Source organism: Lemur catta, chromosome 8 (assembly GCF_020740605.2).
Source record: "Lemur catta isolate mLemCat1 chromosome 8, mLemCat1.pri, whole genome shotgun sequence".
Lineage (NCBI taxonomy): Eukaryota > Metazoa > Chordata > Mammalia > Primates > Lemuridae > Lemur > Lemur catta.
In genome coordinates this window covers 19,104,089-19,228,092 of record NC_059135.1, presented here as the reverse complement: position 1 = coordinate 19,228,092, position 124,004 = coordinate 19,104,089, and the positions used below count along the sequence as shown (strand labels likewise).

Below are 124,004 nucleotides of genomic sequence, written 5' to 3'. Positions count from 1 at the left end.
GGTTAATTAAGATTAAATCTCCGGTGCATCTGGAAAAAGGCTGCAGCTCGGCGCCCTCGCTGCACCCGCCCGCGTCGCATGTCCGGTGATGCTGGGGCTCCAGCTGCTACCTGCCGCTGGCTGGGAAGGGGAGAAGGGGCAGCTTAGCCAGGGGAAGAAATCCGGCTTACGGATCCTTTCATACTCCGAGAGGGAGCCTGGGGAAGGGAGTGAGGGGGAAGAGGAGGCATAGTTGCAGTTATCCACAGAACCCAGAGAAAAGATGATTTAAAAAATAAATTTGGGCCCACCTCCACCTCATCTCTTGCTCCTCACTCAAGAATAAAGGGGAAAAACAAGCTTTACCAGATTTGAGATCTGATTCATTTCATCGGGCTGCAAAACAAGTCCAGAAGAGATCTCTCATTGAAACGTGCTGCTTCCTGCAAGACACAGCCATCGGTGTCTGTGCTTGAGATCCCAGTCCATTCCTTACGCGACAGGGCAAGCCTGCTGAGGATGGGGGAAATTTCTCTTCCATGTTTTGGTGCCCAGTAACGGTGATTTATTATTCAGACCTGCTCTAATCTTTCATCTTGCTTCCTCTGTCAACTCACCAGAATGACATTACAGCTGGACTGGCCGAGTGAGACTTCACCTTAAGAACTTAGGGGAATGTGTCAGGTGCAGTGGTCTTATCAATGCAGGCAGGATGCTATTTTTAAGGCTGTTGTCAGAGTGCTGTATTTTCCATTGCCGGGTATTAAAATAATGTAAAAGCAAACAAATGCCATTATTCCTTTGTTGGGTCTACCACCTTGAATTCACAAAGCGAATTGGAAATGGGTCTGGTTGAGAGTGGAATCAGATATCACCTCCTCCACCGGGTCCCACCCACCAGCAAGGCTGCAGTTCTTGTTGGACAGCTACCCTTCCTCCCTGTTCTTCTGTTCCCCTTCTCTGACCTCCTTTTAGAAGCACTTCTTCCTCTGTGTTGCTTATAGATTCCAATCTATACTCATTAAAGAAGGGAAGAAATCGCTTCTGGTTCATATTTGCTAGATAGTTTATTGAGGAATCACCTACCTCTATTATTTATGTTGGTTATGTATTTATGACCAAATTTTTAAAAATTACAATACTGTCACCTCCTTTAAAACAAAGTAAATTCAAATAGGAATTTCAAAGTATTGTTGCAGAAAAATATAATTTCTGGTGGTTTGATCCCAATGACAAAGTATTTTCTTTTAAACAGGAGAAGAAATATTGACTTAGTTCTGAGGGATATCTTATTCTAGAAAATTCCAGGCTTCCACTCTTGAGAGTGGAGACACTTTAAATTCCTTTGAAAGATAATTTTATCAAAAATGTCATCTAACGTGGTTCGTGACCTGGTCTGGAGCTATAGACTCTCAGAGATGTGCCAGGGTGGGTCAGTGTGCGCCTGGCTGTACCAAAGCCTCTATGTGGCTGCTGAGTGGACTGAGAGGGGCATTCTGATGTCATGCAGTGAAAAGGTGGCTAGGAACTGCGTAACTTATGCCTACTGAGTATGATGACAAGGGCTATTCCTCAGTTGCAAGGAAGTTGCAGGATGAGTTGTCAGAAAGCTCTTTTTCACAATCCAGGTAGAAACTAAGAGAGATTGATAACTCTTCAAGTGATCTTTTGTTAAAAATAAGGAGGTGTGATCCCTTTGCCTCTGCCTCTGACCTCAATCAGGGTTTGAAAGACCTAATCCCAAAAGGCATGACCAGTAGTTCTGCGCAGAAGCTCTTTGTTTTCAGATTTTAATTCTGGCCCCTAGTGGAGGCATCTCCTCCCTGGGCAACCACGCCATGCTGTGTTGACCACTCTTTTGGCAGAGTCAAATGCTGCCCTTCCCTGCTCTCTGTATCACTGCCCCTTTTGTCCTGGGGAAAAAGGCATTGCTGTGGCTGTGATCCTTTGCACCCCTCCCTCCTGTCACACCCCATTAGCAATGCCTCCCTTCCTCTTCTGAGATGCTCTTGCTGCTCACCCGTCTTCCCACCCTTCCCCCACCCCATCTGCCTGGTAACTTTATTTTGTTCCTTCTGCAAAGCAGCTGCTGGCTCAGGCTGACAGGGGCTTGTGGGATTCTTAACAGTTAGACTCCCAAAATCTCAGTGATGAGGGAATGTCAGTAAGGTATCTGGTCCCACCCTACCTTGAAGCAAGACCACTCTTGAGCCAGCTCACGTGAGTGAGGCTCTTAACCGGCTCACAGCATTCAGCCAGCACTTACTGAGCACCTGCCACATGCCAGGTACTGCTCAAGGGATGGGAGATACCATGCAGTCAACAAGACAGGTCTCCCCGCCCTTGTGTAGTTTATATTCCAGTATAGGTATGTTTGGAGAGGGAGTGGAGGTGGAAGCAGTTTGTGTGCCACCAGAGGCAGGACAATAAGCAAACAGAAGATCAGGTACCAAAGATGAGATCTTACAGATTTCTCAATAAGGAGATGCTCAAGCTCCTTGTAACCAATTACCCTGGCTGCCAGGAACTATTTCCTCTGGAAATAGTCAGATGCTCCCTGGATGATGAACCTGCCTCAGTGTGAGAGCCTTTCAGGAGCAGACAGGTTAGGCAAGGACAAGAGAAATGCTGCTCACAGGATCACAAAGAAACAGGCCACAGCCTGACTGTGCTCACGGCCAATTCACAGCAACTGGCTGGAGGCTAGGAGTTTCCAGATGCTGTTCCATCGGAGTCTGACCAACCCAGACAGGTAGCCCTTTGGGTGACAGATAAAATAAATCAGAGAAGGGTTGAAAAAACAGCAGGACTGTGGCAAAGCACTGTAGTAGTAGTAAATTAGCTTAAAAATGATAATACACCCCCCTCGCAGCCCCAGTGGTTCAGATTCAGTGTGGGTAAACGTGCAAAGCACCAGATCCTAATGTTCTTAACCCAATGGAGTCGGCACACCCTGATTTGGGAGCTTTGTCAGCCAAAGGTGGCAAAATGACAGCCCATTTGTGTTTTGTTTTGGTTGTTTGTCCACATGGTAATATATTTAAATTTGGACTAATCTTAACAATTAAAATCAGAAACTTTCACATGAAATTTCAGACATACCATACTAAGTGTGCCTGCCTTCCTCTATGAAGGGACCTGGCCTGGTGGGTGGAAGAGAGGGGAATGGTAGGTTCCTATTTTAGATGAAAGCTGAGCTCTTGTGTTTGCCATAGTCCCCACCGCTCCTTATTGGACTAATTGCTAAGACTTGATGTCATTGCCATTTATTAGCTTATTCCAGCCACACTTTATCCATGTATGTTACTTGCTTCCCTGCAACAAACATAAGGGCAGAGGCTTCAAAGCTTCCTGGCTTCTCTACCTACCGAGTCCACAAGTTCTGCTGAGTATCTGGATGGGTTTGGAGAAGGCAGTGGATCAGGTCTGCTCCTGTGGTCACCTGAGAGGTCAGTGACTGAGTGACTGATTGGATGGGGACTGGCCATCAGGGAATAACAACCAGACTTACTGTTGATGACTCAGCCATACCGAGATGCTACTCCTCTCGGTATACTCATTTTGTGGTGTTGTGAGTCCTGGATTTTTATTGAATGCCTAAAAACTACTGGTTTCTTTCAACAAGACTTGCTTTTGGTAAATTGTTGGCCATCTCCTTACCAATAGGGAATAGGATCAGATATTTTATTGAGCTCTCCAGTGGGTTTCTGGTGGAGTTTGAGCCTGTAACAGTGTGATGTCCTTTGTACTGGACAGCTGAGTTTCAGAATTTCTGGCCCATCCAGCAGACTCATAACTGCTTGAACCACTGATTATCGGGGGTGATGCCATTTTATGCTCTAACTCTGAAATGCATACCAAGGTCTGCCTATGCCCCAGGGCTGACAAATTGGAACATAGCAGAGGGATTGAGGTAGAAAATAACCTTGGATAATCCCAGTGTAGTAGTTGGGATTTCTGTGCAGCTACCTTAAGAGACCAAAATAATCATGAATTTTAAAAAATAGATATTTATATTTTCTCTCATATTATAGTCCACAGGAAGAGGGTTTATGACTGTTAGGGTGGCTCTTATTCCTTTCATCTCATTCCTCTGCTATCCCCAGGGGGTTGCCCTTGTCTGCATGTGCTGCAGATGGCTCATCCAGCCCTCAGGAAGGTGAGAAGAGGAAGGGGGGGCCAGACAGAGAAGTTGCACACATCACATCTGCTCACGTTCCATTGGCCAGAGACTAATCACATGATCACCTCTGGCTGCAAGGGGTGTTGGGAAGTGTTATCTTTACCATAGAAACCATGTGACCAGCTGAAATTTCCATTATTAACAAGGAGAAAATAGACATAGGAGGAACACCTAGCAATTGTGCCATAACTAGGCATATAAAGGAGCTTATTAATGTCTCTTTATTAAACTTCTCTTCAGTCTTAGTCTTTGACAAAATCAGGCTAGTCCTTAATTGCTACCACTTCACGTAGTCACTTAAAAAACTATCATCAGGAGGCTGAGGCAGTAGGTTTGCTTGAGCCCAGGAGCTTGAGGTTGCTGTGAACTACAATGACTCTACTACACTGTAGCCAGTGGGACAGAGCAAGACCCTGTTTAAAAAAAAAAACAAATGCTAATTGCAAATGTCAACAAGTCTTATACAGGAAATAGACTGTTGGGATGACGAATAATGAGAAGTAGGGCAGGGAATCTTTTTTAGCGTGGGTGTCAAGAAAGCCTCAGAGGAGAAGACATTTGAACAGGGAAACAAAGTAGGCGACAGTGTGAAGGGGAAGGGTGGAGCAGTGGATCAGCAAGGTAGGCAGTACTTAAGAAGGCCTCAAGTGAGAAAGCATTTGGTGCTCTCGGGGAATGTGTAGGAAGCCAGTGTGTGGTTGGAGCGCAGCAGGTGTGAGGGAGGTGGGATAGCATGGGAGGGCGGGAGGGGGAGGGGCCAGACCCTGCAGGTCCTCGGGCCACATGGAAAGTTTGGATTTCACTTTTTGTAAGAGTGGGAAATCACGGGAGAGTTTTAAGCAGAAAATCCATGATTTTCTTTATGTTTTCAAAAGACCTTTCTTACTGCTGAGTGGATAATTGATTGGAAGGCAGCAAGAGTGGAAACCAGAAGATAAGCAGCATTTTTTAGAACCATAGGTAAGAGATGATGGGCTTTTAGACTGTAGTGGTAGCAATGAGGGCAAAGTTGATGGATTAACTTAAGAATTATCTGGAGAATTTTCTTCAAGAGTGGCTTTAAAACAGTTGTTATAAGCATGAGTTCCCAAGTATAAACATATTTTTTAAAACCTGTTTTCCAGAGCCAGTAATGGTTGACTGAGGTTAATGTGCTGCAATATCACATTTGTTAATAGTCTTTAGACTGGGGCAGAGGTGGAGGATGGGCAAAGTCCAACTTCCAGAGAAAAGAAAAAGTCCTGTCTCTTCTCATTTTATTGATTAAAGCCTTGGAAACTGAGTAAAAAACAAATTGTTCACCCTCTCTCTCATGGAATCTAAAAATTGTTTACCCTCTCTCTCATAGAACCAGCTTCTCACATTAAATACAAGTAGCATAATAAAGTATACAAAAATGGGGAAGAGAATTAAGCCCACTTCTTTTAACAGTCATTTATATCATATTTCTGAATAGGCATTTTCATTTCTTCTCTGTCCTATCAAGTTAACAAGTACCTACTGACTTTCTGCCACATGTCCAGCCCTGGAGTCTTTCCATTGGTGATGAAGAAGTGTAAGACTGTCCCTGATCCCTAAAAGTTTATAATCTACCTGGGGAGATGAATGAAAACTCACAACACCATCCATAATCAATACAGTGATATGAAATGCTGCACACTTGAGTACTAAGAGTATGGTACAGATGAGGGAATGGAAACTAACTTTTATGACATATCAGTCACATACTAGGCATTTTACACTTGAGCACTCACTGAATTCTTACCATGCTCCTACAACAACAGGGGTGGGGTGGGAGGGGAGAGACCTGTGGGCTGGAGTAGTCACAGAGGAGACATGAGTGAGTCTATCTTGAGCCAGGCTCGAAAGTGGTGAAGAAGAGTGAAGAAGGTGAAGAAACCAACATAAGCAGATGTGTTGATTCGTCTGTTGTGGGGAAGGGAAGGGGGAAAATTGCTACTGAATCCTCAGGTGGGGCATGAATACGGAAAGCCTCAAACACCAGGCAGACCCTTTAAGATATATTTTAGTCAGAAATGGCAAGATGGTGATGGTTACTGGACAAAATAATACATAATGTTTTGCTTTGTTTTGTTTTATTAATCACCATTTAAAATGATGCAGGAAGAATTCTGAAATGGAGGGCAGGAAACCAGCTTGGAGGGAGTAGGGTGAAGGATGTATTCTAGCGTATGGTGGCAGTAGAAATTCAAATGAACAGATTAACAAAGAGATTTCGCAGGAATGATTAACAGGATTTAGAAACTGATTAGTATTAGGGATATAGGAATATATTCCTAATCTAGTAAATGGGTTCATGAAAGAAATTTCTGGAAGTTTAAGTCATAGAACCTCAGGTAAATGTTGGCGGGCAATAGGTACAGTGAAAAGAACATAGGCTTTGAAATGAACCTGAGTGTGAGTTCCAGCCCCACCACTTACTAGCTATATAATCTTGAGCAAATTTCTCCTCTGAATGCAGATCATAATAGTTCTACTTCACTGGTTTGTTGTGAAGATTGAACAGTATGATTACTATAAAGTACTTAGAACAGCACCTGGCACACAGGAAACATCCAGTGAGTTTTAGTTGTTACTATTATGAAGTCCAAGTGCCTTCTTCTGCAAAATAGTACTTGCTTCATAAGATTGCTGTGCCTAGAACAACTGTGCAATATCTGGCACATAGTATTGTTCAATAAATATTTATTGAAGCTGGGCACGATGGTGCATGCCTGTAATCCCAACTACTCTAGGGGCTGAGGCAGGAAGATCACGTGAACCCAGGAGTTCAAGTCCAGCCTGGGCAATATAGTGAGACCCCCATCTCTAAATAAATAAATAAAGACGTATTTATTTATTGAATGTGTAATTAAATCAAGTAATACATTTATATAACCAATTAACACAGAACCTAACAAATTAGACAATCAGTAAATGTTCTACTTTATGAAAATAGACACCCCATAAAACCTGTGGAGTTTCCTTCTCCATTCCTTTCTCCTTCCCTTTCCCTATTCTTTCCTCTTGGTAACACTGTGAGGTTTTCTGCTGAAAATAAAGATGAGTCTGGTTTGAACGTGCTTGGCCAAAAATGATGAGAGATTCAATTAGCAAATATTTACTTGGCAACTGGAAATACATTCTTGAGATCTAGATTAGGGCGTTCTTGGCAGTGGTCATATAGCTGTGGGCAGGAAGGCTGCGCATTTCAACAGGAGGAAGAGAGTGTTCAGTTGAGAATAGAGGACAATGAATTGAGAATTGAGTCTCAAAAACATTGGCAATTATGGATTGGAGAAGGCAGATAAGGGAGCAAAAGAGACAGAAGGAGGGTTTTAAAAGTAACAAGAGAATGAGTATGGAAAGTCAAAAGAGGTAAGGGAAGATTCAAGAAAGACTTGGAAATTAGCAGAATCAAAGGCACGGATGTGGAAAAGGAGAATAATGATGAAGTGGTCACGGTGGTCACATCAGAGAGGAATAGGGTTCTTGACAGCAACAACAAACACACAACCAAAAACAAAACCACCAGCTGTCCACTGTAGCCACTAACACTTCTAAATTGTGGTGGGAAAATCCTGGGCTTTAGAGTTGTGCAAATATAGGCTTAAATTCAAGTTCTCTCACTGGTTTGTTTAACATGAATAAGCCTAATATGTTAAGTGAGGACCTATCTGTGATACAAATAAGGTAACGTGTATAAAGAGTTTACCTTACTGCCTGGCACATAAGGCTTGACAAAGGCTAATTTCCTGGCCTATTTCTCACCTTTCCAAGTGACCTCTGTGTGTGTGTGTGTGTGTGTGTGTGTGTGTGTGTGTGTGTGTGTATTTGGGGACGGGGCTTGGGAGTAAAGAGAAAAAGATGGTAAAAGAGGGGACAGAATATTGAGGGGATGAACTGGTAATGGGTGGCTATAAGCTACTTGATAGAGAAGCTTGGTTGTGAAAGGAGAGAAATGGGACAATCAGATAGAGGAAGTGGCAATGTAACGTTACTTTTTCCAGATAGGAAACTCTGAGCTTGTTTGAAGGCAAAGAGGAAGGAGTCGGCGGAAAGAAGTTATAGCTATTGGAAAGGGAAGAAATCAAGGATGAGGAAGAGATGGGATCAAGAGTAGAGTTGGGGGGGGGGGGGTCAAGGTGAGCACCTACTTTCAGATCACTCACTCTGGGGGAAGCCAGCCACGTGCTGAGGACGCTCAGACAGCCCGCGGAGAGGCCCACGTCCGGAGGACCTGAGTCAGCACCATGTGAATGCACCTTCTTGGAAGCAGAACCTCCAGCCCCATTGAAGCCTTCAGATGACAGCCCTATCTGACATTTTTAGAGATCTTGAAACAGAGCCAGCTAAGGCACTCTCACATTTCTGCCTCACAGAAACTATCTACCGGAAAGCCACAGTATTTTTTTTTTTTTAATTATATTGACTGAACACTAAACCATATGGCACAAAAAGAGGTCTTTGGCCCTCCAAATTCTATAGGCAGGAAGCAGGCAGAGAAGACTACTCACCACCCAGATAACGCACTCCCAGTTTCCTGACACATATAACTGTGTGAGATAATAAACATTTATGGTTTTAAACCTCTAAGTTTGGGGTAATTTGTTATACAGCAACAGAGAACTCATATATTTGTATGGAGACACATCTGATTTCATTCTAGCCTCACAGCAAACTGAGAATAAAAGGTATCCAAAATTTAGGAAAACACTGTTTGTTCTGTAGCCATGATAATAAGTAGCCAGCAGAACTAGTTTTAAACGTGTTCAATCAACAACTGCCGAAGTGAACACGTTTTTTTTTCTTTTTTTTTAAGTTTAGAAAACTGTCTTTATTCTATTAGTAGTTGGAAAAATTAACTGGTACAGAAAAAGTTTAGTCTGAAAGCCACCCCATCAGTGCTAGCCCCTGATTGACTGAAAGTCAGTTCATACTAGTTTGAAAGTTAGCCAATCAGGGACAGACTTACTTACCTGACTTTCAGAAACAAGGCTCTGACTGATGGGTTGGGTTCCAAAAGAATCTTTGCTGAGGGCTATGGTCTGAATGTCTGTGTTCCCCCAAAATCCACATGTTGAAATCCTAACCCCTAAGTGATGGTACTAAGTGAGACCTTAGGTCATGTTGGAGTCCTCATGAATGGGATTAGTCCCTTATAAAAGAAACTCTAGAGAGCTAGCTAGCCCCTTCCCCATGTGAGGACAGAGTGAAAAGTCACCATCCGTGAACCAGAAAGGGGACCCTCACCAGACACCCAACCTGCTAGCACCTTGATCTTGGACTTTCCAGACTGTGGAACTATATAAGAAATAAATTTCTGTCATTTATAAGCTACCTAGTCTATAGCATTTTGTTATGGCAACCCAAACAGACTAAGACACTGAGGGAAGGTGTTGATCAATTGGACATGTTTAAAACTGGTTCTGATGACTACTTTTTACTATGACTACGAAACAATCCATCTTTTCCTAAGTTTTGGGGAACACTTTTGTATTCTCAGAGTGTAACATTCTAATTGTAGGGAGATGAGGGAATCATGTTTCAAGGTGAATTGGGGACGGCATCTGTTTTGCGAGTAGATGATGGCTGGGCACCTGTCTAAAAAGAGCTGTGCTTGAAGCAAAGGATGGCCACCTAAGGTGAGCTGCCAGGAGCTTGCCAACCCTTTATATTTCATATTTCCTATCAAAGATTTTAATGGGGTCTTCAAAGGTCATCTCTCTTTATTGCCTCCAGATAGGATTATCCCTCCCCCGACCCCAGTCATCTCATAAGATGGTCACATCTGTCTTCACATCCCCAAGAGACTCCAAAGCATCTCTTAGCTCCTGTTTTCTGTATTATTCTGTCGTTGGGCTCAGGAAGCTCTTCCTTAAGCTCAGGAAGCTCTAATCTTGGCCTCTCCCATTCTGGCCACTCAAGAGTGCTGAACACCACACATTTTTATGTTCATAAAGCCCATTAATAATGATTATCACTTCCATGCATGTGTTTACTTTGCTACATGTCCCTAGGGGCACTGTCCCCACAATAAAGAAAGAGGACAAGTGAACAAGAAATATGAGGTTTGCAACTTACCTTCTCACCTATATTCTTTGGCATTTCTATCTCCCTCTGAACATCTTGGCACATCTTCAAAAAAGAGGAATGGGAAATAGGAGGTAAACTTTCTCCCAGCTCTGAAGCTCTGATTCTTTAATCTGCTTGGTGTCTCAACTCCTAGTTTGAAAACCCACACTGTGTAGAAGGGCCAAGGAAGGCCCTTCACAAGCTGCCCCAGGAAACTGAAGCGTAAAACAGAAGCTGTAACTAGGAATATATCATGGCTTAGGGCAACCTCCGAAGCTGTGGTAGTTATACCCTTAAAGCAGGTATGATCTGTTTACCTGTCCCCCCATCATGCAATTACCATGATATGGATTTCTGAGTGGCAGTTTTTCTAGAGGACTTGGACCAGGAAAAACATTTTTATATTAAATACAGACACATAAAGAGTCGAATTCAAACTTCATCTACATTTTTAACAACAAAACTTGAAAATCTTAACCTTGAGGGGGGACTATGTTCAGCCTCTATACCTAGTCCCATCTGGATAGAGGCCCACTCTCTTCTGCATTGGAGCTACTTTGGAAGAAGAGCCCTGGTTGAGGTCATTAATACCCAAAGCCTACTCATTCCAATGGTTGAGTTCCTTGTCCCCTGGATTATTTACCTTGGAAAGTCTCTCTTTCCTGACTCTTCAAGCATACACCTTTGTGCTCTTAGACACCTCAGCCAAATGAGTTCCACAGTCCAGCAAGCTCTATGCGTAAGAATTTAAAGATAATGGTGCCCATTCTATTCTAACAGACAAAGTTGGGCAGTGAGGAAGCAGTGACACCAGCCAATTTCATCCTGCAGATCCTACCTGTAAGAATTCCCAATTCTATTACTAAGCATCTGATTTAAGAGTGTTAAGTGCACCCTCTCCACTGCCATTACAGCAGGTGATAAGACAGATCCCAGCAACTTTCTGAGGTCTTGGTCTAAAAAAGAGGAGAGAGGTTTCCTTTAGAGAATAGCAAGGTAGATGTGGTTGGAAAAGTTGCACCATCTTTGGATGGCTTATTTAAAGTTGCACTCATCTGTTTAGGTGTAGTTATAATGTATGACTCAGTAGCCAGAAGTTGGGATTTCTGGTCCCAGCCATTTGAATCTCCATCTATGGTGGGAGGAAGAATTATTCTTAAGTCTCATCTATCAGTAGTTTTATTATATTCTGCCTCCCCCAACTAGATTGATGGGTTTTGCATAATATCATATGTTTATGTAAATGACAAAAATATTGTAACACAAATAAAATGTTATTGTCAATCCATTCTTGTAAGAGGATCTCTGCTGCACTCGCAAAATAAAGTGTTATGAGAAATAAAGGGAAGAAATGGCTTCTGTCAAGTTGAGGATCATTTCCCAAATTTCTCCGTCTCACCCTATTTGCTCCCTCCTGATGGCTTTGCTTTCCTATCTTTCAGGTGGAACGCATCCTTGGGATATCTTTGCACGTGCCCCATCCAGGAAGAAGCTCTGTGATGTATGGATTGTGCATTTGCACATTCAAGTCAGACTCTTTATAAGGCATAGATAGAGATCAGGACTGGGATGGAAGAGCCAGCACCAGTGGAAGGCCAGACCCAGCTCTCAAGCCCCCACCAGGGCTCACTGAGGAAGGCTGTGGCTGCTGCCTTGGCCCTGGATGGGGAATCCACAATGGGTCGCAGGAAAAAGAAGAAGAAAGAATCCCGCCCAGAATCCATCATCGTCTACCGCTCAGACAACGAGAAAACGGATGAGGAGCCTGAGGAGTTGGAAGGTGGAGAGCAGCCTAAAGAGGAGGAGGGAGACGATTTCCTAGACTATCCTGTGGATGATGGTGAGTCTGTCTAGGGCCACTTGTTTAAGGCCATGGGAAGGAAACCAAAAGGGCATCCCACAGAACAGACAGGTATTGGCTCACTGATCTGTTTTTTCTTAGTGATACATTTCTTCTCACAATGTTGCAGTCTTCATTCAACAAATCCACAGTATTTACTGAGCATCTATTATGTTCTATTCTAGATGATAGGGAGTGTTCTAGATGATAGGGAGGAAATCTCCACCACCGTTTCAGAACTTTTAATGTAATGGAAGAGGCTGACTTATACACAAAAATTGTTAACACAAGCAGATTATGCTAACCACGTAAGTTCTGGAGTGTAGGAACATCATCATAGCTCACTGTAACTTCGAATTCCCAGGCTTAAGCGATCCTACTACCTCAGCCTCCCCAGTAGCTGGGCCTACAGGCTTGTACCACCACGCCTGGCTAATTTTTCCTTATTCTTTGTAGAGACAGGGTCTCACTCTTGCTCAGGCTGGTCTGGAACTCCTGGCCTCAAGCAATCCTTCTGCCTCAGCGTCCCACATAGTGCTAGGATTACAAGCGTGAGCTGCTGCTCCCAGCCTCATTTATATTTTTAAAAGATCACTCTGCCTTCTCTGTAAAGAATGGATTACAAGGAGTGAGACTGGAAGCTGATGGGAGACTGTTGTGTCCCTGCAGCCACAGAAGCACGGATTTAGAGGCTTGGGCTGACAGCAGGAGAGAGAGCTAGAGAAGAGAGGCTGGATTCAGAATGCAATCTGGGACTTGCTGATGGATCAAAGGCAGCAAGTGAGGAAAAGAGAGGAATCCATAATGACTCCTGGGTGTTTGGCAGGAATGAAGGAGAGGATAGTTGGTGGTGTCCTTTACTGAGATGAAGGAGACTGAAAACACGAGGTTGGGGGACAGCAGGACCCTTCTATCAGTACAGTCAGAGCCCCTGGCACTATCCAGGGCCTTGCTCTGTAGGTGACTCCATTTTCCCTCTCTTGCAGCTGTGGGGCAAGGAGTCCACACGCAACACAGGCAACGTGCTCACCTAGAGCCGGTACTCACCCCACCTTCCCCCACACTTCTAGACTACATTTTACACACCAAAGGCCACAGACTTCCCTGTATCCACATCTCCAACCTCACTTCCAGAGTGGCCAAAGGATGGCTGTCTGGGGGAGTGCATGAGGGGGGTGTAGCTGGGGGGGGCACATGCAGGGTGTGTGTGGTATGTGTGTATATGGTGTGTGGTACATGTGGGGGTGGGAGTGTTTGTGTGTTGTGTGGTATGTATGTGTGTGTAATGTCTAGTGTGTTGTGTGTGGGGTGTATGTATATGGTGTGTGGTGCATGTGGGGGGTGGGGGTGTTTGTGTGTTGTGTGGTATGTGTATGTGTGTAACGTCTAATGTGTTGTGTGTGGGGTATGTGGGGGGGGTGGGGTGGTTTATACAGGTGTGTGATGTGGAGGGGCATGGGTGGTGTATGTATGTGGTGTGTATTGTGTGTGGTATATGTGCATGGGGTATGTGTGTTGTGTGTGTATATGTGTGTGTTGTGTGTGTGTAGTGCTGGGGGCTGTGCATGGTGTATGTATGTGATGTGTGTGGGAGGATGTGGTGTGTTATGTGTCTATATATGTGTGTAGTATAGGTATATGTTGTGTGGGAGGGTGTGGTGTGTGTATGTGTGTGGTGTGTGTGTGTGGTGTATGTGTGTGGTGTGTATCATATGTGTGCTGTTTGTGTACAGTGTGTGTGGTGTGTTGTGTGTGTATGTATGTGGTGTGTGTTGGTGTGTGTGGGAGAGTGGTGTGTGGGAGAGTGTGGTTTGTGTGTGTGGTATGTGTGGGTGGGTGCATGTATGTAGCATGTGTGCAGAGCCTGCATGTGAGGCTGGGATGCCCACGGGTGTGTGAGGAGGCCCCACTCAGAGAAGCGTAGAGCTAGGCAGGAGAATCGAGGCAGGGTGGGCTGCCCCTCGGTCTAACGCACACACATACAGTCTTTGCGCACAGTAACTGATACTCATGAATGACATTTTCACAGCACTTGTTAACTAGACACAGGATCATTATAAAGTGATATCTGTAGTAAAGTTCCTCACACCACTTCATGTCACAGAGATTGTGCCAAGATTGAGGCCCAAATGTGGAGAAAGAACATGAAAAACAAGCTTACCCTGCGCCCCAATTTGACATGTGAAGTGAGAGCTCACTGTGGGAGCAACAGTACCAGTGGTCACTCTCCTGAGGGAGACCCCTTCAGTCCGTCATTGAAGTACTGACTCCAGTGCTGTGTCCGATGCTATAAAAAAGGACACTCTCGTCCTCATCCCCAGCCTCAGATGATGACGCTGTGGTGCACTTCTGATCCGCAATTCTGATTTTGACTCTCGCCTCTTTTGTGCCCTACAGGTGTGTGGAACATGCCTTTCGACAGCCGCTATGTGACATTAACTGGGACCATCACACGTGGGAAGAAAAAGGGTCAGATGGTGGACATCCATGTCACATTGACAGAGAAGGAGCTGCAGGAACTGACCAGGCCTAAAGAGTTGTCAAGGGAAGCAACATCAGAAGGAAGAGAGGCCTGCCAAGTGGGAGCTGATCGTGGGCCTCATGTGGTCCTCTGGACGCTGGTCTGCCTGCCCGTGGTCTTTGTCCTCTCTTTTGTTGTCTCTTTCTACTATGGCACTATCACCTGGTACAACATCTTTCTTGTGTACAACGAGGAGAGGACCTTCTGGCACAAGATCTCATGTTGCCCCTGCCTCATTCTCTTCTATCCAGTGCTCATCATGGCTGTGGCCTCTGCCCTGGGCCTCTATGCCGCTGTGGTCCAGCTCTCGTGGTCCTGGGGAGCATGGTGGCAAGCTGCCCGGGACATGGAGAAGGGCTTCTGTGGCTGGCTCTGCAGCAAGCTGGGGCTGGAGGACTGTTCCCCCTACAGCATTGTGGAGCTGCTTGAATCCGACAATATCTCAGCCACTCTCTCCAACAAGGACCCCACCCAGGAAGTAGAAACCTCCACTGTCTAATCTCCCCAAAACTTACTTCCTTCTCTGCCCCAGTAGCCTATATATGATCTTATAATTCCACCAGATTCTTTCCTTAAATTATCCCCTCCCCACCACAGTTCTTCTGGAAAATCTTAAGCCCATACTGATCTGTCCTGCCATCTTGATGGTTCCCCGAGGAGAGCAGGGAACAGAATAGCAATTTGTGCTAAACCAGTCCATCCAATGGACAAACTATTCTTGATTCTCTGCCCTAAAATGACCATTTATCAGGGACAAGGAGCTCCACTGTGTATCAGTTTAAGAGCCTGAAGATGTTACTGGTGCCTGGACTCCAGGGGAATGTGTGACTTAATGTGACAGGGAGAATAAGAGGCTCAGGAGTGATCAAGTCCACCAAGGGTATGGAGTGAAACATTTGGGAAGCTGGGCTGCCACAGTGTAGCAGAAAGTAAAGATTGGTGTGTATCATTTAGAGTTAGATTTAGCTGTATATAATTAAAACCCTAAAATATCAGTGGTTTAAACAAGATAGAAGTGTATTTCTTTCTTATATAGAAGAACCCTGGAGATAGACCATCCTGGGACCCTATGAAGTCATCAGGCCCTTGGCTTTTTCTATTCCTCTGCCATTAATAGTATGTGACCCTCATTGCCTTTAGCTTCAATCCCAGTGCTGAACTACATCTCTAGCCATCACACCCATGTTTCTGGCAAGACAGAGGAAGGGACAAAGAAGAGGACACCCTTCCTGTTTAAGGAGACTTCCCGGAAGTCAACCCTTCTGATATTTCATTGGCCAGACCTCAGTCACATGACCTCACGAGCAAAAAAAGGCTAGGAAATGTAGTCATTTGGCTAGATAGCTATATTCTCACCTAAATATTGGGGTTATGCTAATTGGAGAGAAAAGGGAAGAATGGCTATTTTGGTAGGTAAGTAAGAATCTCTGCCTCACAATAATTATTTAAGTACATTCAGAATTCCAAACTGCTAATATGGTTTTATTTATTTATTTATTCATTCATTTATTTGTTTATTGAGGCCTGAATTTTACATGGAAGATTTATATAGTGAGATTAGCTACATATACTACATATGTGATATATATAGGCATTAACACCTCACATACTTTGCAATTAAACTTATGTAATATCACGTGGTTTTAGATTTTTTTGGAAAGGAGTAGTGGACAGGAGAGAACAATTAGATAATAGTAGCATAACTCTTTTTCCTGGTGGTGGACTTGGGGACGGGGTGGTGCTATTCAATCCAATCTACAGATTAAAGACTGGGAAGAGAGTGATTGCATTTGCCAAATGTTCCCCCAATAGGGATCAGTAGCCCTAAGCCCAGAGAAGCCAGATTGAGCCTTCTATTATTTGGCAAAACCTCACTCAAAGCTTTACTCACTCAGACCTTTCTAGAGTTTAACAAACACGATCTTTATTGTGCTGAGATACTTGTGTCTTCCTGGCCACTAGGGGGCGTAAACCAGATTCATCCAGATGAATAGATTCTGAATTTAAAATAACAAAAATCATTTCGAAGGGTATCCTTCTCATTTCAAAATATCAAATGCTAAGAGATCAGCAGATTTTGCAAGTATTTTGAAGAATATATGGTGCTTTTTTCTTGTTCACGTCTCAGAAAGAAGCTGTTGAAAGAACTGCTGTGAACCAAACCAGAGGGGTTGGCCATGCTCACCCACAGAAAGCCAGGGACATTTGCCTAATGTATGGTGCTGAACTCCACCTTCAGAAGAACCCTTTTTTGGGGGAAAAAACTATTAATATATTGGTAAGAAAAAAATATGCCCAGCATTTTAAAAGATAACTTTGGTGCTCTCTGGCGCATTTGCAGAGATATGAATAATTGAAATGAAGACAAAGAAAATAAAAATAAAGTCTGATTAAAATTTGCTCACTTTGTCTTTGAGGCTCTCTAAAATTTCTTTGAATTTTACAGCTTGCAGAGAAAGGGTGAGCATGGTGGCTGTCCTATATATATGTAATGATCTTAATATGAATCCTTATGTCTTGACTCTTTCCATATGCCACTGATTTATGGGGATTCTATTTAGATGGAATGTTTCCACAAACCACATTAGAAACTTGTGACCACATTTGCCACATTTTTCTGGGGTTGGGAAACCAATGGCAAAGGCTAAAAAGAATCATGATTAGGACAAGGGTAAGGTGGCCACGGTGGAATGGAGTGGGAGATGAGAGTGAGACCATGCCCAAGGGATCCTAGATGAAGTTAACATGGCTTTCACCCTAGTTGGGCTCATCACCTAGTGAAGAAATAGGCTTGTAAACCAGAATCATTTCAAAAGGGCTCTACAGAGGTGGGTAAAAGCCTGGACTAGAGAAAGGAAAACCGAACCAAATAGAACTAAAGCAATCTCATCTTTGCTCTTAAAAAGCAACTAGAGAACATTAGAGAAACTAGAGAGTTAAATACCATATTTGAACAATTCTTTTAGCTCATAGTCATCTAATCTTTATGGTAAATATCAAAAAGGAGTACTCTATGTTCCAGTTGCTTGGCAGCCATAATGTGCTCAGCTGTATAAACCATATCAGCTCAGTGTGGTGACACTGATGTTTCTAAGTCACGTTGTCTATTGGTATAGGTAGCATTCTTCATTTTAGTTCATGTCTAAGAGGGATAAAACCCATGATTTCCTATAAAACAAGATTTCAAATCTTAAAAAGGACTAATTTCAAATGATTTAAAAGTTTCATTCTGCCATTTTGGAATGGCCACCCAGGGCTTAAGTTTTGCAGTGTTGAGAAAAACTAGTGGCCAACATCAAAGATTTCTCTTTCTCACCTCAATTAATTTAATTACTAAGATAAAACTTTTCTTTGTGGATTTTTAAAAATGGTATTTGATGGAAGTGGTGGAATATGGTACCATCACTCCTCACATCTGTTTGAGATATAAACTTTTATTTCATATCTATACTCTATTAAAATTTTAACTAATTTTCCTAAATACCCATATAACCATTGTTATGGCTCTGTCAGAGCACAAAGCCTGCACATTTTTGTTTTGTATAACGCTCATGAAGTCATCACTCATATAGGTCACTCTCAGAGTGATATAAAACTCAAACATATTCTAGCAACTTGAATTGTAATTTCAAAATAAACTAAATATTTTGTTCACCTTTATTAACTACCCCAAAGGGAATACATGGTCTACATTATAGCAATAGTTCAAAAAACCTCTGTTATTTTAGTTGTCTATTGTTGCTGTAACACCTGAAACATACTGGCTTAAAACAACCACCTTTAGATTCTTTTTCTCATAATTCTGTAATTTGGGCACAGCTTCACTACTAGTGTCTGCTCAATGTTTCTAATGCTGGGACGGCTCTTTAGGGGTTGCAGGATCTACTCCTAGACAACCTTACTTGTGTGGCTGCCAACTAGGTGCTGGGTGCCTTCTGGGTACATTCCTGGGGCTATTGGTGCTCAGTGCTTGCATTAGGCTGTTTGGGCTGCCAAAGCAAACTTGGGCTGTCATAACAGATAATACCATAGATGGGGTAGCCTGAACAACAGAGATTTATTTTCTCACAGTTTTAGAGGCTGAAAGTCCAAGATCATGGTTCTAGCATATTCACTTTCTGGTGAGGGTTTTCTTCTTGCATCGCAGATGGCTGCCTTCTTGCTGTATGCTCACATGACCTCTTCTTTGTGTGAGGGGGAGGAGAGGGAGAGAGAGAGAGGGAGAAACTCTTTAGTGTTTCTTGTTATAGGGACACTAATTTCATCATGAGGGCCCTACCCTCATGAATTTTTTTAAGCCTAATTACCTCCCAAAAGCCCTGTCTCCAAATATCATCACATTGGGGGTTAGGATTTTAACATACGAATTTTGGGGAGACACAAACATTCAGCCCATAATAGTGCTCCTCCATGTGGCTCTGTTGGGCTTGCACATCATTGCAGTCTCATGGTAGTTGGCCTTCATTCATGGCATCTGGGTTTACCAGGGTACCAAAGCCAAATCTGCCAGGCATTCTGAAGGCTTTGGCCTAGAGCTGGCCCAGTGTCACTTCTGGTTAATGCAGTCATAAGGCCAGTCCAGATTCAAGGGGAAGGGACTATATAAGAGTGTGAATCCTGGCAGGCATGGCTCACGGGGTTCACCAAAGTAACAGTCTATTACTTTCCCAACCCACCCATTTCCTTCATGTGCCACTGTGGCTCCCATACCGTCCTCTCTGTCTAACTCCCTCCTCACCTCCCCAACACACACCCCAGCACCACCACTAGCCATTGCCCATCAACCTCTTGTCCTCCCCCTCTACACTCAATTCTGTGTCAAACAAATCCAAAAAGATCTTGCACTGACAGGTAGAAATGGAACCAACAAAGCCAGCATCAGTTTGTTGTGGAGGAGGAAAAGAGTAGCCATATATAGTCACAGAGTCTAGCTTCTGATGAAGCAGGAGAGAAAGAAGCCAAATCTGATTAATATCATATACTATGTCTTATCATGGTATATGACTCCCTCGTTTTTAGTTTCTCCATTTTCTTTAGGTAAATCGTCTTTAGTTTCTTGGTTAGCCACTTGGGCCTGTTTGCCCTTTGCTCCCCTTTTCCCTTTTGTTTGCACTTTTGTGGTCCTATGATTTATCCTTTCTTGATGGCTTTTTTGGCTTTGTTTCCACTTTTTCAGGAGCAAGTGTAGCTAATAACCTTGCTAATTTCCTTATGGGCTCTTCCTTCACCACCCTTTTCTTTGAACTGACCTTCTTGGGCATTTTGGCAGCAAGAAAAGGGCAGCTTCCAGGTGCTTGCTGGCTGTGGCAAGGCCAAGAGCCTTCACAAAGCTGGGCTGCCTTGCCCACTACTTCTCCATAAAAATATTATTACAAATATTTCAGCTTTCAAAGAACTCCCTGAGTTTGAATCAAAGGGTGGAAAAGCCTCCTGGGGTCTGTAAAAAGAAAATCAAAGTCCCAGGTCCACCCTTCCACCAACTCCTTAGGCAAAAGAGATGTGAGGGCCACAGGCACCTGTGAAGAACTGGCCCCATGGATCATTCATTAATAAAATGAAATTCCTTGCTAACCTCCCATAAGCAAGGACATATGTGTTGTACGTATGTCTAGCACCTAAAACTAAAGCTTATTTAATTTCACATTAACAGTGAATTACAAGTTTATCTTTACAGAACTGGAGAAAAGACAGAATCAGACATTCTTCCATCTACTCAGGGACATCTACATAACTGATTCTTCCTTCACTTTCCTTTTCCCTTCTAACATTCCCTCTTATTTTATGCAAAATGTATATTTCCTGGGCCTCACAAGAATGTTGTAACCACTGTGCTTCATCAGCTCCCCCTTTACCTTTTTCCTTCTCTCTGTATGCCTTTCAAATGCTGAAGGTTCCAAATTCCTCTTAGGAAAAACAGCCAGAGCTTGTCTGCAGTTCCTGTTCTTCCTGAGTGAATCCTCAAAATCTTGGCTTATGATAATGAACCTCAATTGTGTGTGACTCTCATTTCCTGCCACTTAGCAATTAAGTTAACAGGTTTATGAATGTAACAGGTAAAGGTCTGAAAAGGGGCAATGAAATGTTTTATGAGTTGTCTCTTTAAAACCTCCCACCCTTTTTGGGAATTAAAATCTGCATTCCTTCTCAAGGCCAGTATTCTAAGGGGCAGAAAATGTTCTTTGCTGTTTGTTTTCTAGTATCTGAAACCAAAGAGATGGCCAAACAGAACTGTTTAAGGGTCAGAAGATCATTTTCACCGAAGATAAGGTCAACTGGAAACCACCAATTAAACAACAGCCAAAGCCACAACATCTGACACTGGTCATGGTCATGTAGACCGGAGTCCAACCACCAAATACCACTATTTTTAAAAGCCCTGTTTTCTACTTAAAGGCACTAGTCTACCTCCCTCCTCATTTGCCAGCAAATTAATAAACTTCTCTTTCTTTTTTTTAAATCACTTGTTCTCTTCTTCACGCTCAATTTGGCCTCAGGGACAAGTATCGAACCTTCTGTAACACCGGCAAGTCTGACAATGTCTGATTTTGCCGGCTTCAACATATTTATAACTTTTGCTTATGGATTCTCTACACCTTTTCAGCTTCAGTTCTAGTTTTTCCCAGGTCCAGTTTCCAAGGAGAGAATACGGATTGGACTTGATTTTCCCAGTTTGGGCAGAAGTTTGTAGACACATTGCAGGTTGCCAGAGGCTTTGTTGAAACAGCTGTCAGCTTGTGGGTCACCTGGTATAAAAAACAGCTGTTTCTGTGCCAAGCTCGGCTTGGGCCAGTCTCCCTCGAACGGGCAGGGGCTGCGTGCTGGCCAGTTTCCTTGAAAGAGAGCCAACCAAGCGCTGTGATTTACAGCTGCCGTTTCTACAACTCCCTGGACTCGTCTACTAAATAACCCTCGCCTCCTCCCTTCCAACCTAGTGACGCTCCGGACTATTGGGAGAGCCTCAGCAGATGCTGTTTTGTGCCTACAGGCGTCTGTAACTCCCCTTTCTACTTTTTTTTTTTTTTTTTTTTGGCCTGGAAAACTCCTACTCATTCTTCAGGAGTTGGTTTCAGATCGTTGCATTTGTTAAGTCTTTATTACACTTTTTACTATAAGAAACGGAGACTCTTAGAGAACTTAAGTGACTTCCTGGACTTACTCTCAAGGAAATGTAACTCCAGAGCTTTGACACAAAACTTCGTAGGTGTGATTTTCGATGAGAAAAAAGGAAAACGAGTCTTTCGGAGCAGTGATGAATATTAGTCGCCAACACTAGCGCCTCAGCTCAGACTCCACACGTTCACCAAAGCAGAGGCGAGGGCATATGCGCATGCTCAGAGCCCGAATACGGTTTCCCCTCCCCTTCCAGGCTTAACCGGAAGCTGCTCTTTTGTCTACGGCGGGCAGCTAGACCGCCGGAACCGAGTTGCGGCGCTGCAGGTTCCCGCCCGGAAGAGGCAACTAAGGCGCCTGCGGACCGGCAACATGGCGTGGTCGGGGAATAAGGTAGAGAGCGAGCCACGGGCTTGGGCCTTACCTCTGCCGGGTATCCGGTGAGGGTGGCTGGGAAGCAGGAATCGTGGGATCACGGCAATGCAAAAGACTGGAGCAGGAGGGAAGATCATAGTGGCAGGCTGGAACCGGAGGGCTAGGACCGAGGGATGCGATATGAGAAAAGCTGGGGATTTGTCTGAAGACCTGAATTTGATCCTCATTCATTCTCTCCCCTTCCATTTCCCATCCATCCCATTCCCCTTCTCCCTTTCCCACCTGCTCCTCATTATACCTCCCTCTTCACCCGCCTCCCCTCACTACCCTTCATTCCCACTCCACCCTCTAATCCCACCTCCTCTGTTACTTTTGAGCCTGAGTTTTTAAAAATCTATATGGGAATGGATGATAAGCACCTACCCCACAGGCGTGTGAAATTCGGAGAGGGACGATCTGTGAATAAAATAACTTGAAATGTAAAATGTCACATTATTATCTCTGTAACAATTTAATTTCTCCCATTTATTGAAAGATATTCAATAAACGTGTGAGACACAGAGGATAATAAAATAATCTAAACCCTTTATTTCCATCTTATTTAATCTTAACAACAATTCCATGAAGTGAAAACCACTTATCCTCAGTTTGCAAGTGGGAGAACCCAGGCATAGGGAACTGATTATAATAATTAGCCCACGATCTATAAGTGATGGAACCTGGGTTTGAACCCAGGCCGTTAGGGTTTCAGAGCCCTGGAGAATCTTTGTGTTGCTAGGAATCTGTGATCCTTGATGTCCCAGATTAATAAGAGAAACTGCGATCAATTTTAACGTGATTTATTTTAAATATCGCAGGAGAGTGGTAATTGTCTCAAAAGGGTCACTAGAGGAAGGTGTGGTTCCAGGGATTCATTCATTCAATATAGATAAACAAGATAGGAGTTTGAGTAACTGATCCCTAGTCCCCTGAACTCTATGTTGGTAAATGTTGATTAAAAAAATTATGAACTCAAAATGCCACTCACTTCCTTTGTTCCTCCTCATTCAGGGGCTGAAAACCCTAGCTCTAGTAGAGGAGCTGTTACTTTTGTGGCAGATGGACTTGAAGTAAAATCCTAATAGCCTGTATTGCTTCAGTATAGAAATGAAGAGTTGCTATGCTGCCCAATATCTCTTTCCTGGTTTCTTACCACTGCCAGAAAGGAGCTCAAAGTATTACATAGACCATTCTTCTGCCTCCAGACAAGAAGTTCCATGTTGTGAAACTCTTTGATGTAATTTTCCCGATACCTGATTCCTGGCAAAAGACCTTTAATCTTCTAGAATTTTCTGGTTTAAAAGCAGTTTTTGGCCAGGAGCAGTGGCTCACACCTGTAATCCTAGAACTTTGGGAGGCTGAGGCAGAAGGATTGCTTGAGGTTGGAAGTTTAAGACCAGCCTGAGCAAGAGCCAGACCCCTTCTCTACAAAAAACAGAAAAATTAGCCAGGGGCAGTGGCACTCACCTCTACTCCCAGCTACTTGGAAGGCTGAGACAGAAGGATCACTTGAATGTGAGATTGCAGCAAGCTATCATGATGCCACCGCACTCTGTTCCGAGCAACAGAGTGAGACCCTGTCCGCCCCCCCAAAAAAAGTTTTTTTAATCTGTCATGCAATTAGAGGGGGAAAAAAGTAGTTTATATGAACTTGTAGTAAGTAAATGCAGCAGCATATTTTGTGACTTAAGTTTTTTTTATATTATTATGTCCAGGGCATTGAAACTGTGAGATATAAATTTTATTACTCTTAAAGGAATTTTGGGCCAGGCGCGGTGGCTCACGCCTGTAATCCTAGCACTCTGGGAGGCCGAGGCGGGTGGCTCGCTCGAGGTCAGGAGTTCGAGACCAGCCTGAGCAAGAGCGAGACCCTGTCTCTACTAAAAATAGAAAGAAATTATCTGGCCAACTAAAAAATATATATACAAAAAATTAGCCAGGCATGGTGGTGCATGCCTGTAGTCCCAGCTACTTGGGAGGCTGAGGCAGGAGGATCGCTTGAGCCCAGGAGTTTGAGGTTGCTGTGAGCAAGGCTGACGCCACGGCACTCACTCTAGCCCGGGCAACAAAGCGAGACTCTGTCTCAAAAAAAAAAAAAAAAAAAAAGGAATTTTATAGTTTGTTACCACCTTCTTTTTTTCAAATAAGCTATTTTTACTCCAGAAATCTGTTCGTATTAGTGCCTTATATTCAATTTTTTTGTAAACTAGAGAAAAATAGTCTTTTCATGTGTTGCCTGAGATTAACCACATTTAGAAATCATCTATAACTTCCCTAATAGGAGCTCATACAGGTTTTTCAAATACTTTTAGGGTCACAAGATCACTGCTTCAGAAAACAGTAGTTCCTCTATTGACAACTTCTAAATGTTACTTTTTCCCCGTTATATGGAGTGAAACCAATCCCCCTGTAACTTCCATCTGTTGATTCTGTTATCTTTCTTATAGATCAGTCTTTTCATAACACAGCTGTTAAATATTTGGGAACTATCATGTTCCTCTTAATCTCATCTGGCTCAAATATCTAGTTTTTTCCAACTGTTCTTTACAGCTCATATTGTTCAGATCCTTCCCTAACATGCTCATTTCATGGTCAGTTGTAATTAATGTTTCTTATAGGACATGATGCCCAGAGCTGCTCACTACTGTTGATTGCTGTCTATCTAATGACTGTGCCTTTGCTTTATGTGGTTCCCTCCGTCTGTAACTTTCTTGTTCACATGATTGATTCCCACTCATTCTTGAAGACTCACTCAAAGATGTCCATATTCAGGAAGCCTTTTCTACCTCCGTACCCTTCATTTTTCCCCTCCACCAGCCTTGGGTGGATGCTTCTGTGTCTCTCACTGCCCACTACATAGCTGTCCTGGAACATTATGCTGGCATTATTTGTTATGTATCTGTGTCCTCTACTGGAAGAGATTTGGTGTCATAGTCTTTATTTTAGATTCCCAATTTATAAACTGACTCATTGTCGGAGTGTACCATGTTAGCATATATACATTGTAGTACTTACCAGTTGTCACAAAAAATGCTTCCTAACAAACCACACCTCAAATAAGTGACACAGCAAAAGCATCTATTCTCATGCTAGTTGGTCTGCAGATCAACTGCAGTTTGTCTGAAGAATGCTGGGCTCAGTTGGGCTGGACTTAACTCTGACCTATAGGTTGATTTCATATCTGCTCAACATGGGTTTATTCTGGGGCCCAGACCCAAATGAGAGGCAGCTACATGGAGCATGCTCCTCTCCTGGCAGATACTTTCTAGATTAAATAGTATCTCCCTTCCCTTTATCCTGCCTCCTCTAAATACCAATACAGGTTTTGACATATCTCAGAATCTTTTTTTTTTAATTTATATTTTATTTAATTTATATAATTATTAGACATTTTATTTTTATTTTTTTTAAACTAAATTTCAGCATCATGCTCTCACTGGACGAATATTTTTCTTATGATTGTATTTTCTCAAACACTCTTTGGGACTTTACTTCTAGGCAGCTGTTGTGCTATGTATGGATGTGGGCTTTGCCATGAGGAACTCCTTTCCTGGTGAAGAATCCCCATTTGAACAAGCAAAGAAGGTAATGACCATGTTCATCCAGCGACAGGTAAGTTTCAGATTGATTTTGAGCTTGTAACCCATGTTTTAACTGCTTTTTTCCTCCACCTGCATTAAGATACCAACCTCCTTATAAACGTCCAGCCTCACTGTTTTGGGGAATCTGAGAAGTTTTCTTGCATATACTCATATTTAAGTCCACCCACCACTAGAGCCTGATAATTTGTCTTCCCTCATTCTGCCCCTTCCACTGGATATTATGGTTTTTATCAGAAACAAGAGGCAGTGTAAAGTAATGTTTAAAAGCACGATCTCTAGAGCCAGTGGCCTGGGTTTGAGTCCTTGCTCTGCTAACCTCATGATCTTGAATAAGTCCTTCAACTTCTTTGTGCCTAGTTCATTTATCTTTGGCTGTATAACAAACTACCCCAAAACTTAATGTCTTAAATGACATATTAAACAATATCACCATTCATAGTTCTGTGGGATGAGTGAGTGGGCTCAGTTGAGTGACTCTCTTGAGGCCTCTTATGCAGTGGCAATCAGATGGTGGCTGGAGCTGGAGTCATCTGGCTTGAATGTTTAGATGGTTCATTCACATGGCTGGAAGATGATGCCTTCTGGTGCCTTTGAGCTCAGTTGAGTTTGTCCATCAGAACTCCTACATGTGGCCTGTGTATCTTGGGATTCTCACAGTGTAGCAGCTGGTTCTAAGAAGGAGTGTCCCAAGAGTGAGTATTCTAAGAGACCCTGCCTTTGTGGCTTCTTATGACCTAGCTTTAGAAATCCCAGAGAGTTGTTTTCTATTAGTGAAGCAAGTCACTAAGGGCAGCTCACATTCAACAGAGGGGAATTAGACTCCCTCTCTTTTTATAAGGAGTAGCCTACAAATACAGGGAGAGAAGGAATGGATGGTGGCTATCTTTGGGCCTATCTACCACAGTGCTTCAGTGTCCCGTGTATAAGATGAAAATAATACCTCTTACATAGGGTTGTTTTGAGGAATAAAAGATTTAGTGTAGATAAAGTGCATAGGACAGTGCTTAGCATATTGTAAACACTGTATAAGTATTAGCTATGATTATTATTATTATTTCCGTCCCTTCTACTTGGTGTGACTGACAGTTTTGTTAATTCCATGAGGTCCTGCTTTATTCACTGGGTACTACTGCTTCTCCTGAACACCTCTGCCATTTCTTCTGGGTGTTGCCACTTGTCATCCTGGATTTCCACAAATCCTAATGACCTGGAGTCCTTGAGGTGTCAAAGAATAGGGTGCTGTAACCCCATTCTTGGTTATAGTTGTGTTGGTGGTATTCAATTATTATGGTTGTGCTCCAATATAGGATGGTTTTGTGGTGGTGGTTGTTGTTTTTAAGAAAGAGTCTGAATCTGGAAGGTAGGGGCACAAAAACCTAGTGCCAGTCCCATACTACAATCAAAAGTTTCCTCCCCTCCCATGTCTGAAGTTTTGTTGTTGGAGCAAAATTACCTTGCCTTGAGATGAATTCTTGTCTAGGAGGCAGATACCTGCCTAGCCATTATGCTAGACATGTCTGAACCCTAGCAACAGAGACCTTTGCTCCACGTATTAATACAACTGGAAATCGTAGGTGGAATTATTTACAGACTAGAGCATTTAATAGACCAACAAAAATGAAGAACGACAGAGTTCCATTATCTCCCCTTACAGTACTCTTCCCCAGCAATGTGAAAGGCTTATGTTAATAATTAGATGAGGACGGGACTGCCTTTTGTGTCAGACAGTGGGTTTTTAAAAAATATTTTATTATGAAATGTTTCATAGAAGAGGAAATGCAGAGAATAATATAATGGAAACTTATTTTCCCATTGTCTTGTGCTATATAATCCTAACGTTTTACTATATTTATTTGATTTCTTTTTTTCCTTTAAAAAATAAAGTATTTTATTATAGATAAACTTGAAGCCCTTTCCCAATCCTTTTTTTCTCTCTTCTTCTCCTCCTTTTGTCAGGATTTTGGTAGTTAGTACCTTGCATATTTTATGCTGTTGGACATAAGTATGTATTTATAGAAAATGTTTAGTATTGTATGAAGCTGTCAAAAGTGTATGTAAATGGTTTTATATGGTACATGTAATTCTGCAACTTATTTTTTTCTCAGCCTAATGTATTCACATTGAGAAATGTTGCACAAATTTACTTTTACTGGGTTCTAATACTCCATTGTATAAATACTCTGCAGTGCATTTTTGCATTCTCCTGTTGATAATTTGCTTCCAGTTTTTGGCCTGTTATTAACAGTGCTGAATTGTAAACTATCTTGTCAATTGTCTCCTTGCATACATGCATAAGAATTTTTCTAGGGTATACTGTATATACCTGTCAGTGAAATTGCTGGGATATAGGCGATGAAGCTGGAACTTGTTTTTGTTACTCTCCAGAAAATTTAAACCTTGGATAGACATTCCGGAAAGACAGATTAAAATCTTTTCAAATTATCCGTAGTTAGTTATCATTGAGAACTAGAGTCCGATTTGGCTGGAAGTCATCAGGAACAGTTATTAATTGTACCCTCTTGTTCCCTCACCCCAACTTGTGCTGAAATGAAGGGTGGGAATTATAGCCAATAGTTCTGCTTAGAACTTAGGAATTTTCATTGTCCATAAGTCCTGTGTTTCATCCAGCCCAATATTCTATGGCCCCAGGGACCGGCCATAGGGTAGTATGATTGTCCTGTTTCCTAAAGGTTAGGTATTTTATCCCTTGTAGGTTGTTCTAATATAGTTTTCAGCCTTCTGATGTTCTTCTCTAGGTGTTTGCTGAGAGCAAGGATGAGATTGCGTTAGTCCTGTTTGGTACAGATGGCACTGAGAATGCCCTTGCTGCTGGGGATCAGTATCAGAACATCACAGTGCACAGACACCTGATGCTGCCGGATTTTGATTTGCTGGAGGACATTGAAAGCAAAATCCAACCAGGTTCTCAACAAGCTGATTGTATCCTTTTTCAGCCAGAGAAGACGTTTAAGAAATTTTCTTTAATCTGGGAATCACAGATTCCTTTAATCTCTCCAGTCTGGTGAGACATCCCCAGAGTCCCAGCTCTGAGTATGTGGGTATATTTTGCTCTGAGGATGAGGAGGTGATATGTATTAGGATTTAATGAGAAATTAATCAGGTTAGGTGCCTGGGCTCCAGGCACTTTCATCACATGTCTCTTCTCTGCATTAGTGGCATTGAGAGGTTGGGAGGCACAAGAAGAGGAAGATACTAGGGAGTATATGTGTGTATTGACTATATGCAGAGGTGGTGCTGGTTAGAAATGTTTGGAGGTAGAGAAAAGATATTTTTAGGAGAGTATGGGTATTAGCATTCTCTACCCTTTTCTGGATAGAGGATGTTTTTATGTCAGAAATCAGATTGCTATTCAAACTGTGAGATTTTCAATTTAAGGGGTTACTCTTGTTATTTTTCTAAACAATTTATAGTGCCGTCCTTGATCACTGGGAGGTGCTGCTGTGCTGGGAGTGACTTGCAAATGCTATATTATGGCTCACTTCATATTTAAGAATGGACTGTAATCACCAGAAATGAGTTCTAGATACTGTTAAATATCATTGTAATTTTTGGTTGAATGAATGAAATGTATTAGACTGCCTCTTGTTTCTTTTCTTTTTTTTAGTTGTATGTGTCAGGATGTATATTTTGATATACAGCAAATGTGAGAATATATGTTAATGAATAAACTGCAAGAAGGGCACTTGGGCAAGTACTTAAGTCATCACATAGTCCATTGTCAACAATTCCCATCACTAGACTTTGCTGGAAAAAAATTGCATGTTCATGGGAAGAAGGAACTGTTTGGTTATATCTCTGCCCTTAACTAGCTGAGTTCTGGATGCGCTGATCGTGTGCATGGATGTGATTCAACGTGAAACTGTGTAAGTGTCTCAACTGAAGAGTTGGAAATGAGCCTTTCTACAAAAATTTTGTGGGTTGATGTATTCACTGTACTATGTGATTCATTATTAAATCAAGTAGCATGTTTGTGTGGCTAAGGAAACATTTGACAGAATTCAATGGTTCAGTTCAACCTTTTTTTTTTTTTAAAGTTTTAAAAGAACAAAGGCTATACTTGGTAGGAATTTTTCTGGGAGAAATAAATGTTTGGCTTATTTCAGTTCCCTTCCTATTTGACTTAAGCCAATCACCAGGAGTTTTTTTTAAATGCTAAGTGGTATGTCACATACGTAGTTGATATTAAGTGCATAGTGACTCTGGCCAACTTCCTAATTCATTATTAAATCACTGTGCCTTAAAAATGTGTATCTTTGAATACACACACCTGCTCCCCGTCCCCCTCTGCCCCCCCCTTCTGTTAGGAAAAATATATGGGCTAAAATCCCAGGCCTAAATCTATAATATCATTTCTCAATCTTTGTACATCCTCTGCAAAATTCTACCACTAGTCCTATTTGTGGAATCAGATCAAGGTGTTTGAAAAGTGAGTATCAATTAAGTGCAGTTCTGAAGTTGGAGTACACTGGGAGAATTCCTTGTTTAAATTTTGCCTATGTGGAGGCTGGAAGGGATCTTTTTTAATCACAGCGACCACATCTTTGAGCTGAGTTAGAGTTAGGAATTCAGGGACATAATATTTCTATAATGCTGAGAAATTTAGCCCAAGATATTCAAAGTATAAGGTATACCAGGGTTGATAATGTGTTTAATAAGAATTTAACTATCAATAATACGTATACTTCTAGGATGTAATCACATTTATTAACTGTATCTAGATTCATTCCTTAGCCTCTCTCCACTTAGTGACAAAATATGTTTGAATTTGTAATTCAGGAGAATGATTTCTTAACGTGATAACTCTTTCTTTTAGAGGAAAAAAATTTGAGAAGAGGCATATTGAAGTATTCACTGACCTCAGCAGCCCATTCAGCAAAGATCAGCTGGATATTATAATTCATAACTTGAGGAAATCTGGCATCTCCCTGCAATTCTTGTAAGATACTAAGAATAACGTATGTAGACAAATCCTGTGATCTCCTAATGCAGTAAGTGGGACCCCTTTACAGAGTGTTTGGTTCACGAAGTCTTCTCTTTCTGCTCTGAGTTGGAATCTGTCAGATGACTGACAACTCCACACTCACTGATTACTCTGTATTCTAGAAACTGTTCTAAGTTTTGGGGACAAAGAGATGAAAGTCACAGTGATCCAGAGGAACTGAGCTCAATAGCAGATCATTGTTCACTGTTCTTGGACTCAAAGAATTGAGGAGTTAGAAGAATTTTTTATCACTTCTCAGCCTTTTGGCTAAGATCAAGTGCAGTGAATCTTTTGAGGATATTCAGTTTATCTCCTTCCTACGTAGAAGACTTTATCCTAACAATTACCAGATTGATGGTTTCTTTTCTTTTCTTTTCTTTTCTTTTTTTTTTTTTTTTTTTGAGACAGAGTCTCAGTCTGTTGCCCAGGCTAGAGTACCATGGCATCAGCCTAGCTCACAGCAACCTCAAACTCCTGGGCTCAAGCAATCCTCCTGCCTCAGCCTCCCGAGTAGCTGGGACTACAGGCATGTGCCACCATGCCTGGCTAATTTTTTCTATATATATATATTTTTAGCTGTCCATATAGTTTCTTTCTATTTTTAGTAGAGATGGGGTCTTGCTGTTGCTCAGGCTGGTCTCAAACTCCTGAGCTCAAACAATGCGCCCACCTCGGCCTCCCAGAATGCTAGGATTACAGGCGTGAGCCACCGCGCCCGGCCTGGTTTCTTTTCTTAAACAGCGCTAGAGGTCGGGTTCAGTGGCCCACGCTTGTAATCTCAGCACTTTGGGAGGCCAAAGCAGGGTGATCACTTGAGGTCAGGAGTTCAAGACCAGCCTGAGCAACATAGTGAGACCTGTCTGTACAAAAAATAAGAAAAATTAGCTGGGGATGGTGGTGCACACCCTTTAGTCCCAGATACTCAGGAGGCTGAGGCAGGAGGATCACTTGACCCAGGAGTTTGAGGTTGTAGCAAGCTATGATCGCACTACTGCCCTCATGCCTGGGCAACAGAGCGAGACCCTGTCCCAAAAACAACAAAAACAAAAGCAAAACAAAACTGTGCTAGAGAACTGTGTCCTACAGACAGTAGATGTTTTAGGGTAGATGGGAATCATTTTAAACACATAAAATGTTTACATTTTGCTTTTTTTCAGAACCAAAGATGCAGACACATATATAAAATGTAATTTGCTTATGTGTATTTAGAGATGGGGTAACAGATTTAGAGGGAAAAAAATGTGTATTTCCAAATTTGTTAGGGAGAGAGTTTCTCCTCTCACAAAACACTTGAATTTTCCCTCCAGCATTTACTTTCTCTATCTTATATCCTTAACAAAAATTTATTTTCACTACACTGATCCGTCCTGCTGCATTTGAAACCTGTTTTTTCTTGTTCTATTTTTGGTGAAAGCAGAGTGATGGTATAGGATATTGAATTATTAATCTCCTGGGGACGTTCATTTTTCAAATTGAGAGCTATACCAAGAAGCCTCTAGCTCAGAGTGGTGTGCCTTTGGCTTTTTAAAATGCCTGCTATGGGGAATTAAGAACCTCTCTTGCATGCATGTATCTCTTAAGACCGCCAAGGGACTTCTCCTTTCTGTAGGACTATAGAAAAATAGTTCAGAATAACCCATCAAACTGGTACTTGTTGAGATGGTACTTCAGAGAAATTAAGTGCTTTTTAAGTGACACTTCTTACAGAGTTGAGGTTTTCTAAGTACTTCAGAAGCCCAGCTCAGCTTCTGTTCCCTGTTCATAATCTCAGGATGCCTCTACATGGTAGAAGCATAGTGCATCTCTCTGAGTGTCATTTGAAAGGGCTACTCTCTTTTTGTGTGAGCAGTACAGAAAAGCGTGAAGAAGAGGAAAGATAGCCCTTCTACTTGCTTATTTGACTTGTATTTTTTTCTTGAGTAATATGCTTTCTTCCTGTGCTGCAAACCTCTAGCATACACAGTAGAGTTTATGGTTTTATTGTTTAGTATATTCTGTGTATGATTGATTGTTCTAGTTGGACTAAAGAAATACCAGCAGCTCAAAGAAGCACTGTGTTCTGAGCAGACTTATTTCTTGGACATAGTTTTTAGTTTCTTCTACTGGCTACTGAGAAAGCTTATTTCTGGTCTGATGTATGGTAGAAAGAACTGTTATTATAACTTCTTTTTCCAGGGTAACTTCCTGACCTTCATTTCTATGTCATTTGTCCCTTCCTGGTTGATACTATGGAAACAGCAATAACCTGATGCAAACACTATGTGCCATACTTTGCTCTCTGGAAGATTTTTATCTGATAGATAATGCAGGGCATGCAAATCTGTCATGCTAAGCATGCATAGAAAGATTTAAACAGAAAGCCCTGTTTAAGTATAGCAAAGAAAATGATAGAGAAAGTGCCTTAAAAATAGCCATCCACTTAGCGAAATTTATAAACAAAAGAAATGGATTTCTCACAGTTTTAGAGTCTGAGAAGTCCAAGATCACAGTGCCAGCAGATTCGGGATCTGGTGAGGGAATCTCTGCTTCCAAGATGGTGCCTTGTTGCTATGTCCTCATCCTCACATGACAAAAGGGTGAACATCATGTCCAGACATGCCGGAAGGGCAAATATGCCAAAAGGGCACTCCCTTCAACCTCTTTTATAAGATCACTAATTCCATTCATGAACTCTCCACCCTCATGGCTATCACATCCTAAAGGCTCCACCTCTTAATGCTGTCACATTGGTGATTAAGTTTCAGCATATGAATTCTGGGGGACACATTCAGACAATAGCAGAGCTAGAACATGTTCAGAGGCAATGTGGAAGAGGCCAGTCTGAGAGAGTGAAGGCAGCATAAAGGCAAATGAAGGTAAAACACGTAGAGAGAGTCAGATAATCCTAGTGGCAGTTGAGACCCTGGATCTAATCTTGTTAAGGCCTTGTGCAACCCTCCCCTTTCAATTATTTGGTTATGTCAGCCAATAAATCTTCCCCTTTTCAAATCAGAGAGCTGTCAGTCCCTTGAAACTGAAAGAATATTGGCTAAGGTAGGTAAGTCATTTGACAGATGAGAAATTTAAAGCTTGGTGAAATAGACCAATATGCCCACTTTCTCATAGTTAGTGAATGACAGTCATAGGATTGGAACCAATTTTATTATTTGGTTTCAGAGCTTGTCTTTTTAATTACTGCTGATCTTCTCCTGATAGCTTGCCTTTCCCAATTGTCAAGGAAGATGGAACTGGGGACAGAGGAGAAGGTAACTTGCCCTTGGACCACCATGGACCCTCCTTTCCTCAAAAAGGAATTACTGAGCAGCAAAAAGAAGGTATTCACATGGTGAAAACGGTGATGATGTCTTTAGAAGGTGAAGATGGCCTGGATGAAATTTATTCCTTCAGGTAAGAAGTGAAAACATTGATGACAACTTTCAATCATACCCATGTAAACTTCTCCTTTGATCAGAGGTCTCCCTAATATGCTTTTCTTTTTCTGGGCCACTCTTGAATTAGCAGTCATTGTTTAATACATATTCTGAGTTTTATTAAAGAAATGGTACACTCACCCTTAATCCTCTTTTTTAAATTTTGTATGGTTGGCACATGGTTTCTGATTAATTTCCAGGGCTTGTGTCAGTAAAGTTTGGGAATAGATGGATACCATGAGAGATTTAACAAGTCAAATTGTAAAGGGTGAAGTAGTGGATTTCTTCTTTATGCCAAGCTTGGGGCACATTTCTTGGGCCCCTTCTTTTCATACATCTACAAAAAACTTTCTTTTTTTGAAGCAAGGTCTTGCTCTGTTGCCAGGCTGGAATACAATGGCATGATCATTGCTCACTGCAGCCCCGAACTCCTGGCCTCAACCTCCTGCAAAAAATATTCTTAATTGTAAAAAGCAGTGTCAGGTCTGAATTAGTCAGTATCCTCTTATCCTCTCATTTAGGTTTTAGAAAGCAGCATACTATAGTAAAGTGATTTTTTTTTAAACTTTTGGTCACAAAATGGTTAATCTGGCAAAAAAAATACCCACAAAACCCAAAGTGTGAAGAATTCATAGCCTACTTATTTCATGTGGGTTATGTAAAGGCAAAATGACTTAAGAAAAATGAAATCCCTGAAGTACTATATAATAATAAAGCAGATTGCTGTTTTCAACCACCTAGTTAGAGATTATGGGAGAGACCAGCTTCTTTATCTGTCTTATTCTTGGCTGGAATGGACATACATTTATTTTGAGCAGAGAACCTGAGAGGGATCAATAGCATCTAGAATACTTTGTGTTTGAGGGACCTGATTTGGCAAAAGTGACAATAGAATACTTTTATCAAGCATTATTGCTTGTGGGGGTTGAAATTCTTGGGGATAATACTGCTTGATGTTGATGAATTAATTCCAGTTTATCAGTCAGGAAACAAAATACAGGCTGTTTAGGCACAGTTCTCAATTAAAGATTCAACAACTAGCTAGACTTTTTTTAAGGAGCTGCAGTACATATCTGAATTTTTTTCACAGCCACAATTTTTAAATATTTCTGGTGAGCTATAATTGACAAACAGTACATTCTGATTTGCTAACATCCTTGAAAATGAAAGGAAAATGGAAATTTTAGAAATGGAATTGTAATTTCCCAAGAGGTTGGAAAAGAAATCAATGAAGAATCCCTGTAAAGTGAAGTTTCTTGACATAATATGTATTCTTGTCATAATATGTGCAAATATGTGATTCTAAATTTTTTCTCTTTTAAATTTGGGAATACATGTCTTAAATTAACATATTAACCATATATCATAAAGAAAAATTATAGGTCCATACAAATTACAAGTTTTTTTTTTCTATTAGCATAGCAAGCAGATAAATTACTGCCTATGCATTGTCCTAGCAACTTAAAGCTACTTTGATCATAGGTCTGCCATAAGGGTGTGGACCAGAACTTTGCCATCTAACACAGTGGCCATTAGCCACATATGGATATTTAAATTTAAGTTAATTAAAATTAAATAAATTTTAAAATTCAGTCCCTTAGTCACATTAGCCACCTTTCAAGTGCCTATTGGGTTGGTACTGCTAGAAATACAACATTTCCATCATCACAGAAAGTTGTAGTGGACAGCACTGGACTAGGCTTATTTTCATATAGAAAATCTTAGGAAGACAGCTTGACTTCTGCTTGGGTGATTCACCTCTTTTGTGGAACTGATCCATTTGTTCTCAGATCTTATATATCATATTAAACACTGGTCTGGAAGAGAATCCAAACCTCATGGTGGTTTTAGACCTGACTCGTACTTGAACTAGTAATGTCCTATGAATCGGGGTAGACCTGATTCAGACCCATTCATTCTCCAATAAGTCCAAAGCCGAGTATTACCATAGCTTTGGAAGCGGAGAGTCTGGTAAAATATCTGTTATTCATTGTAAATTATTTCTGAAAATTGGAGTTTCTTGAGGCCTCTCTGTCAATAACTTTGTGGATAATGTTAAGAGAATTCTCTTTACCTCTATTTAGATCTGTTTTTCATCTGTACCCAAGAGTTCATCCCTGAAGTCAGGACCATATGCTTTAAGTGCATTTAGTCACTTATTCATTTATTCCTTATTTTGGTGAATACCACAGCTTCTACATGTCTCCTAAATCTTCTCTGTTGTGTTTGATTAGGTGCCACATAAAAATAGAATTGATCTTCCCTTTTGTTTAACTGAACGAGCATTCTATGTTGTGTTTGTCCTCCTGTACCCACCTCCAGCTTTTCCCACCACTAGGATACCTAGAGTTATCTGCTTTACCTTAAGACTAAATATGGACTACTAAATTCCTTTATCCCCTGATAGTCTTTATTTAACTCTATTGTGTATATGTAAAAACATATCATGTCTTTAAGAGAATTGGAATTAACTAATGAATTGAAGAGTTGTGAGCAGCGATATTATAGGATGGTGCCCACCCTTTGATATCTTAGAGCAGGGGTTCCTATCCTTAGGTTCATGGTTTTCAAGGAGTTGGTGAACCTTTATATTGTGTGCAGACTTCATTTGTGAATGTGCTTTTATCATATCTTCAAAGGTGCCCTTGGTCCTGAAAAAATGTTAAGAATACTGGCAGAGCTGAAAGAAAAGATTGAATAGGGGAAGACAGAGATGTTTGTTTCCACCTGTCAGTAAAGTGATTCAACTCCTACTTCCTCCTAAGCCAACTTAGTTGTATTCTGGCTCTGTCCCAACTTGTGGTTGTCATTTTCCTGCCGTCCCTTGCTGTTCCTCTCTTTATAATCAACAACAGCTCACTTCTCATTCTAGAAAACTAAATGCATCATCCAGCACAAGTTAACATTTTAAAATTGTTATTTTCATTTTATATTTTTCTTTATTAAGTGAAAGTCTGAGGCAACTGTGTGTCTTCAAGAAAATTACGAGGTGTTCCATGCCCTGGCCCTGCCAGCTGACCATAGGTTCCAATTTGTCTATAAGGATAGTGGCCTATAAATCGGTAAGTGGTAGGTACACATTTTTAAAAGTAATGTTAGCAGGCAGATAAACAGGCTTATATAAGGAACTGACAATTCATGTGTGGGTTATTCAAAACCATAATTACTGCTTTTCTATCTGCTCTCCTTGTTCATTTAATCTCTCTTTAGCTTTTTATGTAAAAGGCATGCCAGGAAAAGAAGTTTAAAGAATTATCTATAATAGAGTTTGACTGCCTCCTCTTTCTCTTCTCTCCATTGATAACTGATTGTTTTTCATGAGTTCTGGGCCTCTCTTTTTTTTTAAAGAAAGCAAATGAAGTGCATTAAGTTGCATCATTGTAGTATCATAGCAGAAATATAGATAGTACACCAGATTTAAGTTTACAGTTTTGGAGATTCAGTCACATTTAATTCAATTATTAATGATCCAATAGTAATGACATCTATGAAATATCAAAAAATGGTGAGTCGTTACTGTGAAATTGCATTTTGTAATATATGTGCATTTGTACATAATAGCACACTTTCAGAAATGAGTTGCTTTTGGTGATTATTTGATGAAATCCGATTTTGAGTAGGTATCCCTGACCCATGCCTCCACATGAGCCTCCTTGCCTTTTTTCTTTAAATGTACAAAATAAATATATAAAAACATTTTAAATATACAAAATAACTATACAAAATGTTTTTGTATATTTAATTGTTTCTCGTATATTCAAGGACTTGATTCCAAAACACATGATACATCCATGAGAACCGTGGGGGCGGTCCTTTCCACTCCTTTCTTTATTTCAGGTTCCATCAATGTCTAGAATAGTATTCCTAGGGATGAGAATACAGTCACTTCCATTTCTTCTTTATTCTGTCTCCTTTTCAAATTTCTTTGTTTATTTCTGACTATTGTTATATTGCTTGTCCTTTCTTTTATATTGGAAAACTGTGCTAAAATAGGTCTCCTTTTATTCGTCTGAGGTTTTGTACAGAACATTTGTTTATATAAATGTTAATATAATTTATTTATAGATTACTTTGGAGGGTAGAATGAAATGTAGAGAGAGTTATCCAGTATGTCGTATTGTGAAATAAACTATTAATAAGATTTTCACAATAGGTAAGCACAAACAAAACAATGTAGCTAGAGTAGTTGTTCTGGATTTCTGTCTGTGAACTAGAGAGTGTATTAGGTTTTCATCTTCTATGAGTTGGAATCCCAGCTTTTTATGTTTTCCCTTTATTTATCTTTTGTAATATAAGATGGTACAGGAGAAAGTTAAAAAGACTTGGACAGTTGTGGATGCGAGAACCTTAAAAAAAGAAGATATACAAAAAGAAACAGTTTATTGCTTAAATGATGATGATGAAACTGAAGTTCTTAAAGAGGATACTATTGAAGGTACGCCAGTAAGAGTTTTTACTTTTGCCTGAAAGAGATTTTCTTCAAGGTGATATGAGGCAAGCGAGGATTTATATTATTATTTGTTTAGAGATATTTCTCTGAGTTATAGAGTTGTAATTATTTGAGAGAATAATAAGACATTGGGTGCCTCATCTGTTGAGTCTTAGGCGGGATGGTTCCCAGGAGTGCACTCGGGTATTCCATCTCTGAGTTTTAAATGTCTGAAGTGACAGGACTTACTACTTGTCTTTATTTTAAAGTTTAAAACTCGCTATCTAGGGTAATACTTATATTAATATGGCTGAAGCAAGTTTTTTTGTTTACTGTATTTTATTTTTGACTTATATGGTGATTATTCTAAGTACCAATTTCAGGTTTTATATCCTACCAAACGTGCTCCCTTAAGTTAATTTAGGGGTCAATAAAAAGTATTTGTTTGTTATAGTGCATTATATTCAATAAGATCTTTAGAGTTGTACTCATGTATTATGCCCATTTGGTGTGAATAGCTAGAGTGCCTGGGCTAGAGTGCCATGGCGTCAGCCTAGCTCACAGCAACCTCAAACTCCTGGGCTCAAGCAATCCTCCTGCCTCAGCCCCCTGAGTAGCTGGGACTACAGGCATGTGCCACCATGCCCGGCTAATTTTTTCTATATATATTTTTAGTTGTCCAGCTAATTTCTTTCTATTTTTTAGTAGAGACGGGGTCTCGCTCTTGCTCAGGCTGGTCTTGAACTCCTGAGCTCAAACAATCCACCTGCCTCAGTCTCCCAGAGTGCTAGGATTATAGGCGTGAGCCACCACGCCTGGCCTAGATGGCATCTTTATCCAGAGAACGTAGAAACTAGGTGAGGATATCTGAATGTTTAAGAGCTAAAATTACAAGATATCAAATGAGATAGAAACTAGAGTCCTAGATAAGTTTATCGCCCAGTATAATTTTGATTTGCAAGCCTTGAAAAAAATTCCTTTCATCTGTAGCACTATATCTTATTGTGTATATTTGTGTGGGTTGAGGGGGATGGCAGCTTAAAGATGGTGGTGGTTATGATTTCTTTCTCCTGATGGATTATGTGTAGAGTATAATTAGTACCCTACAATTTCTGCTAATTTTTAAATTCAATTCAGTAGCACAGAACATGAATTTAATCAAGGCTCCATCATTGGTTAATTATTAATTCTAGTATAATGACTGGCCCATAGTAGGAAGAATAGTGTGATTAAAGGCACAAGACCTAGAAAGTAGAGGGCCTTCCCAGAGACATTAAGTAGTCCAGTTGGGTTGGTGTATTGGGCATGTGCAGGTTAGTACTCGAAGATAGTATTAATATCTAATAGCCTATACTTTCTCTTTTAATCATCAACGGCAACCTAGTAAAGCAGGCATTCTTGTTATTTCCATTTGACATAAGGGAACTGAGGCTGAAAGACATTTGTTAACATATTCAGAGTCACACAGCTCAAACTAGCAGGACTTGAATCAGAGTCTGAGTGTCTGTGTCCTCTTCTGAATTCAGACTGACACATGAAGGGCTTTGTATGATAGGCTAAGAGTTTAATACATAATTTTGAAAGGGGCTGTATTTTAGAAAGATTAATATGACAGCTGGTCATAGGATGGATTGAAAGGAGAAGGGTCTAGAGGTGAGGGTGCCAATTCTTTTGGTTGTTAGCAAAGAAAACAGCTCTGATTATCTTAGGCAAAAAGAAAATTTATTGGTGGGGCAATGGAGAGGCCAGAGTTAAATATTGCTTGTGTTAGAAGAGTGTAGAAGTGCATCTTTTTTCCCTTACCTTTTTGCAGTTACCAACGTACTTTTCTTTGCCTGTCCTCCACTCTCCATCCCCTAATATGTAGAGTTCTCTTTCTTACACAGAGGAACTGGTATACGCATGTGGGTGAAGGAATATGGTTATATGGTGTAGTCTATTCTGTACCTTTTGTCATGTACAAAAGTTAGCGTTATTTGCCCTTTAAGTGCATCAACCAGAAAACAGGGTTTTTTTTTAAATTTTTAAAATTTCTTTTTTATTTCAGCATATTACGAGGGTACAGATATTTAGGTTACATATATTGCCTTTGCCCCACCCGAGTCAGAGCTTCAAGTGTGTCTACCCCCCAGACGATGCGCGCACCGCACCCATTAAGTTTGAACATACCCATTCCCTCCTCCCCACTCCCACCTGTCCGACACCTGATGAATGTTACTACTATATGTACACATAAGTGTTGACCAATTAATACCAATTTGATGGTGAGTACATGTGGTGGTTTTTTTCCCATTCTTGTGATACTTGACTTAGTAGAATGGGCTCCACCTCTCTCCAGGATAATACAAGAAGTGCTAGATCACCATTGTTTTTTGTGGCTGAGTACAACTCCATGGTGTACATATATACCATATTTTATTAATCCACTCATGTATTGATGGGCACTTGGGTTGTTTCCACATCTTTGCAATTGTGAATTGTGCTGCTATAAACATTCGAGTGCAGATGTCTTTGTTATAGAATGTCTTTTTTTCCTTTGGGTAGATGCCCAGTAATGGGATTGCTGGATCAAATGGTAGTTCTACTTGTATCTCTCTGAGGTATCTCCATATTGCTTTTCACAGAGTACTAGTTTGTAGTCCCACCAGTAGTGTATGAGTGTTCCTAGCTCTCTGCATCCACACCAATATTTGTTGTTTTAGAACTTTTTGGTAAAAGCCATTCTCACTGGAGTTAAGTGATACCTCATTGTGGTTTTGATTTGCGTTTCCCTGATGATTAGAGATGTTGAGCATTTTTTGATATGTTTCTTGGCCATTTGTCTTCTTTTGAAAAGTTTCTGTTCCTGTCCTTTGCCCACTTTTTAATGGGGTCGTTTGATTTTTTCTTGCTGATTTTCCTGAGTTCCATATAGATTCTAGTTATCAGCCCTTTATCAGATGCGTAGCATGTGAATATTTTCTCCCATTCTGTAGGTTGTCTGTTTGCTCTTGTGATAGTTTCCTTGGCTGTGCAGAAGCTTTTTAATTTGATGAGGTCCCATTTATTTTTTCTTTTGTTGCTGTGGTTGCCTTCGGGGTCTTCTTCGCAAATTCTTTCCCTAGGCCAATGTCTATAAGAGTTTTCTCAACATTTTCTTCTAAAATTCTTATAGTTTCATCCCTTAGGTTTAAGTCTGTTACCCACTGAGAGTTGATTTTTGTGAGAGGTGAGAGGTGCAGATCCTATTTCAGTCTTCTACATGTGGCTATCCAACTTTCCCACACCATTTATTGAATAAGGATTCTTTTCCCCAGTGTCTGTTTTTGTCTGGTTTGTCAAAGATTAGATGGCTATATGAGGATGGTTTTGTATTTGGGTTCTGAGTTCTGTTCCATTGGTCTATATCTCTGTTCCTGTGCCAGTACCATGCTGTTTTAATTACTATAGCCTTGTAGTATAGATTGAAGACTGATAAATTGATGCCCCTCAATTTGTTCTTTTTGCTTTTTATACGGGGTCTTCTCTGGTTCCATACAAAGTGTAGAATTATTTTTTCTAGATCTGCGAAAAATAATGTTGATATTTTCAGAAAAGTCTTAATTAGAACTTCCAAGTTACTATTAAAAATTCAAGTAAGAAAATGACTGCTGACAGAAAAAAATTAAGAAAAGCATTTGATTTAGATACTACTCTTAATCATGTGCCATACATTTCCTGTTAATTTTTTTGTTGGAATTTTTGTTTTCATCACCAGCTTTTTTAAAAAGACATATGTAGAACACAAATATGGTTTTTTAAAAAATTAAATACATAGTATCAAAAGACTAACAGGAACAAATAAACACTGAATTACAAAATCTGCCCCTGTACATACAAGTTTTTTGTTTCTTGGAGTAAAGATGCATGTGTTTTTCTTTGCTTTTACCAAAGGCTGGAATCCTTGGATTTTGATACTCCTTTTTACCACTAAATGTATAAGATATTCTGTATTGGAAGGACATTATCTGCCATAGAGTAGAGAACATGGAACAGGGTTGGAATTTTATGGATTTTTTCTTTTTAAAAAGCCAAAAGCCCATATTTATATAAATATCCTAAGTAATTAAAAAGAAAAAATAAACAATCAAATCCCAGAAATAAAATAAATTTAAATGCAGGAAAATATGCAACTTATCAAGTAAATATTTCTAAACAGGAGAGTTTTAGCTTCTTCTGTTAGGCATTTGTATATCTCCAGCATGAATTTTGAAGAACATTTTGTTCTGAAAATTTCCTGTTGGCATTTTTCTCTATGGGTCTCCAGGTTTCCGAATAAATGTGTTCTTGTTATTATGTTTACAAATCATGCTGTACTTTAGTCAACCATGGTTTCTCTTTGGAGGATAACTAGCACATTGCATTTGCTACATTTTTTCTTCTAGGCTGGATAATCATTAAGGTAACTAGATTACAGAAGATGCTACTTTAAAAATGTAATTAGATTTTAATCGTCTCTATATTGTATATATGGTTTGTGTATCTGCTGCTGCTTTTTCCTCATTGATCACAAGGGCCAATAATTCGATTCCAGGGAGTAGAAGACGGAGGCTTGCTCTGGAGTGTGCATGTATTGTTAATGTATGCATAGAGCTAATTTCAGCTTGTAGAAAATGAGGCCCCATATGCTTAACAGATGCTCTTCTCTTGTTCTCTAGGGTTCCGCTATGGAAGTGATATAGTTCCTTTCTCTAAAGTGGATGAGGAACAAATGAAATATAGATCGGAGGGGAAGTGCTTCTCTGTTTTGGGATTTTGTAGATCTTCTCAGGTACAATTGTGAACAAAATAAATGAGCTTTTTCCTAGCTGTTACTTGAAATGGTGTGCTTTTGATTAGTCATTTTATTTACAATATATATTTACTTCATCTTTAGTTTTTCTAAAAGTAGTCTGGAGGTTAGTGTTTCTAGCCTTGATTTTTGAGGAGAAAAACCAAGATACAGAGAAGTCTTAGCATAAATCTGAGGAACAGGTTCAACTAAGTGACTTCTTAGCTTTGCTGGCCATTCTAGCTCGTAGTAGTCTTAAAGAAACAGCGTCCAGTTCTTTGCTATTGTATTGCATTCTCTGAGCTGTGATGTAAAATGGAGCCTTTTAGGATTAAAGGTCTGGCTGGGTTTTGAATGACCATTAAATCTTAGAATATCATTGATTTATGTCAGTCATGACCTTTTTTCTCAATGTCCAATGTAGAGTTCTAAAATGTGAAACTTGTCCATAGGTTATATGTTTTTTAACAACCAATGCAAAGGTACACAAAATAGACACAAAGAGACATGTAGTCATTCACCATCAGATACCATATACTATCCTAGAAAGGGTTGTTAAAAGATTCTCGGAGATCTTAGATTAAATGTTCTTGAAATAGACAGCCAAAGAGATGAAACATAATTAATAATTGTAAAGTATATTTTTATGTGTATTTTATCCAAGCTCTGTAGGGATGAAGACATTTTTATTGGTTCTAGGAAAACTCAAGTGAGAATTTCATTATAATGAAAATAAATATTACCCAGTATTCTGGATTTGAACTTCTTTATATTGCTCAGGCATATATTCCCCGCATACTTCAGTGTTAGAGTAATTCAATGAGGCTGGGGAGAATGTTTTTCATGATATGCCCAAACTGTTATATACATCTTCAAGACTCATAAGCAGAAAATTGGAAGTATTTACTTAAAGTCTGTAAGATTTTTAATGGTGAGAATAACTACTTTTTAGAAGTTGAGAGTCCCTAACAATTCTCTAACAAGTTACACTAGATATGTTTTTCTTAAAAATAAAATTATTCACTTTGGGAGGATTATAAACTGAAAACTTATGATTATTAATGGCAGTGCTTATGAGTCTTCTCAGTAAAGCAGAACCCTCATTCAGACCAGTTTGTAGAAACCGACCTATTGAAAAGTGGGTCTGCCTAATTACAGACAGGCAGAAAAGACCTATCCCCTGACCCCTCATGACTGAGCTCGATGCCCATCTTATGTGTTGTAGCACTATGTAACCCTGGACTGTGACACAGCACTGCAGTTGACTTCATATTTATCTGAGCACCTCAAGGACAATATTATATCCTGTTCTCTGTTGTGTTTATAGTACCTAGACAATGTTGGACACATATTATGTGCTCAGATATTTGTTATAGTGAATTGAATTGAACCTCAAGTAATAGTTTGTTTCAAGTATCTGTGGGTGTTTTTCAGTAAGAACATGTTGAATAAAATTTCCTAGTAATGTGTGGCATTATGGTTATATATGTTACTTATTTTGGCTCAAAACCAATTTTTTTTTCCTCTCTTGCTTTTGTAGGTCCAGAGAAAATTCTTTATGGGAAATCAAGTTCTAAAGGTCTTTGCAGCAAAAAATGATGAGGTGAGTTGGCAACGTGTCTTTGAGGTAGTGCTACAGAATTGAGTTGTCATTTTATGAAAGTGAGTTAGTTGTTTGGGGCTTCTGTAGTTTAAAATGACATGAATTCTTACAATAGCAGTGGAAAAATTCACTGAAAATTTACAGTTAAACTGTGAAAATGGAGAAATGATAAATGAATTTGTGTTAGCATGAGCACGTGATCTGAGGCTATAGAGACCAAACAAATAAGTATTAAAAACATTTTGAACAACTGCATTTAGGTGTGAGAATTTCATGGTCCAATTTGTTAAGGAGGGTTGGAGTCAGGTTGATGTTTTGATTTTCGTAAACATTGAACATTTAGTGCTGACATAAGCATCCTGGAGTTGTGCCTCGATGACTGAACTACGTCTACTTCCATCACTGAGAAAATTTATCGTCTTCTCCATCTCTCTCTTTGTACTCTTTTCCCACCTCCCCAAGATATTCTGTTCCCAGGCTGGTTTCTGCCTGGCTATCAACCCATGACAATTGCATTGTACACCTATCCTCTTTGTAAATATTTTCTATTTGACCTCTAAGTCAGAACTTACTTCCTTGAAGATGTTGATCTTCACTGGGAGATTGCAATCTAGTATCTGTTTAAGGCAGCTTAAGCAGGTTTCCAAGTTCCTGAAGTTTTTGTACTTGGAACTAGTAAACTGGTTGTAGAGGGCTTGTTTAGGGTGGGGGTCAGGTGATGTTGTAAGTGGGTTAGTCCTCTTTTTCTCCTCATTTCTGAAAGGTAACTGGCTACAGAGCTAGTAGATGGACATGCCAATATTCTATCAGAACAGTTAAAATTAGGAGAAGAAAATGCTCACCTTCTACTGTGTACTGAATGGATTCATTAGAGCACAGTGAGCTCTGGATTTGAGAATCCTAGTTCATGGCTTTCTCCTGAAACAAAGCCTGTTGGGAATCCTGCAGATCTGGTAGATACTGTCAAACAACTTAGCTGCATTTTTAACTTCTGCTAAAGTTTTAACTCCCACTTATTGTCCCTTTACACAAAGAAAATTCTGATTACTTTATAAGAATGCTGGGTAAGCAGTGAGGAATATCATATCACAAAGCTGTGTTGGGTGATTACCTGGACTTACTAGCTAAGGGCAGCCTTGTGAATTATGTAATTCAAATCCAGACTCATACAGACACTAATTTCTATATATTATAGGGTCACTTTGAGGTCGCTCAAGAAAAAAATTTTTATCTACTAATGGCAAAGGACTACCTACCCTTTGTGTCAGTTTTTGCTGTCATGGTCAAAAAATGATATTATCTAATTGGAGCTTTTGAGATCAGCAGGGAATAAGGAAACTATGTCATATGAGGACTTCCAGTAAAAAAATACATGAAGAAGACTTGTGGGAAGGTAAGGGAGCCGGAGGGATGACAGACGTAACTCCTCATACATCTAGAGTTTATTGTGTGGCATGGAAGTTAAACTATGCTTCATATCAGGGCATGAACTGGAACTAACAGGTAGTGGTTCTTGTTCAAGTGGAGGAATTATTTTGTCAATAAGAATTACTGTCTTCAATTGGATTATTTTCTTGTAAGATGGTCAGATCCCCATAAGTTTCTAAGCAGAGTCTTTATTACCAATAGTCAGATGCACATGTGGGTTGTTAAACTAGATGAATGCTATTCTTTTTAACTCAAATATTCTGTAATTCTATGGATAATTCCTTTTGAGAATGTTTTCTCTGGTCATTAGCATATAATTTTTATATAGAGAATCTATACTTTTATATGCTGATTTGCACTGCATGTGGAAGAGAAGGGGAGAAGAGAAAGGCAAGGAAATGAAGCTTTAGTTGAGTTATACACAAGTGCAGTAATGTGTTATAATGTAGCAGTCATGACCCCTTCCTTCCTTCCTTTAAATATCCTCATTGGTCCTGTCAAAGACACACAAATAAAGACTTCCAAACAAATGGGGACGTAATCTCTTCCTCAGACTCCCATTTTGCTTATTTAGTCCTTTCTGATGGGACTTATTATTAGAACATACACTTTCTATATTTCGTACATATCTCATTTCCACTAATAAAGAATGAATTAGTTCAGTGAGGTCAAGGACTCATTTTTGCTTTCTCACAGGGCCTAAGACAGTGGCTAGCAAAGAATGAGTAAATAATCCTTGAACTGAACTGAAAAGGTAATGATTCTATTGTGAGATCTGCAGAGGATTTTGGTGGCAAGGAATTGAGGTCATAGGTTTTTACTGGAAGAAATGAGAATATACATAGCTAACTTTGATATAGGTTAGCTATGATACTGAGAAAGGTACACAATGTCAGGGGAGTTCTGCAGAGGGAAAGAGCTGACTGAGGTTAATCTGAAATGGAGAAGGTGTCGATTTACTGATCCTTGAAAAAGGATTGGAAACTAGAAAGGTAGGGATTTGGAAGGGACATTATAGCTAGGAGAAAATGGTATCAGCAAAAGCTAGAGGAGAGGGAAAATACAAGACCTGCCCCCAGTCAATGATCAGCTCAGTGAGGCTAGAGTAGGGGAATCCCTGGGATTTTATGGAAGGGAGTGGCATGATCAGCTCAGTGAACAGGGGAGGCAGTGATGGAAGAGATCAGTTCGAGAGACAGCATAGAGATAGAATTGGTAGAGTGCGGTGAACACTTGAAGGTGAGGTATGAGAAAGGTGGCATTATCAAAGATCTTGGGCCTCTAGTTTGGTTGACTGTGTGGTGGTGTTAATAGAAATAAATCCAGGAGGACAATGAGGGGGAAAGATAGTTTAGTTTTGGTCATGGACAGTGTGAGATACCTGAAGATGCCATATGAGATACCAAATGAGATATCTGCCAGCCAGTAGTCAACCTAATTCTGGATCTTAGGAGAGTTTTGAAGCTGAATATACAGATTTTTGATTCTTCAACTCATGGAACTGGATGAAATAATCCACAAGTAGAATTTTAGAGTGAGAGGAGGAGAGAAAGGCCAAAAGTAGAATTTAAAAATTCAGTTGGGAGATGAGAAGAGCTTGGGGAGGAGTGGCCCACAAGTAGAATAATCAGGGGAGAATGTTGTTTCTGAAGCCAAAGAAGGAGAAGGTGTGGAGTGAGAAAGGGGGATGGTCAGATGCTACTGGCAAACAAATATGGTAGGAACTAAGGAGTTGGCAATTAGGAGGTTGTGGGTGACTTTAGAGGATAATTTCAGTAAGGAAGTGGGGGCAGTAGCTAGATGAGATTGAAGAATAATTATGCTCTAAGCAGTGGAAACAGCAAGACTATTATTTCATGATATTTAGGGGTGAAGAAAGGAAAGATACAGATAGCAATTTATGGAGAGAGAGCGACAAAGATTTTGTTTAGGAGGCTAAGATAGGAGTTTATTTATAGGGGAAGGGTGTGAAATTAGAGGAGAAGGAAGGTTGAAGCAATAAGGCAGAGGATTTAGTTAAAGAAGTTAAGTCCCAGAAGAGGTACAGTAAATATCATCAAAAGCAAATGTAAACCCCTGTTTCCAGTTGGCTCTGGTTGGAGGGTTGAGTGTCCTGAGAGGTCAGATTGCCAGCAGACATGGCGCCTGGATATGGACATAGTAAAATGGAACTTCCAGATTATAAACAATGGAAGATAGAAGGGACAACCATTAGAAACTGTCCACGAGAAGCTGGCTGCACAAAGACTAAGGGATCCATGGGCCACAGTGAAGCTTTGGGATACATGGGTGGCTTTGCAAACAGTGTTTCCTTTGTTGGTGCGTTATTTTTAATCCTTTTAGGGATTCAGGTGGGGATTTGCTACATTTGTGGTAGCCGTAGGGGCTGAATATTACCTGGAGTCCCAGAATAAGGATAAGAAGCATCACTGAAGATAAAACCTGGAAATGTCTTAGTGGTTTCTTAACTCTCTCATAAAAATAAGATTTTTTCACTGTAGCCTACTTGACTGTGTGTTTTTCCCTTAAATAAGTAAAATTTAATAAAGTAAGAAAAGCATTAAAGAAAGCAATTGTGTATAGTTTGGTCTTGAAGTAGGTAAAGGGGCACTTTAGAAAAAAATCAGAAATGGGAAGAAAGTGAGTAACACTCTATGTATTTAGTTTTGTTGTGAAAATCCTCCCGTGTTGGGTATGTGTTTGTACATCGCATCCCTCTTTCTTACTAGGCAGCAGCAGTTGCACTTTCCTCCCTGATTCACGCTTTGGATGAATTAGACACGGTGGCCATCGTTCGATATGTTTATGACAAAAGAGCGAATCCTCAAGTTGGTGTGGCTTTTCCTTACATCAAGGAGGCCTATGAGGTAAAACCCATGGGTCTTTTTTATTGATGTTGTTTTTTTCCTTCAGTCCCTTTATCGTAAGCAGTGCTTCTCGACTGGTAACGTGTGTGAGAATTAACCTGGGGATCTTGTTAAAATGCAGGTTCTGACACTGTAGATCTGGAGTGGGCCCAGATTCTGCATTTCCCCCAACCAGTGCCAATGCTGCTTGTCCATGAACCACACTTCTAGTTGAGAGGAAAGAACATAAATTATAAGGAGCTTTTTATTAAATTGAATCAGGCGAGGTTAACCATGACCTTTTCTTGCTTCTCATCCTTCTTGACTTCTCAGAACCAAATGGGAAAAGAAATTACCTTCATTTTTACTAATGGGGACTATGAATAAAGGTTGAAGATATGATTTTGTTGTGATCCTTGTGAAATTCAGTTTATTTAAGGGTATCCTATTTAAAGTACAAATTCCTTACCATTTCCTCTTTCTCAGAACTTACTATGGCAGAACTGGAAAGAGAAGGCAAAATGTCTTGACTTCCAGATCAGCCTTCAGTCACCCCGGTCTTCTCATTTGTTGTGTTGCACATGCATTTTATAATTATCCTTTGGTAGTCTTTCTTCGAAGCATTTCTTTTGTGTTTAATATTCTTCATACTATTTGCAGTTTTAAACAGCTAATGGCAAAAGTCAAAACACTTTACTTTTCACGTACCAGATTTGAGCTGTCTGATTTTTGAAATATATCTGTTGTGCCAGTTTCGCAGGATTTGGGACCAGTTGTATATTTTTTCATTAATTTGGTTGTTTCTGCTTTTGCCCCTTCTTTCTCATTAGTGTTTAGTGTATGTGCAGCTGCCTTTCATGGAAGACTTGCGGCAATACATGTTTTCATCCTTGAAAAATAATAAGAAATACACTCCTACTGGTGAGTTTATTTCCATTTAGCTTACTAATTGGCTCTACATACAGTCTGTTCTTGAGCAATCACCTGTCTGCAACCATTCGTCAGGGCCAGAATTTCACAGGGTGGAATTAGTTGGATTCCAGTCGTATACTTATACACAGTAATGATGAAGAGGGTTTGGCAGGTGTTTTTCCATTAGTAGGGATAGGTTTGCCCTAAACTCTCCAAACGCTGTCTAGTTCCCTCTTTTGACATAGAGCATGTGTCTAGGGAGCAGCTTGTTGGTAATGAATGGCCGTCTCTAATTGTGAGCAGAAGGTTTGCCCCTGCTGCAGTGAATCAGTGTGCGATATCAAACCTGTGACTTCAGTGTCCTGCATAAAATCTGATGTAACTTTGAACTGAAAACTGAAAATGTTGGAGATTAACTTTTCTTTTTATTCTTTGTAGTTTACAGTAACTACAGTAACAGTTCAGGTCTCATTGTTACTTATTTCTGGCTTCTAGGAATTACTTCAAGCTTGATGAGAGAGGCCTTTATTAAGCACCTGGCTGCAAATGTCAGGATGTTATACTGAGTGATTCTGACAGCCACAGGGCCTGTCTTCCAGAGAGCTCACCGTTGAGAGCTCACAGACCAAAAAGAACAACAAATGATGTGTGGATATTTTAGTTTACAAAATGTATTATCTGTGTCAGTGTAGGATGAGAGAACTGTGAGGTAAATCTCAGAACTGGGTTCTCCCTGTGTGTTATTTTGGTTAGATCCTTTGGGAGCAGTGTGCTGTGAAAAGGCCAAGAATCAAATGTGTCCCTAGGGACCTGTATCTTTACCTTTTCTAGAGACAAGTCCCTCTGCATCACAGTGGAGGCAGGCGTGGAACTGAATGTATAGAAGTTGCCACTGTGTTACAGTATTATTCTGTCTCTAAGGCTTTTAGATAAATAGAATGCTTTAAAAAGAGAACTTTGTTGACAAATTATCTTATGAACATAAATCATTCAGGAGCTAAAACATTAAATATCGTTTGATCTGTTGATCTATTTTCTGTGAGTTAACATTTGTTTACATTTTTGCCATTGGAAAAATGGATCCTTAAAGCTATTTGGCCTATTTCCCAAGCAGACCTTTATGAAGGGACATGCAATGCCACAATGATCTGGCCTGTTACTAACTTATAGTAGTAGGTAAAAATCACTGAACGTTCACGTATCCAAGTCCTATCTTTTGCCTTTTGCCGGGTGGACACTGAATTAGCCAGCTTAAGACGGTGATGGCTGTACAATGGCCTGAAACCTCCCCCAGAAAGTCCAAAAACAGATAGAAAAGAAATGTCTCATGATAAATATCCATATGCTCTTTTATTTTGTTGTGACTATACAAAAGGAATATTTGAAAAGGTGAAGAAGAGAAGCATAATGTACTTTTCAGGAACTGCATACTCTTTTCCACCTTTGCCTAGTGACTGTGAGTGATCCAAAAACAGTGCTCAGTTCAGCACTGTTTCATTCTGAATCAGCAGAATGAAAGTTACACATGGTAGTTTAGGTAGAAGCATTTTGGGGAGAGTTGTCTTTCATCCACAATGCTTTGGGCTGTGCCATTTTTGTTGACTTGGTAGATTTTTATTGAGGAGCACTTGCTTTCTGTTAGGTATTAAGAGACACATAAAAAAGAGGATGTCATATTTCTGCTCTCAAGAAACTTTTAAAGTTTGAATGGAGTAGAGTAAGACGTACACAGCTGTGCAGATGTGCAGTGTGATTAATGTCATGAGACTTTGAGAGAGGAAAGAGCTGATTCTGCCTGTGGAGATGGGGAAGGAGTCAGCTCATTCTGGTTCAATGGTGTCTTCCTGTTAAGGTGCTAGACTGTGCTAAAAGTTACAGTAAACCCTTATAAATCTTATGCTTCATTACTAGAGGGGTTTTATTTTTCCTTTTGATGTTTTTATCCTTTAGCTAATTACAAAGTGTTTAACATTACCTCATTGAATACTGAATATTATGTTTGAATCTCCACATGGAAGTTGGATTTTGGATGTGCGTATTTCTTGGAACAAACTTTTGCTTTGGATATGATACTCCATTATCAAAGGTTCAGTGAATGGTAGGGCTGGGACGTAACCAGTTAATTACTCTAAATAGCTCTTTTCATGGATAAGAAAACCAAGACTCAGGTTAAGTACTTAAGTAATTAGAGAATATTTTTGACAGAGCCAGGACTCTATAACCTGCCAGTATTGCTGCAAATATCTATAAACGAAAAGCATTTGTTTTAGTGGAGAATAATAGAGGTAATAATTTTTCTTTATGCTTCTCTGTTTATCATTGTTTTAAGAGGCACAGTTGAGTGCTGTTGATGCTTTGATTGACTCCATGAGCTTGGTAAAGAAAGATGAGGAGGAAGATACCATTGAAGACTTGTTTCCAACCACCAAAATCCCAAATCCTCAATTTCAAAGATTATTTCAGGTGAGAGAGGAAAGATGAATCAGTCGTATTTCATTTAAATGAAAGAGAATTACATGAAAAGTTATGGTAATTGGCCAGTCCCAAATAAACATCTTTATCTTCTGAGGGCCCCATTTGCTCTATCTATTTTATGGGAGAATAACATCATCTTCTTCCTACTTCAAAAGATAAAAATATCCTGAGCTCTTAGAAAGAAAATTAAAGTTAGAATGCTTTTTTTTTTTTTTTTTTAAATCTGGAAGAAGGCTAGTTTAAAAAAAATACAGAAGGGCTTAATAAAAGGCATGTTATTTTGTGCTTTTTCAGGTCTTTCTTCTGTATTGTATGTGAATGAGGTTCTTGTTTGTTTTTTTTAATATCAAAATAGTAAGAGAAATTCTATGAACTGTATAATAATATAACCACTATTAGGGAAGAAGTGTTCCAGTGCTACATTTGTCAAAAATTTCATAATTAAAGGTAGAATAGAGGTCAGATAAAGAGGTTATACTATGAAACTATTAAAGAGTAATTAAAATAGAGAAAAATATAAAATATGTATTTCTTAGGCCAAAGGAGTTGGAAGGTGGATATTGGATTTAGGTAGATTGGGAAAGTTGACAAGAGAGCTGATTTATGCTGAGGAAGAGGAAGCACAGAACAAGGTTGAAGGGGAAGGAATATTCCAGTCCTGGATTAAGTTAATGACAGCAGGACATAGGCTTCCCCAACCCCCACAACACTGAAAGAAAAATCACAAACAGCTTTTTCGGGCAAACCCTTCCCCACAGAGGAGTGCAAGGCCCACTTCTGGGGGCAGGAAGGGGCACAGGGCATGTGATGGAGAGACCATAGGTTGTCTCTTTTGAATCACTTCACAAAACATCCTTAACTAGCTCAAGTCCATATTGGGATCTGTTGTGATTCAAGGGATTCTCTACTCGAAAGAAACTGCCTATTGTTTTGATGCTTATAATTGTTTTAAGTAATGAAAAAAAATCTTTTATTCTAAAGTTAGAAACATGAAGCTTAACATGTAAAGGGCTGACTCAGTAAATACTGATGCTCCTCAATTTGTGATGGAGTTATGTCCCTGTGACTCCATCTAAGTTGAAAATATCATAAGTCAAAAATACCTTTAAGACACTCAACCTCCCAAATATCATAGCTTAGCCTAGTCTACCTTAAACGAGCCCAGAACACTTACATTTACCTACAATTGGTCAAAATCAGGCCGGGCGTGGTGGCTCACGCCTGTAATCCTAGCTCTCTGGGAGGCCGAGGTGGGTGGATTGCTCGAGGTCAGGAGTCGAGACCAGCCTGAGCGAGACCCCATCTCTACTAAAAATAGAAATAAATTATCTGGACAACTAAAAATATATAGAGAAAAAATTAGCCGGGCATGGTGGCGCATGCCTGTAGTCCCAGCAACTCGGGAGGCTGAGGCAGTAGGATCGCTTAAGCCCAGGAGTTTGAGGTTGCTGTGAGCTAGGCTGACGCCACGGCACTCACTCTAGCCCGGGCAACAAAGTGAGACTCTGTCTCAAAAAAAAAAAAAAAAAAAAACAAAATCATCTGGCAACATGGTATGCTGTAGAGCGTTGGTTGTTTACCCTCGAGATCCCATGACTACCTGGAGCTGTGGCTCGATAGCACTGCCCAGTGTTACAAGAGAGTATCCTTCCAATTTCTGTTGTATGTGTATCGCTGTCACACCATTGTAAGGTTGAAAAATTGTAAATTGAACCATGATGAACTGGGGACTATCTGTACTCTAGTATTCTAAGTGTAATTATGTATAAATTACTGGTTTAAAAAAAAAAAAAACTTTGGTGTTTTTGACAGGTGGCTTTGAAGACCTGAAGGCCTGTGCCATTTGTAGGGAAGCATGTAGTAGACCCGTTGGAAGCTTGTCCAAACAGGTCACTATGGAGAAAAAGAGAAACTTCTGCTACTTGGCAGATTTGTCTAGGGTGGGCTCTATTTATATTCAATAAATGTTTGTTGGAATAATGAACAGATAAAAGCTATAAATTCAGGCATTTTTATTTTTCAAAGCTGCAAGCACTGGCAACTTTGATTTTTACAACTTACCAACTTTGGTTTCTTTTGTAGGGGTGAGTTTTTAATATGGCTTATCCATGTAAAGAGGTATTTTCACTAGGGCATGTATAAATTGGATTCACCTTTAAAAAAAAATGAGTGTGTATTGAGTACTAACAGTGTACCATGTGCTAAAGATGCTATAAGCTCTCTATTTTCAAGGATTCCTTTAGAGAAGTTAGAGAAGTAGAGAGAGATAAAACCAATAGTTACAACAGTGGTGGGAAAACACAATGGGAATAAGAGGAGAAAGAGATGCTTGCAACTAGGTAGCTTAAGGAAGTCTTCACTAAGGAATTAAGATTTGGAGTTCTAAAAGAAAAAAGGGGATGCATGATGGCAGGAGATCATGCCATGCAAAAGAAATGGCATGTACAAAGGCATGAAAATATGAAGAAGTGGGGTGTGTCTAGGGATCCACAGATAGTTCCATTTTGCTGGGGAATAGGTTCTCTAAGGGAAAAAGATGGAAAAGGGAAGCTAAGTAACAGGTAGATTGTGAAGAACCTTGTAGGCCACACTCAACTAGATTGGATTTAATGGAAGTGGGTAATCATGAAAGAATTTTGTCAGCAAGTGAGTGACATGATTTTTAAAAAAACAGTTCTGGTGGGGCGGCATAGGAGATGGACTGGAGACCAGCTGGGAAACCTGCAGTGGCCCACATGAAGGCGTGAATTAAAGCAGTGGTGGAGAGTGTGGAGAGGAGAGCAGATTCTGAAGGCCTGTAGAGTAGGTACAACTTGAGATATGGACGGTGGTTGATGAGAAATAAAGAGGAATTGAAGATAACAGGATCCTAGCTGGGGTGACTGAAAGGATGGTGTCACCATTATTTGTGATAAGGAATGTAGAATAACAGATGGAAAAGGTAATTTATTTATTTTCCCAAGTGTTAAATCTGAGGTGTCTGTTGGATCTCCCAGTACAGACACTCAGTGGGAAGTTGGAAATAGTGATTCAGAGCCCACAAGAGAAGTTAGGTCTAAGTGTATAGATTTGAGAGTCTTCCTTATTTAGGTAGAAAAAGAAGTGAATGAGATCACCTGGGAGAGCTCAGTGAGTGAGAAGCACAGTGAGTGAGAAGGAAGGAGAACAAAGTACTGAACCCCAACATATGCATGGATAATTAGGCATAGACACACAAAGAAGGGCTGTTAAAAAACAAAACCCAATGCTTCTACCTCTACCCCACAGCAAAGCTCAGAGAGGTAGAAAGAACTAGGGGAAACTGGCATCTTGGAAGGTACAGGAAGAGAAGTGTCTGTGAGCAAAGAATCCCAAGTCAGATGTTGCACAATGGTGAGTAAAGGTGAGCTTGGCAGAGGGCCTTTAGGGATTGTAGTTCAGTCTTTGATGACTTTGGGGACCCAGTATCAGTTGAGTGATGGGGTGGAAGCCAGGTTACAGTGCTTAGAGGAGAAAGGTTTCCTGATGGAGGGAGAGGACATAGTAATCTGCAGGAGGATGTGGGACCCAGGAAGATGTCTTTTTTCTCTTTTAATGAAATATCTATAGCTGAGGGTGAATGAGCTGGGAGAAGGATGGAGAGATTAATAATCAATTCTTTGGGTAGAGGTTAACTTAATTTTAATTTTGGAAGGAAATTCTGAAAATATGTCTTTTGTCAAGTGTACAGTTAAAACTACCTTTTAAATAATTGATACAATGTTGCTAAAATCAATATATTAGTAACTTCTGAGCTAGCCATAGGGCCTGTAGGTTTTTTCTCTAATCTTTTTCAAATTGTAAAAAACACATCAAGTAGTAACAGTTGCTTAGAAGAGAAATGAATAGATCAAGGATTGTGATCTCAGCTTCCTAGTCACTAAAAAATGTCACTTTCTCATAACCTCATTTTTGTTTAATGAATTGGGATTTTTTGCTAGAACAGATTTTATAAGTATCCCGCTTACCTTTGTTTATCCAAAATGTGACATTTGAGAAAATATGAGAGAGAGGTTGATGCTTCAGAACATCACTTATAGATCCTTTACCATTGACGTATGGATGACAACACTGTTTGAAAAGATTGCCTGGATTGTTTATACTGAGTGTCCAGAATGTTTTTCAGTAGGGAGGGTGGGCAGGATATTTATCCCTTGGTTGTTCTAGCTCTTTTCCAAAACATATCATTGTATATCACAGATAGGATCTTTAAGAGCATATGAGAGGTAGTCTGTTGTATTGGGTGTTTGATTACCGCTTACATCTTTAGGACTTTCTAAGCTGTTGAGATATTTTAATGAATTGAGGGAGAGCACTGTGAGTAAGATTATGCACAAAAAGGTTGGGGTCGATTCACAGAGTTTGGGACCATTTTGGTTTCCCCTTTTGCTTTACATTAAACAGGCTTGATGTTATTGATGCTCAAGAGAAAGTCAAGTGATTAGGAAAGAGGAAAGCAGGAGTCAAACTCTGAAATAAATCAATATACTACGGAGAAGGAAGTGTTGTGGTTGGTGGCTGAAAGCCAGAGGGGTAGCACGTGGAATTTCTAGAGGAAATTGGTACTTAAAACTTCAGGGTTTTCTGAATTTATGGGACATTGACTCTTGGATAATATTCACTATTAAACTTAAGTATCTTTTATGTATTTTTTATTATATTTTATTTTATTTTATTGAGATAGTCTTACTCCATCATCTGGGTAGAGAGCAGTGGCATCATGGTAGTTCACTGTATCCGCAAACTCCTGGGCTCAAGCAATCCTCCTGCCTCAGCCTCCCAAGTAGCTGGGACTACAAGTGCGTGCCACCATGCCCTGATAATATTTCTATTTTTAGTAGAGACGGGGTCTCACTGTTGCTCAGGCTGGTCTTGAACTCCTGAGCTCAAGCACTCCTCCCACCTTGGTCTCTCAGAGTGCTAGGATTATAGGCATGAGCCACTGGACCTGGCCTATTTTTTTTTAAAAATGGAAACTTCTAGCTCACATTTTCTTCGGTATAGGAAAAGAATCCGTGGGATAGTTTAAATCATATACGTTGTGATATGAAACAGTATTTTGAAATTACAGGAGCTATTCATTCAGCTCCCTGTTTTTTTTGTTTTTTTTTTTTTTGAGACAGGGTCTCACTATATTGTCCAGGCTGGCCCAAAATCTTGGGTTCAAGTGATTCTCCCACCTCAGCCTCCCAAGTAATTGGGACTATAGGCACACACCACCATGCCAAGCTAGTTTTTTCTTCAGAATTACTAATGTATAAGTTGTTTAAGAGTGGGAGTAATTGAATCCTTATTCTCCTACCTAATTTTGGAATTTATCAATGGAAAGAAAATATCAATGAACTGATAGTTTCATTTCATTTCTTCCTTTCATTTTTTTTTGTTTTTTAAATGCTTACCTTTCTATACTCCTTTTAGGGCATTACTTTTCTGGGCAGATATAAATACTGCCAAGGCCTGGGTCAGTAGAGTCAAGGTAGTGTAGGTGATTGAATGAAAGTGGCTTGTTGTGCAGACCTCCACTCACATGGGCAAACCTGCCCTGGCCTTGATCTTGGCCCTGCTCTTGGTGCTGCTTCCTGACACCTCTTGTCAACAACTAGAACTCTGGGAAAGAGCACTTTATTCCTTCAACCGGTATCTGTCAGGTGCTTATCATGTGCCAGGCCCTATTTTTAGTGTTTGGAATTCAACAGTAAAGAAGACAAGATCCCTGCTTTCCAGGAGGAGGCCTAGATTTAATAACAAGTAAATTAAAAAATGGATAAGGTAATTTTAGGTAATGATAAAGTAATAATAAAGGCTGTAAAAACATACAAAATAAGAGAAATGATTAAGAATGATCGGGTGGCAGGATGGGGTGGAGGCGCTACTTTATATACACTGTCAAGGAAGCCTCTCTGAGGATAGAATATGTGAGCAAAGACCAGATGAGATAAAAATGAGCCAACGCTGTCAAGGTCTAGGGAAAGGCAGAAGAGGCAGAGGGAGCATTAAGCCCAGGAGCTGAAAGCGGGATGAGCTTGGCATATGAGTGAGCAGGGTTGTCAGGGAGGGGGCAGTGGCCAGGTTGCTGTCAGTGAGGCAGAAAGGGCCACGTCATGTGGGACTTCCCAGGGTATGGTGAGGGTCTCATTCTCAGACCCCTTAACTATAGTGGGACAGTGGAAGGAGAAGCTGGGAGGCTGGGTGGGTGGTGACTGTGATAGGCCAGAGGAGAGGTGACGGGGCCCAGGCAAGAGTGGTAGCAGTGGGGAGCGGGAGAGGTGATAGAATCCTGGAGAAAAGTGCACACTCAGCACTCTTGGGAAGTCTGAAACAACTCAGTGCTCTCAGCTCTTTCTCCTTCCTGGGACTCACTGAGCACGAGCAGCCCCCCTTAGCCACCTGTTTCATCCACCTCACAGCATTTTCTAGGATGAAGTGAGAGAGAAAGCACAGTATGATTAAAGGAAGTAAAAAGATTGTAATGAAAAAGTTATAATCTCAGATTGTCAGAAGCTCTTAGAATTAGGTTTCTTAGGGGACCTTGCATATTCCCCAAGTAGTTAAAGCAACAGCTTCTTTTTATAAGGTGAAGCTCCTTTCCAAGAAGTCTACAGAAGATATTGCTGCTAGGCTTGGATGTGTTTTCACAATTGGTATTAGGCATTGCCAATGTCTTGCTTATAAAGGTGGTTCTAGGCCAACCCTCTTTGTTGTCTTGTACATACAATATGAATCACTTAGGCCTCCCAAACTGAAGATGGGGGATCCCTGATCAGAAAATATAAAGAAGCCATTTACAATGTCTCCATCTGTGTTTTAAAATCCTTGTACCTTTTCCAACAGTGCCTGCTGCACAGAGCTTTACATCCGCAGGAGCCTCTGCCCCCAATTCAGCAGCACATTTTAAATATGCTGGATCCCCCCACTGAGGTGACAGCAAAATGTCAGATTCCTCTCTCTAAAATAAAGACCCTTTTCCCTCTGACTGAAGCCATCAGGAAAAAGGATCAAGTAACTGCTCAGGATATTTTCCAAGACAAGTAAGTACTCGGTGGAGTTGTATTGAATGTTGGAGTACGTAAGATTGGTAATAGTTTTGGCCTGGCTCTGAAATCAGGTGTTGCATAGGGGTCTGTGGAATTAAAAGGGTGGAAGGAAGAAACTTGTGCCATTTGGCCCTAGCACTGAAATACTGATTTCTTATATCTGTCCATTGTAGTCATATTTTATCCTTGCTGTTCACCTGGAATTTGGAGCTACTTACTGGGTTGTTGACTTTTTGATCAGCTTCAGATTCTTGATGAATGATGTATAGGGAACCTAAGCAAAGTTTTTGAATATCTAAGGCTAAATTTTACCCTTTTTAAAGTGAGATGCTGAGGATGAGAGGAGAGTGTTGAAGATCATAGGTTTTTTTTGGTTGGGAGGTTAGATGTCAAGACTATCAATGAGATTTTTGGAGGAAAAGTAGAAAGGAGAGTGAAAAATCTAGCCCTTTTTAGCTGTTTTATTAGGTATCAGTGATGTAGTTGGTTATGCCATTTGCAAGATAATTGTAGTTTAAGGATTACAGAATGCTTTTCATGTAATCCTTAAATCAAGCTTTAAGTGGCTATTATGTATTTTCCTTCATCAGATTCTGTTCACAATCTGTAGCCATTTCCATTCAAAACAAAATAAAAACAACCCAGAAGATACTGTTCTTGATTATCCAGAATTATTTGGATATATAACATTGATTTTACCAGGTTTAGGTCAACTAGTTATTGATGACTTTTTTTCTCACACCAGAATAATCTATGTATTTCTTTAGGCTGCATTTTCAGACCTGGTTTTAGACCATGATTTTTTTTTTTTTATTCCCTCCTCACAGCTGTATCTTTATTGGCAAAGTTTATTATTTATAAATACCTCACTGGAAGAGTACTGAGTAATTTCCAGAAACCTTCACAAGTTTCTATAAATCATTGATTTAGAGAATTGTTGTCTAACTTGAATAGAAATATTTGTGTTTTCTGCAGCTTTCTAGAGGTTAACACTCTGAGCTTTGTCAGAATTTTAAAAAATGTACTGACAGATTGTATCATGTGTATTCCTGACACATTCTGGAGAGGTTTATATTCCTTTTTAGTCTATCATGCCTTCTTCTTTAAGGACATAGGAAGAGTGTCCCTAAAAATCCACTTTCTCTTCTCTGCTGTCCTCATCTGCCTGCATGCCTCTGGATTAGTGTTTCAGAACAATTCAATAAAAGTCTTTGGCCTTTTCTTCCCATGGTACCTTGCTCCAGGCTCACTGCAGTCACCGTGCTATTCTCTCTGTATGTATTAAAACTCTAGTTCATGATCTTGATTATCTTCTGGTGATGTGGGAAAGAAATGGGCCATTTCCCCCTCCTCCCTTTGATTAAAATGTAAATTAGCTGGTTAAAAAAACACACCACACAGATTCAGAAGGCTGTTGTTCTGTGATTTGATCCCTGCTGTGGATTACACCTTGGGCTCTAGTCCTGCCGCTTACTCTTCTGGAAGCTTGGGTGTGCTGAGCTCTTGTTCTTTCCTCCCGTAATGGTTTGCAACACAGCCAAATTATCTGCCTGGGGCCTGAGAATTATCTCACTCACACACACCTACACACACTCCTGTTCTATCCCCTTTCTTCTCAGAAATCTCAGTTTTTAAGAACGGTAGAAATGACGCACGTAGCAAATATTTGAGTGCCTCCTGTATACAAGAAGAATGCCTCAGTCATTCTTCCGCATGGTTCTTAAAACCCTCAATTTCTACAATAAGGGCTCCAATCGGTTTTAGAGGTAGTTCCCCTAAGGAAAAAAAAAAACCTGCTAACAATTAGTAGTATTTTTGTATGTATTCATCATCCCTGTATTCAGGGTACTTATTTTCAGTGGAGCGATGAGGGGAAGATTGAGGAGTTGACAAATGTCTGCTGAGGAAGTTTCATAGTCTTAAGACAAGAATCCTGAGCTGGGAATCACTAGTGTTCATTCCTACTTTGCCATTCTTGATCTGATTTTGGTTAAACAATTTTACCTTTATGAGATTTTCTCCATTTAAAAATAGCCTCCTCTCAAGAGATATTATAGCAATGAAATCACAGATATTAAAGCACTTCGAGCTATAGACGGATATGCTTCACTTATCAACAGGGATGCATTCTCAGAATCGCATCATTAGGCAATTTCATCATCATGTGAACATCATAGAGTGAATGTACTTATACAAACCTAGATGTTATAGCCCACTACACACCTAGGTTACAAACCTGTACAGCATGTTACTGTACTGATTACCATACATGCTTAATTGTAACAGAGTGATATTTTTGTATCTAAACATATCTAAAGATAGAAAAGGTAAGGTAATGCATTGCACTGTGATGTCATGATGGTCGCAGTGTCATTAGGCTATAGGAGTGTTTCAGCTCCATTATAATCTTATGGCACCACTGTTGTATATGCAATTTATCGTTGACTTATGTGGCACATGAATATATTAGAGGGAAGGTGATAGTCAAAACCTAAGGTAGTATCATTATCAGTAAAAACACTGAACATTTGAGAAGGTCTGATGTTCATCTTGGACCTGTTGAATATCTAGTGTTAGAAGTGATTTCTTCATTTCAAGCAGGTAAGAGCACTATTTGATATTGTAGTCCCAAAATATACTAAATATTACCCTTATCATATAAAAGTACTGCTTCCTTTAACGTAGATGTACATCCTTGAAATGAAAATATCATCTCTTGGACAAGGAACTTGCATGAGAACTAGGACACCTAGGGTCTAATCCTGCTTGCACAACTGATGCAGACATGGTCTTGAATTCTATTTGTCTCTATGCAGATAAGCTAAAGTTTTCTGCTCTTTCAAGTCTCCTGAGACTCCTCCCTGCATACTCTCAGCAGACAGCCTCACTTGGTAATGGTTAACACTTAAGACTCCAGAGTCAGCCAATGTGAGTTGGTCCTCTTGTTCTGCAGTGTGACTTGGGCATGGATTGCTCATGTTCTCTAAGCCTCAGCTTGTGCATGGGTAAAATAGGGATAGCAGGAATGTCTGTCTCGCAGGGTTTTCATGGGGGTAAATTGAGCCACATAATACGCTGTTCACTGTTGTATCCCTAGCACCCAACACAATGATTTTAAAAGGTCTAGTCATGTCCCTGGCACGTTAGTGATAATATTGATGATGATGGTGGTGGTGATGATTTCACAGAGAAAATAGAAGCCCATAAGGGGGAACTCCTCAATTTTCAGGCCCATGTTATCCAAAAACATATGTTTTTGCATGTGCCTTTACTTCCTTCTTTCCTCTCTCAGTGAAATAGGGCACCTCATCCTGTCTACAGCGAATCCCTTACCTGTGTCCTGGGATTCCTTTTTCTGTTTTATTCGATACCTTAGTCCACTAAGAATTTCTTCTCTTTCTATATTTTCAGCTTTTCCCTCTCTACCAGCTCCTTTCTTTCCTCATGTTAACATTCCGTTCATCTAAAACAAAATAAAATAGTGCCCCCCAGCTTTCTCCCTCTAATTACTACCTGTTACTAATTACTAATATAATTATTATCTTTCCTTCCAGAAGCCAGGTTATTGGAAGAACAGTCTACACTGCTTCTTTTCTTAGCTGCCATTCTCTTGGGCTTCTACCCCCACCACTTCCTTGAAACTCGCCTTCCAAAGGACACCAACCGCTCAGTTCACTTCAGCTGTGCAGTCCTTTTCTTTCCTGACTGCTCTGTAGCACTTGACATTGTCAACTATCTTTCTCTCTTGAAACTCGTGTACCTTCGTTAACTTTTGCTTCTCTAGACTTTGTTTTCTAAGTCTTTGGCGACTTCCTCTCAGATGCCTCTGGGGGCTGCTTTTGTTACCCCAACATTGAGTGTTGGTATTCTTTAGGACTTGTCCTCAGAAATAGCTGACATTTACTGAACACAAGTATGATGCTGAGAGCTTTACATGTGTTACCCTCTTGGCTTCACTTGGCCAGGTGGTTCTTTTATTGACCCCCACCCATCTTAAAGCTGAGGAGACTGAGAATTAGAGGAGATAAGGAACTTGCCCAGCATCACAGTTGGTAAGTGTTGGGGTAAGGATTTGAATGCCAGCAATCTGACTCCAGACTTTGCACTCATCCGTAATGCCATTTTGCCTTAGCAATCCAAAGGCAAGATCTTTTATTACTTCATATATGGGGCCTCAAAAACTACTAAATATCTATCTGTGGCCCAGATTTCCGTCCTATCCACTGGATAGCTTAAGTGTCTGTAGGTTCTTCAAGTTCAGAAATGACTTTGTCATCTTCTTTCTCCTTCCATGGTCCTTTCAAACCCTTCTTTATGCAATTGTTCCCTATTTCAGTGAATGATGCCTGATTTCCTAGGAGTCATCCATATCCATTTTACATTCCATATCTAGTTGGCTTACCAACTTGTATTAAAATTATCTCAAATCCATCCTTTTTGCTTCAGGCAATAGCATTGATTTTGGAGTCAGATTTGAATCTAAACCCAAGCATTTCCCCTTAATAGCAGCTGAAATTGGCAAGTCACTCAGTATCAAGTAGCAATACCAAATATCTGCCTTTCAGGAGGCTGGATAGGAAATGGTTACGAGTACAAAGTGAGTGCTGACCCCTTACTAACTGCGTGCTTTAGACAAGGGATTGAATTCTTTGGAGCCTTGGTTTGCTTATCTGTAAAAGGATACTGGTAATAGCTAACTCACAGGGCTGTTACAAAGTTTAACTGAGATGACTTAAATGTGCTTAGCATAGTGACTAGCACATGGTAAGCATTAAAAAGAAATGTCAGCTGTTACTGGCATCGTCCACTGCCAGTGATTCACCAAGCTAACCTCTTCACTGACTCCCCTCATTCCAGTCTTATCCCTTTCCAATCCATTCTACTACCTGAGTGACTTTTTAAGAAAACAAATCTGATCACATCACTCCTTTGCTTAAAATTCTTTTAAAGCAGTGATTCTTAATCTTGTGTGTGCACGCGCGCATGTGTGTGTGTGTATTTTTTTGTGTGTGTGTGTGTGTGTGTGTGTGTGTGTGTGTGTGTATTTGTGATGGACCTGTTTGATACAAAAGCTACGGACCCTCTCCCCAGAAAAATGCCCTAACATACCAAGTTTCGAAGTTTAGAATATAATTTGAGGTGGTTCACAGATTCTTTGATGTCATCTTTGGATTCCTGGTTAAAATCCCCTGCTTTGGTGGATTCCTATTATCCTCAGCATAAGATCAAACTTTGTTGAACAAATGAGAAAACCCAGATAAGCAGAAAGAAAAGAAGCATCTATCCATAATCCAGCTACCTAGAAAAAACCATTTTCTTTCCTCACATTTTTCATGCCTCATAATTTAATATTTTCTAGCTCCATCTCTCACCATTTCCTAGCTCGTACCTCATGCTCAAGCCTAATACAGCTGCTTGCTATCTTCCGAAAGGGATGTGCTGCCTATCACAGTATTTTGTTAATTGCCTGTTTATGTATTCATTTTTTTATTTGGCTGAACTTCTTAGAGGTGTTGATTATGTATTAATATTAATTTTGGTATATCTAGAGTTTAGAGTCTAGCTTTGTAGCTGACATATAATAAGTATTCAGTAAATGTTAGACTGAACAAATGAATTACAAAATTTATACATATTTGTGAAAGAAAATGAGAAAAGCAGAAAAAACAAATTACCTGTGGTCCTACCATCCAAATGCAGCACCTATTAAGATTTGTCAACTATGATCTTGTATGGAGAAATTTCTAGAGCTTAGATAGAAATCTAAGAATAGAAATTATGTATTCATAGATAATTTAGGGATGAGAGTCTTTACCCTTTCCCACTTCATGTATACATTATGAATTTAACATGTGCACAATTACTAATAATGCTGTTAAATGATTTGACCTGGAGAATATTAACCCTATTAAATTTTCACTATTTTTGCTTATTTCTGGGGCTGTTTTTATCCACCTGGTCTAGACAATTGGTGTATATGTCTCTTTATCCTTCCTTCCCTAGAATCTTATTTTGAAGGGCTTAAGAAATTCATAATACGCTGAAATTAAAAAAAAAATTCTCCATGTGATTCAAACGTGTATTCCAGCAGAACTTAGCATGGTACTTTGTGTAATGCTTCTTAATACTATTATCTAAGTTCATTTGTATTTTTGGAAAAGAACAATATGGTATTTCATCATAGTGTTCTCCTAAGGAGCAAACTGAAGTTGAGAGAGGATAGTAACTTACTAGACTCTAAACTCTAGATATGCAAAAGTTAATACACAGAGAACATCTTCAAGGTGTAAGATTCCAGGGCTAGTCTGTGCCAAAATTAAGACTAGCATCCAGGTCTTTAATCTCCAAATCTTCAGCAGTACCATGTTGTTGCCTGTTGCTTGGGAAGAACTGACAAAAGCTAACCAAAATGGATGACTGGGACCTTTTTTCTTTTTAACAGACTCAACTTCTAATGTTATTTTATTCTTCCTTGGGTTTGTGCATTTTTCTTCCATTTTTGCCGTGAAGGCTTTGTGTGTTTGTTTTTTAGTCTACTTGCAAGGAAAGAGCTCTGGATGACTTACCCCTTTTGATGTTTCCTGGTTCCCATCCTTCTGTCTTCCACTTACCTCTTCTGTACTTCCCAAAGGGAAAAAGGTTAGTGGTGAATGGGAAAGATGTCAAGCAATAAAACTTTTAATTTGTATATGTATGGCTGTGATGATTACTTTAGTTTTTTTGCCTACCTGTAAGAGAAGATTCATTATTGAAATACCGTTGAGGAAGCCAGCTTATGTCTTTTTTTCCTTTGCTTCATTTTTAAGATAACCTCTTCAAGTCTTGTCGTCTGGAGGTTGAGGTTTTGAGCAAAAAACCAACACATTTAGAAATACTAGTCTTGCAAGTCACTGAGAGAGATTTTAACCATTCTCACTACAAAAAAATGAAAGTATGTGAGGTAATGTTTATGCCACTCCACAAGTACACATATTTTAAAACCTGTTGTACATGATAAACACACAATTTTTATTAGTCATAAAATAATTAAAAAAATAAATAGTAGATATTGGTTACTAATTTCTGTTATCATTCAGCCATTTCATGATCGTTGCTTTTGTTCCAGATTGCTTATTTCTCTGGGATAAAAATCTTTATGTTCTGCATTTTAAGGGAGATTATGGGCGTAGTCTTTGGATTTGATTTTCTTCTCCTTTGCAATTAACTTGACCTCCTCTTGACTTTAAGGCAGGCTGTTAAAGCCAGCGTGTTCCTTGAGGCAAGATGTTTGATACACTTTCTCAGAGTCATCTTTCCCTTAGCACACTGATGCTTTGGGACTCCGTTAGCATATTGCCCAAAACAAAATTAAGTTTATAAAAGAACAAATTAAAAGGTTTTTTTGAAAGAGTTTTTTTTTTTAAATAGTTTAAGACTTCTCTAAGAGGAAGCTCTTGCATATTTAATTAAGGGTTGTCTAGTAAGTTTTGACAGTTGTAAGTAGAAGCTTATGAAGTTCTCATATACATGATGGAGAAGATGGGCTGTTAGACACAAAGATCTTCTTTGTACGTGGAAGGCTAATATCTATCAATTCTGAGACAGAAACTAGCAAATAATATCTGAAGTGTAAATGGATTTCTTACTTAAATGTTAAGTTTCCATTACCTGTGCTTGCAGTTTCATCCTTTGCAAGGATGTTGAGACGTGACTGCTAATTCTGATTTCTATACTGCCATGAAACAAAGGCAGGGCTGCTTCAGGTCGTGCTGTCAGGAGCCGTATGGCTGGGAAAGGGAGCCAGCCTGTTTGTAAAGAAGGACTAAGTGCAGCTGTTTATTTTTGATGCTTGAAAAATAAGTTAAAACTTTTTCCAACAGCCATTCTGTTTTTTTTTTTTGTGTTGTCTATTTTAAGAGGAAAAACACCATTTCTTTCTTTTCTAGTCATGAAGATGAACCCACTGCTAAAAAATGCAAGACTGAGGAAGGGGACGCCCGTTTTAATGTCTCCAGCCTGGCGGAAGGCGGCATCACCAGTGTAAGCAGAGCTTTTGCAGTGTGCTTCCCCCTTCTCAGGAAGGTTGGGGATTGGGGGAGATTGCATTATTTTTTGTTGGTCCATTCTTCTCTCTTTGAAATAAGATCATAACCGCTTTCTCTGGTCCTCTCTCTATATAAACCATAAAGGAGGCCTATCCTGTACTTCTTCCTTTCTTCCTTTAAGTAATTATTGTCATGAATTACCTATAGAATAACCTATATGATATATAGGATGTAGAGCTCTGTATAATCTAAAGAACATGAAACATCTCAATGTTGAGATTTTTTTGTAGAGATTTTGTTGTTGGCTTTATTTTGCAGCTTTCCATTTGGTCAAAATGATAGGATAATGAGGGTTAATATATAAGTCTTAATCTCCAAGCATTAATACATAAAATTTAAGTTAGTATAGGTCCATTTCTTTTCTAATATACAACCTTAGAACAGGATTCACAAGTTTAGGTTTTCTCCAAACTTAGTATCCTTTGACACCTAAGATCTTTATTTAATGAGAAGGTTTTTGGAGCTTGAAAATATTGCCTTATTTTAAGTGGCATCAGTTTGAATCAAGGAATCTTAAAAATTGTCCCTATTGGCCAGGCGTGGTGGGTCACTCCTGTAATCCTGACACTTTGGGAGGCCAAAGAGGGAGGATTGCTTGAGGCCAGAAGTTTGAGACCAGCATGGGCAATAGTGAGACCTCGTCTCTACAAAAAACAAAAAAAATTAGCTGGTTGTTGTGATGTGCGCCTGTAGCTCCGCTGCTCAGCAGGCTGAGGCAGGAGGGTTGCTTGAGCCCGGGAGTTTGAGGCTGCAGTGAGCTGTGATGTTGGCACTGCACTTCAGCCTGGGCAACAAAGTGAGACTCTGTCTCAAAAAGAAAAAATGTCCCTTATTACAAAATGTACTAGGAAGGATAGTCATAAGACATGCCTTTATTCACACCTCAAACAGAAATTCTCTCAGAAAAATTGAATGTCTGAAAAATGATTTGGATTTCATTTAGATTTTTTATATAGTAAAGGAAAAACAATCATGATTTCATTTGTTCTGAGAGCTTTTCTGTTTGCTACACAAGAGCAAACTGGAAACTTTGGTACATTTTGGGACCCCATTGTTCTCTTTCCTATGAGCTGGGTGGTACTTAGGCCCTGTCAGGGTTGGAACCAGCAGATTAAAGGCATAGGTATAATCAGAAAGGGCAGAGAGTTTCATCTTTAAAACTTTCCCACCCAGCCTACAGTAAATCTCTTTACATAATCTGCTTTTATTTTTTGATTATGTGTTCAACTTTGGGCATGTTTATATTATATGTTCTACCGAAAAATTTCAATGCCAAAAGGTCAGCAACAGTCCCTCAGAAAGGGTACGTCAGTGAATCAAGCATCAGGCTATTATTTCTCATGTCATCTTAGCGGGGCAAATGTATTCCGAACTGACCCCATACTGCAGAATCCTCCCCTTCCTAATTGGCTGAGTGTCAGGATGTACAGGCAGTCTGTAATTCCTAAAGCCTTTACGCTAGGCTGGCTGGTGGCTTAGGTTGTAATACTTTTCTGACCCTTCTAGAAAGAAATCAGCTTGCTTAAAGAAAAGTGAGTGAAAATACAGAGGGCAAGCTGTTTGACCACTGGAATCTGCTAGCTTTTAACAGAGCCCTGGAAATGAAAATGAACAGAAACAGCCTTCTCTTTGTCTTTGGTTTCATAAGAGTACATTTACTACATTAAGCCATCTTGTATTGCCTGGGGTGCTGCCAAAAAAAGACGTGACCTGCAGGTTTATTGTCTGTGGGTATATTCTAGGTTGGAAGCGTAAATCCTGCTGAAAACTTCCGTGTTTTAGTGAGACAGAAGAATGCCAGCTTTGAGGAAGGTAAGTGATATGCCGTTGGCTTTGCATGTAAGAGAAGGTATTTAGTTAAACTAACTGATTTAAAATCTGGATTAGTAAGTGTAGCCTTTTGTTGTAATGCATTCGACAGCATTTTCTTTTACTGATAGTCTTTGTGATTGTCCCTTGTTAGGGGGCCCCTGAGGTGACATTATGAGCACCTGAAGGTAAACTCAGCACAGATCTGCCAAACAGAGAACTAATTTGTATGTCTCCTTGTTAAGGAAACTGGGTCAGAACCTTGGAGCTTTTAGTTCTACTTAATTAAAGTTTTTTTGGATCTTGTGAGTAAACTTGTAGTAAAATATTTTCGTGTCATATCTTCCTATTTTCAGAGACAGAATTCTTGTTCCAGTTCTAAGAATTTGGGCCCGTTTATAGTAGTACCAGAAAGACCTTGCTGCTGCCCCTAAATTTGATCCTTCTCAAATTGACTACATCCTCGCTTTTTCTTTTTTTTTTTTTTTTTTATTTCAGCTCATCATGGGGGTACATAAGTTTAGGTCATATACATTGTCCATGTCCCGCCCATCCCCCCGAGTCAGAGTCCCAAGCGCGTCTGTTCTCATTCTCCAGACAGTGCGCCTGGCACTCATCATGTAGTCATACCTCCATCCCCTCCCCCCCCCCCACCTCCCCGGGTCTGCACCTTCAAGCATGATCATTCCCCAGAGGGTGTGCAACGCACTCGTCATGTAGGCATACACCCATCCCCTCCCCCCACCCCCCATCCCAGTCTGATATCCAATTGGTATCCTTCCCCAATGTACATTTAGGTGATGATCAGGGAAACCAGTTTTCTGGTGAGTACATGTGATGCTTGTTTTTCCATTCTTTGGATACTTCACTTAGTATAATGGGTTCCAGCTCTCTCCAGGAGAACCAAAGAGATGTCGTATCATCGTTATTTCTTATAGCTGAGTAGTACTCCATGGTATACATATACCACAGTTTACTAATCCATTCGTGGATTGATGGGCACTTGGGTTGTTTCCACATCTTTGTGATTGTGAATTGTGCTGCTATAAACATTCGGGTACAGGTGTCTTTGTTAATGAATGACTTTTGTTCTTCTGGGTATATGCCCAATAATGGGATTGCTGGATCAAATGGTTGGTCTACTTGAATCTGTTTAAGGTATCTCCATATTGCTTTCCATAGGGGTTGCACTAGTTTGCATTCCCACCAGCAGTGTATGAGTGTTCCTGTCTCTCCGCATCCACGCCAACATGTGTTGTTTTGGGATTTTTTGATAAAGGTCATTCTCACCGGAGTTAAGTGGTATCTCATTGTGGTTTTGATTTGCATTTCCCTGATGATTAGGGATGTTGAGCATTTTTTGATACGTTTTTTTGGCCATTCTTATGTCTTCTTTTGAAAAATTTCTATTCATGTCCTTTGCCCATTTTTTGATAGGATTGTTTGATTTTTTCTTGCTGATTTTCCTGAGTTCTAAATAGATTCTTGTTATCAGTCTTTTATCTGATGTGTAGTATGTGAAAATTTTTTCCCATTCTGTAGGCTGTCTGTTTATTTTCATGACTGTTTCTTTGGCTGTGCAGAAGCTTTTTAATTTAATCAGGTCCCATTCGTTTATTTTTGTTGTTGCTGCGATTGCCTTAGGGTTTTCTTCATAAATTCTTTGCCTAGGCCAATGTCTGTAAGAGTCTTTCCTACATTTTCTTCTAGAATTCTAATCGTTTCCCATTTAAGGTTTAAATCTGTTATCCACCGTGATTTGATTTTTGTGAGAGGTGAAATCTGTGGGTCCTGTTTTAGTCTTCTAATCAGAGGCACTCATATATGCCAATACCATTCAATCGGAGAACCAAATTAAGGACTCAATACCTTTCAAAATAGCAACAAAGAAAATAAAATATCTAGGAATATATTTAACTAAAGAGGTAAAGGACCTCTATAAAGAGAACTATGAAACGCTAAGGAAGGAAATTGCAGAACACGTAAATAAGTGGAAATCCATACCATGCTCATGGATTGGAAGAATTAACATCGTTAAAATGTCTGTACTACCCAAAGTAATCTATAGATTCAATGCAATTCCTATTAAATTACCAACATCATTTTTCACAGATTTAGAGAAAATAATTATACACTTTGTATGGAATCAGAGAAGACCCCATATAGCAAAAGCAATCTTAAGCAATAAAAACAAAATGGGAGGTATTGATTTGCCAGACTTCAAACTATACTACAAAGCTGTGGTGCTTAAAACTGCTTGGTATTGGCACAAGGGCAGGGACACAGACCAGTGGAACAGAACAGAAAACCCAAATATAAAACCATCCTCATATAACCATCTAATCTTTGACAAAATAGACAAAAACATACTCTGGGGACAAGAGTCCCTATTCAATAAATGGTGCTGGGAAAACTGGATAGCCTCGCTTTTTCTTATCACATATTACCTAGAATTCCATTTAGACTGTGCTTAATATCATAGCAGCTTCCCAGGGTAGACAGAAGGGTCTACGACTAACATTCCTTCACTTGATTCCATTCAGGGTCCTGTTCATTTATCCTTTGAACAGTGGCAACTGGCAGTTGTTAATCCTGCAAGTTTGTGTATACAGTATTGCATTCATTATTGCTGGCCCATGTCAGGCCTTTCTGTGTGCTGCCTTCTATGTGTGTGAGTGTTTATGCGTGCACAGAACTTTCTCTTCCAACATCTTGGCATGTTAGGGGAAAAAGTAATTCTTAAGTGTCGAGAAACCCTGCTGCCTAACATAGGTCTAAGGTACTTTACTACTTAGAGTTTGGGAGTCCTGGCGAGACACCCAGACTGACTGTGCTATTGCCCAAGAGGCAAATGTGACCAGCTGAGCCTGCAGAGCATACAGTCAACCAGGCCAAATCCCATCGGCAGGAATGCCGAAGGCCAAGCACATGAGAATTTCCTGAGGAAGACCAGCTTCATCATCATGGTAATGTGCAGTCTTTTAAGTGGGGTGTGTATGTTTTGTGTTTTGAGACGGAAAAAGAGCTTTTTGCCCTGCTAAGGGTTTGCATATAAGAGAAAAGCTTTTGAGTTTTCCCAAAACAAAACTTCATCTAAATAGAAGAGGGAAATCTAAAATTCTAAGTGATAGTTTTCCAGAAGGATTGGTAGAAACAGTACTTTAGAATTACCCTCTTTCATGCATTGGGGTGATCAAAAGAGACTTCCCACCGCGTTGTGCCTTTGCTGTTATCTATTTAGCTGTATATTATGACTATGTGTTTGGAAGGGGACAGAGATAACTGCTGTGACAAGTCAACAAACTCTGTCTCATGATTACTGTGTTTTTTGAAGGAAGATTGAGACCTCCTTAGCTTGTGGTTGTATGTTGCCATTACCTCGGCCAGTCCAAGTCCAAGTTCCTCCCTTTGGAAGTGGTTAGTCTCCCAGGTTGCTGTAGGCATGGTCTTTTCAGGGACTAAACCTAGGTGTCATAAACATTATATAGTAGCCACTAGTTATCTTGTATCTCCTATGTGCAAGACATTGTGCTAGCACTTTGTTATATTCGTTATTTATCCCACATAGCAGTCCTGCAAAGTCATGTGAAGAAGTAGAGAAAAGTTAGAGCTTTAACAGCTGGTGGTAGAATTTTCTGAAAGAGAGAGTTATTTTTATTGGGAAGATACTTTGATAAGTGTTTAGGGTAGAGAATGAGTCTCTGTCTCCAGGCTTGGAAATTGGCCAGTGCTGAGGCTTCAGGGGTTTGGGGGAATTCTGTAGCACCATAGAAGTAGAAAAAGGGGAGCTACTTCAGGAGAGGAAGGGATGAGGAGAAGAGCTAAGAGGAAGGGAGTGAATTTACACACGGCACAGCCTTATGCCAACTCATGACTACAAGTACTCAGTGTCAGTGACACTATGGAAATGCTAGGTTTAAGTGCTCTATTTGGGGAAGCTGGAAGAGGCAGAATTTGGCATCTGGCATTACTTCACACAGAGCAGAGAAAGCACCTGGAAACACAGGAAGCCAGAGTCAGAAGAGACCGTGAGAGTAAATTCCTGAGAATTTGCTCACATCCTAGGAAAACATGGTTTTCCCCAGGCCATGGGATTGGGGGTTTGAAGCAGTTTGATAAAATAATGAGGACAAGTGGACCCTAGATGGCAAATAAGTTACAAGAAGTATTTTGTGGATGGAAAAACTAAAATTAGATGAGCTTCCCCCAAATCACGCAGGGATTCAAACCCATGTCTCTTTCAAATACTGGATTTTTCTCCTTAGCCACACTGTGTCTCCTGATTCCTAATGCCATCCTTTCCTATACTTGTAAAAAACATTATAAGGTCATGTATCTAAAACCTTGTGCCTATAGATAGGACTTTTGATGTGTAGACTGTCCTTTTACATTGAATGTGACTTTGAGTCCCAGCACGTTGCTAGCATTTTGATGGTGGCTGTCCCTCTGTATCTACATCTAGGACTTGGTGAATCAAAGCTCTTCAGTGACGGCACAAAAACCAGACTTTCCACAGAGCTGTCAAAAAACGGGACTGCCTGCTTGTTAGCAACTGGTTCTGCCTTGTGGTTCTAACTTGGCTTCCCTTGTCTCCCTCCTCCCTTCTTGCTTCCAGCTCCAGAATTTTTGTCTCTCTGTTCCTTGTCCTGCCTTTGTTCCTCTGCTTGGGAATCTTTTTATTAAGGCTCTTTGTAAGCCAAGACTCAATACCCTTACAAGCCCAAAGAGTATTCCCTTGAGTACTCCCTCCAAATTTTAAGCTGTTTCCCTAGTAGTGATCTTCTCTTTGGGAGATCCCTGTCCAGGGTGGGGAGAGGGGAAGCCCTTCCCTTTTCTCCAGTTTATCTATATTTTCAATTCAGTTGCCAAAAGTGTGATCAACAATAGATAGTTGGTAAGATGGTTTTATCCTTAGGTAAAACTTGGCTATTTCACCTATTGTTATAAACTAAAATATGAATGTAGTTACTTTCTGTGGGGCCTGATAGTAGCGTAGTCAAACCGAGACAGTACCGTGATCTTCTCCCCTGACATCGGCAGTCTGCAGTAGGCAGCTACCCATTTTCTTACCTTCTAGTTTTCAGTACTCAGGATGTTTCTCATTCTAAGCTTATTGGCAGAGAGGAGATAACTAACGCTCTGAAGCCAGGAAAGTGTTCTTCCTGGCTGCCATGCTTCTGCGAGCTGTCCTTGATTCTCTCTCGGGTGCCCTTCTTTTTCCAGTCCCTTTCCTCCTCCCTCCCTACCCACCCGCCATTCTGTCACCACAGTGTTACAGTAGAAAAATTCTCACCCGTCTATCAATTGTGAGAGTAGGGTTGTTTCCCTGCATACGCTGTTCATGACGCATCACTGCCGTCATCTGTGATCTGTGGCTGTGGGTGCCATGGAGTCCGCAGTGGCTGCTCACACTGAGTTTATCCACTTACTAGGACATTCTCCTCAGCCAATCAGCAGAGCTGCTGAGGAGAAACAGTCTTAACTTCTAACTCCCAAGGAGTTGAATTCCCAACTCCTTGCCTTTTCCCTGCTTTTACTTAGGAAGAATGCTGAAATGGTCAAAAGAGAGCAAATTGGAGAAGGAAAAGCCACATTACTTTAATCCTCCAAATTAGTCTGAATTTATAAATTCCTGCTGAGTATGGGGCATTATGTAAAATAGCTTGAATGTCCCTGGTGTGTCCAAAACAGATTCTTTCAGGACCTTAAGAGCCAGAAAAGGTGGATAGATGAGAACAGATAAAAGGATGGAATGTGACTTATTTTATACTAAGATGATTCTCTCTTTCATGGGCCTTGTCTTTGCCACTTAGATTATAGGCTCTATATTAGGCTTCTGCATAGTGACAGGGTGGCAGAACTCCCTTCCACCCAATTGAATTCACATGAACATGACTGGGTTTAAAAAAAACACACACCTGTCAAGAGAAGACATCCTAAGTAGAAATGGCACAGACCCCCAAACAGCTGGAATTTTAACAGTAGATTTATGTGCAAGTGAACAGTAATGTGCACTTGTCTGTTTGATTAGAAGATGATCAATTTAATCTGTGGCTGCTGAAGCATTTAATTTCTCTCATTTTTCCCCTCCTTTCACTTCGTTTGGATCACATCTCATCCTCAAGTCTTTTTGCCTTTGTTCTCCAACCTACCTTATTGTCATTCATCAAAAACAGTGTTTCAATTTTAAAAGAGATTTCCAAAAATTCAAGTCCTTCCAGCACTAGATAGAATAGGGTACAGTTAGTAATAAAATGATATTATTCATCAAAGCCAAATAGACAATTTTTTTCAATTGTGTTTTTGTCGGTTATAACAATATCCTGTTTGCACAGCAGTTTACTTACATAGATTATGTGATTTTCTACCATGAGTTAAGTCCTACCAGAGTTGGGGAACCTGCGGCCTTCTGATTTGAAGATTGTTCTTTTTTAAGCACCAAAAGAGATGAGAAAAGCTTCATCTTTCTCTGCTGCACCCCTTTTAAGAAAAGGGTTTGTTCTGTGAAATTTGGATTCAGTCAGAAGGCCGCCCTTAAAGACCTAGAAGGCCACATTTCACCTTAAGGCCTCAAGTTCCCTGCCTCAGCCTGTGGATCCTCGAGAATTGTGATCAAGGAGAAATTTCCCATATGTGTATGTTTTCTTTTTTTAATTGGCCCTGATTTATGTAATCTTGGATATGAATTATGTAACTATCATAGCCTTGTTCAAATAAAGATAAGAAGATAAAAATATGGCCTGTATCTAAACAGAGCTGGTAAATTTAAGAAAAATAAATTTTGTCAAATACCTTAAAAATCTTAACAATACTAAATACGAACAGTGGCTAAAATTTTAAACATCTTTAGCCCTATAAAAGTTTTTTTTAACAATTTGACATACTTTCTTAGTGCTTTCCCAGATTAGTACTGATGCATCTCATCATGAGAGAAAATCCATGATTAAGGATTTTAGAGGTTTAATCTGTACTTCATATTTTTTATTACATATCTCACATTTTCTTCACTGGATTCCTTTTTTGACTTGTTTTAAATTGTTAAACCGCAGAACTTGATGATCCAGCCTTATTTTATGCCTTGTTTATCAAGACTAGTCTCATTCTAACACAAAAATCAGTCTGTTTGGAATTGTGGAGGGATCCATACAGGTACCTTAAGTGATACGTTATTACTCAACATGGTAATTACACATCAGTGGGCCTTTAGGATCTTGTTCATCTTCTGCGTGGGTGCACTGGAGCCCAGAGTAGTTAAGATGGCTTTCCGCAGATTATTGCAAATGTGTGGAAGACACTGGATCAAATTCCAGAGAGCCAGTTCTTGGCCTCTTGGGGCTTAAACTTCTGCATTTGTTGCATAGATTTCATTAGATGGCATAGCAGTACCTTGAAGTTTACATTTTAATATTATAAAACTCCTCAGCCAAATAATTAAAATGAAAGCATTGAAATAAAGATGAAAGGAAAAAATAAAGAAGACATGACATAGAAACCAAAGACCATAATATGCACATAACCATTTTTATATTAAGTGTATTTGTTTTTCAGCAACTCTCCCTAAAAGGCTTCCATCCATTCTTATTCAGCTTCTAAAATCCTTTCAAGTTCCTGTCAATCTGTGTATCAGAATATCCCTAATTACAGGGTATGGCTCTTGTAAAATGTAGCCTAGCTGTCCATTAAGAAAGAAAGACAACTGGTAGCATAAAATTGAAAGCATCTTTGCTATAGTTATGTTCTCAGTGCTTGGATTTCTTCCCGAGAGCATTAAAGGAAGTCTATATGTAATATATGATGGGTTCCTATTTTCTCCCAGTGTTTTGTTTTTTTATGCTACATAGTAAAGTTGCTTGCCTTAAACCTGCTGAGTAATTTTTCTCTTTTTATGTTAAAAGTGGAAAGGATATTTTTCCCTCTAGCTGAAAATGTGGAATGCTTGAATGCTGTCCCAGCGTCAAAATAAGTAGAAGAGCCCAAGTCCATTTAAGGCTGCATTTAACATACTGAACCGTTGGCTTGCACTGATGGCCTGGACCACCATCGGGGCAACAGCAAAGTGCTCACAATCAGCTCTGATGGAAACAGAGAATTCATGTGTGCTTAGGAGAAAGGGTATGTCATCCAACTTGCTGTTAAGAGTTTGTCCTTGCAGTAACTGCTCATGAGTATGATTTGTGAGGCAGAGAGCGGTTCAAGTACTTACTCATGGCAGTTTGGTTCTTTCCCTCTGCCTCCTATAAATTCTGCAGTTCTTCCTTCTGTGGTACATCATTGTCATGCAGGGCATTGCACTTCGTTCTCCTTAATATTGGGCTGTCTTCAAGATTGCTTCGTAAGCCCAGCTGGTTGAAAAAGGAAACTGATTTCAGATTGTGCTGATGTGCAAACTGCTTTAATCAATGACTTAAAGTGACTGCTGGTGGCAAACAACAGAAGCTCTTAACCAATTAGGATGTTTAGGAAAAGATGTTGGGCTTTTGTTAAAATAGTCACTAATCAGCTAAAATGTGTTAACAGGAGCCTAGAAACAGCTTGGAGCTCTACTTAAATGTAATAAAAGTGTTTTGTCCTCCCCTTTCAAATTGCAAGCCCAAGGCAAAAAATATGCTGACACAGAAAACAGTGGCAAGTATAATTTGGTTCAGTTAGTCCTATTAGATCCCTGTATGTCTACATAAAACCTTAAAAAAATGGCATGCTTGCTTCTTTGGCTAGAAAAAGGAAGGGGGTTTGATTCCAATATAGAACACAGTTTCAGCAGGGCTTGAGACTATTACCAGCAATAGATGTCTTCGGAAACAAGAGAAAAATTAGTTTTTTTGTTATCAGTTTCCTTATGGACAGTTGTAGAAAAATCTTCAGTTAGTCGTTATGATTAAAGGTCCATTTTTGTTTTCCTTTGTCAGATTAAACTGCTGAAATCCTGTAATTATCTCTTTATATCTTGCAGCAGTAATGAGGTTCAGCCATAACACTCAGGATAGTCACTGTATTTCATTGGTAGGCCATTGGAGTCAGGAGCCTTTGCTTATATGAGAACTGCCTTTTATAATTCCCTTGCCCTTGGAATCGAATAATGTTTTCTTGGGGCATTGAGGGTAAGATTTGCTGTCTAAGCTTTAATAGTTATTCTATAGTAGAAGCATCTAGTGTCTCCCTCCTGTCTGTGGTAAACTTCCACAAGTCTCATCTTAGATAAGTTGCACTCATTAATTCCAGTTTTTTAGTCTCTATTGAAGTAAAATTTTCCACTATAAAATGTACTGGTAAGTATTATACAATTTGGTGATCTTTTGTAAATTTATAGGGCTGTATAATCATCACCACAATTCAGCTAAAGGACATTTCCCTCACCTCAAAAAGTTCCCCATTCCTGTTTATACTCAATTCTTGCTTCTGCCGCTTTCTGTCTCTATGGATTTGCTCATTCTAGAAATTTCACAAAAGTGAAATTGCTTAATATACAGTCTTTTTGCATTTGCTTCTTTCACTTAGCATGTATTTGAGGTTTATCCCTATAGGTATATCAGTAGTTCATTTCTTTTTATGGGTGAATAATATCCCATTCATGGGTATGCCACATTTTGTTTATTTATTCACCAGCTGATGGGCCTTTGGATTGTTTCCACTTTAAGGCTTTTATAAATAGTGTTGCCAGGAACATTTGCATGCAAGTCTTTGTATGTTTTTGTTTTTCTTGGGTAGGAGTGGAATTGCTGGGCCATATGGGAAGTTCCACTTTTTCAGAAACAGCCAAATTCTTTTCAAAAGTGGCTCACTAGTTTCCATCCCCACCAGCAACATATGAGGATTCCAATTTCTTCACATATTTAATAACACTGGTGGTGTCAGCTATTTGAGTGGCAGTGTTTGAGTTTTTTCATTGTGGTTTTGATTTGCAGTTCTTAAAAAACTAAGGATTTTTTTCATATGCTTATTAGCCATTCATGTATGTTCTTTGGTGAAATGTCTCTTCATATCTTTTGACTCGTTTTTAATTGGATTGTCTTATTACTGAGATGTAGAGAGTTCTGTATATATTCTGAATACAAGTCTTTTATCAGATATGTGGCTTTCACATATTTTCTGCCACTCTGTGGCTTTTGTTTTTTTTTTTTTAATACTGTCTTTTGAAGGGTAAAGTTCTTGATTTTGATTAAGTCTAGTTTATCATTTTTTTCTTTTATGGGTTGTCGTTTTAGTGTCATATATATAAGAAATCTTTGCCTAGCCCAAGTCACAGAGATTTTCTCCTGTATTTTCTTCTGAGAGTTTTCTTTAGTTGATTTTTGTGAATGAGTATGAGGTAAGGTCCAGGTTCATTGTTTTACCTGGGGATAACCAATTGTCCCAGCATCATTTGTTGAAAAGACTGACCTTTTCCCATCAAATTGCCTTGGCACATTTGTTGAAAATCAATTGACCATAAATTTAAGGATTTATTTCTTCAGTTCTGTTAACATTGATTTATATGTCTATCTTTCCCTCATACACTGTCTTGGTTACTATAACTTTATTGCAAGTTTTGAAATCATGTAATAGAAGTCCTCCAACTTAGTTGTCTAAAATTGTTTAGGCTACTCTAGGTCCTTTGCATTTCCATAGAAATTTTAGGATCAGCTTTCAATTTAGGGATTGCAATGAGTATATAAGAATAATTAAGGGAGAATTGCCATCTTAACAATATTGAGTTTTCTAATCCATGAACATTGACTATTTCTCTATTTATTTAGATCTTGTTTACTTTCCATCATGTTTTATAGTTTTTAGTTTACAAGTCTTATACTTTGTTAAATTTACTGCCAAGTATTTTATTCTTTTTGATGCTGTTGTGAATGGAATTACTTTTTTAATTTTATTTTTGGATTGTTTGTTGCTAGTATAGAGAGCTGTGATTGCTTTTTGTTTATTGATTTTATATCCTGGAACCTTATTAAACTTATTTTTTAGTTGTAGTAGTTCTTTTATGTATATACTTCTTAGGATTTTCTACATACAGGATCACGTTGTCTACAAATAAAGAAAGTTTTACTTCTTCCTTTATAGCTTATATGCCTTTTTTTTTTTTTGATACGGAGTCTCACTCTGTTGCCCCAAGTAGAGTGCAGTGATGTCATTGTAGCTCACTGCAACCTCCAACCCCTAGGTTTAAGTGGTCCGTCTGCCTCAGCCTCCTGAATAGCTGGGACTACAGGCGCACACCAGAGCACCTGGCTAATCTTTCTATTTTTAGTAGAGATGGGGTCTAACTCTGTTGCTCAGGCTGGTCTTGACCTCCTGAGCTCAAACAATCCTCCCTTCTTAGCCTCCCAGAGTGCTAGAATTACAGGCATGAGCTACCCCACCCTGCCAGTTATATGCCTTTAATCTCTTTTTCTTGATGGTACTGCTTGAAATTTCCAGTGCAGTGTTGAATAGAAATGATGGGTGAACATCCTTGCCTTGTTCCTGATCTGAGGAGGAAAACTTTGACTTTCAGCATTACTATGATGTTAGTTTTAAGTTTTTCCCAGATTCTCTTTGTCAGCTTGAGGAAGTTTCCTTCCATTTCTAGTTGGTTGAGAGTTTTTATTATGAATCGGTTTTGAGTTTTGTCAGATGCATTTTCTGTATCTATTGAGACTACTGTGTGGTTTTTATTCTTCTGTTAATATGGTATATCATATCAATTGATTTTTAAATATTTACTCAACCTTGAATTTCAGGAATAAATTCCAGTTAATCATAGTATAAAATCTTTTTTATATGTCCTGGATTCATTTTGGTAATGTTGTGGTTTGACTATGCGCGTCAAAGTTCATGTGCTAGAACCTTAATTCACATTGTAAGAATGTTGAGAGTTGGAACCTTTAAGGGTTGATTAGGTCTTGGGGGCACCACCCTCATGAATGGATTAAGGCCATTATTGCAGGAGTCTGTTAGTTGTAGAAAGGATAAGTTCAGCCCAGTTTCCTCTCTCTGTCTCTGGCTTGCTTCTGCCTTCCACTCAGGGGTGGAATGACCCCTGCCAGATGCTGACACCATGCTCTTAGACTCCGCAGCCTCCAGAACTGTGAGCTAAATACATATCTATTCTTTGTAAATTACCCAGCCTCAGGTATTCTATTATAACAGCACAAAACTGACCAAGAGAGCTAATACTTTGTTAGGATTTTTGTGTATATGTTCATGAGGGACATTTGTTTGTATTTTTTTTTAATGTCTTTGTCTGGCTTTGGCAACAAAGAAATACTGGACTCATAAAATGAGTTAGGAGGTTTCCTTTCCTTTTCTTTGGGATTGTTACTATTTCTCCTTTACGTATTTGATAGACTTTACCAGTGAAGCCATCTGGGCCTCGGTTCTTTGTGGGAAGCTTTTTAATACTAATTTGATTTTTTAACTTACAGATCTACTTGGAGTTTTTATTGCTGCTTGAATCAATTTTGGTCATTTGTATCTTTGTAAGAATTTGTCCATTTCATCCGAGTTCTCTAATTTGTTGGCATGACATGTTTCATATTATTATTCCCTTATGATATTTTTGAGATCTATTGCCTATTCCTGATTTGGGGGTTTTGTATCTTTTTCTTGGTCTGTCTAGATAAAGGCTTATTGATTTTATCTTTTTGAGATCCTAGCTTTTAGTTAGTTTTATTGATTTTCTTTATTATCATTCTCTATTTAATTAGTTTCTGCTCTGATCTTTGTTCGTTCCTTCCTTCTGCTTGTTTTGGATAATTTGCTCTTCTTTTTTGTTTCTTAAGGTAGAAGCTTAGATTATTGATTTGAAACCTCTTTTATAATATTGGCATTTAAGGCTATACATTTACTTTTAAGTAGTACTTTATCTGCACACCATAAATTGTGATATGTTATGTTTTTGTTTTCATTCAGTTCACATATTTTCCAATGTCTTTTGTGATTATTTCTTTGACACTTGGGTTATTTAGAAGTATATTTTTCATTTCCAAATACTGAGTTTTCCAAATTTCTTTCTGTTGTTGATTTTTAATTTAATTCTGTTGTAATTGGGGAACATATTTTGAATAGCTTTAATCCTTTTAAATTTATTGAGACTCGTTCTGATGCCTAGCATAGACTGTTCTGACAAATGTTCCCTGTGGCCTTAAAAAGGACAGGTATTCTGCTGTTGTTAGGTCAACTGTAAATATCAGTTTAGGTCAGTTTAGTTGATAGTTTGTTGACATCTATGTCTTTGTTGATTTTCTGTCTAGTTGTTTTCCATGATGTTCTGAGTATTAAAAGTTGCTTACCTTGAGATCCTATGTGCTAGTGAGACCTTTATATTTTTTGCCTCACCTAGCTAACTTAGCTGGGCCAAGAGATTCAACTGAATTTATACAGAGGACCGTTCAGATAATAAGTGTACTGTTTAGTTTATTAGATAGATAGATACATACATACATACAGGGTCTTGCTCTGTGTCCCAGGCTAGAGTGCAGTGATGACATCATAGCTCACTGCAGCCTCAAACTCCTGGATTCAAGTGCTCCTCCCACCCCAGCCTCCTGAGTAGCTGGGACTAGAGGCATGCGCCCAGGTAATTTTTAAAAAATTTATTTAGAGACGGGCTCTCACTATGTTGCCTAGGCTGATCTCAAACTCCTGGCCTCAAGTAATCTACCCACCTCAGCCTCCTGAGTAGCTAGGATTACAAGTGTGAGCCATTACACCCAGCTAAAGTGTATTTTATATAAAAGTCTTCAAGTATTGAAGTTCTAAGAAAAATAAACTTAGATACATGTATGCAAGATTGTGTTTGTGTTTTGGGAATCTTTTGTTTCTTGGGAAGAATTCCTTTATATTAGTAGAGGATAAGCTTACTCAGTACAGAAAAAATTGTGTAGATTTAAGCAACTTGTTAGAGCAGAAGGTGATTTGTTGTGAGAAATGAAAGTTAATTTTAGTGGCAATAGTTATTTTGATATATTAAGTCTTAGATCAATATTTATAGATTTGGAAAAATTTTAGGTTCATTATTTCATTTGTTTCTTCTTTTGTGCCATTTTTCTCAAGCATGTGATTATTTTGTTTGATTCATTACTTGTCTCGTACACTGAGAGGAAAATATATATGCAATAACTAAGGTTGGATTATCCATAATTTGCCCCATTTCTAATTACTCTTCGATGGACTGTGATAAAGCCAGCAAGACTTAGAATTGGAATTTTAAATATGTAGGATTATAAGGAACATAGAATCCACAAACCAAAGATAAGATTTGCCTACAGCAAATCTGCTTCAAATTGGTAGACTTTCATGAGGACAGCAGATGAAATGAAATTGTTTCTAAGGTCCTTTGTACCTCTACTCTTTAAGTATATGGATAATAAACAGAAAGAGCAAGGTATATGGTGTAGAAAGAATAAAACAAAAAAGAAATAAAAAGATCAATGAAATAGAAGTATTCTGAGTATCACCATCAGTAAATGTGAACCTATGAAAATGTCTTCCCATTTAGAATTCACTGGAAAGAGAAACAATTGTTTATTGTCTGCTTACACTACAGTCTCTTATATGTTTCACGATGATTTAGTATTCCTTGGGCTTTTCCTCATTAAAAAAATAAGTATATGCTCATGTTTGTTCATGGTATTGCCTTCACAAAAATGTCCATTCTTCTCTGTCATCCCTAAACCCCACTCTAAAGAGATGCCCATGATTTGAGAACCAGTGTATCTTTGGGTACCAATGTTTGGCTGTAGTTTCACTAAACTATGATGCATTGTCATAAACGCTACTGCTAATCTACCATCAGTAAAACGAAGTGACCGCCATCTGTTTCGATGTTCTCTGAGTATTGCTGGCTAGTAGTAGTTTTTGGTTTCTCTTGTCGACTTTAACAAAACAGTACTTAGGAGTAGTAAGAGTTTGAATTTTTGATTTACAGCAGATTTACTTCTCTGGTTCTTTGGATCAATTCTTAAGTCTTAGCCCCTTCAAAGAAGTAGAGAAATATAACATTTCTGTATTTTGAACTCTAGAATATTATAAAACTTTCTTTATAAAACCAGAAAAGGAGAGAGGGGAGAAAATGAAAGGGAAAAAAAGAAGACTCTGAGAGGTCTAAGCAAAGATGTCATATAAACATGAGGCATCATTTTTTGTCAGTTTTTAGAAGGATTTGCTACATAGAATATAGTCTTTCTACAATTTTGGTACCTAAATATGTCCTTTCAAGAATGACTCAAATTCCTGAGGCATCTGAAATGCTGTAAGCTGCCTCCCATCCTCCAACGTCCACAAAAGCGCATTCATCCGTTGGCCGCCTATTTCTCTGCTTGGTGAGGAGTCTGACTCATCACTTACTGTATCTCTTCGACTGATTGTGAGTTTGAATTCCATTCAATTACCAAGTTTTAATTGGATCCCATTGCCAGACTGGTCTCCTGTTCCAGAGTGTTTCCTCTTGGCTGCATCGTTACTATGGCTACTGGGCTGCTTCTGCTTACTTCCTGTATTAGCTTGATGACATCTACTCAGGTATGAAGCTGGACAGATACTGTAAAATTGCTACAGTACCAAACACTAATCTTCCTTTCATCCTCCCGTCTACAGCCCATATGGAATGGGATCAAGTTGGAGTGGTATGGTTCTTAATTCTTCCATATCACTTTTATTTTAGTAAGTCTCGCCAAGTTGTAGAATTCTAGGACCCTGGAAAATTGTGGAGATCCTCTTTCTCTGCTCTCCTTACCCCTCACTCCCACTCCCATTTTTTCAGGCATATGGCCTATACATTGCTTATATAAGCCAAGAAATCACTTCGTTTAATAAGAAAGTTTTTCTTTAGTGTCTTCCTTACATTAACATAATGTCTCAATATTGTATTTTAAGTATACTCCTTTCTGGAATTTGGGAAAATTAGTTACACTAGAGAATGATGTTCTTTGGTCTTTATCTAACTGCTATATGCCCTGTAAATATTAACTGATAACCTTCAGGCTTTGTGGGACATATTTAGTGGATCTTTTATGGTTAAATTGAATGTTTTTGATAAAAAATTATAAGACCATAGAATGCCATGGAACCTAAAATTTGCCAGCTGACCTGGGAACAAATCTATTCTTATGCTCAACCTGTTTAAGATGAGAAATGTTATTTCATCCAGAATAAAAATGATATGTCATGATGTTCTCTTACATAAAGAGAGCTTAAATTAAGCCAGTGGACTAACTGGGTATCACTTTTCTAGTTTCTCATTTGCTGACAGTACCATGTTTGTTCTACAGAGTGCGCCAAGGTAAAGAGACCTTCAATAGCTTTCTTCCTGTGGCTGTAAAATAGGACTCACAGTTAGCTCAAATAAAAACAAAAATAAAACCAGAGAGATCTCATAGTCTGCAGGAATGGATTCTGACAATAAAGACTTTGCATTTACTCTGCTCCTTGTGCCTGGGGTTTTAATTTAACACATCAATGAAAAGGCAGCATTTAAAAAGGGGGGAAAACACCCAGCAGGACTTACTTTTATTAGTGCAATTTGTAAGAAATTACTGCACTTAATGAGAAAATCTTTAAGCATGAAAAAATGGGTTGTGACTGAATTTGTGGAACTTAAATGGTGAGATTTTAATTGAGTTTTTTAGTTATTGGTAAGAAAAATAATAATAATTTAAAAAGAAACAAACAGGGCTGCATCTGTATGTGGAGGTGGTCGGCACTTTATATACCTTGGTTCAATTTCCTGTGCCACTGGTCATGCAGAAGATTATGGCCATGGTGTTCCCTGAGTCGTAGCTACTGACCTTTTCTGATCTTAAAAGGGAGGCAGGCAACTTCTTTTCTGCTAGATGAGGAAGTTGGGGACAAAGAGTCCGGGAGAACAGTTTCTAAAAGGGGGACAGGCTAGACAGGGCAAAGAGCGGAGCTGTGGCTGCTTCATAATCCAGCTGCTTTAAAAAGAAGCCAAATTTAAGTATCATTTTCAGGTTCATAAAGTTTATACTTTTTCCCGAATTCTCCATTTCTTTTGTTGCCATCCAGTGGTTTCTTTTTCTTCTATAAGAATATTTCATTAGAAGGCCGGGTGTGGTGGCTACGCCTGTAATCCTAACACTTTGGGAGGCTGAGACAGGAGGATTGCTTGAGGTCAGGAGTTCGAGACCTGCTAGAGCAAGAGCAACACCCTGTCTCTACAAAAATATAGAAAAATCAGCTGGGTTTGGTAGCGCACACCTGTAGCCCCAGCTACTCAGGAGGCTGAGGTGGGAGGATCGCTTGAGCCCAGGAGTATGAGGTTGCTGTGAGCTATGATGATACCACTGCACTCTAGCTGGGGTGACAAAGAGAGACTCGTCTCAAAAAGAAAAAAATATACACACATACACACACACTCTAAACGTTTCAGTTAAAGAGATACACTGGAAGTAGAAGCAGAAAGGATAAAAAGAAATAAGTCAGCATAACTTTTGTCATTTAGAGAAAAAATATTTAAGATGCCTTCTTTTTGTACTTAAATTTCAGAAGTACGTTTGATTTCTGAGAGGACGTGAACACCACGGGAAGTACTCAGTTGTTTCCAGTAACTCTTGTTCATTGTCACAGCCCACAGAGTTGTGGCACAACCATGTTAAACCTGAAGGAAGGGAAGCGTATGTAGCTCTAAAGATGTTTCAAGTATTAATAGGAGTGGAAATAATATTTTTTATATAATTCTGTTTCTGTTAAAATACAACTTTTTTAAAAAAATTAAATATGCTTGTGAACCTTTTCAATCAGTTTTAATTGAATTTCATTGTATCCTACTTCACTAGAAAGAAGGAAAGAAAAAAAACCTGTAAATGTTATATTCTCTTATTATTGAAATTAAATAATGCTTTATTAATATCTGTCTCCTAGAAATATCCAGTTCATAAAATGGGGCCTCCCCCTTGTGAGTTCATAACAACACACCGTCCTTAGATGCACCCCTCACCCTTCCCCTGTGTGCACTGCATCTGGGGGAGGGGCGGGCAGAGCTGGCCCCCGCAGCTTGCATTTCCCAGGCTCCTGTGTTGAAAAGATTTCTATTAATACTAGGTTCAGCCAGCGGAAGACTTTGGTGGGAAGAAGGGAGGGAGGGAGAAACCAGGGTGTCTCCCTCTCCCTTTCTGTGTTGATCAGCATCTCTGATCCTCCATGGCTTCAGCTTCCACAGGACAGGTCCTTGACTCTATTTATACCCCCACTTTTCTTTTTCCCTCATGCCAAGGGATGCTAAGGCCTTCTTGCTGCTGCTAATCTCTGGGCTATAACACCATTCTCAGTTGGCTTCACCACTCTTCGTTACCTGTGTATCAGTTGCCTACATTAAATTTCCTGTGTTAAATATTCAGAGTGATTCCTAGTCTTCTGGTTGGACTGATATATACACAGCCTTTAACCACAATGGTCAGTTTATATCCCATAGAAATAGGCCAGAAAGGAAGCCTATTTGTGATGCCTTTCTGTTTTAACTGCCTATATTAAAACACAAACTCCTTTTCTTGTCAGGCAAATGTCTCTTGTATGTTTCTGGCTTAAAACAGTGATTGTAGTTTACATGTGCATTTAGTTTATGGAAGACTGGACTACTTACCTAGAGCATTATTTGCTGATGGATATTTCTTTTTGTTCTCTTAATAATGAGTGGCCTGACCTTATTTTAAGTGCTTGATTTTTATTGTCACTTTTAAATTTTGTTTTATTAAGGTGCCATTATCATTGGCTATATAAATTTGTTAACATTTAAAAATTATTTAACTGCTGCAATCTGCAAAGTGTACAGCTTTCAATAAGTAAAATTCACATGAGGCATTGATATCATGAAGAGAATTAAATTGGGAAACATCCTGTCTGATGCCTGAGTTCAGCAAAATGGTTCGAGATGCCTTTTTAGTCCTTTATGTATAATGTGCAACAGGTGAGGGAACCTGCTGGTTTTTTTGGCTATGTCAGGTGGAGGGAAAAAAACCCACAATAAATGGCTTCCTTTCCCTTTGTTGGAAGCATCTTTGCAAACAGCAGAGGTAGTTAGTAAATGTAAAGTCAGAGGCTAACAAGCACGTGGCCCTGGGTGTTTTGGCCCTTATGACCATGTAACGAGAAGGAGGTAGTCCCTTTGTAGGACTTTGGAGGGCGTTGAATGTTTCCTGTACAGAGGAAGAACATGTATTTCAGATTAAATGAGAAAACTGCCATTTTCCTCTTCTGAATCTGAATAACATTTTGAATATGACACTGAAGTATTACTGTAGTGAGACTAATCTTGTGTATCAACATGGAAGATGCTGGGTTAATATATGATACCCATATTTAAAACCTCAAAATCTGGAACAGACATTTTTGAAGTACTATTTGAGATAAATGACAGCTGTATGCATGACTTAGTACCCTAAGACGGATGGCCCTTCCAAGGGCCATTTTTTTATATTAGCTACTAATGAGTATTATTGAGTCACTGACTAATTCTGAAGAACATTTTGGTGAATTGTAATTTCGGCTATGATTTACTGAGTATGAAGACTGACAGGCCATTGCTTAGCCCTGTAATTGGTGTGGAAGCAGAGAAAAAGCACCCCGATGGCCAGCATTCACTTTCTGGGGGACTGAGGGTGGCAGCAAAGTCAAAAGCATAATCCAGCCAAAGTAGAATATTATTTTTGTCAGCCCTTTTTGCATTTTACTTGTATTAAGAATGGCAGGGAAGTGTGAAGTGCCACCAAACTTTGGAAGGGTAGTCTCTAGTCCACATCCTATTCTTATATTCAGTATATTAAAGCATCATCCATCACAGCTATGCCCTGGTGTTAAATGGTTCATTATAGTCAGTGAACCACAAAATAGTCTAGGTAGAGAGACGGAATTTAGAATCATGGGCCAGATGTACAGGCCATGTAGCTGATTATTCCTAGAAGGGCAAAATCTGGTTTTTTGTGTTCATTGAATTTTTTGGAAGTTTGGATGTGGTTATCCACCTGTGTTTCTGAAATCTTTGGAGAAAAAGACAGAATAGTCCAACCTGTAAATAAGAAAAACCAAATCCATATAGGCCCACAGATACACGAGGACTTCATTTTCAAAGAGAAACTGGTTGTTGAGACTTCTACTTCCTTTTCTTTCTATACCTTCTTTTGTGTGTTGTTATTGCAAATAGATTGTTGGCTTTGGCATGTGCTTTATTTTAGTCTCTTGAATATTTTTCTCTGTAAGATGGCAGCTTTGTGTGTGTGTGTGTGTGTGTGTGTGTGTGTGTGTGTGTATGTGTGTGTATGTGTGTGTGTTCTATCATATTTCAGGATAAAATGAGTCAGGAAGCTATTTTTTTGCAAAGCAATTCAGTACCTTCTAGTTGCATCATGGACTCCTAGCTCCTAGGACTCCCTGAGTTTCAATCCTTAATCCTTTATCTCTTTATACTCTTTTTCTCGTGGTGTTTATGTAATAGTTTGGACACAGCAGACATCTCTCTTCTTTAATCTCTTCTCTTAGTATCTGTGATGCCGTATCCTCCTGGTTTTTTCTCTCTCTCTGACTGTTCCTTCTTAGCCTCCTTCTTCAGCTCACTTTCCTCTATCCAACCTAAGTGTGGTAGTTCCTAAAAGGCTTGGTCTTGACCTTATTTCTTCTACCCTTTCTAAGGAGCCAAGATCTACCCTGCCTCAGGACTCTCACACATACTGTTCTCTGTTCTTGGAACTCCCTTCCCTCCATCCCTTTTCTGTCTAATTCTTATTCTTTTTTGTCCCCTTCTTTTTTGTCCATGTTCTGGACTATTCACTTTTCTCCAGACACACCCTGTGTGTTCCTACCTCTTCTTTCTACTTAGGCTCATTCTGTTTCCTGCCATATAATGGCCAAATTCTATTTTTCATTGCCTAAGTGAAAAGCCATGTTAATTCATGAAGCTTTCTATAATCACTAAAGATTTTTTAAAATTCAGATCAGTTAATATATTTTATAATACTCACAGCCCTCTTCACATTTACTTGCTGTTATTATTTTTGTGCGTATGTATTATGTCCCCTATTAGGCTATAAACTCAAAGGCAAACGTCTTATTTTCAACTTAATTGTATCTCTCATAAAACACAGCATAGTGCCTTATACATAATAGTTATACACAATAAGTATATACTAGGATGAATTAATGAAAATAATCACTAAATCAAACTAAGAGAAATAGTTTCCTAAGAGAGTTCTCATTCTCATTTCAAAAGAAGTAGGGAACTTGGAGCCTCTAGGATTACTGCCCTTGGCCTGTAAAGGATTTTATTTGTGCCTTGGTGTGTAACTTCAAGGGAACTGTATATCAGACTGAGAAGGTACACTGCTTTGTTATCAGACATTTCTGTTACTTTGCCTTTCAAGCTGAAAAAGGGAGATAGCTTCTATTTGCTTTGAGCTTCTTGTTGATGGTTTTCTGCTCTGCCTACTAATCAGGGTTGTATTATTTACCTTGTTTAAAAAGACCCATCTGGACATTCTTTCTCTCCTTTGAATTGTAGTTGGATATTAATTCACTGCTCTAGTATACATTGGTAAAGATTTCTGAAATTGCAAGGAAATGTTTCTTTAATCCCTCAAGTTTGTTAAGTGCTTTGTTATAATGGAGATCATAATCTCCTAGTTGGTGGAAAAGATGAAATGGTTACTGGGGATATTTCTCCCTTGCTGCAGAAGTGCCATGTGAGAAAATACTTCCTGCAGTTTTTTTAATCCTTTCCACATGCTGTAAGGTCCTTAGGAAATAAGTAGATAGCACTGATTTCATGTCTTTCATAAGGCATTGAGTAACGTTCAGGTCACTGTGATTCAGAGTTAGTGGCCTTGAGCCTTTATTGGTGAAGCTTGAAAGTAGTTTTCTTTAGTGTTGTGCATACACATTCATAGCTATCAGAATGCTCAAAATGAGGCTGTGATTTTGGGAAACATGCAGTCATATATCTTGACCATTCAGCATAAATTGCCAGATAGCCAGCTGGTAGTGAGTGGCTTGAGGGGACAAAGGAGAGGGGGCTTTTAGGGTATGAATGCTCACATCTCCTTAGTTTGTTCTTCTACACAGATTTTAAGGGTCATTTTTTATCTGCTCAGCAAATTAAGTTTCCTGATGACTTTTACGTTTCTGTTTTCCTCTGCTTTTTTTTCATACTGAAGAACTTTTTTGTTTCTTTGTGAGGCAACCTCAAGTTGTAACCCACCTTGGAAATGATAACATTATTAATGTATTTCTTCTTTCTATAGCATTGATAGTGCTGCCAGTTAGTGTTTATTAAGTATTCATGGCTTGTGAAGTGCTAAGCAACAGGGAGAATTTAGGTCCAGCTATGAGTATAAGATATATAGATTTCTTATTCTAAAGGGATATTATGTAAAGACCAGAGCTGGTCTTTTCTAATTTAACCTGGGATTGGTAGAAAATGGGGTGTCCCTGGTTCATTATTTTTCATTGCCTGGCACTATTTGGTAATAATCCTGAGTGGAATTAGGGGAGGAACTAGAGAGGATCTGTTTTCTTTAGTTGCTCCTAAATTCTGGAGGGAAAATAAAAAGTTAACGACAAAAACAATTTAAAAAACAATAATAACCACGACCTAGTATGGCATCCCAAAAAGAAGTATTTAGCCATAATTCTCAATATTTTGGAGTTAAATTTTATTTTTTGACAAATATCATTGTTTAAACTTCTCAAATATAGGCTTTTGAAATCAGAATTTTGCGTCTCATCTCCCCCCTAAAAGAAGTATGGCTATTGTGCATGCTGACCATGAGCTCTTGAACCATACATAATACAGAAGCACGCCCTCTCTCTAACAAGCATCACTCCAATCTAGGAAAATTTATTGTCTTATGTTCTAGTGAGTCACCAGCTCATAAATCACATTGAACAGTTTTTGGATACTAATGAAGTACCATATTTTATGAAGAGCATGGACTGCATCAAAGCCTTCCGTGAAGAAGCCATTCAGGTAATGCTATTCTCTCCTGTCTTCTCCTCCCAAACAGTTGGCCACCATCATAAGGGAATGACATAGGGAGAGCATTCCACAAATAAGCTTGGGCTTTGGAAATAATCATTCTCAATGTGAATAGCAATGTATGCCAAGAGAAGTAGAAATGACTAAACTCATATCACTGTCATTGTCATTTCTGAGGGGCAACAAAGGTGGGTGGATGGGTGAGATGTTTTCTCCCTGGGTGTTAGCTTTTTATTACATGAAAGCTCTGGCTTTGTGTTCCTGCTTTGGAAACCAAGGGAATTTCCATCGTAACCTCTAGGCGCCGAGTCATTATTGTAAAGGCCAGGCTAACTATTTTAGAGAAATTGATGGAAAATGTATATTGATATAATTGCTGAAAAAGATTTTATGAAGACAGAAGTAGGTCTCAGAATGCCAGAAAACAAAGAGCACTGAAAATTAATTACTCAATTCTCCCTCCCTTTGGTGTGGGTTAAGTTTTGTTTGTTTTATTAGAAATTTTTAGAAAATGCTTTTTGAAAATCTCCCAAATTATTTACAGACTTTTAAACGTTTAGGCAAGAGGTGAACAAGTTTAAATTAGAAAGCATATTTTTAAAGTAGGCATGGGTTGTATATGTTCTTGTGTGGGTGCTTATTAAATATTTGCAGAATGAATGGACAAATTAATGCTTGAATAATTTAGATGCTTACAAAGAATGACAGGAAAATGAGAAATTCATTAAAATTAGAGTAAAAGATTCAGAAGCAAATGACCCAAATACCCTACAGATAAAAAACAAAATTTTGGAAAAGTAGAGTCAAGACAAGACTAAGGATGACTCAGTCGGGTGGAGAAAGACTTGGCTGTACGGAAAGAAGTGGTAAAAATGTATTGCTTTTCATTAGCACTGCCCCAGGCTAGAAGGAGTGTCTGGTAGCACTTCTGTGCTGTGCATGGTTGCCACTGCATGTCCTTAAACGTACCAGGTCACTGGGTTTCTTTTTCTTTTTTCCTTTTTTTAACTTTTTTTTAGAGATAGTGTCTTGCTATGTTACCCAGGCTGGTCTCAAATTCCTGGGCTCAAGTGATCCTCCCACTTCAGCCTCCCAAGCAGCTGAAACTACAGGTGTGCACCACCACACCTGACTGTGTTTCTTAAAAAAAAAAGAGAGCCAGCGATGGAAGAGGAGCAAAAGACTTTAGAGACAATCAGTTTTCATGTAGAGACCTTTTTTGAACTGTAAAAACTCAAAAAGAAAGAAAGGAAGAAAGTTTTATAGAACAATTAAGAAAATGAGAATACTAAACGTTATTTGCTTCTATGTAAGAATTATTAATTTTTGTGAGGTGTATCATGGCATATGGGTGTGTGGTTTTGTAAAAAAAAAAAGAGTATATATTTTAGATATTTTATACAGAAATATTTATAAATGAAATAATAAGACTGAAATTTGCATCAAAACAATCCTAGGACTATGGGAGAAGGCAGGGGTATAGATGGACCAAGATTGGTTGAGTTGATACTTATGTAAGCTGATGATTAGTCCATGTGCGCTCACTAAATTATTCTCTCTGATTTTGTTTGGAATTTTCTATATTAAAAGTTAAAAAACAAAGGGCCAGGCCACCAAAAAAACTTATGTGGCTCTGGAATATTCTGCAGCTTCCATAGATGGAAGCATTTCTGGTCCCCAGTGAATGTAGCTCAATTTGAAATGCCACCTTCTCATTTACCAAAGGACGTTTTTATATGTGTATATATATATATATATATAAAAATTGTGGTGATTCGAAATAGATAGCACTTTGGTCTGGGTCTGGACTGGGTTTTGTGTTTGCTCTGACTTGCCACTTCTCCCCCCGCCCCACGCCTGCCACCACAGTTTTCAGAAGAGCAGCGCTTTAACAGCTTCCTGAAAGCCCTTCAAGAGAAAGTAGAAACTAAACAATTAAATCATTTCTGGGAAATTGTCATTCAGGGTAAGTTTTCATTCGTCTTTTTGTCCAAATACACCATTTTTTTTCTAAATAAACATACAAATTCTGAATATAAATTCTGTTCTGTGCCAAGTTGTGTGGGGACCTGATGACTTTTTACTTGGCTGTGGGGAAGGCTCTCCCTTAATAAGCAAATATGCAAAGTGATAACGATAAGTGAACATAGAAGTCCCATCTGAAACTTTGAACAGCATGACCCATTTCCAAGGCCGTGCATTTCTGTTTGTGGAGTGGAGCAGCGGTGCAGGCAAGCATTGCCCCTTTCTCGGATTCTTAGGCCATTTCATTCCTGCTGGATCCACAGCACTTTGACTGACCTCACCACATTTTGCCTCCCTACTGCCTTTCATGATCATGTTCCTAGGCTTTGGGTATCAGCAGGCCAGCATCGCCATGCACCAAAGCCATTCAGTTCTTCACTTGTTCACAGTGACCAATGCACATTCCACCCAGAGACAAGGCAGCACACATTCTCTCGGTGTTAGGCTTGGTCTTTGCTTTTATTTATGCCCTTTGCCCATTTTTTAACCTGATCTGATTCTTTTAGAACCCAGGTATAAGATATTACCTATTAAAAATACATATTATGAAAATAGTGATGTTTAAGAATTAATATGATACTTTTCACTTATAGTAGGGATCCACAATTAGTTTCAACCTGTCTTCCTGTCCAAATTCTGTATAAAAGGAGTCACATACCTATCTGTTCCACTTCTAACGGGCTGCTTTTCATCACACAGGCAACCGTCGCCCCGACAGTTAATTTTTCAGCCCTTTAACTTCTACACTGGGGAGGAAAAGCAAAAGCAATTAGAATAGGAGGTGAACAGGGCTTCCTCAAATCACTTTTGTGTCTCTGCTGCCGACCTAGTAAATGAAAGAGATTGGTTTTGTTATTTGTTGAATGCCTACAGCATATCATTTGCTGGAGAGAAAATTACAGGACATATGCAAGATACATATTTTCTGATAGATTTTATGCTATTGAGAGAATACAAATGACCTATGTCATTTGTAGGTAAAAGTGGATGTCAGATGCCTATGTGCTTTTCTGAAAGAGTATTGTGCATCAGCCATCTGAGGTAGGAAAAAAAGGAAGAAGAGAAAACTAAAAGGCAGATTTTCTGCCTTTGATTTGCTCTCACTGAGCTAAGAGTGATGCTCTGTGCTAAGTGGTAGACGTGCCTCATGTTGAGCATGTTTCCTTCTGCCCTAGTCCTCTGGCCGCTCTGTCAATAGCCAGTAGCACTGCTATAAGCCAAAATGTGTGCAGAGTCCCATACTGGGTTCCTGATGGGTTTGGATAAAAATATACAGTCATTCAATTATCATTTATTTATTGAGCTTCTGCTATATACTACACTAAGTCCTCAATGTTGATAGGTTCTTGAAAACTGCAACTTTAAGGGAAAGGTGTGTAACAAAACCATTTTCTTCTCATCAACATTATAACAAAATGACATTATTCAAGGACCTGCTGTATGTCATTTCACTTAAAGTCACAGTTTCTAAGAACCTATCAACAACGTTAAGGACATCATGTACATAAGGGGGATATAAAGATGAAAGCAGCCCCTGAAAAAAGTATAGTCCATTCAGAGAGATACCATATGTACAGATAGTTACACAACATAAGATATGACCAGGGCCGTTCTGAAAGGATAAAAGAGTGATCTGGGAATTCTAAAGAAGGGGAGAATATTTCTTTCTGGAGTTGATCAAGGAAGGCTTCGTGGAGCTAGGGGCATTTGGGATGTGGCCTTTGTTGTTTATTGCACAACCGAAAATAGGAGAAAGGCTAATGTCAGATAAAACAAACAATGTGAATCTATTGCCTCTATAGTTTTATATTTTTTATAGAACAGAGCACCTGTGGTAAAAATCTTCAGCACAAAGTGGGGAGGAGGTGTGGTGGAAAGAAAAGTAAGATTGGGATTGATTATTTGCATGTGGATTTTACTCTGTGAATTACTTTTTAGATGGAATTACTCTCATCACCAAAGATGAAGCCCCTGGAAGTTCTGTCACAGCTGAGGAGGCCAAAAAGGTATTGAGGGGTAACTCCCCTTCTTTAAATGAATTATTGCAGTGGGTATTATTTTCTTGATACCCTTGAAGAAGTTAAATTTTAAGGATAACTAAATTATCCCATTCTTTATTCAGCCAGCGAGCAGATTGCTTCTACTGCAGCATCCTCATGGGAGAAATTATCATCTTACTTTGGTTTCCCATAGGCCATGGTTGCATTTCTAGAATTTACTTGTAATCCCAGCCTTAATAGTTCTAGAGGTGCTGAACTCTATAGAGCTTACCAAACATAGCCTAGGCCCTGGTAAAGGCTATGAAATCCGGCTAGCCCAGTGATTCCCACCCATACATTAGTCACCTGGAGAACTTCTTTTTTTAATACTAATTAAAAATCAATGAATAACCGCAGAGATTCTATTAGTCTAAGATGGGTCCAGGGCCTGGTTTGTTTGAGTTTTGAAAGCCCTCAGATGAATGTAATGTGTAGGGGGTACAGAAACACTAGTATTCTAGCACAAGGGACATCTAGGGGTTTTCAGTAAAAGACCCCCATGTATGCAGACCCCAGGAGCTTTTTATCGACACACATTGTTAGGTCAAGGCCTCCGTGCTTGGTTTGTAAGTATTGCATCTGATTTAGCCATGAGTCAGATACATGTGGCTATTTCGTTCAGTAATCCTTCATTATACCTCAAGGTTGTGATGAAATTTTAATGAAATTAAATTGAATAGCTCAAAAGTATATAGTTCATAACATTCAGTTCCAATTACAGTCATCAATTGATCTAGTCCTGCTAGCACAATACCTGGCAACTGTCAGCCTCTGAGCTTCTGCTCTGTGCTGGGCACAGTACTGGATGACATGACAGCACCTCTGTCCTCCAGAGGCTCAAGCTGTCAGTTATAAGGGACCATAAGGAGGCAACAGAGACTCAAAAACTCCACAGGCTAAGGGAGAGCTTGGTCTGGGGCTGGCAGACAGGAATCCATTAGGGAAGTGACATGAACAAGGCTGGAAATGTATATTATATGGCTAAATTCAGGCCAAATTAAAAATGTCTTAAATTTTCAACTCAGTAGAGGCATTTGGCAGAAACCATAGTATTGTTTGGGAGAGAAGTTAGGATATACAGAAATTTTTATTAAGCACTTTGCCTGGCAAAAGAATTTTGTTAAAAAACAGATATGGTCCCTACTTTTAAAGAGTAAGATCCCGGAATTTTAGAAGCATAGTAAGGTGGTGATTATTATCTCAGAAGGAGTTCCATGGTGTCTGTACCCTCTTCTGCCACAGTCCGTATGTCGTTCAACGGTTGGGTTTTATTTCTTTATGTCGCTTTATGCAATGTTGGGATGATATTTTCCCCTTGAGCTAGGATCTATCAGTCAGGGTTCCCTGGAGAAACAAGCAATAGAACATATACTCATATACACACATACAAACACACACAGACACACACACACAAAGAGAGATTGATTGACTGACTTTAAAGACTTGACTTATGGGATTGTGGGGACTGACAAGTCTGGAATTTGTAGGACAGGCCAGCAGGCTGGAAACTCAGGCAGGATTTCTATGTGGCAATCTTGAAGCATAATTCCTTTTTCAGGAAACCTCAGTTTTTGCTCTTCAGGCCTTCAACTGATTGGATGAGGCCCACCAACATTATCAGGGGAACCTTCTTAAAGTAGACTGATTGTAAATGTTAATCACATCTACAAAATACCTTCACAGCAACATCTAGAGTAGTGTTTAATGGAACAATGGGGCACCATAGCCTAGCCTAGATGACACACAATATTAACTGTCACATTGGTTGAAGACTTAGTTTCTGCTAAACAAGTAAAATAAGTCAAGACAAATAATTTTAGTCATTATTGCATTTTTAAAAATCTGTCCTTCAGGTGAGAGTATAACAGTTTTTGGAGGAAGAGAGGAGCACAGATCTAAAAAGGTGATGCTTCCTCCCAGCAGTACATCTTAACCAGAGGTGTCACAGCTAAGTGCAGCCAGAATATTAGAGGGGGAAGAAATCTAAAAATGGATAATGCACTTGCAAATTATGTGAGGCTTGTTTTATATTGCAAATGCTATACCTTCTTTGGAATTTAAGGGCACTTAGCCTAAGCTTCAGGGATTTTAATGTCTGATAATTAAACTATAGAGAGAAATTTCAGTTAATGACCAGGTCTGAGGTGGTGTCCTTAGCATATCATCAGGCTGATTTCACTTGTAGTTTAAGACAACTCTGAAAACTTCACCAGTTTTGATTAGAGAAAATGGTAAGAAACAAGTGAAGAGAATCTCTTCTGCTCCCACCACTGGTTGCCTGGCTTTGACTGGTGTCTTCCTTTTGGAGCACGATGTTTCCGTAATCCAGGCACAGTAATTATCTTTCCAATACTAGCAGCAAAACTTAACGTTACTGTCATAGCAGATAGGAAATTAAGAAATTCAACTAAAATATATTGATAACAGCTCTATGCTAGGCACTTTGATACACATTATCTCACAGCCTTCAAAAAAGTATATTGCACATTAACCTTGCAGACTCTCTTTCACGTCTAGAAAATGACATTTTTTTTTCACATTTAACCAGTGCTTCAGCCAAGTTAATATTTATACCAAATATTTATATAACACTTTGCCTTCTAAGGAACATTCACATTATATGATGTTTACCTAGAATACTGTATATATCATATCAGGATAATGGTAGAAAATAATGGTAATAAAATTTTGTATATATCTAAATCCAGCACCAAAGAGCCCTGCACTATTTCTGCGATTCTCACAGTGATCTGCTAAGAATTGACACGAAGGAGCAGGAACTGCCATCCCTGTTACCGCTGAAAGCCAAGCCTCAGAAAGGTTAAGCAGGGTCACACTGTGAGCACACAGAGGCAGCAAGAGGATTAAAATGCTGGTTCCTGTGCACTGCGCTGTACCTTCATTCCTAAATGGATTACATTTTATAAACGGAATCTTACACTAACAGTCTCTAATACAGTAGTCCCTACCTGCTACATCTCAACAAGTAATTGGCCTAGAACCAGCCAGTGGATGGAATGACCCGGAAGACCATAAAGTAGAGCCTATAATTCTGATTCCCCTCTACCACGTCTGACTTGTGAGATTAAGCTTTATGTCCTCTTTAATATCACATGAGCAGTTTGTTTTTCAGAGTGGAAAGTTGATCCTTTGTATTAAAAGTATTTTTAAATGGCATCTGTTGATCTTTAGAAAGAAGTATTCAAGGGAGAGTACACATAGAAATGATAAGGAGGAGAATTGCAGAGGAAAATTCTGGCTCAAAGAAGCTGATTCCTTGTGGTTTAATAGAGACATGCCTCAGCTATTTCTGTTAGCCAAGTGGGGGAAGTGTAGTCACTGTTGACCATACACTGAAATACTCATTTGTATTGCCTTCAAGTGTTAAGTTTGGTCACTTCCCAAATAATCATTTAAGGAAACGTGACTATAATCAGAAATTAAAGAACAGTCGTAGTCCGTTTAAATTCTTTTGAGGTATTCGCTGTAAGTTATTGAAAGTTAGCAAGCTGTCAAATTCTTGCTATTAAATGTTGACATTTGAAAGGATATAATTATCCAGGATGTCCATTTTAAATGAAAATTAAGGCTGGGTGTGGTGGTTCACACTTGTAATCCCAGCACTTTGGAAGGCCAAGGCGAGAGGGTCTCTTGAGGCCAGGAGTTCAAGACCAGCATGGGCAACATAGCGAGACCCTGTCTCTATAAAAAATTTAAAAAATAAAAAATAAATAAATGAAAATTAGATTATAACATTACACTTGCACAGCCATCTTAAGGAGAGCCATTTCCTTCCAGTGTGTTTTAGAAGTAAGTCAGCCCTGCTTTAGAAATAGAACAGTCTCCATGATGTAAGTTTAGGTAGTCACTTTCTTTTAAGTTTCCTGGTACCTCTCATTTCCTTTTGAAAGCTAGGCATAAATATTGCCCCTCTTTTATATTCATTTTTATTATCATTATAACCTGTCAGTTCTTTCACTTATGCTATTTCTAGTTGGGTTGTTAGACGTGCCATTAGCAGGTGACGTCTGGTAAAGTCAGTGTAGAGCGCTTGTGTGCCCTTGGTCTATCAGTTAGTTCTCACTGTGTGGCCCTGTGGTGGGTAGGAGAGGGAAAGTGATGTGTCTGAGATCTCACAGTAGGTCACTGGCCAGGAATCCAGTTCTAGAACTGACTCTCTGTCTTCCATTCTTTTTGCTCTGTGTTGAGAACACAGTGGGGAAAGAGGATTTATCCCCATGGCTTTGGAATGTTGTTTTTCACAGGATTCCAAGAGGCTGAGCTGTGTCTGAATAATCATTTGATACAAGCTCTATGAGAAAAAAAAATCATCATTTTAGTACTTGTTTTTCTTGTAACTGCCTTATCTATCCTTCTTGTTGTTGACATTTATTGATTTTCCACCTTAGCATCACAGTGATGCTTAGTGATCTGGTCATTTTACCTACTCCATCTGGAGAGGTGAAGTTGACTAGCTCAGTGTCTCACACCAAGTTAGTGGCTGGCAGAATTGACTAGAATCCAGACCCCTGGACTCCCAGTCACCTTTCCACCTCCCATGGTGCCACCTCTCCACACCTCTACCTTATAATGCCATCAGCCATGTCTACTTAGAGGAAAGAAGTTCATACTCCCTCTTTCAAGAGTACACTCATTTTTGTGTGTGTGAGTGTGTAAGAGATCTCCAAAGCCTCGGGAAGGATTATAAAACAGCGTTTAAGGATCATTTCTTGAGAACAGTATTCTAAAACTGCTGGCTCCTGTTGGACCTTTGCTCTTTTCTGCCTAAATCTCTGGTATAGTTTTTTTTTAATATGCTAATATAAGAACAGCAATAATGAAAATGTCACAGTATTACCTAATATTTGTTTAGAGCTTAAACTTTTTATTGAGGTGGAACATACATATAGTAAATGCACAGATCTTAAACGTGCAACTTGATGACTTTTTACACATCCATGTACTTCGGAACTCACCACCCATATCAAAATAATAGAACATTTCCTTCACCCCAGAAGGCTTCCGTGCTATCTTTCCCATCAGAACTCCTCTGTCCCCTGAGGTAACCATTATTCTGACTTCTGTCACTTGACAGTAGTTTTGCCTGTTTTTGACCTTCATATAATTGGAATCATGTCTTTGTGATTCATCCATGTTTTAGTTACTCATCGTTTATTATGGCTGTATAGTTATACCACAATTTATTCATCTATTCTCTTTATGACAGACATTTGCCCGTTTCCAGACTTTGGCAATTACGAATAAAGATGCTGTGGATAATCTTGTACATATCATTTGGTGGACATTTATTGGGCATAATACTAGGAATTAGAACAAAAACTTACACTAGCACAAAGAATTTTTGTATACTTTATTTTATGTGAAACTCACCACATAAGTAGGGTAAGTAGTAGTGTTCCCATTTTATTTTTGAGGAAAATTAGTTATAAAAAGGTCAGGCGACTTGCCCAGGGTTCCTGAGAAACTGACAGAGCTGAGGTTATGGTTGTGTTTTCCACGCTAGGCTACAGGATTTCTCTGTTGCACCCTATTGCCTTTATAGCATGAAGAAAGCTATGGGTAGCATTAGTGAAATGCAAGTGTGTGTCATTTTAGGCAAAACACGTGCAAACTGACTTTTGTTCTCTCTGATGCTTTTTTATACATCTGGGTTGTGGATGACCATTTGGAATCACCTGATGGGGTTGGCATCAGCCTGATGAACGCCGTGTGTTTTTAATTTGGAGATTGGTAAAGGTCTGAGCATGAGCTGATTGTTAGTTTTTAGGCTTATGGAGGGATGGGACTGGCAGTTTCTACACGGAGGTTATCGATTCCATTTCTTTGCTTGTGGCCAGGATTGTATTTCAGTGTACCTGAAAAGTAATAGATGATCCATTTTATAAAGATCTCCAGGTAAGGAGGCTCTTTTGTGGTAACCCCAAGTAAGTGACGGTGGCTTGAGAAAGAAAGAATGTGTCACACAATGTCCTCTCTATTTATTCTCTATTTTTTCAGCATAGTGCAGAGGGAAAGAACACGAGCAAAGATGAGAGTTGACTCCTACCCCTTTCTGCTGCGTTCAGAGAATCCGTTGCTTTTGTTGAGAAAGCAGGCCAGTCATTGAATTCTCAGCTGTGTCTCTAGCTTCCCTGCCTCTGCACAGCCTGGAATTACTTGCAGTTAAAAACTCTGATGATGAGGAGTGATATGTGTAAGAGATCAGCCTTGCCTGGGGCTCTGGGAAGGACAAAGGATGGCAGCCTAGCTCTTAGCCATAATTTGCTTACACAGAAATGTGAAGCAGATCTGTCAGGAAAAGCAGTTGCAGATGTGTAGCATGGGATGGAAATGAAGGGGTTTTTTCCTTCTGTTCCTCTCTTCATAGGAATTTGGCCATGTCTCACAGATGTGCCATTTGTGTTTAATTATATATACCATGGTCATACTGTGCAGACGGCCCTATCTTAATTTATCCTTTAATTGCATTGTGAAGGGGCTTTGCAGGTGGGGAGGGAGTGGGAATTGGAGCTTTTAGAGGCTCAGCACCAAAAAACATCAGGGATTTTTCTAGATTCATCAATAAATAGCTAACTAAGGGATAATAAAAGATGTACTGGAGTTTGTCATCTGTTTGGAACGTGCTGGTCATTTGTGGCCCCACAGAGGTTTATGGCAGGACACAGCTCTACTTTTTTTTTTTTTTTTTTTGAGACAGAGTCTCACTTTGTTGCCCGGGCTAGAGTGAGTGCCATGGCGTCAGCCTAGCTCACAGCAACCTCAGACTCCTGGGCTGAAGTGATCCTACTGCCTCAGCCTCCCGAGTAGCTGGGACTACAGGCATGCGCCACCATGCCCGGCTAATTTTTTCTATATATATTTTTAGTTGTCCAGATAATTTATTTCTATTTTTAGTAGAGACGAGGTCTCTCTCAGGCTGGTCTCGAACTCCTAACCTCGAGCGATCCACTCCCCTCGGCCTCCCAGAGGGCTAGGATTATAGGTGTGAGCTACCGCGCCCAGCCCACAGCTCTACTTTTTATTCTCTTCACCCCAACTGGATAAGTTTTATCCTGTATCCATATATTCCTGATATAGGGAAAACTATGCAGGGGTAATGAGAATGAGTGAGAGAAGAGAGGGACAAAGTAAAAATTACGATAATAATCAGGAAAACCCAAAATAAAGATTGACTTGAGAATCTAGGATAGAGGGATAGAGCACAATTTGCTCAACTTTTAGACATAAACCATATGTCAGTAAACGTATGGATTTCTTATTCATTTATCTGTATTTGGCCCTCATATATCTTTATTAATAATCACCCTGAGTAAAGAAATAGAATTAGTGATGCAGAAGCTTCATTACAATTCTGCTCCAACCCGTCTGCCTCCATTGCTGGGATTTTTCGTCTCTTGTACCGTTGGTTTCCAGCCCTGCACATGGTCCAGTTTAGGGGCAACAAAGGGCTATAGAAAGATCCATAAATATTCTTAAAAGAAAATAAATTCCTTATTCACTCAGTCAAAATGGAAGTTAATGAATAGCGAGGTGGTTTTGACTGAAGGGGGAAACAAAGTCCAGAAGAGGGAAACAAAGTCCAGAACAAAGTTGGGCAAACTCGGCCTTTGCTGTTGCCACTTCGTTACCTGTGTGTGAATTTCTGTACCTGAAGAATGAAAGGACAGGCAGAGGTTGCTTCCTGAAACTTGCTTCGCACAGCCTAATATTTAATAGGTGACTTTGGTTTATGATTTGTTAAAGAGACATAGTTTATTTATAGATCTTAGGTTTCAGAGGCCTTGACTGTGTCCGTTGTACCATAAAAATACCAGGAATGTAGAGGGAAAACAGTCCTTGCCATTTTGACGAGAGAAGTATAAACTATACTTTTCCCTCTTGGGTAGAGGCAACAACAGGGGAGCAGAGGTGAGCTGGAAGGCTGGCTCGCCACGTTCCCACTCCCTGTCATGGCCCTGAGGAATGCCACCAGAGAGAGGCGTGCCCCACCTGCCACCACCCCCTTTAAAACACTCACTCCTACAGGATGTCCAGAAGACCACCTTCCCATGCTAGGACAGGTAGGCATTGCTAGAACCTAGCTCTTAGATGCACTTGCCACATGCCTTGAAGGAAAAGACTCCCTGCTGTTATCTCTTGGAGGGACAGGATTTAAAAAGAGTGTTCAGATAATTGTCAAGGGCATTCACTACCCCTTTAAAATCAGACTGCCATTCCTAGATCCTCCCAGACTTTACTTCAGGGTCTTTGCCTTTCTATGTCTCTGCCTTTTAGAAGGTCCAGATCTAGAACACTGATGCTGAGCTATTGCTTTTTAATCAATTTCTCATCTACCTATTTTCAAACAATTTCTAACCCAAATTGAAAGATTTTCATAAAAGGAATTAACCAACCTCCCAAGCTCACCCATTTTTGTATTTCTCATTTCTTACAGGAAGTCCTTTCTTTAGCACTTTTTTGTCCTCAGTATAGTTCAAGAATAGTTGATTCTAATCTTGACTTGATTCTTACACTCCTTTCAAAAGAGCATACTGGTTTGGGATGTTTAGTTATTTTCTTAACTTTAACAAGTCCCTGCGGAAGCAGGAACGGAAATATCAGACATCCACCATGCTGTTACGGGACCTTCCACATAGGCACTGTCTTGACAAGCCATGTCACTTCCTCCCTCTGCACAAGAACTTTCTCTGGTGACTATTAGTATTGAACCTCAAAATGGGACATCTCATTCAGAGCCATGTGAAGGAGAGTAGGCCAAGATGATGTTTCAGACCTTCTTAGGTTTGCCTTTGGCAATGCTAGCAGCTTATTCCTCCGTCAAAAGAGGCAAAAAATAACTGACTTTGTATTCACAGTTTCTCGCTTCCAAAGAAAAACCAAATGAAAATGCAGCAGCCGTATTTGAAGAAGGTGGTGATGTGGACGATTTAGTAAGTACTTTTAATGTTTACCAGGTGCTCTAATGATCGAAATCGCCTGAGCTGTAAATACAGCCACAAAGGCTGCTTGTCATAGCCTTGTTGCTTATTTGTGTTTTAATTTCTAACACACCAGAAGCTCCCTCCACTATTATTTATTGCCATTATAAATTTAATCAGGTAATTTCATAATGGAACGTCCTGTGTTTCATGGTTTCAGTTATATTTTTCATTCAGATTAATCCTCTCCTTTGAAAGGCTAAAAAAGAGCTAGGGAGGCTAATCCTTTAGTGACAAAATATTGTAATTCACTGAAATTACTCTTAACCAAAAATAAGCAATACAACATGTAATTTGTGTGGGTTGACAAAAACAGCCTTTAAAAAACCTACCTCTTAAATGTTCTCAATTAACTCAGTGTAAACAAAGTAGACTGATAAATGGCATTTGAGGATTTCATTCTGAACCTCATTTTACTATGTTGTGAATGTCTGGGAAGCTCTGTAAATGTTGGCTTTTTTATCCATCCTCCAAGTTTGGAAACTTCCTATGTTTAAGACTCACATGACAACTGTCCAACAAAACCTGCACGCTATGCTTTCAGCCTTTTTGTGGAGAAGTTCTTAGTACTGAAATGAGGAGGTACTTGATATTTAACTCCTAAAATAGTGAGCAGTGCATCAGTGTGCAAATCTGTGCATGCCTACCAATGTAGAGAACCATTTTCATTAAACCCTCTCTCACCAGAGAAGCAGTCTTCCAAAATTGGCCTAGTTCCTTTCTAAATATGTTATCCATGTTTACAGCTGGACATGATATAGGTGGTGGATGTTTGGGGAATCCTAGAGAGCTGCTGTTGCCGTGGTGCTGAGAGTTCTGACAGAACAAGCTGGAGGAGGCCATTCAGAAGCTCTGGAGATAGTCCCAGCAGGTTACTCGGAAGTGGATCACCTAATTCTTTTAGGAATGAGTACACACATACATATTATAAGGGATAATTTAGACCCCATGCAAGTTTATAAAGAGTCATTGTTATTTTCTGATTGGTGTCATTATTTCTTTTGTGGTCTTATTAATCTCGGTATATTATACACATGCTTTGAATTTTCTGGAAAGCAGATTTCATCTTGACCTGATATATTGGTGAGGATTGCAGCCCTTGTGAAGTGATTAGCGTCTCATTTGGAACCATGGCATGGTTAATGGTGAGTTTCTCAACCCTTCCCAGGAGTCCTTTGTCTAACAGCAATCACAGCTTACACTAAACGAGCAGTAGCATTTGTTTCCTACCAAAAATAGCTGGGTTAGGAAAATCACAGGTAAGGACAGACCCATTTCTCTTCAGTAAAGCCTTTTAGTCACCACATTACTTTGGCTCTGCATACAGGTGGTTTTCCTTAAGCAGAGCAGAAAGGGGAGCTCAGTTTCCCTGCATGCCTGCTTCAAGCAGTGAATATGATGGTGCTTTCATGAAGAAAGGGTCCTCTCTTGGCCCAGCCTCTGCCACATCAGCAAACCTTAAAAGAGAAAAGCCCAAATTGGGAAATTTACCACCAGTAGTTAGAATTGTGTCATTCCTTATTCTATACTGGCAGGTCTCCAAAAGAGAAAGTTTGGGTGTATTAAAACTCTTCTTCCCTAATTTCCCACTTTTTCCATCTACCTACGTCTACTTTCATAGCTCTTTGAGTGATGTTTCCTTTCCTAAATAAGAAAAGCGTAAAGCCCTTATTTTCTTTCTTCCTGTCCTCATTCCTTCCCTGAGTTCTAGCTTCTTCTCCCAGGTGTCAGAAACTTCTTGGTGCCCAATCTCCCATATCCTCAGCACCCCCATAAATGGTCACTGATATGCTTTATTTTCCATATGTAACGTTAAAGGCATAAATAACTTATTCCTCTGTGGATCACTGCCAATTACTAATTGTCTGCAAAAGATTTCTTCAGTGCTGTGCTGAGAATTAAAGACCCTCATGTATTGATTGAAAATGGATTTCTAAGATGGAATATCATCCATTCAGCTGAGAAGAGAGAGGGGAGTGGTTTACTTTGGGCCTTGAGGATGTCCCCTCCTTACTGTGCACATTTGAGTCAAACTTGACATACAGGTCCCCATTTAAAGTAACCCCAGCGAAGGATGCCATATCATAGTGTCCAGTTGGATAGTTAAAGCTGAGGGGATATTTGTGATTTGTACAAAACTGAGACATTCTTAGAATCACAGCAGTGAAAACCATGTTCTCTAAATTCTACATCATTCTCATCAGATCCTCTTGGCAATATGAATCAGCTCGGTAAGTTTGGCTCCATAATCACCTCCGTCTTTGGCAGTTTGGGAATTTCTTCTTGGAAACATCAATCCTTCTATCAAACCAGGAAAAATTTGAATCAAGTTATTCTTTTAGATTTTCTCATACTTTTTGATTTAGGTTGTATGTAGTGGGGTTATGTGTATTTCCCTAACCCTGCTTTTACCTAAATTATTTGAATACCTAAAGGAAAAACTGAGTTTCATAGGCTAGGGAGAGAAAGGACTAAGTTAGCCATGTAATTTCCGAATTCCTTTCTTATAGGCACAGTGTACGTGCTGTGTCAGAGCAAACTGTTTTGAATAGGGACATGATGTTTTGGATAAACACACCAAGGTCCCCTGAAATGCCATTTGCAGATCTATAGAACTCCCAGGTGTTCTGCTGGCTGTGGCCTTGGAGGGTAGCAGGTGCTGTGTTTTCCTCCAGTTAGCCATGGGCTAGTCCTCAGAAACCCAGTACTCCCACAAATGATAGGCTTGTGTGTGAACTAGAAGTCACTGACTATGGTCCCTGCCACCTTTGGCCTTCTATATCACTAAAATTTGTTGACTGAGAGAGGAGGCAGAGATAAAAGGGGGGACTCACCCACCAGTCACAACCCAAATGACCCTATGCATTTCCAAATGCCCCCTTGAGGCATGTGCTGTCCCCCTGTTCAGAGCCACTATTTTAAATGTTGGATTTTAATCCTTTGCCAATTAATTTACATATAATAGACCTTTAGAAAATTCTTTAGAAAACCATGTTGGGATTAGGCAGTATTTTTACCAAGCCCATGATGGTTTTGAAAATAAATGGTCACAGATCTAGACTTCTATTTTGAATGTGTGCAGTGCCGGTGACTGGCTTTGCAGCCAGTTTTGACTCAGGCAACAGATACTCTGTTTAGTCCACTATCTCCCATGGGCCTCATTGCATAGTATCCTCTTCTCCCCCAGGTGTTGTCGGTTCAGAACACAAACTGGTGGCCCATTAAGGGCAGATGCCATGAGGGGACGCAGTGTGATCAGGGAGAGAACACTGGGCTAGCCCGGACCCCGGACTTGAGTGACTTGAGTCCTGCCTCTGCCACTTGGCCTTTGTCAAGATGCTGAACCTATTTCCTGCCTCCCAGGCTAAGTGAGAGCGTGCCCGTGGGTGTACTCTGTAACTCTAGAATGCTTTCCACAAATGAGGTGGCTTTGTAGGCCTGGGCAGAACATAGGAACTTTTAAATAGGTCTGCCTCCTGTCTTTTTCATCTTAATTTTTTTAGAACCTGAGTATTCCAATGCTGGTTTTCATAATTATCTAGTGCTGTTGGACTTAGGTTTTCTTACCCAGTTATTACATGAGAAAGTGTCCATGTGATCAAAGGTGTGGTGGGTTAGGACCCAGGGTAGGTTTGGCTAGTTTTGACAGGGTGACTGTGCATCCCATTTTACAGGGAATTATTGTCCTGGAATTATGAATGGCATTCTTCTTCACTCTTACAAGTGTCCCGGGTAGATTGTAGATTGTATGGCCTCCCTTGGTTTTGATTATATTAAGTTAGTGTCACAACCAAGGCCAAAGGAATGGCCATATCCTGCATTGCCAGCTACCCTCTCCTGTTAACTCCCTGCTGGAGCTAAATGCACAAGGAGCAAACAGCAATGTAGAAATCAATACACTGTTTCGTATTAGCTATTTCAAAGATCTTTGGAACAGCTAGGTTGTAGCTCATGGCTTAGGTTTGTCATCTACCTCCGACATCCAGATCTCACCACCAGCTGGCTGCTGAGCCTGAGACAGAGCAAAGGCGTCTCGCCGGGCCTGTGCAGAAACAGGAGTGGGGCCTGGCAGACAGCATGGAGTGGGAAGTGGAAATGTGCATGACGTTGAACACATATGTAACCTATTAGGGGTTTTAATGACCGCCTGATAAATATGGTCCAGTCACCAGTCATATTTGTAAGTCCTCCCTGTAGCAGTCAGGGGAATGTTAGGAGAGAGGTGGGGAGAGGGGGCTTCCCTCACCCTGCACTTTCACCTTCATATAGGTCAGTCTCCCTAGTCAGAGGTAGAATGCTAATCCCTGCTTAGATAGTGTTGGCTTCCTGTGGTCATTTTGGAAAGGAGGGAAGTGCCCCCTTTCTCCATCTAAACATAACCTAGGACTAGACTTTCTTTAGAGAGGCATAATGGCATAGTGCCTCATAGTGTCACCTGGATGTTAATTGTTCCTAGGCTTATAAATCCTAATAATGTCAGTAGCATTGAACAGCTATGTGATCTTAGCAAGTGTAAGCAACAGAATAATGAAATCACTTGCATTTCATCTGTGGGCAGGATGGCCCAGGAGAAGACAACTTTCCCAGTCAAAAGGGATTTGTAGGTGGCTTTGCAGGAGCTGCTTGAGTATGGGAACGGCACTGCTAGGAGTGTGGAAGAAGCAGCCCCCGACACAGCTCCCATCCACCGCCTCCCGCGTTAGGTTTCCCAGGTGCCCCTGTCCCCCACTTTTGCATTACAGCATTGTGGGGTGGGTAAGGGCACTGGCTGGGGGCCGGGGGCTGACAGATCTGGGGTGGGGTCTTAGGGAAGGTGAGTCTGAATTTGTATAAGCCTCTCCCTGTTACCTTTTCAGTACGCTGGAATCCTGACCCACCTCACAGTTATTGTAGGCTTGGTGAGCACTAATAGCATGTGGTCTGTTGGCAAAACAGGATGGGAACTAAAACTCATTTGCAGCAGAATCCCCCTTAGGAGCAGGTCTGGTTTGTTGGGTAAATACGTTGATGAACTACTTGGGGTGTTGAGGTGGCGGCAAGATGGGGCGAGGGGAACAGAAGGAAGGTGGCACCTGGAGGAGCCTGAGGACCAGGTGGCGGCAGGGGAGTTGATCTTATAAATGAGGGCAGCGACTGAGAGATGGAGGCAGATGAAGAGAAAGAAGCTGCTGGGGAGGGCAGCCTGTGGGGTGTGGGGACACACAGGTGTCCGTGGGCATCCTGGTCTTCAGTCATCCTGTGTGTGGTAGGAGGGAGTCTTCATCTCCCCACCGAGTATCAGTGCAACATCTGTTTCTCACAAATGTGCTTGGAGTTGGTTATTTTAGGGGATGTAAATAAGTACTGTGACCTGTGACCTGTTTCAAGGAGGGCAAGGGTGAGAACAGGCTGCCCAGAGGGAGTCCGCCCATCTCTGGATGACGTACATACCTCACGTTTTACCCTGAAATTGGCCAAATGTAGGTGCCAGGGAACCCTGCTCTCCTTAGGTAGAAATGGAGCCCCACACCTCCACCTGTGGCCAAAGTCAAGCCTCTGGATAACTCTCCATTATGAAGAAGATCAAAAATGAATTCTTACATTTGAAAATAATTGCAGACAACAGCTTGGCCAGGAAAACACAAAAGGTAATGCATGTGAGACATTTGTCATTGTTCAGAATTTTAAAATTGCATTCCAAAGCTGTTGGGTTTGAATTTAAGTGAGGGCAAACTGGGGCAAGATCAAACCCGCTGTCAAAGAATCACATCTATTCCATGCGGCCACATGGCTTTTGTTGTTTATTCCAAATGCTGTTTCTGTCACTAGTGTTGAGATGCTTCATGCCCTGCTAAAGGATTTCCTCCGGAAATTTTGAAAACAGGAAAGATTCCCCTCTCCCTTCTCTGGGAGTCTTTCTACTCAGGGTGGAAACAGTCCTGCGCAGAGGCAGAGGGACGGGCATGGTGAATCTTTGGCAAATCTAGACAATCATGTATAATGATGCATCTAAATGCATGGCTTTTTCTCTGTCTCTGTGCTAGTAAGAATAAAAGTTGAAAAATATGTTCCATTTCTTACCACTTTGTGTGATGGAAGTTGGCAGAGGGTCGGGGTAAAGGGCGTTTCTGAAGCCAGATGGTGCAATATCCCAGCCCCACTTGGGACTGTCAGGAGTTGAAAAAAACAGCAGAAATGCTTTCTTCTGAGTCTGTCCTGTCATTTCTGCAGCTTTAGCCACACCCAAGAACCACCTTCCTCAACACGGAGTTCCTGTGGCCTGTGTTGTCCCAGCGTTTGCCAGAGATGAATAGAATAGGATGTACTCACCTCCGAGATTAGAGACAAAAAGCTGAGGAATGAGATCTATGCAAAGTCATAGAGAAACATACTAGACGTTTGTTTATGTAAAGGAGAACTAATCCAAAACCAGTGTCTCAGATGGACGGGAGTGACCGCGGGCAGAGTCTCCGCCTGCCTCTGCCTGAGGGAGGTGGGGCCTGGGCAGCGGGAGAGGGGAGAGCTTGGACTTCGGGAACTCTGCGCTGCCAGGTCATCCAGAACTGGGGGCGGGAGGGCACTTAGGAAAGATAAAAGGGCCTGGAGTTCTTGATGTTCTTCAGAGTATTCTTGGGAAGCAATATACTTGTTTAGTCATCCTTTTAAAGCAAACCACACGCATTATTTTGATCATTATTCATAAGGTTTGACCAGAAGTGACTTCACTGTTTTCAAACATCAAATATACTCTCAAAAATTAGAGACCACTGTAGATATCTAAAATGATGTATCACGGCCACCAAAGACAATTTGAAAGAAAGTTTTGTTCGACAGTAGCATAAATATATTTGGACAAAAATGGCATAAGTTTCCATTTCAAAAGGACCTTTTTTCTAGCAGCAGGGGGCTTCCTAGGGCTTGTGTTTATTTAAACATATCCCTGGACGCTGTCCCTGGAGACGAAGGCTCATCTTCCTTATCTCTCCATTTGGAAAACAAGCGGCAGTGGGAAGGGCAACATGATCTTCAAAGAACTCAGAAAGCCGATGGGTCTGGCAGTCCATTTCACAGGGTCTTTTCAAATACAGCATTTCTTCAAATGCAAAATACCATTAATTACATTAAGAATGAAGCTGGCAGCATTTCAGTTTGCATCCTAATTTTCAAAATGTTAAAATGCTACAAAATGTGTTCTTAGAAGGGATGAAATAAAGTGCTTATCTCTTGCTGTCCTCACAGGTGTCGTGCCACAGATGTGCACTTTGCAGTCAGAGAGATTGGTCAGGAGTCCTTTGGCTGTAAAGAGAGGGGCCACCAACTAACGTTGGCTTGAATAAAATAAGGCCTTATTTTCTCCACACTCCATGAAGTCTGGCATAGGCAACTGCTAATGATTCTTTGGCTCAGTCATGTCATGGATGAAAACTTTGCTATTCATTTGGCCTTTCTTTCCCTCATCTTGTTCGCTTTCAAAGCAGGGAAGAAGGTTGAAAGGGCTGCCTCCTTCATGAGGAAAAACAGTCATGGTCCTAATACAGTAGAATTCTTTGGGCAGAAATTTATCACATTTGACCCTAGCTGCAAGGGAGGCTGGGGAGGCGAGACCTGTATTAACCCAGCCATTCTAGCTGAGACAGTTCAGGGTGAAGTGGGGAGACGATGGATGTGGGGTTAGCCAACTGGCAGTTTCTGATACCCAGTTCTTTACTTACTATGGAAACGCGGGGAGGTTGCCTCATCCTTCTAGAACTCAATTTGGCTGCATGTATGGTAATTGGTAGGTTTGTTTGAGGTTTAAAATCAGTTCATTGAAGTAACACTCCAGTGGAGAAAACTTCAGTCCCCCCACCCCAGCCCTCTGATCCACCCGTCTTTCCTCGCATCCTGTGTTGCTGCCAGAGATGATGCAGAAATGGAGCTGGACCAGTTCCCACCGTCTGTCGTAACACAGGCCTCCCGGATCTGCATAGCCCAGGACCTACTTGGAAAGGCATGCCAGGCCCCTCCACAGCCTCTCAGCTCTCCGTGCACCAGGATCTGGGTGAGCGCTTTGAGGAGGTGGAGCTGTCCCTCCCCCCATCGCCAGTGGCCTTGGACTGGCCCACGCTTGGCAACTGTGGGAACTGGAGGAGCACGGAGGAGTGTGTACGTGGAATTTTAATTCTGTAATCCAGGGCTGCAGTCATCTGCAGCATCCGTGCTATTTGGTGATTCCACAACTCCTTTTCCATCTCTCTCCTCCCCTAGCAGCCTGCTTTTTAATGTCCCCCAAATATGAATAAGAGCCCAGTCTGCAATCAAACCGCCTACATTTCAAATCCTGCCTCTACCATATCCTGGCTGTGCAACCTTGGCCAGGGTACTTGGCCATTCTCAGCCTTGGTTTCTGCAACTGTCAAACAGGGTTTATGTTAACCTAACTTCCAGGGTTGTCAGGATGAAATGAGGGTGAACCACATAAAATGGTTGGCACATAGCAACTGCACTGTAATATTTCCCGTTATTATCAGCCCCTCCAATGCTACATTTCTGCTTCCTCTGCACTTGCATCTGTCTGGCTTTAAAGTGCCCCTCTATGCCTTCTGCAAATGGATACCCCTAGCCCTATGTGGATTAACAAATAAGTGATGACGCTAAGCTCCATCTTTGTCCTTAACCTGTACTGTGAACCAGTGTGCATCACTCAAACAGGGCATCTGTTTTCTGCTACAAAACAGACAGCTGCCTCTCAGGGGATGTTGGGGGCAGAAGAGGAATGGGAAGCTCTTTACAAGATCTCAGAGCTTGAGTTCTAGGTGGGAGGAGCTGTGTGCATGCGTGCACATGTGCATGTGTGTATGTGTGTTTCGAATCTTGGAACCTTAGCAGGTCGTTCACATCACAATGTGTCACTTCACCTGGCTCCTTTGTTTAAAGATTTCCCTCTCCTCTTCCCACCTCCCTGGGCCTGGATCCTCCAACAGTGTCAGGGTTAGATGCATTTTATGGGCCACTTTCATTAGTGTCCTGATAGAGGCTTAGTCACCACTCCTAAACTGCCATCCACCCACTGGCAAAGGGAAGCAGGGGAAAGGCACGATTCTAATTAGTAGTCCAAGCAGAGAGGACACTCAGGGTTTCAGGACTGAAGGGTGGCGAGTGTGTGTGTGTGTGTGTGTGTGTAATGGTAGAGGTGGCTTCACATGCATAATACATGTGTACACACAGACTCAAACCCTCTAACACACACCTACACATGTTTGCTGTCATTCCACACAAAAGCGCAGCCGTGTGCCCAGGGTGCATGCACACACGCACACATGCACACATTCCCTTCCTGGGCCACTGTATTGGTTTCCTAGGGCATCTTCTTATAAGGACACCAGTCATATTGGATTAGGAGCCCACCCTACTCCAGTCTGACCTTAACTAATTGCATCAGCAAAGACCCTATTTCCTGATAAGATCACATTCGGAGGCACTGGGGGTTAGGACTTCAACATAGCTTTTGCAGAGGGAGGGGGAGGACACAGTTCAACCCATAACAGCCACGGAGACTTACGTCTACAGAGAATAAATGTGTGGAGTTAAAGATCAATACGGTATGGGGTGGTTATGGGGGAGGGGGATGAGCTGAACACACACACATGTCCTAGGTTCCTTGTCTATAAAATTCAATTTAATAAACGTGTGTTGAGCACCTGCTATATCCAAAACTCTCCTGTGCACTGTGCAAGATTAGGGTTTGGCGCACACGCATTGCTTGTCCTCCAGAAGTTCATGGTCCACTAGGGAGAGAAGTTTACAGATAGCAGAGTCCATAGGGGAGAAGGGCTGTGAAGAGAGAGGAGAAGAGTCCCAGAGACACTGAAGAAGAGGCTAATTTTAGCCTTGGTAACTGGGGGAGCTTTCTGGAGTTGGTGGCATTTAAGATGGGCCACAAGTGGAACAAGAATTTAACAGAGAGGAGAGGGACAGGATGTTCAAACAGAGGACACAGCAGAGTTCAGGCCGGGTTCCGGAAGGGTAAGTGGTTTGGTTTGCCGGGAGGTGAGGTTCATGATGGAAAATGGTGAGCGGTTAGACTGCAAAGGTAGGGCAGTTACTGTGGGAGAAACCCTGGTTTTGAAGAGAGAAATGCAATCAGATGGGCACTTCGGCAACGTGGCTTTCTGGCGACAACGTGCAGAGAGGAGGGGGAGCTCTGAAGAGGCAGGGTCAGGGAGAGCCGGGCCATGGCTGCTGCCACAGCCTCGGGCAGAGACCACGAAGGTCCAGGCCCCGAGGGAGTGGGGAGCCGGACCACACTGACAGCCACGTGGCAGGACTGTCTCCCCTCCCCCTTGGGTCCTGGAGTTCTGGGGGAAAGGTGGCCCAGTGTCAACAGCATGTGTCCATAAGCCCCCTCAGCCTACCTGTCAGGCTGGGCTAGCTGGTCCCCAGCCCCCCCCTCCCCTCCTCTCAGAGCAAGCCCCCTGCCCTGCTCACTCCCCCACCTTGACACACCTGTTCTCCCTCTTGCCGCAGCCACATCCCTGTCTGACCTTTTCCCTCTTCAGGAAAGAGCTTGCGTGGTGCCACCTCCCATTCTCTCAGCCTCCTGCTGGGCCCTCGCCTGTGTCACCTCTGCCTGTGTGCCCTGTGCAAGAAGAAACCAAAACAAGCTGCTGTCTCCCCCGGGGCTGCAGGGGTGCTGAGCCCCAATTTCATGCACTCAAGGAGCCATGCTGAGTATCCCACACCTCTGTCCCCTGCCCGGAACCCGCACTTCGTGAGAACTGAGGTGAAAATCACGGCACCTGGCCGCTGGGGGCGTCAGGCAGGGCTGCAGTCCTGCTCCAGTGCAGTGGTTCCCAGTCTGCTGCACATTCACGTCACCTGCCCGGGTCACCTGCCCTCCTAATTAAATGAGAAGGCAGGAGCCAGGCAGCCATAGTACTTAAAGATCCCCAGCTAATTCCAAGGTATGGCCAAGTTTGGGAACAACATCCTGGTGTTTTCCTTCTGCTCTTGACAATATGTGGCTCCAAATGTCTGTGTGGAATGCGACCAGCAGAAAGGCTGTCTGTGTCTCCTTCCTGGATAGCTTGGAGGCATCTAGACTCTGCATCTCAGGGATGGAGTGGACAAGGCAGGATTCTTCCTTTAGTCTCTCCCTTGAACTTGAACTCGAACTCTTCAGCCATCTCTTGGTGCAAGTCAAAGTGCTGCACAGGATGCCCACAATTTCCTGCCCGCCCACTCCTCTCTCAGCTGTAACTTGTTCCGTTCTCCAGCAGCCCAATCCCTCCTGCTCTTGTATCCGAGCCATCTCCTCTTTCCTTCATAAAGCACGAAAGCCCGCTGGAGTATACACATGGGCCAATTCAAGGTTCTACTCAAGCTAGGACATCTCCATCTTCATTCCTGTGAATATGTGAGTCTCGTGACAAGCCCCACCAGGAGAGAAATGCTGCACCCCACTTTCCTCCTGGTGACGACAAGGTGAAATGATGCCAGCTCCAGTACGGGGTGTTGTTGGGGATGCAGAAAAGAGGGGCTGCTAAAGGGTTAGAATAAAAGGTCATTGCTAGGAGGCCCCGAAGAGCCCACGTTCCCCCCCCCCATTCACTGTTCTAACTGTGCACTAGCTCATTGCACAGCTCAAGGCTTTGGTCCTTGTTAAGATGAAGATGCTCCTAAATAAGGTAATAGTTTAACTGTTGTCAGCTATTTATAGCTTGCCGTGAATGATGGATCCAGATTAAGTCTTGTGTCGGGAGTTGTAGAAGAGCATCCGGGGGCCGAGACGTGGGGGAAGAGGTGAAAGAGAAACAGTCACCGTTTCTGTAGACCAAAGGCAAACTTGACAGCTTTTCCAGGTTATGAGGGCACAGAGGAGCTCCTAATCACTTACTGTGGCTTCATTCAAGTGAGAAGCCCACGTTGGGCCTCACTCTGATGTCCCAGGATCCGTGGGCTGCACAAAAATGACAGAAGTGTGGTGCCTCTCCCGCCTTCCTAGTGGTGGGGGTTCATTCTCAGAGTCCGAGGCCTTCTTTTCCTTCTGGGTTTTCCTCTGGGTTTTCCCCACAGAGATAAGCACACTGTGATCAAAGCTAGTCGGGGACCAAAGTCACAACCTTATTTATGGCCAGGAAAGCATCCAATATCCCCCAAATGCAAGGCTTCTGGTGCCACGGGCTGAAGAGCACTGCTTGCGCCTGAGGCCTTCCCTAGGAACCTTGCAGCTTGCTGGCAGGACAGAGAGAGAGTGATGGTTAATTACACGTGAATATGGCCGGGCTTAGGGATGTCCAGATAGCTGGTAAAACATTTCTCAGTGTATCTGTGCATATTTCTGCAAGCGATTAGCATTTGAACCAGTAGGCTAAGTATAGAAGACCCCCCCCACCAGTGTAGGTGGGCATTATCCAATCCATGGAGGGCCCAGATAGAACAAAAAGGCAGAGGAAGGGTGAGTTTGTTCTCTCTCCTGTTGGAGCTGGGACACTCATCTTCTCCTGCCCTCGGACATCGGCATTCCTGGTTCTCAGGCCTTCACAGAATGACTCCACCGGCTTTCCTGATTCCCCAGCTATCAAATGGCAGATTGTGGGACTTCTCAGCCTCCCTAGTTGTGTGAGCCAATTCCTATAGTAAGTATCTCTTACTGGTTCTGTTCCCCTGGAGAAACCTGACAAATACAGAGACAGAAAACGGGGAGATCACTGTGCCTGAGCACAGGGATAAGAAATGATCCCAACACTCCCTGCTCCTCCAAGGAGGTGATCCCCTGCCCCACTTAGAGGACCTGGCTCTCACCACCCTGCCTCCCCTCGCCTGGAGGAGACTGGAATATAAAGTAGAGTTAGGCAATGGGACCAGGCACGAAGACCCTGTTCTTTCCAGCATCAGTCTCTCTAGGATCCGACAGTCTGAAAGAAGCTCCGATTAATTGCTTTCCAGCCCTGAGATGGCACCTCCATCGCCAGTCAAAGTTTTAATTAATCACGCCAGCAGATGGGCTGTCATGGGCCCCAGCAGCCTGGGTAATGGACTCATTTATTATCAGGCTCTGTCAGTGGGAGGCCATCCAGGCTTTTGGGAAAAGAAGAGAGACTCCTGATGCCAGAGCCCAGGGTATGTGCAGTTTGGGGGAAAATCTCTGGCAATACCTTGGCTTCATACCTTCCATTGGTCCTGAAGAAGGGAGAGAAGATGTGGTGTGGAAGGAGATCGGGGCTCAGGCTGGAGGAGAGGTCTTGATAGCACAGTGGCTTAGATGGTGCTAGCGATGGCCTGGCCCCCTGGTACTCCTTGCACCCACCTGACTCATGTGTCAGGGTAATACAGGGTATGCCGTGGCATCTGTTCCTAAGCCGGTGCATGACAAGATGCTTTGACCCACCACTTCTCAGGGGTCATAAGTCAGGTCCTGTGGGCAGGTTGCTGGACTTTATGCTCCCAGGTTGTCTCATTCATTCTCCCCAGTGCCATCACCATGTTATGTATGACAAGTGTTTCGTAAGTATTGTTGAGTTAATGAAGGAATGGACAAACAAATGCTTATGTGTGGAGTGCCCAGCGTGGAAGCCACCACTATGAATCAAAAAGCTTTTACTGAGGCCGATTCAGGTCTGCGATTGTAAGCAGCATCTGATATAGGAACGTGGGTCTTATCATAAACATAGATCTCGTGTGGGGGATTGCAGGATCGATAGCTCTGGAGCAGACAGAACATGTAACAAACATGGCCACTCATGTATGAGAGGCCAGGGTAGGGGTGGGGAACATGCTCTTGTTGGAAGGCCGCATTTAGCTGCAATCAAGGCTACATTCAAGAAACTTTCATTTTAGATATGTTTAAAAATGTACATTATTTGCAAAATATAATTACTATGTACTTAATAATTTCAAAACATGAAAACTATTTGTTAATTTTAAAGTTAACTAACCTTTTAATGACTGTTATGTCTGGTTTTTGTTGGAAGGCATGGTGGTCCGAAGTTTCATTTGATCCTCTAGATGGGTGTCAGTCATTTGTGACCTTAAGGGCACCTTGATTTAGGTTAGGAAGGAGAATGTACATTCACAGCAATAAATGGTTGAAAAGCAAGAAAGCATTTTTTCAGGCATGTTGCCGAAGGCATGGGTATTCTACTGCATTTTTTCATATTTCAACTGGATCTTTCTTAACATCAAATATTTAAAATGTCATCTACTAAGAGCTCAATCAATTCCATCTGTAGTTCCTTAAGTGCCTTGGTGATATCAACTTAGGTGAGGCTGAAATGCTAATTTGAGTGTGATGTCATGATTCTCAAAGTCAGTGAACCTTTCATTGTATTCTCCAATTATGAATAATAGGTCTATAACGGCTGCATATTCTTTAAATGATTCACATATATCATCCTGCTCATCAGTGACCTTTGCTAACTGGGGAAAACGTTCATCCAAAATTTCCTTGTGAAGAAGTGTTTTGAAAAGAGATAGCTTTTTTCGAAATGCTTGGATTTTTGGCCACATATTATATATAGACTTAATTTTACCTTGCAAAGAAATATTCAAGATGTTTTGATTTGACATGATATCACACAATCATGCTGCATTGCTATAGAAATCTTTCAGTAAGTCACATTGCTAATTCTGTTCTTCATAAAGTTTAACTACTTCTCACTGAGATAAAATTTTGGCTAATATCTGTCCCTGCAATAGATGCACTTTAGAATGATATGGCAAATCCACACTGAATACCTAATCCTTCAACTTTAGCATGTTACAAAACTGACAATGCTGTGTTGCATTTGCGTGAATATAGTTAACAATACTTATAACTTGTTGCAAAGTGTCACTTAAAATAGTAGCTTTAGCACAGAGATTTTGCTGATGCAAGTTATAGTGAAAAGAAATGAGAGCATCTGGATCTGTTAATACTTTTTTTTTAATCTATGCAATAAACCCTTCATGTTTTCCTTTCATGGAAGGTGCACCATCTGTACATATACTCACTAAATTTACCAAATTCAGTCTAAATTCATGATATTTATCTTGAAAGTTGTTGAAGATATCTATTCCCCATGTTCTGTTTGCAAGAATGCCCAAAGCAAGTAACTTCGTAGCAAAGAAAATCTTCTGTTATGACCCGAATAAAGTATAAAACTTGTGCCGAGTCAGTAGTGTCCCTTGACTCATCCAAAGTAATTGAATAGTATATTTTCCTTTTGAAGTATTACATGAAGTTATTCTGTTAAGTCGAAGCCTAATTCATACTGCCGTTCAGTTATGGTTCTCCTTGAAAGAGGCAGTTGTTTGTATTATATTTTGAAACGTTATTGGAGTCTAAGCATTCTACAACTTTGACAATGCATTCTTTCACAATTTCTACATCACTGAATGGCTTTCCTTTTTTCCCCCGAGTATATAAGCTACTTTATAATTGGCATTATTTCCAGGTCCTATTGCTGCTTGAAAGAATTGTCTTTCCTTTTGCTTTTCATCTTTTAATTTCTGCAATACAACCTTTAGCACCTCTCCTCTAATTTAAGATATTTGTGGTCCTTATGAGTGTAATAATGCTGATGAACACTGAATTTCTTTAATGTTGATATTACAGTATCCCAAAGCATGCAAATCATCTTATCTTTAGCAGAAAGAAGATAATGTTTCAATTCCCCATCCTCATTAAAAAATCTGTTTCCTTCCTTTAGTGTTCTCTTGGTCTTCTTTGACATGCTGGGCTGTTAAGCAGACAGAATAAAAAAATACCGTTGAGCTGTGCAACTATTCACAAATTCCACTTCAAACAGAAACACAGTGCACTGTTGTCAAAAGCTGGTAACAGACTGGTGTACTTGACCCCCATAAACTCTCGACAACCAGCCTCATATGGTAGTGGCACCAGTCAGGCAGGGGAAGTTAGAACTCAATCATAAGCGTAGCAGACATCAATTTAGCACTTATGGCTTACTATTGTTTGTTTTTTTTTTTTTTTTTTTTTTGGAGACAGTCTCGATCTGTTTCCTGGGCTAGAGTGCCGTGGTGTCAGCCTAGCTCACAGCAACCTCAAACTTCTGGGCTTAAGCAATCCTCCTGCCTCAGCCTCCCGAGTAGCTGGGACTATAGGCATGTGCCACCATGCCCAGCTAATTTTTTTCTATATATATTTTTAGCTGTCCAGGTCATTTCTTTCTATTTTTAGTAGAGACGGGGTCTCGCTCTTGCTCAGGCTGGTCTCGAACTCCTGCCTCGGCCTCCCAGAGTGCTAGGATTACAGGCGTGAGCCACTGCGTCCAGCCCTTACTAATATTCTAATTGTGCTCATCAATCTGGGAGGATTATTTCATTGAAATTATTTTATACTTTGGTATTTTCAATACATTCATTTAAAAAATAAAATAAAGATATAAAAGACAAAAATGTATTAGTTAAAATACAAGGATTTGTTTTGTAAAATTTGGATTTAGTCAGAAGGCCACACTTAAGGACCTAGAAAGGCCACATGTGGCCTTCAGGTCACAGGTTCCCCACCCCTGGACCAGGGAATGGCCCCAGAGCATCGTGGCTGGAAGGGACTGTGGAGAAAGTCCAGCCCAGCACCCCCTGACTGAGGAGTAAGAACCAGCAGGGCGAAGGGCTTGCCTAAGGCCACTGAGCTGTTCTCTCCATGTCTCCAGGTTGCCTAAAACCCCGTCCACCACCGGCTCACTGAGGTCACTCAAGGCAGCCTCCCCTGTGTCCAGTTGCCCTTCGTCCCTTACTGTGCTAATCCCGCCCTTTGGGCTGGTGTTTGGGTTTTCTTCTGTGGAGCAGAATCCCTCTTTTCTTTTACAGCATGGAGGGGCGGGGCTGGGCGGAACATCTTTGCCCGGCAGCCCCATCTGCTGTAGCTTGAGCGTGAGGGTGTAACTGGGCCTGTCGCCAGGCCGCCCACTTGAGAGTGTTGGCACAGGGGAGCAGGCCTGGGCCTCCACATTTGTGAAAAGGTCTGGGTGTCGGCGGGACTCTGAGGACACATCTCTCCCCTTGTTGAGCAATAACAGGGTAAACAGGGACTGTTGTGTTGGGTCTGCCTCCTGGTGGCATCTCACCACGGATATTCACTGGTATAGAAAAGTGACAAGGTCCCCTATTCCCTGCTATGAAATCAGAAACTCTCTGAGAGAAGCAGCAAGCTTCCCTGCAGTTGGCACTCCGTAGCAGTGGTACTGAGAGAGAAGGCAGCTAACAATTGTTCTGTGCCTACTGTGTGCCAGTCAGATTCAGTAGCATAGTGGGGGGACCTGCTGAAACGTGGTCTTTTTGTAAGAATGGCAGCCATCACTTAGCTAGCCCAGTACTGATCAAGCACCTTATTCAGCCGTTCCTTGGTATATGCAGGGGATTGGCCACAGGACCCCCATGGGTGCCCAGATCTATGCCTGCGGGAGTCCTGCAGTCAGCCCTGCAGAACCCTCACATACAAAAAGTTGGTTTTCTGCATACACGGGTTTCGCATCCCACAAATACTGTATTTTCCGTCTGCATTTGGTTGAAAAAATCCACATATAAGCGGACCACACAGTTCAAACCCACATAGTTCAAGGTATAGCTGTACACCTTAGTATCCCCATCTGGGAGAGTGCAGCACACAGGGAGAGCAATTAACGTTTCCGAGCTCACACAAGTGCTGAGTGCTGGAAGCCGGGTGGGCACTTAGCCTGGATTTGGAATCTGTGCTCTTAGCCACTTCACTTCACCACCTCCCGTCAGGGGGTCTGGCCATGTTTCCCTAATCCTCAGCAAAGGTACAATGGACCTAGAGCATTGCCTGACACAGAGTAGGCCCTCAGGAAACATGTTGAATACGTGAATGAATAAACAACTTCTATGGATTACTCAGGCCTGTGTCTTCTGACTTGAGCTATATGCCCCGTCTCTGGCTCCCCTCCCCCTACAGTGACTGCCCACCACAGAATCTCAGCTGTCATTTGCCATTAGACAACCTCCTGCAGTCCACATGGCAGGGGATGGAGGCCCAGAGAGATGAGAGCCCCGAGATCACACACCCAGTAAATGCCAGAGCAGAGGGTCCAACCAGAACGTCTATTTCAAAGCCTAGGCACGGAAGCACTATCTTGTTTTGCCAGTAAAGCCCTAGATTTTTACAAACATGTCTTCATAAAGGATTCTCAGGGTAAGGCAGAGTAAGTGGTAGTGCAGGTACTAGTTGCAAAACGAGCTCTCAGGAGATCACACCATCCCTCCCTCTGACGCCTTGACCTCAAAATTAAGATCAAGCCTAACCCCAGGGCTGGTGGCTCATGCCTATAATCCCATCACTTTGGGAGGCTGAGGCAGGAGGATCGCTTGAGGCCAGGACTAGCCTGGGCAACACAGAAAGACCCAGTCTCTCTTTTAAAAAAATGGCCTAACCCCAACCACCCCATCCCTGTAGGAGGCATTGAGGTTGCAGCCTTTGAAGACAAAAAACCAACAGGACTCTCATTCAGGGCATTCT

General features: G+C 40.5%; 2 protein-coding genes and 1 long non-coding RNA gene across 4 annotated transcripts; 2 read left to right on the top strand and 1 right to left on the bottom strand.

Moving 5' to 3' along the window:
- The first annotated feature begins 11,684 nt into the window (after positions 1–11,684).
- On the top strand, positions 11,685–15,606 carry TMEM169 (transmembrane protein 169). The gene is made up of 2 exons (XM_045558816.1): positions 11,685–12,077; positions 14,475–15,606. The coding sequence occupies exons 1-2, from the start codon at positions 11,807–11,809 to the stop codon at positions 15,095–15,097; spliced, it is 894 nt and encodes a 297-aa protein (XP_045414772.1). The 5' UTR covers positions 11,685–11,806; the 3' UTR covers positions 15,098–15,606.
- A 3,032-nt stretch (positions 15,607–18,638) lies between these two features.
- On the bottom strand, positions 18,639–33,213 carry LOC123643632. Of its 2 annotated transcripts, XR_006736856.1 has the most exons (4): positions 33,184–33,213; positions 22,507–22,539; positions 22,133–22,243; positions 18,639–18,779 (listed from the first exon to the last, which is right to left on the bottom strand). It is a non-coding gene; the product is annotated as an uncharacterized LOC123643632 (long non-coding RNA). The 2 variants fall into 2 exon arrangements; XR_006736855.1 differs by lacking the exons at positions 22,133–22,243; positions 22,507–22,539; positions 33,184–33,213 and adding an exon at positions 21,755–21,898.
- Positions 21,930–106,543, top strand: XRCC5 (X-ray repair cross complementing 5). The gene is made up of 21 exons (XM_045559263.1): positions 21,930–22,101; positions 25,621–25,734; positions 28,481–28,664; positions 29,560–29,608; positions 30,559–30,681; positions 33,922–34,113; positions 37,084–37,198; positions 38,433–38,571; positions 43,242–43,354; positions 44,895–44,957; positions 49,115–49,252; positions 50,062–50,152; positions 52,473–52,606; positions 59,468–59,664; positions 67,596–67,689; positions 69,497–69,566; positions 92,387–92,496; positions 94,375–94,471; positions 96,469–96,536; positions 105,446–105,520; positions 106,315–106,543. The coding sequence occupies exons 1-21, from the start codon at positions 22,081–22,083 to the stop codon at positions 106,327–106,329; spliced, it is 2,202 nt and encodes a 733-aa protein (XP_045415219.1). The 5' UTR covers positions 21,930–22,080; the 3' UTR covers positions 106,330–106,543.
- Positions 106,544–124,004: the final 17,461 nt, after the last annotated feature.

Bases quoted from the DNA above. Each gene is read 5' to 3' on its own strand.
- XRCC5 (XM_045559263.1), top strand. From the start codon at position 22,081: ATGGCGTGGTCGGGGAATAAG. The intron at 37,199-38,432 runs GTAAGTGGTAGG...TTGTAATATAAG, and splicing joins GGATAGTGGCCTATAAATCG to ATGGTACAGGAGAAAGTTAA. The intron at 69,567-92,386 runs GTAAGTGATATG...CTTATGTTCTAG, and splicing joins GAATGCCAGCTTTGAGGAAG to TGAGTCACCAGCTCATAAAT.
- TMEM169 (XM_045558816.1), top strand. From the start codon at position 11,807: ATGGAAGAGCCAGCACCAGTGGAAGGCCAGACCCAGCTCTCAAGCCCC. The intron at 12,078-14,474 runs GTGAGTCTGTCT...TGTGCCCTACAG, and splicing joins AGACTATCCTGTGGATGATG to GTGTGTGGAACATGCCTTTC.